We start from the raw sequence: 144,179 nt of genomic DNA, 5'->3' as shown, positions 1-144,179 counted from the left end.
GGACAAGCATCAACTCTTTGGTTCGCATATGTATAACTAATTTTCCTAAGAGGAGGATGTTTCGAGTCAATTGTTCCATCAGGTGTTCCCAAGATGGAACCTTTTTTCTAATTGTGATTGGTTTTATGGCTTTAAAAGGGTATACAATATTGTTATTACAGGCATATATTTCAAACCAATCAAAGAATAAAATATGAATTTTATTTTTGATTACAAAATTATAAAAATAATCTTGAATCATTTGTCTTTCATTTTGAAAATTCTTAAAGAACCAAGTCCTTTTTTCTAAATTTTCGATTGCATAAAAGTCATTACGTAATAATTTTTTATTTAGGACAAATTCCTTTTCTATAATATTTAATTCATTTGCAATATTTTCTGTTATAGCTGAAGGAGTCGGGGAGCCAGGGGGTGACAGGTTTTGATTCTCTGTGCGAGAACCCACGTAGACTGGTTGAGGTACCTGAGTACTATAGTCTACATTTTGCAAAGATGATGAAGGTATATCTGAAGTGGAATACCTAGAGGGATGTTGTAAGGCAAGTTAATAGCCCTAGGTAGCTGGTTTTGAAAAATAACCTGATCATCAGTTTTATAAGGCAAGTTTATAACAGAAGGAAGTCTAGAGACTCTTCCTAAGTCAACTGATTCTGATGATGAGACATCTGAGAACCTAGAACTTGTGAAAACTCTATCAAAACTAATTTTTACTTTACCATCTTGGTATTGAGTTATTTGTTTTAATTGGGTATTAGGCTCTGGAGGAGCTATGTTTTGTGCAAAAGGCTGAACGGCTCCTTCAAGGATCCATTCTTCAGGGAGAGATATTTCTTTCCACTGAATAGGTTTTGGAATGACTATATTAGATCTAGTCAAGTCGGTTTGGAGAAGAAGAGTTTCTCCCTTTTTACTTTGAAATCTGTGCCTAGAGTTAAACGCAGAAATCATGGCTTTATAATGAACTTTATATATTAAAGCTACTGGTATAGATCCTTCAATCATTTTATAGTTATGAGTTTTAATTTGGAGGATCAAGCATTTTAATAAATTTTTGTCACTTAAAGAGACGGTAAAGTTTGGATAACAGTCGAAAGAGACTGGTCCTTTGCAAAGACTAGATTCTATCGTTCCTAACAGTTAATCCTGAAAATGGATAAATCTAGCATCTCTAAGTGTTGCTAAAATAGAGGTGTTTAATCCTTCTTTAGTAAGAGGTTTTAGGCCAACTTGAACTAGCCCTATGTGAATATAGTTATAACCTTTAGATATATGTTTTTTAATAGAATTTTGAGAAATAAGATAAATTGTTTCAAAAGGTTTTGAAAGTTGGATATCTCTTTCTTCAGTTTTTATGGTATTAATTAGTTTTAAAGAATTTTAATTTTTCTGAAACATATATTTGATTTTTCTGGACTTTAGGAATTTCCCAATCATCTATATGTTTTTCAAAGTTTTCAATTATTATATCTTCACTCCTAATAAGATTTTTATTTTTAATTGAAGAAGAAGAAGAAAAAACAGAATTAATTCTAAATAGTGAACTCATAATTTTAATATTATACTTATCTTACTATTCTTAACACCTACAAACGGACGGTTAAACCAACGGTGTTGCTGCCTTTCTAGGTCTTACTGCCGGGACCACCACCCCAAGAGACTCAGTGTAAGTATATAATATATATATATATATATATATATATATATATTAAAAATAAATAAAAAAAAAGTATAGGCGGTGGAGAAAGAGTGGAGGTGAAGTAAAGAAAAGGAAAATTATTTCTTTTAATCCCTAAACTTTTACTTCAATTAATTTTTAATTATTAACTAATTAAGTTTTATTCGTTAGTCCAAATTAAAATTAAATAATTTATAAGTCCCGAGCGAATAACTTTAGTGTTAATATTCGCGAAATAATTTGACGAAGCTACCGTCAAATCTTTATGGAATTTGGACATAGTAATTTTAATTAAGCGGGACTGATTTGGATCAAATAAATCTTTGGAGATTTATTAAAAATAAAATATAAGTCGGATGCGATAAAAATTATATTTTTATTCGTTTTATATTTTATTGAATTTTTGGTAAAGTTTCGCAAATTTTGGAATTAGTCTCTGTTAGGGCTACAGACGACTAATTAAAATCAGAGTTAAAGTGCATGATTGAGCTTGTACCAAATGGTACTTTAGCCATTAAGGATTTCTAAAAATAGAGGATGCTCGCAACTCATTTTCTCTTTTTTCTTTTGTTTATGGTCAGCTGCCTGCTAGTTCTATTGACGTGCCTGCTAGTTAAAAACGGTACGCGCGATTTAGGTTTCGTCGATTTCTCGATTCCGACTTGGATTTCTTCAAGGATCCACACATATTCGAGGTAATAGCCGTTAATTTGAATTCGGTTATCAGTAATTTGAATTCGGTTATTAGTAATTTCGGTTATAATTAAAGTTATGACGTCGACCGTATCGAATCGATTGGATTCGAATCGATTCGACGTTCCAATTGCGGATTATGATTGAATTGGATATCGTTGTGTTGTTTGGAGTATTTTTGCGCGTGTAAGCAGGTCGGATTTAGCCCGGGGGATTCGCCCCGTGGCTGTGCGAAATGCACAGTAAAGATGATGTGCCAACGCACAGCCTGTGCGAGGGCTGTGCGATCGCACAGGCCCTGCTGTGAGAACGCATATCTCAGCTGTGCGAACGCACAGCGATGCCGACGTTAGGGACGGAGCATTTTCGCCCTATTTGAAACAGTGTGTTCGATATTAGTCCAATCGGACTCTGAAAAGTGAACTAGTACGTTTTAAAAGGTTAAAACGTTTATGTAAAGTAAAAGATATTGGGTTTATTAAAACAATGTTAGGTTTTAATAAAGCCCTACATTAATCAAAGTGATTAATGTTATAAAGGACTAGAAGTCCATACCGATAACAGTAATACAAATTGAACGAGAGGTTCAATATCGAGGTAGTTTATACGTTATGTTTATAGAGTCGTCTATAAACATAAATGGTATTTGAGTCTATCGTTTATACGATAGGATTAGAGTTAGAAATTCAATGTCTGATTTGTTTTGACATTTGAATTTTAATTAGATTCGACGAGTGGTCGATTTAACGAGTCAAACACCAACGTGTTTGACTGACAAGCTTGATGGGAGCTTACGTTTGTAGAATGGGGACATCGGTTCTGTGACTTTACTTTGTGTTTTTTTTACTTTTGAATATTTATATTTAAACTATTTTTATATAACAAATCGCATTAGTATAATTAACCATGAAAGATCCATTGGAACAAACTTCCTGTTGGTTTTCAATAGGACTTTGTGATCACCAATAGTACGCTAGATACGAGCCTATGTCTGATATAGAGGTTAGTTAATGTCATTGGGCGTTGGAAGTGTTAGTGACCCGGATTTAACAGTCTGAGACAGCAGTAACGGTTACGGTCACAGGCAATACTGTAATGGCAGTTTCACGGCTACGGTCTAGACACACGGCTTAGACGGCAGTGATTCAGTTCACGGTCTAAGGCCCATGTTGTGTAGGTTGAGACCCATACAATAGTCTGCCTTGTAGGGTTTCATCTGAATTGATTAATTGGTAATATTTAACATATATACATGTTTTATGTATTTGCGATTTGAATATTCAATTGTAAAATTGTAGACTCGCTCAGAAATATTTATATTTCTAACCCTCCCCAATGTTTACCTTTCAGGTTACCAAGGTTTGAGGTCGGACTTTTGTAATAATTCCGGAAATCAATGTCAACCATACTGTGATACCCCAAAATGTTTATTTATCTAATTGGACCACGTGTCCAGATTAGAGTCGACAGAGTGGCGATATTGGAAAATTTTACCAAGAATTTAAAGATAAATATATTTTAAGAAGGGCGGTTTCAGGAAAGTAATTATACAGAATTTAATATTATATTTCAGTTATAAGTTGGAATTGAAATTAAAAGGAAAAATGTCAAGAAAAGCCCCAAAATAAAGTTCAGGGACTAAAGTGGTAATTTAGCCACTACGTCTCAAAAATGGAAAATTTATAAGTTTTGACGGAAAAATTTTAATTCTTGGATCTTATTATATATTAGATATAAATAATAGGCATACGAATGGGTTAAAGGGGTTAATTAATTTAGTCATGGACTAAATTGAAAAAAAGAAAAGTTTGAAGGATAAGTTGTAACAAAAGAATAGAAAAAGAATAAAAAGGAGAATTTAGCCACGATATATATAATGTCGATTATGAAAGAAAGAATCAGATGGTGATAGAGAGAAGGATCCAGAATCAAGTTCATTTCATCGATTAACTTCGTCACTTCGCAGTTTCGCCGTTCGGCGTCCGTTTCAGACGATTTTTGCGGAAATCTCTTCGGAATTGGAAGCTCTATCAATCCTAAGCTTAAAATCAAGGTAAATATCTCCAGATTTGGTGTTAAACTTCAAGAATAGGGGCTGTTTTGGCAAAAACGTTACACTTGATTCGTATATGTCGGAATTGAAGCGTTTATGATTGATTTCAAAGTGAAAAAAATGTGTATAATATGTTTATATGAATTGGGTATGTTTTGGAATGAATTTGGAGTAATTTGGGGCTTTGGAAATGGTCCAGTAGCCTCAAAAATGTTGCTCCCGAAGTGCGCACGACGTGCTGCACTTCAGCACGTCGTGCCGGTGCGCGACGTGCACCACAGGGGTACACGACGTGCACCAGTGAAGGGCACGATGTGCCAAACTGGCACGACGTGCCCTACTTCGACAACGATCTCCGGAGGACTTCCGTGAGCGAAAAATGGCATCCGATAGCTTGATTTGGATATGAAACTTAGTCAAATATTTTGAAATAGATATAAAACATTATAGAAATGAATGTTAATATGATAAGTAAGAAATCAGTTAAGAAAGTTATATAATTCTCGAATATGAGGAATAGTACTCAATAAGTCGTAAGTACGACTAAGGATCATCGATTTTTCGAGCAAACTAGAAGTGTAATCCAATCAACTTAAACTTAGAACTTAAAAGTATTATACCTACAAACACATGATTTACGTCTAATTGTTAAACGTTAATTGATTTGTATCAGACGCATAAGCGGGCAGAGAGGTCAGTAGACGTGGGATAGCGAGATCATATCATTACATCGACTACGTCATTGATTGGATAGCGGTCACAGTGAGTTGCACTTTCCTTTCGTGTATTACATATTAAAGTTATTTAATATTATATTTTATATATACGTGGATTGTTTATATGCATCGTATTATATATGATTTGATTAAATGTTATATGTTTCTACCAAGTATATACACGAAGAACTAGTATGCGATCCGAAGAAACTAGCTACCTATTGGGTGTTAATAGGCTGTGTGATCACCAGTACCGAGTCAGTCTAGTGTGTTTGCATTTGGGAAACGATTTGATATACATGTATGATATGAATATGATATGAATATGAATTTCGAAGTCGGACAACGAATTCGATACGAGTGAGCACTCGGCTACGGTGTAGTCCGAAGTCCCCGTATCTAGTGAGTTGGACTCACACTTTGGGATTAAGAGATAGGTCGCGATCGACGAGGTAGAGCGTGAACACTCCCGGGTCGGACTATTTGGATCAGTATGATTTGATTATTCGAAAGTTGTGTCGCATGCTAGGATATTAGTTTCGAATGGATCAAATACATGTTTATATATATTGTTTTATATTATTGTTTTCTTCAAATGTGATGCTATGTTTTTATATTAATACCGTTAGTAAAATGCAAACTCACTCATTATTTTCCCAAAATACTAACCCCTCACGTTTGATATCTTTCAGGTGGTTAGCGTCTGGGCCTAGTTAGAAGCCAACTTTGGAATCCGGTAGTCTGCTGTGTATGTATAGTTCTCTGACTTCTGTGAGTGCTGCAGTAGTATTCCAATGTCGACAGAGTATTATCCTAGACAACAGTACATTTTGATTGTACACATTACTTGCTGTCTTGTTTATATTTTTGTAAGATACGTGTTATATATGTTATTCACGGCACCAGATGCCGGTGATATATTTGATATGCTAACTGGTGTATATAGTACCGCGAGGCTAGTTCGTACAGGATACGGTAACTAGAGCCCGCGAGGTTTTTGAACAGTTAGTGTAAATATTTGGTTATATGTTATATATGTATGTTTGCTTCCATTTTTGTTTATGTTATATTTGCGAAAAATTGATATTGGTTTTAGGCTTGCTACAGGTTCCGGAGATACCACTCCCATTCCTTAGTGCCGGTCTAGGCTCAATATTTTGAGTCGTGACACATACCTCTAGAGCTGCAAGTAGTTGGGTACTGTGAAGTCTGTCTTTCTGTTTACATCAGTTCAAACTATTTTTATACTCTCTGATTTGAACTACTATATATATATATATATATATATATATATATATATATATATGTGATTTCAAAGTTGCGTGTTTTCTAAAATGCTTTGACCATATGTTTGAGAGATAAACTGGTTTTGTGTTAAAAGCATTTTAGGATTGTATTGGAAATAGAACAAGTACATCATATGAGATTGATGTTTCCGCTCTGTTTTTCTTGAAATACAATCGAGGTTATAAGAATCCATTTTTCAGAAATGTGTTTTCGTTAATCGAGAAAAGTTTTTAACTGTATTTTCTGAAAACAGATCATACGTGATGTATGGTCCTGAATTGCGATCGCGTTTTTAATAAAGGAGTTAAAGTATATCTGCAACGAGGTTGCAAACCTTTTTATGTTTTAAAACGTGGAAAATTTATTAAGGTTTTTAGGCTTGCTACGGGTTTCGGAGCAACAACTCCCATTCCCTAGCGCCGGTAGCGATCTTCGAATTTGGATCGTGACAAAGTTGGTATTAGAGCAATGGTTCTCGGACTCAAGAATTTAAAAAAATTGCTGATACATGAAAATAAAGCATGGGGTAGATGTCATAGGTGCTCATAGGAACTACTGCAACACATAGAATTCGAGTAATGTCTCCTACATAGATTCTTATGTTTCATAGGGGATATAAGACTGCGATATACGCGTGTGTGCTTTCTAGATGACTCGATAATGATGCTTGAATATCAAGCATGGAATTAACGTGAAGACACTGTCGAAGTCATTTGAGACGATTGATAGAAGAAGTACGAATTCAGAGAAGTGGAGTAGTTGTGGAGGAAATCATACTAGTTATAGAGTTTAGGGTCAGGAGGAAACTTACAAAATCAAATGATATAACCTGTTATGGTTATTCATTTAAATGATTTTAAAAGCATAATTATGTCTAGAAATGAGACGTCATCACCCTATGCACAATTATGCAGATGTTTTAAAAAGTGAGTTTTTGAACAATTTGTTTTGAAAGGGCCCAAAGATGATTGAAATATTTCAAACAGATTTGTTTTTCGTGTAAGTATACCTATACCAGAACTCTGTAACAAAAGTAAATACTCGAGATCAAGTAGTAAGCGATTCACGGGGGGGGCAACATAAGCATATGAGAATGGAAGTTCGAGAATAAAAGTTATGGAGAGGAAAGCACAAAATTAGTTGTAGTTAAACGAATTACAACTTATGTCAGATAGATATATATATCCGAGTTACGACGAGCTAAGGATAAGTATATCCTTAAACAAGATGTCTATGGCATTGTACCCTGAGACACTAGGAGTAAGAAAGGAGAAATAGAACTTACTAATCGACTAGTTGATTAAGCCGTTAGAAATACGCGATTTCTCACTAGCAATAGTATAACTTGAGTTTAGGAAGACTCAAGGTAAGTAAAAGACACAGGATTCAAGGTGTCGTGGATGAAGATAGTGTATTGATAAAGTGAGTTTCATATGATATCTGAAAACCGACGGGATGTAGTAAAACCTAGATAACTTTTAATTGAACTGTTGGATCGGTTTAATATTGGAATATCATGTTCCTACGATGGTTACCTAGAGATTAACAGTTGCGATCGTCGAACGGAGAGGTAGACGATAGTTGTTTTTGAAACTAACAATAGGAAACTTGCGTGAATTTTGGCAGTGAGCCAAAAGTGCAAGTGATAAAAGTATGAAGTATCGAGTTTAATTAACTTAGGATTATCAATGTAAGCTCCGTATATTTGTAAATGAATTTGAAAATTGTTGTGAAACAGTGGTTTCAAATTGTGAAAATTCCAATAACCGGGCCTTGTGACTTTGAAGTCTTGGCTGTGTGGTGACGGAATATACATGTAAGGTATGGCCGACCAAAAGTGGAAAATGTGAAACAAATGTTATATTTTTAATATGAAATTTTTAAAAACGGAGCGAGAAGTTGATAATCAGTTAATTAAATGTAGTAGTGGCTATGCAGCATTGAGAATGACTCTTAGCTGTGAGTAAGACAGCTATATATGTATAAAGTTAAGAGGTGAAAAATAGCGATAGTCAGATCAGTGATGTAAGATCTGAGAATTTTATGCATCATAATGAATGAAAGATTCTAAGTAAGCCATAGTTTAAGGTAAATGACCTGTTAAGAGTAGAAATATTCGAATATCAAGATAAGAGCTCCGTCATAGTGAAAGGAAAAAGACTGTAGACCCGTGAAGGGACACAGTAGATTGTAAAGATATATGAGGAGATAAGGAAGTGATATAGATAGTAACATCGTACGAAACGAGTTACGATGAAATAAGCGTACTAGTGTAAGGTAAATCGCTTATTAAATGGAAAGAGAAAACATAAGTTGCGATTAGTGTGTATCGATATTAAGGATAACACGGAAATGTTTTATTAATAAGAGCAACCATGAGTTTGACTTTACCTAAGTGTGACATAAGTAAAGTCACTAATGTAAAATCAATTGAGATTGAAATAAGGTACGCTGACAGTAAAGATGCCAGTAGTAGATAAAGACATAAGGGTGCAAAAAAGTATTGCACGAAAGGGGATACAAGAGTATAATAAGAATACGTCTCACACTTTTGCCAAACGTGATTAAGAAAGAAGTTTAACTAAAGCCTACTATGAAGGTAGCATAAGTCAAATCTGATAAGTAGATTTGCATAACGTAGCATGAGTAATACTAGTTCTAATGTGAACATGGAGTGAGAAAACACTTCAATTGTTCTTATGAGATATATAGGAACAGGTAGTCAAGTTATTTCTAGATTATTTCTGGAAGTAGTGTTAATGGACAATTGATATGTGTGACTAATTGAGGAAGGACACGCACAATAAGTGCGACCAGTGTTATAAATTCTAAGGGAATGTCAGAATTAAGTTAAGATTTCCAAATATAAGTAACAATTTGGGAACACTAGAAGTCGTAGATGATATCTAGTTGATCTGAGAAAGATTAAAGTGGTTAACGAGTAGAGTAACCAGTATGGATAAGAAATTGTGATTTCTTGGATGTCGCAGAATATTGCGAATGTTACTGCAAGATTTTTAAAAATCTTTGCGCTAGAAACAAGAATCAACCAAGAAAGTGGGAAAGTTGATTGGGAAAATCAACATAAGATTGAATGTGAGGATTTAAAAAGGAGTGATTGAGTATAGTGCAAGCACTAGCACTATTCACAAAAGGTTGAAAGAGTCAAGTAGAGCTATGTTATGATATAACATAATCGGGTTATAGAAAATATTCCTCGATGACTGAGAAAGCACGAGGTCAATTGTCAATACATGATTAGGAATTGACAATAGTTATAGTTGCACTAAAAGTCGAAAGACACTAGTAGTGTAAATACGACGTGCAAACTATTTAAGACAATAAAAAATATTGTGATAGAAGTTAAGAGACAATACTTGTATTATACAGGGAGTAAGTTGCTTACGGATCAAAAGTCAATGAAAGTTAGATTTATGATATAAGAAGAATATCATATAAGGATCCTACAACCTAACTGTAAAAGAATAATCTGTGAATTGTGAATCAGAGTAGCGCAGTGAAAGTGTGGAGGTTTGCAGAAATTATATGCATACTACACTATTGTGCTAACGATCATTCAAAGTATGATCAAGTATAAGACGTATGGTCTCAAACCTTAGAATTCTATTGGCTCAACCAAGTATGAGACCAATATGAAGTGATTAACTCAAAAAACGTATAAGTTAGAAATACTCAACTGGTTTGCAGAAATCGTTTAAATACTAACTAATGCTATAAGAAGCATTTGGCGATCAAAGAAGTAGATCTTCTTTGTGTTAAGAAAAGTGAGAGAAAGGAAAATGGAAAGAGATAGAGATCGTGTAAGTATATACAATTGAACAGTGTCAGGACTTACACTTTGTTGACAGACGAAGAACATTCAGTGAAAGACAATGATCCAAGGAGGAAACGTAATTGAGAAGTTGAGAGGAATACGATAAAGAATATAACCTAGGTTATAATGAAATGTGGAGTGTTAACTCCAAGTCATGATAAATCATGACATATAAGAATATTGCATGAACATGCAACCGACAAGCTAGTGTCGTGATAAGTAATTGGTGCTTCATACACGACTACTGTAAGGATAAGGCTTAGAGCCTACCTATATCTGAAGTTAAGCTTATGCTACGTAAAGCATAAGAATTAACGTATAAAAGGTTTGAATAAAGTCATTTGAGTACGTGGCTTTAGATTTTAAATTCGAGGATGAATTTTTATAAGGAGGGGAGAATGTAATACCCTGTAATTTTAAGTAATTAGAATATGACACGAGGTCAAATTGGAGTAATCAAAATATTAAAACTAATATTTTGAGGTTTCGAATATATAAAAAAAATATTCGGAAAGATTAAAGTTTAATAGTCAAAGGATAATAATCAGGTTTGACTATTTAAGGTTAATAAATTAAATCACGGGAAGTGATTTAATAAATTCGTAATATGTAAATTAAATTTAATCGTAAATTTAATTTAGACGTATCTGTAAAAGAATATCGTAATAATATGACTTTAAAAATTTAGATTGGGAATTTAAATTTTAATAAACGAGTGTGAACGGGACTAATAAATTTGAGAATACTCTTAAGGGTCGTATAATTGATATATTGATAATTAATATATCAATATACCACTCTAAATGGAGAGTTTAATGTTTTGGATAAAACCTCGAAGTTAAAATGTCGAAACTCGTAAGTCTTTACGTGTAATTAACGAATATAAATGTTTGTAAACATTTGGATTATATTATTAAAAAGGTGAAACACTTGGATTTGTTTCGTAACATTTGTAAATGTTTGGCTCAAAATGCTAAAAAGGTGAAACGCTTGGATTTGTTTCGAATGTATGTAAACGTTTGGCTTAAATTGCTAAAATGGTGAAACGTTTGAATTTGTTTCGAAACGTTTGTATACGTTTTGGTTAAATTTCTAAAAAAGGGAAAATGTTTGGATTCTTTTCGTAACGTTTGTAAAAGGTTCGCATAAATTTCTAAAAAGGTGAAACGCTTGGATTTGTTTCATAAAGTTTGTAAACGTTTGGCTTAAATTGATAAAAATGTGAAACGTTTGGATTTGTTTCGAAACATTTTAAACGTTTGGTTTTGTTTCGTATAGTTTGTAAAAGTTTGGCTTAAATCGCTAAAAAGGTGAATCGTTTGGATTTGTTTTGTAGCGTTTGTAAACGTTTGACTTAAATCGCTAAAATGGAAAAACGTTTGGATTTGTTTCCCAACTTTTGTAAACGTTTGGATGAAATCCCTAAAAAGGTGAAACGGCTGGATTTGTTTCGTAATGTTTAAATCGTTTGACTTAAATTGCTAAAAAGGTGAAATGCTTTCATTTGTTTCATAACGTTTTAAAGATTTGGCTTAAATTACTAAAAAGGTGAAATGTTTGTTTTTTTGCGTAACATTTGTAAATGTTTGACTTAAATCACTAAAAAGGTGAAACGTTTGCTTTAATTTCCAAAGGTTTGGCTTCAATCGCTAAAATGAAAAAAATATTTGGATTTGTTTGGCTTAAATCGCTAAAAAGGGAAAACGTTTGGATTGGTTTGGTAACGTTTGTAAACGTTTGGCTTAATTCGCTAAAAAAGTGTAACGTTTGGATTTGTTTCGTAACATTTGTAAACGTTTGGCTTAAATTGCTCAAAAGGTGAAACGTTTGGATTTGTTTGGTAACGTTTTAAAGGTATGGCTTAAATTGATAAAATGGGGAAACGTTTGGATTTGTTTCGTAGCGTTAGTAAACGTTTGGCTTATATTGCTAAAAAGGTGAAACGCTTGGATTTGTTTCGTAACGTTTGTAAACGTTTGGCTTAAATCGCTAAAAAGGCGAAACATTTGGATTTGTTTTGTAATGTTTGTAAACGTTTGCCTTCAACCGCAAAAAAGGGGAAACGTTTGGATTTGTTTCGTAACTTTGTATACGTTTTGCTTAAATCGATAAAATGAGGAAACGTTTGGATTTGTTTGGTAACGTTTGTAAATGTTTGGCTTAAATCTTTAAAAAGCGGAAACGTTTGGATTTGTTTCGTAACGTTTGTAAACGTTTGGCTTAAATTTCTATAATGGGAAAACGTTTGGAAATGTTTCGTAACGTTTGTAAACATTTGGATTTGTTTCGTAACATTTGTAAACGTTTGGTTTTGTTTCGTAATGTTTATAAACGTTTGGCTTAATTTGCTAAAATGGGGAAACGTTTTGATTTCTTTCTTAACGTTTGTAAACGTTTGGCTTCAATCGCGAAAAAGGTGAAACGTTTGGATTTGTTTTGTAACGCTTGTAAAGGTTTGGCATAAATCACTAAAAAGGTGAAATGTTTGCATTTGTTACGTAAGGTTTTAAATGTTTGGCTTAAATCGCTAAAATGGGGAAACGTTTGGATTTGTTTCGTAAAGTTTGTAAACGTTTGGCTTAAATTGCTAAAAATGTGAAAAGTTTGTTTTTGTTCCGTAATGTTTGTAAACATTCGGATTTGTTTCGTAACGTTTGTAAACGTTTGCAAACGTTTGGCTTAAATCGCTAAAAAGGTGAAACGTTTGGATTTGTTTAGTAACGTTTGTAAACGTTTGTAAATGTTTGGCTTAAATCACTAAAATGGGAAAACGTTTGGATTTTTTGTAACGTTTGTAAACGTTTGGTTTTGTTTCGTAACGTTTGGCTTAAATTGCTAAAATAGGGAAACGTTTGGATTTGTTTCGTAACGTTAGTAAATGTTTGGCTTCAATCGCTAAAAGGGTGAAACGTTTGGATTTGTTTCGTAACGTTTGTAAATGTTTGGGTTAAATTGCTAAAAATGTGAAACGTTTGTTTTTGTTCCGTAATGTTTGTAAACGTTTGGATTTATTTCATAACGTTTTAAAGATTTGGCTTAAATCACAAAAATGGTTAAATGTTTGGATTTATTTCATAATGTTCGTAAACGTTTAGCTTAAATCACTAAAAAGGGGAAACGTTTAAATTTGTTTCGTAACGCTTGTAAACGTTTGGCTTAAATTGCTACGAAGGTGAAACTCTTGGATTTGCTTCGTAACTTTTGTAAACATTTGGTTTAAATTGCTAAAAATGTTAAACCTTTGGTTTTGTTCCGTAACGTTTGGCTTAAATCGCTAAAAATGTGAAATGTTTGGATTTGATTTGTAACATTTTAATCGTTTTGTTTTGCTTCATATCGTTTGAAAACGTTTGGCTTAAATCGCTAAAAGGGGAAATGTTTGGATTTGTTTCGTAACGTTTCTAAGCGTTTGGCTTAAATTGCTAAAAAGGAAAAACGTTTGAATTTGTTACATAACGTTTATAAACATTTGGCTTAAATCACTAAAAAGATGAAATGTTTGGGTTTGTTTCGCAACGTTTGTAAACATTTTCATGAAAATAGTAAAAAGGTAAAACATTTGGATTTGTTTTGTAACGTTTGTAAACGTTTGGCTTAAATCACTAAAAAGGTGAAACATTTGGATTTGTTTCGTAATGTTTGGAAACGTTTGGCTTAAATCGCTAAAAAGGTTAAACGTTTGGATTTGTTTCGTAAGGTTTGTAAACGTTTGGCTTAAATTGCTAAAAAGGTGAAACGTTTGGATTTGTTTCGTAACGTTTGTAAACGTTTGGCTTAAATTGCTAAAAAGGTGTAACGCTTGGATTTATTTCGAAACGTCTGTAAACGTTTGGCTTAAATTGCTAAAAAGGTGAAACATTTTGATTTGTTTCTTAACCTTTGTAAATGTTTGGCTTAAATTGCTAAAAAGGTGAAACATTTGGATTTGTTTCATAACCTTTGTAAACGTTTGGCTTAAATCGTTAAAAAGGTGAAATGTTTGGATTTATTTCGAAACGTTCCTTAACATTTGGCTTAAATCGCTAAAATTGTGAAATGTTTGGATTTGTTTCTTAACGTTTGTAAACGTTTGGCTCCAATCGCTAAAAAGGTGAAACGCTTGGATTTGTTTCGAAACGTTTGAAAACATTTGGCTTAAATTGCTAAAAAGGTTAAACATTTTGATTTGTTTCTTAACCTTTGTAAACGTTTGGCTTTAATTGCTAAAAAGTTGAAACGTTTGGATTTGTTTCATAACCTTTGTAAACGTTTGGCTTAAATCGCTAAAAAGGTGAAATGTTTGGATTTGTTTCGTAATGTTTGTAAACTTTTGGCTTAAATCGCTAAAAACGTGAAATGGTTGGATTTGTTTCGTTTCGTTTGTAAACGTTTGGCTTCAATCGCTAAAAAGGTGAAATGCTTGGATTTGTTTCGTAACGTTTTTAAACGTTTGGCTTAAATTGCTATAAAGGTGAAACATTTTGATTTGTTTCTTAACCTTTGTAAACGTTTGGCTTAAATTACTAAAAAGGTGAAACGTTTGGATTTGTTTCGTAGCGTTTGTAAACGTTTGTCTTAAATCGCTAAAAAGGTGAAACGATTGGATTTGTTTTGTAACGTTTAAAAACGTTTGGCTTAAATTGCTAAAAAGGTGAAATGCATTGATTTGTTTCAACGTTTTAAACTTTTGGCTTAAATCACTAAAAAGGTGAAACGTTTAAATCACTAAAAAGGTGAAACGTTTGGTTTAATTTCCAAAGGTTTGGCTTTAATTGCTAAAATGGAAAAAAGTTTGGAATTGTTTGGTAACGTTTGTAAACGTTTGGCTTAAATCGCTAAAAAGGTGTAACGTTTGGATTTGTTTCGTAACGTTTGTAAATGTTTTGCTTAAACTGCTCAAAAGGTGAAACGTTTGGATTTGTTTCGTAACGTTTTAAACGTATGGCTTAAATTGCTAAAATGGGGAAACGTTTGTATTTGTTTCGTAAGATTTGTAAACTTTTGGCTTAAATCGCTAAAAACGTGAAATGTTTGGATTTGTTTCGTAACGTTTATTGAAGACAAACGTTTATAAACGTTTGTCTTCAATCGCTAAAAAGGTGGAACGTTTGGATTTGCTTCGTAACGTTTGTAAACGTTTGGCTTCAATCGCGAAAAAGGTTAAACGTTTGACTTAAATCGCTAAAAAAGGGGAAACGTTTAAATTTGTTTCGGAACGTTTATAAACATTTGGCATAAATCGCATAAAAGGTTTGTAAAAGTTTGGCTTTAATTGCTAAAAAGGTGAAACGTTTGGATTCGTTTCATAACCTTTGTAAACGTTTGCCTTAAATCGCTAAAAAGGTGAAATGTTTGGATTTGTTTCATAATGTTTGGCTTAAACTGCTAAAAAGGTGAAACATTTGGATTTGTTTCTTAACCTTTGTATACGTTTGGCTTAAATTATTAAAAAGGTTAAACATTTGGATTTGTTTCTTAACCTTTGTATACGTTTGGCTTAAATTGTTAAAAAGGTGAAACGATAACCTTTGTAAACGTTTGGCTCAAATCGCTAAAAACGTGAAATGTTTGCAAACGCTAAGTAACGTTTGTAAACTTTTGGCTTAAATCGCTAAAAACGTGAAATGTTTGGATTTGTTTTGTAACGTTTGTAAACGTTTGGCTTAAATTGCTAAAAAGGTGAAACGTTTTTATTTGTTTCATAACCTTTGTAAACGTTTGGCTTAAATTGCTAAAAAGGTGAAACATTTGGATTTGTTTCATAACCTTTGTAAACGTTTGGCTTAAATCGTTAGAAAGGTGAAATGTTTGGATTTGTTTCATAACGTTCGTAAACCTTTGGCTTAAATCGCTAAAAATGTGAAATGTTTGCATTTATTTCGTAACGTTTGCAAACGTTTGGCTTCAATCGCTAAAAAGGGGAAACGCTTGGATTTGTTTCGAAACATTTGTAAACATTTTGCTTAAATTGCTAAAAAGGTGAAACATTTTGATTTGTTTCTGAACCTTTGTAAACGTTTGGCTTTAATTGCTAAAAAGTTGAAACGTGTGGATTTGTTTCATAACCTTTGTAAACGTTTGCCTTAAATCACTAAAAAGGTGAAATGTTTGGATTTGTTTTGTAACGTTTGTAAACTTTTGGCTTGAATCGCTAAAAACGTGAAATGTTTGGATTTGATTCGTATCATTTGTAAACGTTTGGCTTCAATCGCTAAAAAGGTGAAATGCTTGGATTTGTTTCGTAACGTTTGTAAACGTTTGGCTTAAATTGCTAAAATGGTGAAATATTTTGATTTGTTTCTTAACCTTTGTAAACGTTTGGCTTATATTGCTAAAAAGGTGAAACGTTTGGATTTGTTTGGTAACGTTTGTAAACATTTGGTTTAAATCGCTAAAAAGGTGAAACTGTTGGATTTGTTTTGTAACGTTTTAAAACATTTGGCTTAAATTGCTAAAAAGGTGAAATGCTTTGATTTATTTCATAACGTTATAAACGTTTGGCTTAAATCACTAAAAAGGTGAAACGTTTATTTTTGTTCCATAACGCTTGTAAACGTTTGACTTAAATAACTAAAAAGGTGAAACGTTTAGTTTAATTTCCAGAGGTTTGGGTTCAATCGCTAAAATGGAAAAGAGTTTGGATTTGTTTGGTAACGTTTGTAAACGTTTGGCTTAAATTGCTAAAAAGGTGTAACGTTTGGATTTGTTTCGTAATGATTGTAAACGTTTGGCTTAAATTGCTCAAAAGGTGAAACGTTTGGATTTGTTTCATAACGTTTTAAACGTATGGCTTAAATTGCTAAAATGGGGAAACATTTGGATTTGTTTCATAAGGTTTGTAAACGTTTGGCTTAAATCGCTAAAAACGGGAAATATTTAGATTTGTTTCGTAACGTTTGTAAACGTTTGGCTTCAATCGCTAAAAAGGTGAAACGCTTGGACTTGTTTCGAAACGTTTGTAAACATTTGGCTTAAATTGCTCAAAATGTGAAACATTTTGATTTGTTTCTTAACCTTTATAAACGTTTGGCTTAAATTGCTAAAAAGGTGAAACGTTTTGATTTGTTTCATAACCTTTGTAAACGTTTGGCTTAAATCGCTGAAAAGGTGAAATGTTTGGATTTGTTTCGTAACATTTGTAAACTTTTGGCTTAAATCGCTAAAAACGTGAAATGTTTAGATTTGTTTCCTAACGTTTGTAAACGTTTGGCTTAAATTGCTCAAAAGGTGAAACGTTTGGATTTGTTTCGTAACGTTTAAAACGTATGGCTTAAATTGCTAAAATGGGGAAACATTTGTATTTATTTCGTAAGGTTTGTAAACTTTTGGCTTAAATCGCTAAAAACGTTAAATGTTTGGATTTGTTTCGTAACGTTTGTAAACGTTTGGCTTCAATCGCTAAAAAGGTGAAACGCCTTGATTTGTTTCGAAACATTTGTAAACATTTGGCTTAAATTGCTCAAAAGGTGAAACATTTTGATTTGTTTCTTAACCTTTGTAAACGTTTGGCTGAAATTGCTAAAAAGGTGAAATGTTTGGATTTGTTTCATAACCTTTGTAAACGTTTTGCTTAAATCTCTGAAAGGGAAAACGTTTGGATTTGTTTCGTAACGTTTGTAAACTTTTGGCTTAAATCGCTAAAAACGTGAAATGTTTGGATTTGTTTCGCAACGTTTGTAAACGTTTGGCATCAATCGCTAAAAAGGTGAAACGTTTGAATTTGCTTCGTAATGTTTGTAAACGTTTGGCTTCAATCGCGAAAAAGATGAAACGTTTGGCTTAAATCGCTAAAAAAGGGTAAACGTTTAAATTTGTTTCATAACGTTTGTATATGTTTGGCATAAATCGCTAAAAAAGTTTGTAAAAGTTTGGCTTTATTGCTTAAAAGGTGAAACGTTTGGATTCGTTTCATAACCTTTGTAAACGTTTGGCTTAAATCGCTAAAAAGGTGAAACGTTTGGATTTGTTTCATAACGTTTGGCTTAAACTGCTAAAAAGGTGAAACATTTGGATTTGTTTCTTAACCTTTGTATACGTTTGGCTTAAATTTTTAAAAAGGTGAAACATTTGGATTTGTTTCTTAACCTTTGTATACGTTTGGCTTAAATTGTTAAAAAGGTGAAACGTTTGGATTTGTTTCATAACCTTTGTAAACGTTTGGCTTAAATCACTAAAAAGGTGAAATGTTTGCAAACGTTAAGTAACGTTTGTAAACTTTTGGCTTAAATCGCTAAAAAGGTGAAACGTTTGGATTTGATTCATAACCTTTGTAAACGTTTGGCTTAAATCGTTAGAAAGGTGAAATGTTTGGATTTGTTTCATAACGTTCGTAAACCTTTGGCTTAAATCGCTAAAAATGTGAAATGTTTGGATTTATTTCGTAACGTTTGTAAACGTTTGGCTTCAATCGCTAAAAAGGTGAAACGCTTGGATTTGTTTCGAAACGTTTGTAAACATTTGGCTTAAATTGCTAAAAAGGTGAAACATTTTTATTTGTTTCTTAACCTTTCTAAACCTTTGGCTTTAATTGCTAAAAAGTTGAAACGTTTGGATTTGTTTCATAACCTTTGTAAACGTTTGGCTTAAATCGCTAAAAAGGTGAAATGTTTGGATTTGTTTTGTAACGTTTGTAAACTTTTAGCTTAAATCGCTAAAAACGTGAAATGTTTGGGTTTGTTTCGTATCATTTGTAAACGTTTGGCTTCAATTGCTAAAAAGGTGAAATGCTTGAATTTGTTTCGTAACGTTTGTAAACGTTTGGCTTAAATTGCTAAAATGGTGAAATATTTTGATATGTTTCTTAACCTTTGTAAACGTTTGGCTTAAATTGCTAAAAAGGTGAAACGTTTGGATTTCTTTCGTAACGTTTGTAAACGTTTGGTTTAAATCGCTAAAAAGGTGAAACGGTTGCATTTGTTTTGTAACGTTTAGAAACATTTGTCTTAAATTGCTAAAAAGGTGAAATGCTTTGATTTGTTTCATAACATTATAAACGTTTGGCTTAAATCACTAAAAAGGTGAAACGTTTGTTTTTGTTCCGTAACGCTTGTAAACGTTTGACTTAAATCACTAAAAATGTGAAACATTTAGTTTAATTTCCAAAGGTTTGGCTTCAAACGCTAAAATTGAAAAGAGTTTGGATTTGTTTGGTAACATTTGTAAACGTTTGGCTTAAATCGCTAAAAAGGTGTAACGTTTGGATTTGTTTCGTATTGTTTGTAAACGTTTGGCTTAAATTGCTCAAAAGGTGAAATGTTTGGATTTGTTTCGTAACGTTTTAAACGTATGGCATAAATTGCTAAATTGGGGAAACATTTGGATTTGTTTCATAAGGTTTGTAAACTTTTGGCTTAAATCGCTAAAAACGGGAAATATTTGGATTTGTTTCGTAACATTTGTAAACGTTTGGCTTCAATCGCTAAAAAGGGGAAACGCTTGGACTTGTTTCGAAACGTTTGTAAACATTTGGCTTAAATTTCTCAAAAGGTGAAATATTTTGATTTGTTTCTTACCCTTTGTAAACGTTTGGCTTAAATTGCTATAAAGGTGAAACGTTTTGATTTGTTTAATAACCTTTGTAAACGTTTGGCTTAAATCGCTGAAAAGGTGAAATGTTTGAATTTGTTTCGTAACGTTTGTAATCTTTTGGCTTAAATCGCTAAAAACATGAAATGTTTGGATTTGTTTCCTAACGTTTGTAAACGTTTGGCTTCAATCGCTAAAAAGGTGAAACGTTTGGATTTGCTTCGTAACATTTATAAACGTTTGGCTTCAATCGCGAAAAAGGTGAAACGTTTGGCTTCAATCGCTAAAAAAAGGGGAACCGTTTAAATTTGTTTTCGTAACGTTTGTAAACGTTTGGCATAAATCGCTAAAAAGGTTTGTAAACATTTGGCTTTAATTGCTTAAAAGGTGAAACGTTTGGATTCGTTTCATAACCTTTGTAAACGTTTGCCGTAAATTGCTAAAAAGGTAAAACGTTTGGATTTGATTTGTAACGTTTGTAAACGTTTGGCTTAAATTTCTAAAAAGGTAAAACGCTTGGATTTGTTTCATAACATTTGTAAACTTTTGGCTTAAACTGCTAGAAAGGTGAAACATTTGGATATGTTTCTTAACCTTTGTATACGTTTGGCTTAAATTGCTAAAAAGGTGAAACGTTTGGATTTGTTTCACAACCTTTGTAAACGTTTAGCTTAAATCGCTAAAAAGGTGAAATGTTTGCAAACGTTAAGTAAGGTTTGTAAACTTTTGGCTTAAATCGCTAAAAAGGTGAAATGTTTGGATTTGTTTCGTAACGTTTGTAAACGTTTGGCTTAAATTGCTAAAAAGGTGAAACATTTTGATTTGTTTCTTAACCTTTGTAAACGTTTGGCTTAAATTGATAAAAAGGTGAAACGTTTGGATTTGTTTCATAACCTTTGTAAACGTTTGGCTTAACTCGTTAAAAAGGTGAAATGTTTGGATTTGTTTCGTAACGTTCGTAAACTTTTGGCTTAAATCGCTAAAAAGGTGAAATGTTTGGATTTGTTTCGTAACGTTTGTAAACTTTTGGCTTAAATCGCTAAAAACGTTAAATGTTTGGATTTTTTTCGTATCGTTTGTAAACGTTTGGCTTCAATTCTAAAAAGGTGAAATGCTTGGATTTGTTTCGTAACGTTTGTAAACGTTTGGCTTAAATTGATAAAAAGGTGAAACATTTTGATTTGTTTCTTAACCTTTGTAAACGTTTGGCTTAAATTGCTAAAAAGGTGAAACGTTTGGATTTGTTTCGTAACGTTTGTAAATGTTTGGCTTAAATCGCTAAAAAGGTGAAACGGTTGGATTTGTTTTGTAACGTTTAAAAACGTTTGGCTTAAATTGCTAAAAAGGTGAAATGCATTGATTTTTTTCATAATAATTTAAACGTTTGGCTTAAATCACTAAAAAGGTGAAATGTTTGTTTTTGTTCTGTAACGTTTGTAAACGTTTGACTTAAATCACTATAAAGGGGAAACGTTTGGTTTAATTTCCAAAGGTTTGGCTTCAATCGCTGAAATGGAAAAAAGTTTGGATTTGTTTGGTAACGTTTGTAAACGTTTGGTTTAAATCGCTGAAAAGGTGTAACGTTTGGATTTGTTTCGTAACGTTTGTAAACGTTTGCCTTAAATTGCTCAAAATGTGAAACGTTTGGATTTGTTTCATAACGTTTTAAATGTATGACTTAAATTGCTAAAATGGGGAAACGTTTGGATTTGTTTCGTAAGGTTTGTAAACTATTGGCTTAAATCGCTAAAAACGTGAAATGTTTGGATTTGTTTCGTAACGTGTATAAACTTTTGGCTTCAATCGCTAAAAAGGTGAAACGCTTGGATTTGTTTCGAAATGTTTGTAAACATTTGGCTTAAATTGCTCAAAAGGTGAAACATTTTGATTTGTTTCTTAACCTTTGTAAATGTTTGGCTTAAATTGCTAAAAAGGTGAAACGTTTGGATTTGTTTCATAACCTTTGTAAATGTTTGGCTTAAATCGCTGAAAAGGTGAAATGTTTGGATTTGTTTCGTAATGTTTGTAAACTTTTGGCTTATAACGCTAAAAACGTGAAATGTTTGGATTTGTTTAGTAACGTTTGTAAACATTTGGCTTCAATCGCTAAAAAGGTGAAACGTTTGGATTTTGCTTCGTAACGTTTGTAAACTTTTGGCTTTAATCGCTAAAAAAGGGGAAACGTTTAAATTTGATTTCGTAACGTTTGTAAACGTTTGGCATAAATCACTAAAAAGGTTTGTAAACATTTGGCTTTAATTGCTAAAAAGGTAAAACGTTTGGATTCGTTTCATAACCTTTGTAAACATTTGGCGTAAATCGCTAAAAAGGTGAAACGCTTGGCTTAAATTGCGCAAAAGGTGAAACATTTTGATTTGCTTCTTAACCTTTGTAAACGTTTGGCTTAAATTTCTAAAAAGGTGAAACGTTTGGATTTGTTTCATAACCTTTGAAAAGGTTTGGCTTAAATTGCTGAAAAGGTGGAATTTTTGGATTTGTTTCGTAACGTTTGTAAACTTTTCGCTTAAATTGCTAAAAACGTGAAATGTTTGCATTTGTTTCGTATCGTTTGTAAACGTTTGGCTTCAATCTCTAAAAAGGTGAAATGCTTGGATTTGTTTCGTAACGTTTATAAACGTTTGGCTTGAATAGCTAAAAACGTGAAACATTTTGATTTGTTTCTTAACCTTTGTAAACGTTTGGCTTAAATTGCTAAAAAGGCGAAACGTTTGGATTTGTTTCGTAACGTTTGTAAACGTTAGGCTTAAATCTCTAAAAAGGTGAAACAGTTGGATTTGTTTTGTAACATTTAAAAACGTTTGGCTTAAATTGCTAAAATGGTGAAATGCTTTGATTTGTTTCATAACGTTTTAAACGTTTGGCTTAAATCACTACAAAGGTGAAACGTTTGTTTTTGTTCCGTAACGTTTGCAAACGTTTGACTTAAATCACTATAAAGGAGAAACGTTTGGTTTAATTTCCAAAGGTTTGGCTTCAATCGCTGAAATGGAAAAAAGTTTGGATTTGTTTGGTAACGTTTGAAAACGTTAAGCTTAAATCGCTGAAAAGGTGTAACGTTTGGATTTGTTTCGTAACGTTTGTAAACGTTTGGCTTAAATTGCTCAAAAGGTGAAACGTTTGGATTTGTTTCATAACGTTTTAAACGTATGACTTAAATTGCTAAAATGGGGAAACATTTGGATTTGTTTCGTAAGATTTGTAAAATTTTGGCTTAAATCGCTAAAAACGTGAAATGTTTGGATTTGTTTCGTAACGTTTGTAAACTTTTGGCTTAAATCGCTAAAAAGGTGAAACGCTTGGATTTGTTTCGAAACGTTTGTAAACATGTGGCTTAAATTGCTCAGAAGGTGAAACATTTTGATTTGTTTCTTAACCTTTGTAAATGTTTGGCTTAAATTGCTAAAAAGGTGAAACGTTTGGATTTTTTTCATAACTTTTGTAAATGTTTGGCTTAAATCGCTGAAAAGGTGAAATATTTGGATTTGTTTCGTAACGTTTGTAAACGTTTGGCTTAAATTGCTAAAAACGTGAAATGTTTGGATTTGTTTAGTAACGTTTGTAAACGTTTGGCTTCAATCGCTAAAAAGGTGAAACGTTTGGATTTGCTTCGTAACGTTTGTAAACGTTTGGCTTCAATCGCTAAAAAAGGGGAAACGTTTAAATTTGTTTTCGTAAAGTTTGTAAACGTTTGGCATAAATCACTAAAAAGGTTTGTAAACATTTGGCTTTAATTGCTAAAAAGGTAAAACGTTTGGATTCGTTTCATAACCTTTGTAAACGTTTGGCGTAAATCACTAAAAAGGTGAAACGTTTGGATTTGTTTCGTAAAATTTGTAAATGTTTGGCTTAAAGTGCTAAAAAGGTGAAACGCTTTGATTTGTTTCGTAACATTTGTAAACGTTTGGCTTAAACTGATAAAAAGGTGAAAATTTAGATTTGTTTCTTAACCTTTATATACGTTTGGCTTAAATTGCTAAAAAGGTGAAACGTTTGGATTTGTTTCATAACCTTTGAAAAGGTTTGGCATAAATTGCTAAAAAGGTGAAATGTTTGCAAATGTTAAGTAACGTTTGTAAACTTTTGGTTTAAATAGCTAAAAAGGTGAAATGTTTGGATTTGTTTCGTAACGTTTGTAAATGTTTCGCTTAAATTGCTAAAAAGGTGAAACATTATGATTTGTTTCTTAACCTTTGTAAACGTTTGGCTTAAATTCCTAAAAAGGTGAAACTTTTGGATTTGTTTCGTAACATTTGTAAACGTTTGGCTTCAATCGCTAAAAAGGTGAAACGCTTGGATTTTTTTCGAAACGTTTGTAAATATTTGGCTTAATTTGCTAAAAAGGTGAAACATTTTGATTTGTTTCTTAACCTTTATAAACGTTTGGCTTTAATTGCTAAAAATGTGAAATGCTTGGATTTGTTTCATAACCTTTGCAAACGTTTGGCTTAAATCACTAAAAAGGTGAAATGTTTGGATTTGTTTCGTAACGTTCGTAAACTTTTGGCTTAAATCGCTAAAAATGTGAAATGTTTGGATTTGTTTCGTAGCGTTTGTAAACGTTTAGCTTCAATCGCTAAAAAGGTGAAACGCTTGGATTTGTTTCGAAACGTTTGTAAACATTTGGCTTAATTTTCTAAAAAGGTGAAACATTTTGATTTGTTTCTTAACCTTTATAAACGTTTGGCTTTAATTGCTAAAAAGTTGAAACGTTTGGATTTGTTGCATAACCTTTGTAAACGTTTGGCTTAAATCGCTCAAAAGGTGAAATGTTTGGATTTGTTTTTTAACGTTTGTAAACTTTTGGCTTAAATCGCTAAAAACGTGAAATGTTTGCATTTGTTTCGTATCGTTCGTAAACGTTTGGCTTCAATCTCTAAAAAGGTGAAATGCTTGGATTTGTTTCGTAACGTTTGGCTTGAATAGCTAAAAAGGTGAAACATTTTGATTTGTTTCTTAACCTTTGTAAACGTTTGGCTTAAATCGTTAAACGTTTGTTTTTGTTCCGTAACGTTTGTAAACGTTTGACTTAAATCACTATAAAGGGGAAACGTTTGGTTTAATTTCCAATGTTTGGCTTCAATCGCTAAAATGGAAAAACGTTTGGATTTGTTTGGTAACGTTTGTAAACGTTTGGCTTAAATCGCTAAAAAGGTGTAACGTTTGGATTTGTTTCGTAACGTTTGTAAACGTTTGGCTTAAATTGCTCAAAAGGTGAAACGTTTGGATTTGTTTCAAAATGTTTTAAACGTGTGACTTAAATTGCTAAAATGGGGAAACGTTTGGATTTGTTTCGTAAGGTTTGTAAACTTTTGGCTTAAATCTCTAAAAACGTGAAAAGTTTGGATTTTATTCGTAACGTTTATAAACGTTTGGCTTCAATCGCTAAAAAGGTGAAACGCTTGGATTTGTTTCGAAACGTTTGTAAACATTTGGCTTAAATTGCTCAAAAGGTGAAACATTTTGACTTGTTTCTTAACCTTTGTAAATGTTTGGCTTGAATTGCTAAAAAGGTGAAACGTTTGGATTTGTTTCATAACCTTTGTAAATGTTTGGCTTAAATTGCTGAAAAGGTGAAATGTTTGGATTTCTTTCGTAACGTTTGTAAACGTTTGGCTTCAATCGCTAAAAAGGTGAAACGTTTGGATTTGCTTCATAACGTTTTTAAACGTTTGGCTTCAATCGCGAAAAAGGTGAAACGTTTGGCTTCAATCGCTAAAAAAGGGGAAACGTTTAAATTTGTTTTCGTAACGTTTGTAAACGTTTGGCATAAATCACTAAAAAGGTTTGTAAACGTTTGGCTTTAATTGCTAAAAAGTAACACGTTTGGATTCGTTTCATAACCTTTGTAAACGTTTGACGTAAATCACTAAAAAGGTGAAACGTTTGTATTTGTTTCGTAAACGTTTGGCTTAAAGTGCTAAAAAGGTGAAACGCTTGGATTTGTTTCGTAACGTTTGTATACGTTTGGCGTAAATTGCTAAAAAGGTGAAACGTTTGGATTTGTTTCATAACCTTTGTGAACGTTTGGATGAAATCGCTAAAAAGGTGAAATGTTTGCAAACGTTAAGTAACGTTTATAAACTTTTGGTTTAAATTCGCTAAAAAGGTGAAATGTTTGGATTTGTTTCGTAACGTTTGTAAATGTTTGGCTTAAATTGCTAAAAAGGTGAAACATTTTAATTTGTTTCTTAACCTTTGTAGACGTTTGGCTTAAATTGCTAATAAGGTGATACGTTTGGATTTGTTTCATAACCTTTGTAAACATTTGGCTTAAATCGTTAAAAAGGTAAAATGTTTGGATTTGTTTCGTAACGTTCATTAACTTGTGGCTTAAATTGCTAAAAATTTGAAATGTTTGGATTTGTTTTGTAACATTTCTAAACGTTTGGCTTCAATCTCTAAAAAGGGGAAACGCTTGGATTTCTTTCGAAACGTTTGTAAATATTTGGCTTAATTTGCTAAAAAGGTGAAACATTTTGATTTGTTTCTTAAACTTTATAAACGTTTGGCTTTAATTGCTAAAAAGGTGAAACGCTTGGATTTGTTTCATAACCTTTGTAAACGTTTGGCTTAAATCGCTAAAAAGGTGAAATGTTTGGATTTGTTTCGTAACGTTTGTAAACGTTTGGCTTAAATCGCTAAAAACGTGAAATGTTTGGATTTGTTTCGTATCGTTTGTAAACGTTTGGCTTCAATCTCTAAAAAGGTGAAATGCTTGGATTTTTTCGTAACGTTTGTAAACGTTTGGCTTAAATTGATAAAAAGGTGAAACATTTTGATTTGTTTCTTAACCTTTGTAAACGTTTGGCTTAAATTGCTAAAAACGTGAAACGTTTGGATTTGTTTTATAACCTTTGTGAACATTTGGCATAAATCGTTAAAAAGGTGAAATGTTTGGATTTGTTTCGTAACGTTCATTAACTTGTGGCTTAAATTGCTAAAAAAGTGAAATGTTTGGATTTGTTTCGTAACATTTGTAAACGTTTGGCTTCAATCGCTAAAAAGGGGAAGCGCTTGGATTTGTTTCGAAACTTTTGTAAATATTTGGCTTAATTTGCTAAAAAGGTGAAACATTTTGATTTGTTTCTTAACCTTTATAAACGTTTGGCTTTAATTGCTAAAAAGTTGAAACGTTTGGATTTGTTTCATAACCTTTGTAAACGTTTGGCTTAAATCGCTAAAAAGGTGAAATGTTTGGATTTGTTTCGTAACGTTTGTAAACTTTTGGCTTAAATCGCTAAAAATATGAAATGTTTGGATTTGTTTTGTATCGTTTGTAAACGTTTGGCTTCAATCTCTAAAAAGGTGAAATGCTTGGATTTGTTTCGTAACGTTTGTAAATGTTTGGCTTAAATTGATAAAAAGGTGAAACATTTTGATTTGTTTCTTAACCTTTGTAAACGTTTGGCTTAAATTGCTAAAAAGGTGAAACGTTTGGATTTGTTTCGTAACATTTGTAAACGTTTGGCTTCAATCGCTAAAAAGGGGAAATGCTTGGATTTGTTTCGAAACGTTTGTAAATATTTGGGTTAATTTGATAAAAAGGTGAAACATTTTGATTTGTTTCTTAAACTTTATAAACGTTTGGCTTTAATTGCTAAAAAGTTGAAACGTTTAGATTTGTTTCATAACCTCTGTAAACGTTTGGCTTAAATCTCTAAAAAGGTGAAATGTTTGGATTTGTTTCGTAACGTTTGTAAACTTTTTGCTTAAATCGCTAAAAACATGAAATGTTTGGATTTGTTTCGTATCGTTTGTAAACGTTTGGCTTCAATTCTAAAAAGGTAAAATGCTTGGATTTGATTCATAACGTTTGTAAACGTTTGGCTTAAATTGATAAATAGGTGAAACATTTTGATTTCTTTCTTAAACTTTGTAAACGTTTGGCTTAAATCGCTAAAAAGGTGAAACGTTTGGATTTGTTTCGTAACGTTTGTAAATGTTTGGCTTAAATCGCTAAAAAGGTGAAACGGTTGGATTTGTTTTGTAACGTTTAAAAACGTTTGGCTTAAATTGCTAAAATGGTGAAATGCTTTGATTTGTTTCATAACGCTTCAAACGTTTGGCTTAAATCACTAAAAAGGTGAAACGTTTGTTTTTTGTTCTGTAACGTTTGCAAACGTTTGACTTAAATCACTATAAAGGGGAAACGTTTGGTTTAATTTCCAATGGTTTGGCTTCAATCGCTGAAATGGAAAAAAGTTTGGATTTGTTTGGTAACGTTTGTAAACGTTTGGCTTAAATCGCTGAAAAGGTGTAACGTTTGGATTTGTTTTGTAACGTTTGTAAACGTTTGGCTTAAATTGCTCAAAAGATGAAACGTTTGGATTTATTTCATAACGTTTTAAACGTATGACTTAAATTTCTAAAATTGGGAAACGTTTGGATTTGTTTCGTAAGGTTTGTAAACTTTTGGCTTAAATCGCTAAAAACGTGAAATGTTTGGATTTGTTTCGTAACATTTATAAACTTTTGTCTTCAATCGCTAAAAAGGTGAAACGCTTGGATTTGTTTCGAAACGTTTGTAAACATTTGGCTTAAATTGCTCAAAAGGTGAAACATTTTGATTTGTTTCTTAACTTTTGTAAATGTTTGGCTTAAATTGCTAAAAAGGTGAAACGTTTGGATTTGTTTCATAACCTTTGTAAATGTTTGGCTTAAATCGATGAAAAGGTGAAATGTTTGGATTTGTTTCGTAACGTTTGTAAACTTCTGGCTTAAATCGCTAAAAACGTGAAATGTTTATATTTGTTTAGTAACGTTTGTAAACGTTTGGCTTCAATCGCTAAAAAGGTGAAACGTTTGGATTTGCTTCGTAACGTTTGTAAACGTTTGGCTTCAATCGCGAAAAAGGTGAAACGTTTGGCTTCAATCGCTAAAAAAGGGGAAACGTTTAAATTTGTTTTGGTAACGTTTGTATATGTTTGGCATAAATCACTAAAAAGGTTTGTAAACGTTTGGCTTTAATTGCTAAAAAGGTAAAACGTTTGGATTCGTTTCATAACCTTTGTAAACGTTTGGCGTAAATCACTAAAAAGGTGAAACGTTTGGATTTGTTTCGTAACATTTGTAAACGTTTAGCTTAAAGTGCTAAAAAGGTGAAAAGCTTGGATTTGTTTCGTAACGTTTGTAAACATTTGGCTTAAACTGCTAAAAAGGTGAAACATTTAGATTTGTTTCTTAACCTTTGTATACGTTTGGCTTAAATTGCTAAAAAGGTGAAACGTTTGGATTTGTTTCATAACCTTTGTAAACGTTTGGCTTAAATCGCTAAAAAGGTGAAATGTTTGCAAACGTTAAGTAACGTTTGTAAACGTTTGGTTTAAATAGCCAAAAAGGTGAAATGTTTGGATTTGTTTCGTAACGTTTGTAAAGGTTTGGCTTAAATTGCTAAAAAGGTGAAACATTTTGATTTGTTTCTTAACCTTTGTAAACGTTTGGCTTAAATTGCTAAAAAGATGAAACTTTTGGATTTGTTTCATAACCTTTGTAAACCTTTGGCTTAAATGGTTAAAAAGGTGAAATGTTTGGATTTGTTTCCTAACGTTCATTAACTTGTGGCTTAAATTGCTAAAAATATGAAATGTTTGGATTTGTTTCGTAACATTTGTAAACGTTTGGCCTCAATCGCTAAAAAGGTGATACGCTTGGATTTTTTTCGAAACGTTTGTAACTATTTGGCTTAATTTGCTAAAAAGGTGAAACATTTTGATTTGTTTCTTAACCTTTATAAACGTTTGGCTTTAATTGCTAAAAAGGTGAAACGCTTGGATTTGTTTCATAACCTTTGTAAACGTTTGGCTTAAATTGCTAAAAAGGTGAAATGTTTGGATTTGTTTCGTAACGTTTGTAAACGTTTGGCTTAAATCGCTAAAAACGTGAAATGTTTGGATTTGTTTCGTATCGTTTGTGAACGTTTGGCTTCAATCTCTAAAAAGGTGAAATGCTTGGATTTTTTCGTAAAGTTTGTAAACGTTTGGCTTAAATTGATAAAAAGGTGAAACATTTTGATTTGTTTCTTAACCTTTGTAAACGTTTGGCTTAAATTGCTAAAAACGTGAAACGTTTGGATTTGTTTCATAACCTTTGTGAACATTTGGCATAAATCATTAAAAAGGTGAAATGTTTGGATTTGTTTCGTAACGTTCATTAACTTGTGGCTTAAATTGCTAAAAAAGTGAAAAAGTGAAATGTTTGGATTTGTTTCGTAACATTTGTAAACGTTTGGCTTCAATCGCTAAAAAGGGGAAGCGCTTGGATTTGTTTCGAAACTTTTGTAAATATTTGGCTTAATTTGCTAAAAAGGTGAAACATTTTGATTTGTTTCTTAACCTTTATAAACGTTTGGCTTTAATTGCTAAAAAGTTGAAACGTTTGGATTTGTTTCATAACCTTTGTAAACGTTTGGCTTAAATCGCTAAAAAGGTGAAATGTTTGGATTTGTTTCGTAACGTTTGTAAACTTTTGGCTTAAATCGCTAAAAATGTGAAATGTTTGGATTTGTTTTGTATCGTTTGTAAACGTTTGGCTTCAATCTCTAAAAAGGTGAAATGCTTGGATTTATTTCGTAACGTTTGTAAACGTTTGGCTTAAATTGATAAAAAGGTGAAACATTTTGATTTGTTTCTTAACCTTTGTAAACGTTTGGCTAAAATTGCTAAAAAGGTGAAACGTTTGGATTTGTTTCGTAACGTTTGTAAATGTTTGGCTTAAATTGCTAAAAAGGTGAAACGGTTGGATTTGTTTTGAAACGTTTAAAAACGTTTGGCTTAAATTGCTAAAAAGGTGAAATGTTTTGATTTTTTTCATAACGTTTTAAACGTTTGGCTTAAATCACTAAAAAGGTGAAATGTTTGTTTTTGTTCCGTAACGTTTGTAAACGTTTGACTTAAATCACTATAAAGGGGAAACGTTTGGTTTAATTTCCAAAGGTTTGGCTTCAATCGCTAAAATGGAAAAAAGTTTGGATTTGATTGGTAACGTTTGTAAACGTTTGGCTTAAATCGCTAAAACGGTGTAACGTTTGGATTTGTTTCGTAACGTTTGTAAACGTTTGGCTTAAATTGCTCAAATGGTGAAACGTTTGGATTTGTTTCATAACGTTTTAAACGTATGGCTTAAATTGCTAAAATGGGGAACGTTTGGATTTATTTCGTAATGTTTGTAAACTTTTGGCTTAAATCGCTAAAAACGTGAAATGTTTGGATTTGTTTCGTAATGTTTGTAAACGTTTGGCTTCAATCGCTAAAAAGGTGAAACGCTTGGATTTGTTTCGAAACGTTTGTAAACATTTGCCTTAAATTGCTCAAAAGGTGAAACGCTTGGATTTGGATTCGTCTCCTCTTATATATAGTTACTTCTGCACGTTTCTTATTTTTCCTAAACCTAATATTTCTTTCACAATAAATCAAACTCAGCCGCCACACTCTCCCTTATTAATACTGAAACCTCATCAACCATTCATCATACCAAACTGGTAAGTATTCACGCCTTACTCTTTTCATTGTTCATATTCGATACCGTCTCGCCGTATATAACTTGGATTGTCTCGTGTTACTAGCGTGTTACTGAAGTTATTCGCTTCTCGCACCCTCATTCATCGACTTCATAAATCCCTGCGCATTGGTTTCGTTTTTGGTACGTAAATCTTATCCTTTTTAGTGCCGCTATGGTTTGTCGATTTTCTTGTTCTATGCTTCCATTCCTTCCAACTGTTGCTTCCATTCGCTTTAATTCATGTTGCCATGTTATTGTTCTTGAGGGTTGATTAGTGTAATAGTTCCTTTGCTTTGTGCCGTCACGAACACGACTGTCGCTGGTCTTGAGTTTGGTTGTCGTGACAGTATTTCTTGGTTGCTTGATTGTTTCCTCTATAATTAAGGTTGTATGGTTTAATTTGTTAATGTAGTTAGGTTATGGCTTGAGGTGTTATTGTTAGTTTATGAATGATAGGAGAATTTTATTAGCTACTGTAACTTGAAATTGTTAGGCAGGTTGGTGTTTCATGGCAACAACATGACTTGTTGTTTAAATTGTTAGAGATGGTTAAAGGGCTATAATGGTTGTCATCTTTGTTTCGCTTTAACCTGATAATCCCTCAAGTTGTTTTATCTAATGTTATGGTTTATATTATAACTTTTGAATTTGGTTCATAAACTATTTAAGTGTAAACGATAAATATTTTATAACTTAGATTAATATAATTACTCGGGCAATTATATTTAAATTTAAATTGAAATGTCAATTTGGCTAATTTACAATTTAACCCCTAAAGTTTCTAAAAGTTTATTCAAGTTAAGTTTTGCCTATATGATAACTTTTTGGATTTTGTTTATCCTTTAATTTAGTAAATTGGAAAACGAATAATTAATTTTGATTTCGAAAAAAAAAATCAAATTGGCTAAATTACAGTTTAATACCTGAATTTTTATTAACTTAAAATGGTTAAGTTTTAGGTTGTAACTTAGATTACTTATATTGCAAGATATTAAATTTTATTTTAAAATGGATAATTATTTTATTAAGTTATTTTAATTTATAAACTCGGCTTTATAAATTTAATAAAGTTTTGCTTTGGGTTAGACTGTGGTCGCCCAACAAGTGGGAAGAAGCTTGGTAGTTTTAAATAACTCGACTGACTCACTGATATGGATTTTAACTTGGGTTAATTTAAATTATTTTACGAATCTATTTAAATATGCTTATTTGATTTGTACTCTATAACTGGGGTTATATTTAGAATGCATTTAATATAAGTGTTTATTAAATGTGACTTGATATTGTGTTGTGCTAGTTCTATGTGGTGTCTAGTACTCTTTAGAGTTAGGGTCTGATTTTAATTATGATTTTAATATTTTATTTAGACCCATCGACTGTTCGTACTTCAGAGGCGAACCAGAGTTAGGTGCTTGTTAGAATCACGTGGATTTAGCAAGCAGTGAGTTTATATCTCTATTTACCTCTTTATTAAGCAAATATTATATTTTGTATATGTATATGTATAAACAGCTTTTGAACTATTTTCGGCATTGTGGATTTGATTTTGAACGTGCTACTCGATTGGCATCATCGGGACTGCGCGCGCACCGGTAATGATTATGGTATTGAGGTAGGTTTGAGATACGTCTCAGCTTAGTGAGGGCACCGGTGGAAGATACGTCTCCTGGGCTCACTATTTATTAAGTGATAGTCGAGGATCGGTTATTGAGATACGTCTCACGGACAGGACAATGGATTCAGAATTTTGGTTTAGTGTTTCATTGATAATCCATAATGAAAATGTTTATTTAAACGTTTTTTAAAGGTTTTTAACTTAATAAATGTAAATGGTTATATAAACTCTACTCAGTAAATCTGACCCCGTTGTTTTCCCAAATTTTTCAGGTTTGTGATTTGAGCATTTGTCGATCTCCGTTTCTTCATTCCCGGAGGTTCTTTATTTATTTTCAGAATAAAAGAGTCGACCTGTTTTAAACTCTTAGACCGCAGTAGTAGTATTGGATTATTTATGTTTTAGTCTTATACTTATTGTTTTAGACTATTGTTTGTTGATATAGTTCAACTATGATTTTATCAGCTTTGGCATGATTACAGTAACTTTGGTATTGTTTATTGATTTGCCATGTTGTTGGAGTTTAATTTGAAATTAAATATACTTTTAATATATGTTGCTTAAATGTACTGCTAGACTAGGTTGGAGTCTCGGTTGCCCCCGAGCATGTGGTTTTCTGCAGTTACATTGATTTAAATGTTATAAATTGGTTATCCGCAAGGTTAGCTATGGGTTTTGGTACAACCATACACATACCCTAGCGTCGGTCACGATTCATGAAAATGGGTCGTGACAATTACAAAAAAATCCAGATATTTCACCTTTTTAGTGATTTAAGCCAAACGTTTACAAACGTTACGAAACTAATCCAAACATTTAAAACGTTACGAAACCCTTTTTAGCAATTGAAGCCAAACGTTTACAAACGCTAGGAAACAAATCCAAACGTTTCACCTTTTTTAGCGATTTAAAACAAACGTTACTAAACAAATCCAAATGTTTCACCTTTTTAGCAATATAAGCCAAACGTTTACAAACGTTACGAAACAAAACCAAACGTTTCCCCTTTCTAGCGATTTAAGCCAAACATTTACAAACATTACAAAACTAATCCAAACGTTTCGCCTTTTATCGATTTAAGCCAAACATTTACAAACGTTACGAAATAAATCCAAACGTTTCACCTTTTTAGCAATTTAAGCCAAAAGTTTACAAATGTTACGAAACAAATCCAAGGGTTTCACCTTTTTAGCGATTTAAGCCAAACCTTTAAAAACGTTACGAAAAAATCCAAACGTTTCACCTTTTTAGCTATTTAAGCCAAATGTTTACAAACGTTACGAAACAAATCCAAAACGTTTCCCCTTTTTAGCAATTTAAGCCAAACATTTAAAAACGTTGTGAAACGAAACAGGACGTTTCACCTTTTTTGCGATTTAAGTCAAACGTTTACAAACATTACGAAACAAAACCAAACGTTTAAAACGTTACGAAACAAATCCAAGCGTTTCACTCATTTAGCAATTTAAGCCAAATGTTTATAAACGTTGCGAAACAAATCCAAACGTTTCATCTTTTTTGCGATTTAAGAAAAACGTTTACAAACGTTACGAAACAAATCCAAACGTTTCTTCTTTTTAGCTATTTATGCCAAACGTTTACAAACGTTACGAAACAAATTCAAACGTTACGAAACAAAACCAAATGTTTACAAACGTTGCGAAACAAATCCAAGCGTTTCACCTTTTCAGCAATTTAAGCCAAACATTTACAAACGTTACAAAATAAATCCAAGCGTTTCACATATTTAGCAATTTAAACAAAACATTGGCAAATGTTACGAAATAAAACCAAATGTTTCACCTTTTTAGCGATTTAAGCCAAATATTTACAAACTTTACTAATCAAATCCAAACGTTTCCCAATTTTAACAATTTAAGCCAAACGATTAAAACGTTACGAAACAAATCGAAACGGTTCACATTTTTAGTCATTTAAGCCAAACATTTACAAACGTTACGAAACAAATCTAAACGTTTCACATTTTTTGCGATTGAAGCCAAACGTTAACAAACAAATGTTACGAAATAAATCCAAACGTTTCCCATATTTAGCAATTTAAGTCAAACGTTTACAAACATTACGAAACAACACCAAGCGTTTCATCTTTTTAGAAATTTATGCCAAATGTTTACAAACGTTACGAAAATATCCAAATGTTTCAACCTTTTAGCAATTTAAGCTAAACGTTATGAAACAAAAACAAACGTTTAAAACATTACTGTCCCGACACAATTTCATGGATCGCGACCGGCGCTAGGGTATGGGTATGGTTGTAACAAAACCCGTAGCATGCCTTGCGGAAAAGAACCAATCAAATTAACCTGCAGAAAATACAATGCTCGGGGGCAGCCGAGACTCCAACTTAAACTAACAGTTTAAATATCAGTACTTCCATTAAATAAAATAACCAGAGTTAAACAATAATAATGCCAAAGCATAAAATCAAGTCATTCAGACAAATCCGACAAACAGACTAGAATAATATAGACTTCTAGTTTACTACTGCGGTCTAAGAATAAAAGTAGTTTGACAATTTATTAAAAGAAAATAAACCTCCTAGGAATAAAGATTCGGAGATTAGCAGACTCGCTCAAAATAATAAACCTAAAAAATAGGGAAACAACGGGGGTTAGATATACTGAGATGAGTTCATAATACTATTTACATTTATTTAGTTTAAAACTCTTTAAACAAATCCTTTTATACTAATATATATAAGATTATGGAATAACAGTATTGAAATGATCACAGCGTAAGTATGACATAGCATACTGAAAAACCCAAAGTGGACGGGAACAAATCCTCGTCATATACCAGCGTAAGCAAAATATTAGTTTGCCGATCCTAGAGTACTTACTGGTGCACACAGTCTTGATACAAGCCTATCGAGTAGCTCGTTTCACTCCAGATCCATAATCGCTTAAAACAATTTGAAAACTTTATAATACTAAAATAAATTGCGGTAATTAATAAAGCGGTAAATAGCACTAAAACTCACAGCTTGCTAATCCACGTGAAAACCTTGCAAGCGACAAAACCTTAATTGACTCCGAAGCACACATAGTCGACGAGTCTAAGAACAGAGTAAAACCAATATTAAAATCAACCTCTAACTCTAGAGAGTACTAGACACCACATAAGACTAGCACAAAATAAATAAGACATATAAGAGTCACGAAAACAGAATTCTCAAATAATTTATAATGCTGTAAAATAATTCAAGTCTATTGAGTTCACACTTAAAATCCAATCTGAAAATATTACTCAAATAATATTTAAATAGTAATTAAAACCAATTTCTCAAAATAGTGGGTTAGCCGATTTTCAAAAAAACTATCAAGCTAAACCCACATGTCGGACTACCCAAGTCTAACCCGACCCAACCATTAATCCATAATTATAATCCATAGTTCTAATTATAATTTGATAAAATATTAATCAAATATTCAAATGGAACTCAATATCTTGAAACCCAAGTAATTGAAAAATACGGACAAAATACTTCGCTAAAATAACTAAATAAACAATTAAAAGCTAAATTATAAATTCAACCAATTTGGCACGGTAAGCCCAAATCTCAAAATAATAATTATCACTCGAAAATTTATAAATTATAGACTAATAATAAATATCCACTTTTCCATTTACAATGATAATAATAATTAATTTAATTATAAATGAATCAAATATTATTTTTAGATTTAAAAAAATAATATAATAAAATTGTCAAACTTTCAATTTAAAATGAAATTCTCAAATTAAAATTAAAATCAGTAATCAATAGGTAATATTTAACTTAAGGAATCAATTGGTTTAAAAGAAAAAGAATAAGTGACCACATTTGCCCTTTAGTCACCACTTTCTGTTATAAACAAATAAATCCAATTAAGCCATTATTTTGAAACAATTATTTCCAAGGTGGAAATACCCATAACAACTTGACTTTTCCTTTGAACTAAGCCCAGCCCGCCAACACATAAACAATACCATCTTCAACAAATTTAAACAAAAGAGAATGCAGAGCCAACACCGAACACAGGTTTCAAAACGATAACAATTTCATAACTAAAATTTGAATTCCACATACGATGAGACAATCTCAACCTAAAGCATAAACAATTAACAACCCAAAACAGAAACTAATATCATTTATGTAACAAATCATGGCCAAAGAAAAAAAGAATTCGGCATAATAATACAAAATAGTTGTAGTTAATAATAATTAAAGACGGTGAGACAACGCTGACGATAGCTAAGTGATTTACGTACCGATTAGCAAAAACGAAGATGAGGATCGTAGAGGCGCGTGTCTATTACAAGTAGGACGAAACGGATCCAAATATAACGCTAAAACGAAAGAGAACGATTCAATATACGGAGGTGTCGATTATAAGCAAACTAAAATTGTTAAGAACAAAGACTTACCAATAACACCAGAATTTTGAAGGATGAATGACACAACGAATTTCAGAGATTTTGGAGTAAGAAGGACGGCTAGGGTTTGATGAACGTATGAGGAAATATTAGGGTAGAACAATAGTTTTAATCCAACAAAATAAGGGAAAAAAAGGTATTGCAGAGTAAGGATACAGCTACTAAATTGATGAAACTAATATAAGACTTAATGAATTTGGCCTTGTGCCATTTACTACGTGAAATCTTAATAAAGAAATTGCATGAGTTTTCATGCATGAGCTTAGCCTATTTTCTTTTTATTTTTGAATAAACATTATGCATGGGCCAAAATTTAATAATACAAACCGAACACGAATCGAACTACGACTGAATCAATAAACGATTCAAATAATATTAAGTAAAAATATATTACCTAAACTCGACGTAATGCAAAATTAAAAATTAAAAATTAAAAAAATCAAAAATACGGGATAATACATTCTCCCCAACTTATTAAAAATTTGTCCTCGAATTTATAACAAAACCAAAGTCAAATAAAACAATTACAGCACGCCTAAAATCACGCGTAATTCAAAATACGGAGTAACGCATCCTTAACGAAAGAGAACAATTACGCATAACAATTTCCGATTCCACAAATCACCTTACGATCAGGAGACAATTCAACGGAAACGAAATAAAAACTGCTTAGTTCAACCTAAGCAAAAACATCACCGCAATCACAATAAACTTTTACCCAAGTGTAATCCAACCATAATGACGACTTAGGAGAGTCAAAGCAAAACGAACATAATTTAACCGAAAATACGCTAAAGATAAATGGGGTGTTACATCCTCCTTAACCTAAATAAATACGATCCTGAATTTAAAACTGATATGAAAACTCGAAAGATCACCACACGTAAACGAGAAAAATTCTAAGCTCAACAATTTGGTACCTCAAACGACTTCTCAAACATCATGTACGAACGGATTAGAAATTATTTCTAACTGGTAAATAACCAACACGTTAAACGAGGAGAAAAAAATTCAAAAAAATAAACTCAACTCTCAAAGACTATCAAAACCAACACTACAAGTGTAAAGTTAAACCCAGAATTCAAACTTACTAACCCAAACATCAATGTTACAAACTGAAAACCTACAAACACTCTCCACTGAAAAAAATCTTGCATTCCTTAACGGCTAAACCCTATATCTCTTATAGTGGTCACAACACTACATACCTCATATGAGAAAACTTAACAGCAAATCTAAATGTCACCCTGATTAAATGTGCTCTCACAAATAACGGCTGAAAACTAAACACCTTTTAAATCGTTACGGTTCGACCAATCTAAAGAATACATAATTCAAACTTCTGATAACAAAATTTTTCATCCTCCAATTTTTAATTACTAACACCTCGAATCTTACCGAAGATCATGTAGATCAAATACAAAAATATTACAGAAAATGCTTTTTGCAACCACAAAATATATAATAATACCATCCGCTTTTAATTTGAAATTACTAACGTCATCAGTTTGATTTCATTTTTAACCAAAAATAATTAACTCGTTGAAAAATTCTTCTAGTTTCGTAAACGCATCCACATAATAAAACAGTCTCAATTTGAAATTATAACGAAATCTTACTTTCACAAAAAAAATTCACGATTTTATAAAATCGTCCAGTTATAGAATCTTTAAAATCCACTTTTAGTCAAAACTGACAAAATTTCATCTCTTTCTCAACAAAATAAAGTTTTGCAAATAAGAATCCCATCGTTTACGAAATATTCCCATACTAGTACCAATACTTATTAAACAAAATCTAATTGTAAAAGCAAAATTCCTTTTTAGTCTTTTAGTGTAAATGAACACGCAGAGCATAACCAATTTTCTTAAAACAAAAATCCTCAGATTATATACTCTAAGCTGACACAATTCTTTAATCTGAACTCAATATTTTTCCCGCACTTACCACAACTAAACCTCGAGTGCAACCTTATAACCATAGCTCATATTTATCAAATACGGATACTCCATCAATATAAAACAAAACCTTACATTGCAATTTCTCTTAAATCACCACCGTCATCACATAGTATTTGTCTAGTTTCCAACCAAATAAAAATTCCAAAACCGTTTGAATTTTAATAACGTTTTAAACACCGTTTTCACAATATAACTCGCGAGTTTATAACAAAACATTTTTCTTAAAAAGTCTTACTGATAAAATTTATTTTTATATAATTGTGCGCCAGGGTGATGACATCTCTCATCCCGAAAGAGTTGCATTCAACCCTTATCATCTAAAGTCGTGATAAATGTACTAAATGCATGTATCAATTACTTATTTCTCTTTTAATTAGTGATCATACTCAATGCTCAATGCAATTTCCTATTCGTGGCATTTCAAATGCATGTTCATCACATATCTGGGCACAATTACGTGATAAAAACATTTCAATTACTTTAACAAGTTAATGTTTGACATCAATTTTCCTTCAAAACATTTTCTAGACATTACACTCTGTGAGACGTGCATTCGTCCATCTTGACATATTTGCCCATCTCCATTATCCTAGTCCACCAAAACGAATCGTCATAACGAAATAACCCAAATCAATAATGAAACTAAAATCTACCTAACAACGGATTTCCACCTCAAATCAAATTGAAAAGTTTCTAAGGAAAACAAAACAACAAGACCGCCTTCACATCTCCACTATCAATTTCGGTATTTCACCGATCTACCTAATGACAACACCAGTTTATTACTACACTGATCAACCTCGAACACAGGTTCCACATTCTTTTCCAGAATGCCAAAAGCTGAGAAAAAAATGTTGGTACTCCAATTTATCACAATCGAGCCCGACCTAGAAACTCATAACTCAAAATTCTACGCACCAGGCAGACACTAACGAGTATAATTATTCCACCGGTGCTGAGTAATATAACTCAAAACACCTTCCTTTGACAAGGATTGATTCGTAATTCAAAAGTACAAACAGCTTTAAAGAATCGCTCCGCAAACTTCCTTATACCGAGATTAATCACCTCACTTTCCAGAGCTCAAGCGTTAGATCCGACTAACCCAATTAGGACTTCTAAACTAATCGCAGGGTCAAATCAAAAGGTTCGAATCGCACATCGACACCAACGCTAAAGTTAAGCCAAAGAAAACTAGCGAGAAATACCCTCATGTGACACTCCACACAATGAGGCCAACGAGGACATAAACTTATATGGCATAACTTAAACAATCATGAGAGACAAAAATAATAACACTTAAACATCTCGCAGTACAACAATTACCCATTAGGATGGTTAAATAATATAAATCTCAAAGGATTGAGCATAAAACATCTTTTATGATCAACGATTTCCTACCGACATGGTAACAACTCAAACAGCCCGGAAAAGTTCAAAATATTAAATCATATAATAACATGCTCAAAACGTCAATTCAGAATACAATGAAATGTGGTACTGATCAAAAAGTACACATTAAGACCGAATTTTCAAAATAAAAAATAAAAAATTTACAAAAATAGATTTCATGTTCATGTCGAGCCCCACTGTTTTAAAAATTAATTTTCCGGAAAGCCTCTTTTATAAAACAATAATTACAATTTTCAAAACGCCTCAATTTAAAATCAACAAGTTAGCCGAATAATTACAACTTCCAAACTCAACTCCAATTTAGGTGACCCAAGTCAACTCGCAATAACCATTTATAAAACGTATACAACACATTTTTAAATCCGGAAAAACGTATTTCAAAAATAAATCTCAATATTTTTAAAATAAGAAGTTCGACGTCACCCAATAACAACATCAGACTAATCACCCAAGTGAGAAAACAATTATTCTTTAACAACCTTTTCAGAGACACAAGCTTCAATCAAAACTAGCAAATCGAGCATAAGACCAACAACACCAATGTGTTGACAAACTAAAATATGGTAAAATTACAAAAGTAATATTAAATTATGAAATCGGTATCGCCTAAAAAAAGTATTATCATTTTAAAACAATCATTTTGAAAACACCAAGATAGACGTAATATTTAATTTTTAAAATACGAGAAATTCATTTTATTTCAAAAGAACAACCATTTTTCAATTCTTAGTCAAATGAAAAAATTTAAAATACAAAAATTTCATTTTACTGCCAAGATACTGAAATTAATATTTTAGGGTATCGTGTCCAGACTACCCATTTGACCTTTTGCGTCAAAACACCAGTTTGGCAAAAATAATTTTCTTAAGGAAATTTAAAACAATACGTGATCAGTAACGTAATCCACAGAACGTGAAAAAGATTTTTCAGTTAAAAATCATTTAATCCCGAAACAATGTCAAGTCTGACAAAATATCATTTTTTTAAAATCAAGGCTCTCGGCCAAAATTAGAAGTTATCACAAAATTATTCAACGTCCACAATTTTATTAAAGGCATAAAACAGCTAGTAATTTATCATCCAGTGAAACCCATCAACAACATGATAAGAAAAATAACATCATGTCCAGGCATGAATTAAAGCACATTACCAACATATGATTTCCCGAGAAATTGAAAGCAATAAAAATCACCCAAGTGAAACGACATCAACAGCAAAAATATAAGCATCAAATCAAGATATAAAATGACTGACTCGACACATTCCTATAAGTGTAGGCAGAAAGTTTAAAATTAAAAGATGACGTTTCAAACGATAAGACATGAATCCTAATTCCGCAGTGTCACGACCCGAATTCCACCCTAATCCAAGTCACGACCGGCACTAGGGAAAAGGAATGGTTGTTCCGAAACCCGTAGCAAGCCTAGAACGTCTAGAAATTTTTCGCACATAATATTAAAAGATCACACCTCGCGTACGATCCGTTTTCAAAAAATACCGTTAAAACTTTTATCTTTTAACATAACACGATTTCTTAAAATACACATATAAGCGAAATATGGTTTTAGAACTACTGGTGGGATAACCTCGTTATCTCAACCCTTGCTTCCTTTTGAAAACCTGGCGTGGTGATCACTAGAAAACCAGGGACTTGAATCTCGCTTACATTAACACATAGGCAGCCCCATTCCAGACCACACGCCACTGTTACTATGTTTAATAAAATAATGCGGACACTTTTGCGTTTCGCAACGGTGGTATTAAACATATTAAAATATACAGCCGACCGGTTACACTTAGCCGGCATATATAAAACATATTGTTTATGACCCTCACAAAAACACCCAAGGCCGACTCGGTAACTAGATATAATATGCCACTAAGCAGCCACATAGAAGGTACACACATACACTAGATCCTATCAGAGTATCTAAATAAAGGACTAGTGGCACGGCTGCTGGCACATTACACTTATGCTATTGCAGCATAATAAGAGTACAAAATCCTATGTACATTACCAAAGAAGAGCTTTCCTGAAGAAGGGATGTGGAAGCTCGACTGACCTCAAAGATCGTTTCCTGCAAATGGAGAAACAACAACGGGGTCAGAAATATAAATATTTCTGAGTGAGTAAACAGTATACAGATAAATACCAACATCGCATAATATATATAAAACAGTTATATATAAAATATGACCAATTACGTCGATCCATATGAAATCCTAGTCCACAAATGTCCTAATAGACACACTCATTTTACGAGCTTATGGATAACAAAATAAAGACCATGAACTGAATCACTACCGTCTTATTCTGTATCTCTCGTACGTGGACCGTAATCAGAAAATGCCTTCGCGGTTTATTCCGCGACTGTAACTGTATTACTGCCGTCTCAGGGTTTACCCGTGAAGTCAGAGCCTTTACTTTCCAATGACTTACACGACATGCATACCTCTATACCTCGACAGAAGTACATCCAGAAATCGGTGTTGGTGATCACGCAACCCTATTGCCGCCCAATAGGTAGATCGTTCCAATGGACCTCTTAACAAAATAATGTTACGAAACAAATCCAAACGTTTCCCATATTTAACAATTTAAACTAAACGTTTACAAACGTTAGGAAAAAAACCAAGCGTTTTATCTTTTTAGCAATTTAAGCCAAACGTTTTCAAACGTTACGAAACAAATCCAAACGTTTCACCTTTTTAGCGATTTAAGCCAAACGTTTCCAAACGTTACGAAACAAAACCAAACGTTTAAAACATTACGAAACAAATTCAGACGTTTCACATTTTTAGCGAATTAAGCCAAACGTTACGAAACAAAACCAAGTGTTTCACCTTTTTAGCAAATTAAGCCAAACATTTACAAACATTACAAAATAAATCCAAGCGTTTCCCCTTTTTAGCAATTTAAGAACGTTTACAAACGTTACGAAACAAATCCAAGCGTTTCGTCTTCTTAGCAAATGAAGCCAAAAGCATATAAACGCTACGAAACAAATCCGAACATTTCACATTTTTAGCGATTTAAGCCAAACGTTTACAAACGTTCCGAAACAAATCCAAACGTTTCCCCTTATTAGCGTTTTAAGCCAAACATTTACAAACGTTCCGAAACAAATCCAAGCGTTTGACCTTTTTAGTAATTTAAGCCAAACATTTACAAACGTTACGAAATAAATCCAAGTGTTTCACCTTTTTGGTAATTTAAGCCGAACGTTTACAAACGTTACGAAACAAATCTAAACGTTTCACCTTTTTAGCGATTTAAGCCGAACGTTTTAAACGTTACAAAACAGAACCAAACGTTTCAACTTTTTAGCGATTTATGCCAAACGTTTACAAACGTTACGAAACAAATCTAAACGTTTTACCTTTTTCGCGATTTAAGCTAAACGTTTACAAAGGTTACAAAACAAATACAAACGTTGAACCTTTTTAGCGATTTAAGCCAAACATTTACAAACGTTACCAAACAAATCTAAACGTTTCACCTTTTTAGCAATTTAAGCCAACCGTTACGAAACAAATCCAAACGTTTTGCCTTTTTAGCAATTTAAGCCAAACGTTTACAAACGTTACAAAACAAATCCAAACGTTTCACCTTTTTAGCGATCTAAGCCAAACGTTTACAAACGTTACGAAACTAAACCAAACGTTTAAAACGTTACGAAACAAATCCAAACGTTTCACATTTTTAGCGATTTAAGCCAAACCTTTACAAATGTTACGAAAAAAACCAAGCATTTCAACTTTTTAGCAATTTAAGCCAAACGTTTACAAACGTTACGAAACAAATCCAAGCGTTTGACCTTTTTAGCAATTTTAGCCAAACGTTCACAAACGTTCCGAAACAAATCCAAGCGTTTCACGTTTTTAGCGATTTAAGCCAAACGTTTACAAACGTTACGAAACAAATCCAAGCGTTTCACCTTTTTAGCAATTAAAGATGCATACACAAACGTTACGAAACAAATCCAAAATTTTCATCTTCTTAGCGATTTATGGCGAACAGATATAAACATTACGAAACAAAACCAAACATTTAACCTTTTTAGCGATTTATGCCAAATGTTTACAAACGTTAGGAAACAAATCCAATTGTATTCCCATTTTAGCGATTTGAGCCAAACGTTTAAACGTTACGAAACAAATCCAAACATTTCACCTTTTTAGCTATTTATGCCAAACGTTTACAAACGTTACGAAACAAATCCATACGTTTCACCTTTTTAGCGATTGAAGCCAAACATTTACAAACGTTACGAAATTGTCACGACCCGAATTCCACCCTAATCCAAGTCACGACCGGCGCTAGGGAATGGGAATGGTTGTTTCGAAACCCGTTGCAAGCCTAGAACCTCTAGAAATTTTTCGCAAATATTGTTATTGGAACGTACCTCGCGTACGATCCGTTTTCAGAAAACACCGTTAAAACTTTTCCCGTTTAACACAAACACATTTCTGAAATTATACATATAAGTGAAATCTAGTTTTCAGAAGTACGTGTTGGATAACCTCGTTATCTCAACCCTCGCTTCCTTCTGAAAACATGGCGTAGTGATTACTGGACACCAGGGACTTATCTTTCGCTTGCCTTAACACACAGGTAGCCCTGTTCCCAGCCACACGCCATTGTTAATATGCTTAATAAAATAAGCGGACACCTTGCGTCTCGCAACGGTGGTATTAAACATATTAAAATACACAGCGGACCGGTTACACGTAGCCGGCGTATATAAAACATATTGTTTTTGACCCTCACAAAAACACACGAGGCCGACTCGGTAACTAGATACAATATGCCACTAAGAAGCCACCCAGAAAGTATACACAAGTGCACTAGATCCTATCAGAGGAACTAAACAAAGGACTAGTGGCACGGCTGCTGGCACATTACACTTATACTATTGCAGCATACTAAGAGTACAAAATCCTATATACATTACCAAAGAAGAGCTTTCCTGAAGAAGAGATGTGGAAGCTCGACTGACCACAAAGCTCGTTTCCTGAAAATAGGGAAACAACAACGGAGTCAGAAATATAAATATTTCTGAGTGAATAAACAGTTTACAGATAAATACCAAAATCGCATTATATATATAAAACAGTTATATATAAAATATGACCAATTACGTCGATCCATATGAAACCCTAGTTCACAAATGTCTTAACAGACACACTCATCTTATGAGCTTATGGACAACAGAATAAAGACTGTGAACTGAATCACTGCCGTCCAATTTTGTATCTCTGGTACCTGGACCATAATCAGAAACTGCCTTCGCGGCTTATTCCGCGACCGTATGGTCTTTTTCTTATTAAAAACCATTTGAATCGTTTTCACCTCGAGAAAATGTTTAAACTTCACTCTAGAAGTCCTTTTAGGTATATCTATACCTAATTAAAATCATTTACTAGTATCGACTTAATTGCCAAAACAATTCACAGTCGTATACTAATTATTTAGCAACACCGTTTGCTAAATATTTAAAATCAGTTAAACGTCCACTATAACTCTTTTAAAGTCCTTTTTAAACGTTTAACTTTACTTTTAAAATCTCATTTTAAAAGTATATAGGTTTAGGTTTAAATCTCTTTTCACTTTACTTTTAAACAAATCATCGTTTTTAAACACTTTTTGTTCGACAAAAACTACGTCAAAAAAGTAGGGCAAAAACCCTAAAAGTCCTCCCCCCATTTGGCGTCGGACCTGCTGTGCATGGCACATCAGGTCGCTGCACGACCGTGCAGCTTTGGCTGCACGTTCGTGCAGCATCAATGCTGCACGTTCGTGCAGCTACCAAGCTGCACGTTCGTGCAGCCTATTTCCAGCCCGTGGAAATTCTTTTTTCCGGGCATTTCGACGTGCTCGGAACGCCCGGATCGCTGCAAACGTGTACACAAACGTCCTAGTTCACAAAAATGCAATCAAAATGCAATTCGGACGTTTAAAACGATTAATCGATTCGGTAACCGTTTATAAACGAATATATATTCGAAATATATCAAAATAAACGTTTAATACTAGAGTAATACCTCGATTACTTGAGTAATCGTCGAAGAAACGGAGTTAGAATCGAGAAACGGACGGATCGAAATCGAACCCTAATCTCCCGCACTGTTCAGAGAGCAAGTAGCTCTCTAATCTTTCTATTTTTTTTTCAAATGGTTTCTGTAACCATTTTGCTTATGTATAACTTATATATATAGATTTTGGTTAACTTATCATTTTAACTCAAATTCTTAAATTGTCGTCCGTAGCTTAAACAGAAACGTCTTTTAAATTTCGTGAACTTTTACCCAAAAATCTAATAAAATATAATAAGAATAAAAATATCCGACTTATATTTTATCTTTAATAAATCCCAGAAGATTTATTAGGTCCAAATTAATCCCACTTGACTAAAATTACTACGTCCAAATTTCATGAAATTTTGACGGTAGTTTCGTCAAATTATTTCGCGAATAATGACACCAAAATTATTCGCTCGGGACTTATAAATTATTTTATTTCAATTTGAACTAACGAATAATACTTAATTAGTTAATAATTGAAACTAATTGAAGTAAAAATTTAGGGATTAAAATTGGCCTTTTTCATTTCTTGCCGCGCACATCACACCGCCTCTTTACTTCTTATCTTTCTTCTTTTTTATTTATATATATATATATATATATTTATTTATTTATATATATATATATATATATCTTAACTTATATTCGTTAATAACTCGTCGAGACTTCCGAGTTTCGACATTTTAATTTCGGGGTTTTGTCCGAAGTATTAAACTCTCCAATTAGAGTGGTATATTGATATATTAATTATCAATGTATTTTTATCTTACGACTACAGTCGTATTTCTGGTTCTATTAGTCCCGTCATATTTTTTTATTAAAATTTAAATCCTCGATTTAAATTTTAAACTCCTATTATTACGATATAATTTAGGAATACTTATAAATTAAATTTACGCTTAAATTTAATTTACGTATTCCCGGCTAATAAAAGTTTTACATGTAGCTTATAAAAATACGGGGTATTACAGAAATAAATCCAAATGTTTCACCATTTTAGCGATTTAATCCAAACATTTACAAACGTTACGAAACAAATCCAAACGTTTCACTTTTTTTAGCGATTTAAGCCAAACAATTACAAAGGTTACGAAACAAATCCAAATGTTTCACCTTTTTAGCAGTTTAAGCCAAATGTTTACAAACGTTACAAAACAAATCCAAGCATTTCACCTTTTTAGCAATTTAAGCCAAACATTTCTAAACGTTAGGGAATAAATCCAAGCGTTTCACCTTTTTAGCGATTTAAGCCAAACGTTTACTAACGTTACGGAACAAATCCAAGCGTTTCACCTTTTTAGCGATTTAAGCCAAACGTTCACAAACGTTACGGAACAAATCCACACGTTTCACCTTTTTGGCAATTTAAGCCAAACGTATACAAACATTACGAAACAAATCCAAACATTCACCTTGTTAGCGATTTAGGCAAACGTTTAAAAACATTATGAAACAAATCCAAACATTTTTCCTTTTTAGCAATTTAGGCCAAACGTTTACAAACGTTACAAAACAAATCCAAACGTTTCACCTTTTTAGCAATTTAAGCAAAATGTTTACAAACTTTACGAAACAAAACCAAACGTTTCACCTTTTTAGCGATTTAAGCCAAACGTTGACAAACTTTAAGAAACAAATCCAAACGTTTCCCCATTTTAGCAATTTAAGCCAAACGTTTAAAATTTTACGAAACAAATCCAAACGTTTCACCTTTTTAGTGATTTAAGCCAAACGTTTGCAAACGTTATGAAACAAATCCAAATCTTTCACACTTTTAGCGATTGAAGCCAAACGTTTACAAAAAGCAGTTACGAAACAAATCCAAACATTTCCTATATTTAGCAATTTAAGCCAAACGTTTACAAACGTTACGAAAAAAAACAAGGATTTCACTTTTTTAGCAATTTAAACCAAACGTTATAAACGTTACGAAACAAATCAAAACGTTTCCCCTTTTTAGCAATTTAAGCCAAACATTTACAAACGTTACGAAACAAATCCAAACGTTTCACCTTTTTAGCGATTTAGGCAAACGTTTAAAGACATCATGAAACAAATCCAAAATTTTTCTTTTTTAGCAATTTAGTCCAAACGTTTACAAACGTTACAAAATAAATCCAAACGTTTCAACTTTTAAGCAATTTAAGTAAAACGTTTACAAACTTTACGAAACAAAACTAAACGTTTCACCTTTTTAGCGATTTAAGGCAAACGTTAAGAAACAAATCCAAACGTTTCCCCATTTTAGCGATCTAAGCCAAACGTTTAAAATTTTACGAAACAAATCCAAACGTTTCACCTTTTTAGCGATTTAAGCCAAACGTTTGCAAACGTTATGAAACAAATCCAAATCTTTCACACTTTTAGCGATTGAAGTCAAACGTTTACAAAAAACAGCTACGAAACAAATCCAAACATTTTCTATATTTAGCAATTTAAGCCAAACGTTTACAAACGTTACGAAACAAAACAAAGCGTTTCACCTTTTTAGCAATTTAAACCAAACGTTATAAACGTTAGGAAACAAATCAAAATGTTTCCCCTTTTTAGCAATTTAAGCCAAACATTTACAAACGGTACGAAACAAATCCAAACGTTTCCCATTTTTAGCAATTTAAGCCAAACGTTTACAAACGCTACGAAACAAATCCAAATGTTTCACCTTCTCAGCAATTTAAGCCAAATATTTACAAACGATACGAAACAAATCCAAACATTTCACCTTTTTAGCAATTTAAGCCAAACGTTTGCAAAGATTACGAAACAAATCCAAACGGTTCGCCTTTTTAGCGATTTAAACCAAATGTTTACAAACGTTAAGAAATAAATCCAAATGTTTCACTGTCACGACCCATTTTCATGAATCGCGACCGGCGCTAGGGTATGGGTATGGTTGTACCAAAACCCGTAGCTAGCCTTGCGGATAACCAATTTATAACATTTAAAACAATGTACCTGCAGAAAACCATATGCTCGGGGGCAACCGAGACTTCAGCCTAGTCTAGCAGTACAATAAGCAACATATATTCAAAGTATACTTATCTCAAATTATAACTCCAACAGTATGGCAATATAATATAAATACCATAAATACTGTAATCATGCCAAAAGCAATAAAGTAATTACCAACAAACAACAGTCTAAAAATATAATAAAAGACTAATCATAAATAATCTAATACTACTATTGCGGTCTAAGAATTTAAAACAGTTCGATTCTTTTATTCTGAAAAATAAAATAAGGAACCTCCGAGAATGAAGAAACGGAGATCGGCCAATGCCCAAATCATAAACCTGGAAAATTTGGGAAAACAACGGGGTCAGATTTACTGAGTAGAGTTTATATAACCATTTACATTTATTAAGATAAAAACCTTTAAAACGTTTAATAAAACATTTTCATTATGGATTATCAATGAAACCCTAAACCACAATTCTAAATCAATTGTCGTGTCGGTGAGACGTATCTCAATAACCGATCCCCGACTAACACTTAATAAATAGTGAGCCCAGGAGACGTATCTTCCACCGGTGCCCTCACAAAGGTGAGACGTATCTCAAACCTACCTCAATACCATAATCATTACCGGTGCGCACGCAGTCCCGATGATGCCCATCGAGTAGCACGTTCCAAATCAAATCCACAATGCCGAAAAACAGTTCGAAAGCTGTTTATACATATAGACATACAAAATATAATATTTGCTTAATAAAAAGGTAAATAGAGATATAAACTCACTGTTTGCTATTCCACGTGAAACTGACAGGCAATCTAACTCTGGTTCGCCTCTGAAGTACGAACAGTTGACAGGTCTAAATAAAATATTAAAATCAAAATTAAAATCAGACCCTAACTCTAAAGAAAACTAGATAACACATAGGACTAGCACAACAACAGCAAGTCAATGTAAAGTCAAGTCAGAGTAATCATAAAACTCAAATAATAATAAAACTATAAATAATCACATCTATTGAGTTCCCACTTTAAATGAGTTTCAAAAAAATATTATTTAAATATTATTTTAATAATAAAATAAATAAATTTTCAAATAGTGGGTTAGCCGAGTTATCGATAACTACCAAGATATGTCACATGTCGGGCGACCCAATTCTAATCCGACCCAAATATTTTATTAAAATTATAAAACATAGTTTATAATTTCAAAATAATATTTATTGATAAAATAATAATTAAATATTAAAATGAAACTCAATAGCTTAAAACACAAGTAACCAATAGTTACCGACAAAATTTACTTAACTAAAATAGTTAAGAAAATAATTTAAAAGCTAAAATGTAAATTAGCCAAATTGGCACGGCAAGCCAATAATTTAAATGAAACAATAATTACTCTGGTAATTATATGAATTTAGGCTATTAAATAATTTTTGCTTTTAAAGTAAAATTATTAATTTATAATAACAAAAATAATTTATATTATAGTTGAATTTAACATTATTAAACGATAATTACCCAAAGTAATTATCCGATTAAAAGATTATAAAATAATTATCAATTTATAATAACCAACACATATGAAAAAAATCAAATCAATAACCCAAGTTCTATAATCAATCATGGTGAATATATAATGCAAATTAAATAACATGAATACCCATAACCATTTCCCATACTGCCAAATAAACTTAAGGCAAATGAATTCAAAATACAAACATAATAAATTGATAATACACAGCAGGAACCTTAATAATTAAACAACTAGTGAATTGCCAAACATGAATCATGAGACAACAATATAAACAATTAATAACCAATCACAAAGCCATGTAAACTATTGAATTTTAAATCATTCCCGCCACCCTTCAATAATAAGAAATTGAGACAAAATGAATGACAACAGTACAAGAATACTGTGTAACGAAGGATTGAACCAAAGTAAGAATTCATAATTAAGAATAAGACCATTAATCAAATAAACACATGAGATTTTGATCTTAATTCAAACATGAATCATGACAGCAAAATAGGGACAAAAACGGCAGCAACGACAATACCAACAGTAACCAAAATTTCAAAAAAACGGTAAACCGTATGGCGCTTATACCGAAAGTAAACAAGGACGACAATAATAATAATTTTGCATAACGAACTCCGTCTCTTAAGAACATTCCTCAACCAAGTAACCAATAAAACCAAAACCATATAACGGTTAAACCCTATCGAGTTCCATTTGAAAACATAATCCGGAAACGTTTTCAAATCATTTGGCAAAATAACTTTAAAAAAAATGGTATTTACCCGATCAACCAAGACTTCCAAGCTTAAATCACGTGTCGGGCAACCCAAGTCAAACCCGAACCAAAGAAACCCCATTATAAACCAATGTTTAAAATTTGAAAATTCATTTGATAAAACAACATGAAATTTGAAAAAATAATGGAACTCAACATTACTTAAATAGTCAACAATTAATAACACCCAGAGTGTTCGATAAAATCCAAAAATAACAAACATGCTAAAAATTGCACCACAAGCCACAACATAGTAATTTCCTTCTTAACGACTTAAGCGCTTGCGTAAGCAAAACTCAACAGGTTGTTCTTCGAACGATAACACAATACTGCAACTCATAAACTAAACAATCTCAAATGGTCACAAAAAGTAATAACACTAATTTTCACTTGTCATAAACGATAATACCATATCTAGGTGACATCAACGAGGGAAAACAAACTCTCCCACTAAAGTTTTGACTGAAAAACTTAAAATAATATAGAACAAAATCTCGAATCTCTCGCATGATAACTCCAAACAAAATTTCCACTCGGGAAGGTCAACACAAGACGAAACACGCCGAAAACATATGGGGTATTACATTCTCCCCAACCTATGAAAAACTTGACCTCGAATTTTTTAAATGTGAAACCGACTCGCACTTTAAACGGTCACAACACACTTATGCGCAAAATTCCGATTCTAATAACTTAGTGCCCCAACGATCACTCGATCAACATAATGTAAATAATCAACAATTATCCAATTAAGAACCACAATTACTCTTTACAAGTTGGCTTCCAAAACTAACTTAAATCTATATGATTACTAACTCCATATTATCAAAGTTCAAGAACAAGCCCTAAGCTCAACTATAGTGCTTACAATTCCACACTGTATCGTTTCATACATGGTATTAAAAACACAAGCTGAAAAAAAATCTTCCGTTCTACAACACCTACTCACTTATCCACTTATAACGAGTTCGGCACCCAAAGCAATCGATAACTATACTCCACAACAACTAATTAATATTTTGGCCAAAAACAACCGCTATTTGAATCATTTGGTCCAACGATTAACACCAATTTCGATAACGCCATTAACTTCGTGAATCATAAATACAAAACTCTTACCGTCATTCAAAAGAATACGTAAACTTAAGTCATGATAACAGAATCTCCAGCTGAGCAACAAAATCTCAATCCTAGTTATTCCTCCAATCATTTAAAAATAAAATAGGTCGTAATAATATAAGTATCTAATCATCAACTTACATTCTAACTATTTCTCACAAACTTAACTTAATTCCATACAAAATATTGTTTTTGAACAAAACGATATCAAAACTCTCAACAATTAAACCCTCAATCTATAGTGTCGACCAACCAACTTTGTTGTCGAAACTCATCAAACACAATCATCAGATTTTTTTTTTCAAATCAACTAGTTCATATACCCAAATCAAATCTAAATTCTCAAAAAAAAATTCCATCAATTGACTATAACCTCCTATACAACAAAAAGTCACCACGACCAATTTACGGATTGTTAGTTATGCTCAAAACCAAACTCATGGAAGTTTAAAATTTTCTAATACGCGGAACATTTCATATTCAAAATTTTCCACTTTTTTTTTTTTAAAAAAAAAACTTAATATTTCACACCTCCTTTTTATATATCAAAATTGAAGTATCTTTACCATTGGAAAACCATCAGTTTTGTAAACCCTTGTTATTTTTTTTTTAAATATTTACATTTTTAAATTCGCAAATTCCCCTTACTTTTTAATAAGTTTGCAAATTTATGAAACAGTTCAAGTGACAAAATTTATGCTATCTTTAAATCAAATTTGTTAAAATAATTTATCATTTTTCGTAAAAATCAAACCATGGAAAATTCTTCTGTATTCAAAATACACATTCATGTTTTAAAACATCCAAAATTTATGTCGCTCTCAAATAAAAATATGATTTGAAGAAAATCATTCAACCGAAAAATTTACTATTCCCCTTTTTAAATCAAATTTGATAAAATTCTTTTCTTTTCATCAGGACGTAAAATTTTAGCAATGCAAACCTCTTTATTTACGAAAACACCTTTATATCAATATACCGAAACATTTGAATAAACAACTTACTTTTAAAATTCTAGTGTAAAAAACATAAATGGAGCATAACCAAATCTCTTAATCTATCAATCCTCTAATTAAAATTGTAAATTTTCCACGAAAGTTTTATAATCTACATATAACTATATACCTCACTTAGCACAACTAAATTTTCGCACGCAACCTTAAAATATTCCTTCAATTCCATACTTACAATCTACCGAATTATACGATACCAGCAAAATAAATCAAAACAATATCTCCACTAAAATTCATAAGCATAAAGTAATATCCAATAAAACACCAAATAAACTGAAACTTAATTCAGAGAAAACAACAGATCACGTACATTTCTACAAAATTTACCACCAGTTCCCGCATCACACCGAATCAAGTTAATGAAAACACCAGCGTATTAAATACACTGATTTATCATCTCGGGTCAGGATTTCCAATATCCTTTTCCAATATAATCAGAAACCACCAACCGTTCCAAGGAAATAATTTCCTCAACTCTCTCGCTATCGAAATCCAAAAATTTCGACCCACAACAAAACACCAAATCCATCGACATTAAAAATGAAGACAAAGGCAACTGGGTCTAAACAAAGATTTTACTCACAAATTAAGACCACACAAAAAGGTAAGCCATCCATGACCACATGAATTAATTCATCTCACGTGTTACTCCGAACGAAGAGACAAAATAAAAACAATCAAAATAGTTCAACCAAACATGACATTCAGCAAAATCAGCTCAACATATTGAAAAGACCAAAATCAAGACATGCTACAACAATCTTGAATTTTCGTATAAAAATCAACTTGTAATTATATCATCTTATAAGAGTGCACTTCCAAATTCATTTTGAAATTTAAAGTCAATCATTAAACTTTTCAAGATCAAGTTTGAGCCTCATGGTTTTTTTTTTTTTTTAAAAAAAAAAAATTCATTTTCCGGAAAAACCTCCTTTACAAATTAATTGCTTAAAAGTACCCTATTATCTTAATTCGTAAAACCATCGAGTTAGCCGAGTTATTACAACTTCCAAGCTCAACTCCTAAATTTGGGTGACCCAAGTAAAACACAAAACAACCGTTTATAAAATGTATTCTAAATATTTGTAAATCCAGAAAATGCACTTAAAACAAAATCTCAATTTTTTTTTTAAATAAGAAGCTCGACGTCACCCAATAACTCATCAGACTCATCACTCGAGTGAGAAAACAATTTTTTTTAAACAACCTTATTAGAAACAAAAACTTCAGTTAAACTAGCAAATCGAGCACAAGACCAACAACATCAAAGTGTTGACAAATTACAAAATGGTAAAATCACAAATATAATATTAAAATGTCAAAACGATATTTCCTTTTAAAATAATTTTATTTCGAAGACAGTTGTTTTAGAAACAACAATTCAGATGTAATCTTTAAATTTTTTTAAAATACGAGAAATTCTTTTTATTTCAAAAGAATAACCCTTTTGTAATCATTAGTCAAATGTAAGAATTTGAAATACATGAATTTAATTTTTTATTAGCAAGATACTAAAATAACATTTTAGGGTGTCGTGTCCAGACTACCCATTTGACTTTTTATGTCAAAACACCAATTAGGCCAAAGTAATTTTCTTAAGAAAATTTAAAATAATACGTGGCCAACAACGTAATCTACAAAACGTGATAAAACAAATTCAGTCAAAAATCATTTAAAACCGAAACAATGTCAAAGCCTGACAAAATATCATTTTTAAAATCAAGGCTTTCGGCCAACGCCAAAAGTACTCACAAAATAATTCAACATCAACAATTTTATCAAAGGCATAATATCCATAATACTATCACCCAGTAAGACACATCAACTACATGATAAGAAAAATAACATCATGCCCAAGCATGAATTAAAGCAACTTATCAGAATAAGATTTCCCGAGAAATCAAAAGCAATTTAAAATCATACAAGCGAAACGGCATCAACAACAAAAACAATATTAGCATCAAATCAAGACATAAAAATGACTGACTCGACACATTCCTATCGGTATAGGCAGAAAGTTTAAAATTAAAAGATGACGTTTCAAAAGACAAGACACGAATCCTAATTCCGCAGTAGTACCTATGACTCAATAACAACTTAATAGAGTAAACACATAGCATGCAAATGGCCTTGGTTTGAAACCAATGCTCTGATACCAAGTTTGTCACGACCCATTTTCATGAATCGCGACCAGCGTTAGGGTATGGGTATGGTTGTACCAAAACCCGTAGCTAGCCTTGCGGATAACCAATTTATAACATTTAAAACAATGTACCTGCAGAAAACCACATTCTCGGGGGCAACCGAGACTTCAGCCTAGTCTAGCAGTACAATAAGCAACATATATTCAAAGTATACTTATCTCAAATTATAACTCCAACAGTATGGCAATATAATATAAATACCATAAATACAGTAATCATGCCAAAAGCAATAAAGTAATTACCAACAAACAACAGTCTAAAAATATAATAAAAGACTAATCATAAATAATCTAATACTACTACTGCGGTCTAAGAGTTTAAAACAGTTCGACTCTTTTATTCTGAAAAATAAAATAAGGAACCTCCGAGAATGAAGAAACGGAGATCGGCCAATGCCCAAATCATAAACCTGGAAAATTTGGGAAAACAACGGGGTCATATTTACTGAGTAGAGTTTATATAACCATTTACATTTATTAAGATAAACCTTTAAAACGTTTAATAAAACATTTTCATTATGGATTATCAATGAAACCCTAAACCACAATTCTAAATCCATTGTCGTGTCGGTGAGACATATCTCAATAACCGATCCCCGACTAACACTTAATAAATAGTGAGCCCAGGAGACGTATCTTCCACCGGTGCCCTCACTAAGGTGAGACGTATCTCAAACCTACCTCAATACCATAATCATTACCGGTGCGCATGCAGTCCCGATGATGCCCATCGAGTAGCACGTTACAAATCAAATCCACAACGCCGAAAAACAGTTCGAAAGCTGTTTATACATATAGACATACAAAATATAATATTTGCTTAATAAAGAGGTAAATAGAGATATAAACTCACTGCTTGCTATTCCACGTGAAACTGACAAGCAATCTAACTCTGGTTCGCCTCTGAAGTACGAACAGTTGACGGGTCTAAATAAAATATTAAAATCAAAATTAAAATCAGACCCTAACTTTAAAGAAAACTAGACACCACATAGGACTAGCACAACAACAGCAAGTCAATGTAAAGTCAAGTCAGAGTAATCATAAAACTCAAATAATAATAAAACTATAAACAATCACATCTATTGAGTTCCCACTTTAAATGAGTTTCAAAAAAATATTATTTAAACATTATTTTAATAATAAAATAAATAAATTTTCAAATAGTGGGTTAGCCGAGTTATCGATAACTACCAAGCTATGTCACATGTTGGGCGACCCAAGTCTAATCCGACCCAAATATTTTATTAAAATTATAAACCATAGTTTATAATTCCAAAATAATATTTATTGATAAAATAATAATTAAATATTAAAATGAAACTCAATAGCTTAAAACACAAGTAACCAATAGTTACCGACAAAATTTACTTAACTAAAATAATTAAGAAAATAATTTAAAAGCTAAAATGTAAATTAGCCAAATTTGCACGCCAAGCCAATAATTTAAATTAAACAATAATTACTCTAGTAATTATATGAATTTAGGCTATTAAATAATTTTCGCTTTTAAAGTAAAATTATTAATTTATAATAACTAAAATAATTTATATTATAGTTGAATTTAACATTATTAAACGATAATTACCCAAAGTAATTATCCGATTAAAAGATTATAAAATAATTATCAATTTATAATAACCCACACATATGAAAAAAATCAAATCAATAACCCAAGTTCTATAATCAATCATGGTGAATATATCATGCAAATTAAATAACATGAATACCCATAACCATTTCCCATACTGCCAAATAAACTTAAGGCAAATGAATTCAAAATACAAACATAATAAATTGATAATACACAGCAGGAACCTTAATAATTAAACAACTAGTGAATTGCCAAACATGAATCATGAGACAACAATATAAACAATTAATAACCAATCACAAAGCCATGTAAACTATTGAATTTTAAATCATTCCCGCCACCCTTCAATAATAAGAAATTGAGACAAAATGAATGACAACAGTACAAGAATACTGTGTAACGAAGGATTGAACCAAAGTAAGAATTCATAATTAAGAAAAAGACCATTAATCAAATAAACACATGAGATTTTGATCTTAATTCAAACATGAATCATGACAGCAAAATAGGGACAGAAACGGCAGCAACGACAATACCAACAGTAACCAAAATTTCAAAAAAACGGTAAACCGTATGGCGCTTATAACAAAAAGATTAACGTACCGTGTGACGATTTCAAAGTGTATAATTGTAGAGGATGATGTGCTCTACAACAGTGAGGAACAAATCTCAGTTTGATGCTAAAACGAAAGAGAACAGATGAAGAAACGGGACGTGATGACATCGAACAAAACTGAAATTGAGATGAAAAACTTACCAATTTTTGACAGCAAAAGAGAGGGATTAGGAGAGTGTAATTTCAGAGAATTTTGAGGTGATTAGGTCGGTTAGGGTTTGATGAAAGTGAGGAATAAATTAGGGTTAAAAAATGCTAAATATATGAATAGGAAGAGATACCGCAACACGCAACGTTGTACTAATAAGCCTAATCATATTGTGTAGGAACAACATATGCTTCAGTTTAACAAATATATGGGTCAAATTTTAAACAAGATGTATGGGCCAAGGAATTACACATGCGTACTGTTTGTAAAATAATTAACAAAATAAATGACAATTTTCATGGGTTTATGAATCATGAATTTAGTTAATTTATGGACTAACCCAATTTAACCAAAATAAATGTGAATCGAACCACGACCTAATCAACGAACGACTAGAAAAATAAATTACTGAAAATTCATCGGAAAATGTCAAAAAAAAAATATGGGATATTACATTCACCTTTTTAGCGATTTAAGCCAAACGTTTATAAACATTACGAAACAAATCAAAACGTTTAACCTTTTTAGCGATTGAAGCCAAACGTTTACAAACGTTACGAAACAAAACCAAACGCTTAAAACATTACGAAAATATTCGAACGTTTCCTGTTTTTAGCGATTTAAGCAAAACGTTTTCAAACGTTACGAAACAAAACAAAGCGTTTCACCTTTTTAGCAATTTAAGCCAAACGTTTACAAACATTACAAAACAAATCCAAGTATTTCACCTTTTTAGCAATTTAAGCCAAACATTTACAAAAGTTGCGAAACAAATCGAAGCGTTGCACCTTTTTATCAATTTAAGCCAAACGTTTACAAACGTTACGAAACAAATCCAAACATTTCACCTTTTTATTGATTTAAGCAAAACGTTGACAAACGTTACGAAACAAATCCATATGTTTCACCTTTTTAGCGATTTAAGCCAAACATTTACAAAGGTTATGAAACAAATCCAAATGTTTCACGTTTTTAGCAATTTAGGCCAAACGTTTACAAACGTTTCCAAACAAATCCAACCATTTCACCTTTTTAGCAATTTACGCAAAACATTTACAAACGTTAGGAAACAAATCCAGGCGTTTTACCTTTTTATCAATTTAAGCCAAACGTTTACAAACGTTCCGAAACAAATCCAAGCGTTTGACCTTTTTAGGAATTTAAGCCAAACGTTTACAAACGTTACGAAACAAATCCAAGCGTTTCACCTTTTTAGCGATTTAAGCCGAAAGTTTACAAACATTACGAAACAGAACCAAACGTTTTAACTTTCTAGCGATTTATGCCAAACGTTTACAAACGTTACAAAACAAATCTAATTGTTTCCCCATTTTAGCGATTTAAGCCAAACGTTTAAAACGTTACGAAACTAATCCAATCATTTCACCTTTTTAGCGATTTATGCCAAACGTTTACAAACGTTACGAAAGAAATCCAAACGTTTTACCTTATTAGCGATTGAAGCCAAACGTTAACAAAAGTTACGAAATAAATCCAAACTTTGTACCTTTTTAGTTATTTAAGCCAAACGTTACGAAACAAATCCAAACGTTTAAAAAGTTACGAAACAAATCCAAACGTTTAAAACGTTACGAAGCAAATCCAAACGTTTCACATTTTTAGCAATTTAGCCAAACCTTTCAAAATGTTACGAAATAAAACCAAACGTTTAAAACGTTACGAAACCAATCCAAACGTTATAATTTTTAGCGATTTAAGCCAAACCTTTACAAATGTTACGAAACAAAACAAAGTGTTTCGCCTTTTTAGCAATATAAGCCGAACGTCTACAAACGTTCCGAAACAAATCCAAGCGATTCACCTTTTTAGCAATCTAAGCCCAACGTTTACAAAAGTTCCAAAACAAATCCAAGTGTTTCACCTTTTTAGTAATTTAAGCCAAACGTTTACAAACGTTACGAAACAAATCGAAGCGTGTCACCCTTTTAGCAATTTAAGCCGAACGTATACAAACGTTACGAAACAAATCTAAACGTTTCACCCTTTTAGTGATTTAAGCCGAACGTTTACAAACGTTACGAAACAAAACAAAACATTTCACCTTTTTAGAGATTTATGCTAAATGTTTACAAACATTACGAAACAAATCTAAATGTTTCACCTTTTTAGCGATTGAAGCCAAACGTTTACAAACATTGCAAAACCAATCCAAACTTTTCACCTTTTTAGCGATTTAAGCCAAACGTTTACAAACGATACGAAACCAATCCAAACGTTTCACCTTTTTAGCGATTTTAAGCCAAACTTTTACAAAGGATACGAATCAAATCCATACGTTTCACCTTTTTAGCAATTTAAGCCAAATGTTTACAAACGTTACAAAACAAATCCAAGCGTTTCAACTTTTTAGAAATTTAAGCCAAATGTTTCTAACCATTACGAAACAAATCCAAGTGTTTCACCTTTTTAGCGATTTATGCCAAATGTTTACAAACATTACGAATCAAATCCAAGCGTTTCACCTTTCTAGCGATTAAAGCCAAACGTTTACAAATGTTACGAAACAAATCCAAACGTGTCACCTTTTTAGCGATTTAAGCCAAACGTTTACTAACGTTATGAAAAGAATCCAACTGTTTCACCTTTTTAGAGATTTAAGCCAAACGTTTACAAACATTACGAAAAAAATCCAAGCGTTTTGCCTTTTTCACAGTTTAAGCCAAACGTTTACAAACATTACGAAACAAATCAAAACGTTTAACCTTTTTAGCAATTTAAGCCAAACGTTTACAAATGTTACGAAACAAAACCAAACGTTTAAAATATTATGAAACCAATCCAAACGTTTCATATTTTTAACAATTTAAGGCAAACCTTACAAACGTCACGAAACAAAACCAAGCGTTTCACCTTTTTAGCAATTTAAGCCAAACGTTTACAAACGTTTTGAAACAAATCCAAGCGTTTCACGTTTTTAGAAATTTAAGGCAAACGTTTACAAACGTTACAAAACAAATCCAAACGTTTCACCTTTTTAGCAATTTAAGCAAAACGTTTACAAACGTTTCGAAACAAATCCAAATGTTTCACATTTTTAGCGATTGAAGCTACACGTTTACAAAAACCATTACGAAACAAATCTAAACGTTTCCTATATTTAGCAATTTACGCCAAACGTTCACAAACGTTACAAAATAAAACCAATAGTTTCACCTTTTTAGCAGTTTATGCCAAACATTTACAAACATTACGAAACAAATCCAAGGCTTTCACCTTTTTAGCGATTTAAGCCAACCGTTTACAAACGGTATGTAACAAATCCAAATGTTTCCCCTTTTTAGAGATTTAAGCCAAACGTTTACAAACGCTATGAAACAAATCCAAATGTATCATCATTTTAGCAATTTAAGCCAAACGTTTACAAACGTTACGAAACAAATCCAAACAATTCACCTTTTTAGCGATTTAAGCCTAACGTTTGCAAACATTACGAAACAAATCCAAACGTTTCACCTTTTTAGCGATTTAAGCCAAATGTTTACAAACGTTATGAAACAAATCCAAAACTTTCACCTTATTAGCGAATTAAGCCAAAGGTTTACAAACGTTACGAAACAAATCCAAACGTTTCACCTTTTTATCGATTTAAGACAAACGTTTACAAACGTTACGAAACAAAACCAAACGTTGAAAACGTTACGAGACAAATTCAAACGTTTTTTATTTTTAGCGATTGAAGCCAAACGTTTACAAACGATACAAAACAAAACAAGGCGTTTCACTTTTTTAGCAATTTGAGCCAAACGTTAATAAACATTACGAAACAAATCCAAGCGTTTTGCCTTTTTAGCAATTTAAGCCAAACGTTTACAAACGTTACCAAACAAATCCAAACATTTCACATGTTAGCAATTTAAGCCAAACGTTTACAAACGTTACGAAACAAATCCAAACATTTCACCTTTTTAGCGATTTAAGCCAAACGTTTACGAACGTTACGAAACAAATCCAAACGTTTCACCTTTTTAGCGATTTAAGCCAAACGTTTACAAAAGTTACTGTCACGACCCATTTTCATGAATCGCGACCGGAGCTAGGGTATGGGTAATATAGTACCAAAACCCTTAGCTAGCCTTTCAATAAACATATAAACATATAAACCTGCAGAAAACCAGTACTCGGGGGCAACCGAGACTTCAGCCGAAATCTAGCAGTTATAATATTCAACAGTTAATATAACATGCTTATCCAATTCCCAGTCTAAATAATATAACATGCCAAAACAATATAACCAGTCGAACCAATCCAACAAAATATATAATAATAATAAAGACGTCTAGTTACTACTGCGGTATAAGAATAAAACAGTTTACAATTTATCAAAATAAATGGAACCTCCGAGGAAAAGTAAATGCGGAGATCACTAGACTCTCTCAGATCATAACCCTGGGAAAATTGGGAAAACCACGGGGTCAGATATACTGAGATGAGTTTATACCACTATCTACATTTATTAAGTGGAGAACCTTTAAAACCGTTCAAAAAATTTATTAACAATGTTACGAATAATAGTTGGAACCCTAATCCACAATTCTAAATAAATATCATAATCCAATAGGTCTGGTCCCGAGAGCTGAGCTACACCGAGTTACCACTGGTCACACTTATACCAGAGTCCCGAGAGCTGAGATACACCGAGTTACTCTACTTGGTCCCGAGAGCTACGCTCACACCGAGTTACCACATTTCCATATATAACTTACCCAGATCAATGCCGGTGCGCACGCAGTCCTAATGATGCCCATTAGGTAGCATGTTCCAACTAGAAGCCATAATATAAAAACAGTTCAAAATATACATACAGTATATATATTTAATATTAAAATAACAATTTACTTAATAAAGCAGTAAATAGTAAGTACAAACTCACTGCTTGCTAATCCACGTGAATACCGGCAAACAACTAATCCTGGTTCGCCTCTGGAGCACGAACAATAGACGGGTCTAGACAAATAAAATAATTATTAAAAACAGACCCTAACTCTAGAGTGTACTAGACACCACATAGGACTAGCACAAATAACACGTCGGAATAACACAAGCCAGAACACACAAAAATACCCATTAGGTAATAAAGCCAAATTAATACAAGTATATTGAGTTCTCGCTTAAAATTTATAAATATTATTTAATAATCTTTAAATAATAAATAATTTTCCAAATAGTCGGTTAGCCGAGTTATCATTAACTACCAAGCTAACCTCACTTGTCGGGTGACCCAAGTCTAACCCGACTCAAAACGTTTATCAAATATAAACCCGAGTTTATATTTATAAAATAACTCCATAAAATAAGAACCATTTAAAACCGGAACTCAATAACTTCAATTCCAAGTAACCCAAGTTACAACTCAAACACTTAATTATATACATCTTATAAAAGTTTAGGGACTAAATTGTACTTTAGCCAATTAGGGACTAAACTGTACTTTTGCTAATTAGGGACTAAATTCTACTTTAGCCAATTTGATATCCAAAATCAATTTAATTACTGTTATTTATATTTAAATCAAAAAATAAAATAACCAACCAACGATCCACTTAATTAAGTCATAAAATAAGTTCAGGGGCTAAATTGTAATTTAGCCAATTTCATGCCAAATTGATATTCTTAATTAAATAGAATTACCCGAGTAATTATATTAACTAAATTTATAATTAATTATCGTTTTCAATATTTAATTTGTAAATCAAAATAAAATCCAAGTTATTAGGTAAAGTTAAACTAAAAGGATTAATTTTCTTTAAGCAAAATAATTTGATGGTTAAAGTGGCTATTTAGCCATCATTTTCCTTTTAAAAGGAAACAAACCCCGCCCATCAAAGATCCATAACAATTCACCATTCTTTGTTATTGAACCCAGATCATAACTTCAATCTATAGGTTTTTAATCCATTACACATCATTCTTGAATTCATCAACAATCCTAGTGACAAACAAAGCAACTAATATCACAACTCAATGTCACATCAACATGAGTTTAGGATCCGCAACGACGAATCGAGCGAGGAAGATAATACAACTCAATCCGAAAGTTTTAAACTATTAACTACTAAACATACCAATGGATTCATAGCCATTAACAAGAATATCATGGACAAAAAGAAAGAAAATGATCGGCAGTAGGCAATGGTTCAAGAAACAGTTAAAGCAATTCAAAAACGGAAACCGTACGGCGATTGAAACGAGGTCGATTACGTACCGTTCAACGAAAATGAGGTGGGAAATCGAAGATACTCGAGTCTAGAATCTCCGGGATCAAACAAAATCAATTTCGATCTAGAAACGAATACAAACGAACCAAATTACGGAAGTGCCGTTTAAAGTTAAAACTGAAAACTTAAGAACATACATACCGATGATTTCAGCAAACTTCAAGAGGGATTATGAGCAGCGATTTTCAGAGAATGATCGAAGTTGATGACGGCTAGTGTATGTTTGAAGTATGGAGAATGATTAGGGTAAAAGTTTTACGCATTTAAGGCTTCGGAAATGAGTGAAAAATAGCCCCAAACTACCCTCCTCACAAGGGTCCGGCTGGTCTCGAACGAGACCAGCAAATCTGAGGCATTTTCGTTCGAGAATGCTGATTCTCGAACGAGACTCGGCCTAAAATGCTGAGGTCTCGTTCGAGAATCACAATTCTCGAACGAGAATTCTCACTTCTGGTTCAGGTCTCTTTTGAGACCTGATTCACATGTGGTAGTTCAACCATTTTGGTTGAACCACCAAAAATAAAAAGGACTACACAATTTCTGAAATTGAAGCGGACCAAAAATTAAACTACGAATTGAACCGCCCCCCTAAAAATGTAATTTTATTACCGAAAACATAATTAGAAAATTTTAAAAAATTTCTGGGATATTATAGTTACGAAACAAATCCAAGCGTTTCACCTTTTTATCAATTTAATCGAAACATTTACAAACGTTACGTAACAAATCCAAGTGTTTCACCTTTTTTTGCAATTTAAGCCAAACGTTTACAAACGTTACAAAACAAATACAAGCGTTTCACCTTTTTAGCAATTTAAGCCAAAAGTTTACAAACTTTACGAAACAAATCCAATCGTTTCATCTTTTTAGCAATTTAAGCCAAGCATTTACAAACGTTACGAAATAAATCCAAAAGTTTCACCTTTTTAGCGATTTATGCCAAACGTTTACAAACGTTATGAAACAAATCCAAACGTTCCGCCTTTTTAGGGATTTAAGCCAAACGTTTACAAACGTTACAAAATAAATCCAAGTGTTTCCCCGGAAACAAATCCAAACGTTTCATCTTTTTAGCAATTTAAGCCAAACGTTTACAAATTTTACGAAACAAATCCAAACGTTTTGCCTTTTTAGCAATTTAAGCCAAAACATTACAAACGTTACAAATCAAATCCAAACGTTTCAATTTTTTTTTGCGATTTAAGCCAAACATGTACAAACGTTAAGAAACAAAACCAAACGTTTTAAACGTTACGCAACAAATCCAAATGTTTCATATTTTTAGCGATTTAAGCCAAACCTTTACATATGTTTCGAAACAAAACCAAGCGTTTCACTTTTTTATCAATTTAATCCAAACGTTTACAAATGTTCCGAAACAAATCCAAGCGTTTCACCTTTTTAGCAATTTAAGCCAAACATTTACCAACGTTCCGAAACAAATCCAAGCGTTTCACCTTTTTAGCTATGTAAGCCAAATGTATACAAACGTTTCAAAACAAATCTAAACTTTTCACCTTTTTAGCGACTTAAGTCGTATGTTTACAAACGTTACGAAACAAAACCAAACATTAAACATTTTTAGCGATTTATGCAAAATGTTTACAAACATTACGAAACAAATCCAATTGTTTCCCCATTTTAGCGATTTAAGCTAAACGTTTAAAACGTTACGAAACAAATCCAATCATTTCACGTTTTAATCGATTTATGCCAAATGTTTACAAACGTTAGGAAACAAATTCAAACATTTCACCTTTTTAGCGATTGAAGCCAAACGTTTACAGACATTACGAAACAAATCCAAACGTTTCACATTTTTAGCGATATAAGCCAAACGTTTACAAACGTTACCAAACAAATCCAAACATTTCACATGTTTAGCAATTTAAGCTAACGTTTACAAACGTTACGAAACAAATCCAAACATTTCACCTTTTTAGCGATTTAAGCCAAACGTTTACAAACATTACGAAACAAATCCAAACGTTTCACCTTTTTAGCGATTAAAGCCAAACGTTTACAAATGTTTCGAAACAAAACCAAACGTTGAAAACATTACGACACAAATTCAAACGTTTTTTTATTTTTAGCAATTTAAGCCAAACGTTTACAAACGTTACGAAACAAATCCAAGCGTTTCACATTTTTTAGCAATTTAAGCCAAACGTTTACAAACGTTACCAAACAAATCCAAACATTTCACTTGTTTAGCAATTTAAGCCGAACGTTTACAAACGTTACGAAACAAATCCAAACATTTCACCTTTTTAGCGATTTAAGCCAAACGTTTACAAACGTTACGAAACAAATTCGAACGTTTCACCTTTTTAGCGATTTAAGCCAAACATTTACAAACGTTACGAAACAAATCCAAACGTTTTACATTTTTAGTGATTCAAGCTAAACCTTTACAAATGTTTCGAAACAAAACCAAGCGTTTCACCTTTTTAGCAATTTAAGGCAAACGTTAACAAACGTTCCGAAACAAATCCAAGCGTTTCACCTTTTTAGCAATTTAAGCCAAACTTTTACAAACGTTCCAAAAGAAACCCAAGTATTTCACCTTTTTAGCTATGTAAGCCGAATGTATACAAACGTTACAAAACAAATCTAAACTTTTCACCTTTTTAGCGACTTAAGTTGAACGTTTACAAACGTTATGAAACAAAACCAAACATTTCACCTTTTTTGCGATTTATGCAAAATGTTTACAAACATTACGAAACAAATCCAATTGATTCCCCATTTTAGTGATTTAAGCCAAACGTTTAAAACGTTACGCAACAAATCCAATAATTTCACGTTTTAATCGATATATGCCAAATGTTTACAAACGTTAGGAAACAAATCCAAACGTTTCACCTTTTTAGCGATTGAAGCCAAACGTTTTCAGACGTTTCGAAACAAATTCAAACGTTTCACATTTTTTGCGATTTAAGTTAAACGTTTACACACATTACAAAACAAGTCCAAACGTTTCACCTTTTTAGCGATTTAAGCCAAACGTTTACAAATGTTTCGAAACAAAACCAAACGTTGAAAACATTACGACACAAATTCAAACGTTTTTTTATTTTTAGCAATTTAAGCCAAACGTTTACAAACGTTACGAAACAAATCCAAGCGTTTCACCTTTTTTAGCAATTTAAGCCAAACGTTTACAAACGTTACCAAACAAATCCAAACATTTCACTTGTTTAGCAATTTAAGCCGAACATTTACAAACGTTACGAAACAAATCCAAACATTTCACCTTTTTAGCGATTTAAGCCAAACGTTTACAAACGTTACGAAACAAATTCGAACGTTTCACCTTTTTAGCGATTTAAGCCAAACATTTACAAACGTTACGAAACAAATCCAAACGTTTTACATTTTTAGTGATTCAAGCTAAACCTTTACAAATGTTTCGAAACAAAACCAAGCGTTTCACCTTTTTAGCAATTTAAGGCAAACGTTAACAAACGTTCCGAAACAAATCCAAGCGTTTCACCTTTTTAGCAATTTAAGCCAAACTTTTACAAACGTTCCAAAAGAAACCCAAGTATTTCACCTTTTTAGCTATGTAAGCCGAATGTATACAAACGTTACAAAACAAATCTAAACTTTTCACCTTTTTAGCGACTTAAGTTGAACGTTTACAAACGTTATGAAACAAAACCAAACATTTCACCTTTTTTGCGATTTATGCAAAATGTTTACAAACATTACGAAACAAATCCAATTGATTCCCCATTTTAGTGATTTAAGCCAAACGTTTAAAACGTTACGCAACAAATCCAATAATTTCACGTTTTAATCGATATATGCCAAATGTTTACAAACGTTAGGAAACAAATCCAAACGTTTCACCTTTTTAGCGATTGAAGCCAAACGTTTTCAGACGTTTCGAAACAAATCCAAACGTTTCACATTTTTTGCGATTTAAGTTAAACGTTTACACACATTACAAAACAAGTCCAAACGTTTCACCTTTTTAGCGATTTAAGTCAAATGTTTACAAAGGTTACAAAAAAAATCCAAATGTTTCACCTTTTTAGAAATTTAAGCCAAATGTTAACAAATGTTGCAAAACAAATCCATGCGTTTCACCTTTTTAGCAATTTAAGCCAGACGTATATAAACGTTACGAAACAAATCCAAGCGTTTGACGTATTTAGCGATTTAATCCAAACGTTTACAAACGATACGAAACAAATCCAAGCGTTTCACCTTTTTAGCGATTTAAGCCAAACGTTTACAAACTTTACAAAACAAATCCTAACGTTTCACCTTTTTAGCGATTTAAGCCAAACGTTTACAAAGGTTACGAAACAAATCAAACGTGTCACCTTTTAGCAGTTTAAGCCAAACGTTTACAAACGTTACGAAAAAATCCAAGCGTTTCACCTTTTTAGCAATTTAAGTCAAACATTTACAAACGTTACGAAAGAAATCCAAACGTTTCACCTTTTTATTGGTTTAAGCCAAACGTTTACAAGCATTACAAAACAAATCCAAACGTTTTGCATTTTTAGCAATTTAAGCCAAACGTTTACAAACATTACGAAACAAATCCAAAAGTTTCACCTTTTTAGCAATTTAAGCCAACCTTTTCAAACGTTACGAAACAAAACCAAACCCTTAAAACGTTACGAAACAAATCAAAATGTTTCACATTTTTAACTATTTAAGCCAAACCTTTACAAACGTTACGAAACAAAACCAAGCGTTTCACCTTTTTAGCAATTTAAGCCAAACCTTACAAAACAAATCCAAGCATTTCACCTTTTTAGCAATTTAAGGCAAACGTTTACAATCGTTTGAAACAAATCCAAGAGTTTCACCTTTTTAGCGATTTAAGCCAAACGTTGAAAACAGCTACGAAACAAATCCAAACGTTTTACCTTTTTAGCTAGTAATGCTAAACGTTTACAAGCATTACGAAACAAATCTAAATGTTTAACCTTTTTAGCGATCGAAGCCAAACGTTTACAAACGTTACGAAACAAATCTAAACATTTCACATTTTTATCGATTTAAGCCAAACGTTTACAAACATTACGAAACAAATCCAAAAGTTTTGCATTTTTAGCAATTTTAAGCCAAACTTTTACAAAGGATACGAATCAAATCCATACGTTTCACCTTTTTAGCAATTTAAGCCAAATGTATACAAACGTTACAAAACAAATCCAAGCGTTTCAACTTTTTAGAAATTTAAGCCAAACGTTATTAACCATTACGAAAAAAATCCAAGTGTTTCACCTTTTTAGCGATATATGCCAAATGTTTACAAACATTACGAATCAAATCCAAGCGTTTCACCTTTCTAGCGATTAAAGCCAAACGTTTACAAATGTTACGAAACAAATCCAAACGTGTCACCTTTTTAGCGATTTAAGCCAAACGTTTACTAACGTTACGAAAAAAATCCAACTGTTTCACCTTTTGAGAGATTTAAGCCAAACGTTTACAAACATTACGAAAAAAATCCAAGCGTTTTGCCTTTTTCGCAATTTAAGCCAAACGTTTACAAACATTACGAAACAAATCGAAACGTTTAACCTTTTTAGCAATTTAAGCCAAACGTTTACAAACGTTACGAAACAAAACCAAACGTTTAAAATATTACGAAACCAATCCAAACGTTTCATATTTTTAACAATTTAAGGCAAACCTTACAAACGTCACGAAAGAAAACCAAGCGTTTCCCCTTTTTAGCAATTTAAGCCAAACGTTTACAAACGTTTTGAAACAAATCCAAGCGTTTCACGTTTTTAGAAATTTAAGGCAAACGTTTACAAATGTTACAAAACAAATCCAAACGTTTCACCTTTTTAGCAATTTAAGCAAAACGTTTACAAACGTTACGAAACAAATCCAAATGTTTCACATTTTTAGCGATTGAAACTACACGTTTACAAAAACCATTACGAAACAAATCTAAACGTTTCCTATATTTAGCAATTTAAGCCAAACGTTCACAAACGTTACAAAATAAAACCAAGAGTTTCACCTTTTTAGCAGTTTATGCCAAACATTTTCAAACATTACGAAACAAATCCAAAGCTTTCACCTATTTAGCGATTTAGGCCAAACGTTTACAAACGGTACGTAACAAATCCAAATGTTTCCCCTTTTAAGCCAAACGTTTACAAACGCTATGAAACAAATCCAAATGTATCACCATTTTAGCAATTTAAGCCAAACGTTTAGAAACGTTACGAAACAAATCCAAACAATTCACCTTTTTAGCGATTTAAACCTAACGTTTGCAAACATTACGAAACAAATCCAAACGTTTCACCTTTTTAGCGATTTAAGCCAAATGTTTACAAACGTTATGAAACAAATCCAAAACTTTCACCTTATTAGAGAATTAAGCCAAAGGTTTACAAACGTTATGAAACAAATCCAAACGTTTCACCTTTTTATCGATTTAAGCCAAACGTTTACAAACTTTACGAAACAAAACCAAACGTTGAAAACGTTACGAGACAAATTCAAACGTTTTTTATTTTTAGCGATTGAAGCCAAACGTTTACAAACTATACAAAACAAAACAAGGCGTTTCAATTTTTTAGCAATTTGAGCCAAACGTTTACAAACATTACGAAACAAATCCAAGCGTTTTGCCTTTTTAGCAATTTAAGCCAAACGTTTACAAACGTTACCAAACAAATCCAAACATTTCACATCTTTAGCAATTTAAGCCAAACGTTTACAAACGTTACGAAACAAATCCAAACATTTCACCTTTTTAGCGATTTAAGCCAAACGTTTACAAACGTTACGAAACAAATCCAAACGTTTCACCTTTTTAGCGATTTAAGCCAAACGTTTACAAAAGTTACTGTCACGACCCATTTTCATGAATCGCGACCGGCGCTAGGGTATGGGTAATGTAGTACCAAAACCCTTAGCTAGCCTTTCAATAAACATATAAACACATAAACCTATTAAAAACCAGTGCTCGGGGGAAACCGAGACTTCAGCCTAAATCTAGCAGTTATAATATTCAACAGTTAATATAACATGCTTATCCAATTCCCAGTCTAAAATAGATTTATCATAAACCAATGTAAATAATATAACATGCCAAAACAATATAACCAGTCGAACCAATCCGACAAAATATATAATAATAATAAAGACGTCTAGTTACTACTGCGGTCTAAGAATAAAACAGTTTACAATTTATCAAAATAAATGGAACCTCCGAGGAAAAGTAAATGCGGAGATCACCAGACTCTTTCAGATCATAACCCTGGGAAAATTGGGAAAACCACGGGGTCAGATATACTGAGATGAGTTTATACCACTATTTACATTTATTAAGTGGAAAACCTTTAAAACCGTTTAAAACATTTATTAACAATGTTACAAATAAAAGTTGGAACCCTAATCCACAATTCTAAATAAATATCATAATCCAATAGGTCTGGTCCCGAGAGCTGAGCTACACCGAGTTACCACTAATTACACTTATACCAGAGTCCCGAGAGCTGAGCTACACCGAGTTACTCTACTTGGTCCCGAGAGCTACGCTCACACCGAGTTACCATATTTCCATATATAACTTACCCAGATCAATGCCGGTGCGCACGCAGTCCTAATGATGCCCATTAGGTAGCATGTTCCAACTAGAAGCCATAATATAAAAACAGTTCGAAATATACATACAGTATATCTATTTAATATTAAAATAACAATTTACTTAATAAAGTGGTAAATAGTAAGTATAAACTCACTGCTTGCTAATCCACGTGAATACCGGCAAACAACTAATCCTGGTTCGCCTCTGGAGCATGAACGATAGACGGGTCTAGACAAATAAAATAATTATTAAAAACAGACCCTAACTCTAGAGTGTACTAGACACCACATAGGACTAGTACAAATAACACGTCGGAATAACACAAGCCAGAACACACAAAAATACCCATTAGGTAATAAAGCCCAATTAATACAAGTCTATTGAGTTCTCGCTTAAAATCCAATTTATAAATATTATTTAATAATCTTTAAATAATAAATAATTTTCCAAATAGTCGTTTAGCCGAGTTATCATTAACTACCAAGCTAACCTCACTTGTCGGGTGACCCAAGTCTAACCCGACTCAAAACGTTTATCAAATATAAACCCGAGTTTATATTTATAAAATAACTCCATAAAATAAGAACCATTTAAAACTGGAACTCAATAACTTCAATTCCAAGTAACCCAAGTTACAACTCAAAAACTTAATTAAATACATCTTATAAAAGTTTAGGGACTAAATTGTACTTTAGCCAATTAGGGACTAAATTGTACTTTAGCCAATTTGATATCCAAAATCAATTTAATTGCTTTTATTTATATTTAAATCAAAATATAAAATAACCAACCAACGATCCACTTAATTAAGTTATAAAATAAGTTCAGGGGCTAAATTGTAATTTAACCAATTTCATGCCAAATTGATATTCTTAATTGAATAGAATTACCCGAGTAATTATATTAACTAAATTTATAATTAATTATCGTTTTCAATATTTAATTTGTAAATCAAAATAAAATCCAAGTTATTAGGAAACAAACCCCGCCCATCAAACATCCATAACAATTCACCATTCTTTGTTACTGAACCTAAATCATAACTTTAATCTATAGGTTTTTAATCCATTAAACATCATTCTTGAATTCATCAACACTCCTAGTGACAAACAAAGCAACTAATATCACAACTCAATGTCACAGCGACATGAGTTTAGGATCGGCAACGACGAATCGAGCGAGGAAGATAATACAACTCAATCCGAAAGTTTTAAACTATTAACTACTAAACATACCAATGGATTCATAGCCATTAACAAAAATATCATGGACAAAAAGAAAGAAAATGATCGGCAGTAGGCAATGGTTCAAGAAATAGTTAAAGCAATTCAAAAACGGAAACCGTACGGCTATTGAAACGAGATCGATTACGCACCGTTCAACGAAAATGAGGTGGGGAATCGAAGATACTCGAGTCTAGAATCTCCGGGATCAAACAGAATCAATTTCGATCTAGAAACGAATACAAACGAACCAAATTACGCAAGTGCCGTTTAAAGTTAAAATTGAAAACTTAGGAACATACATACCGATGATTTCAGCAAACTTCAAGAGGGATTATGAGCAGCGATTTTCAGAGAATGATCGAAGTTGATGACGGCTAGTGTATGTTTGAAGTATGGAGAATGATTAGGGTAAAAGTTTTACGCATTTAAGGCTTCGGAAATGAGTGAAAAATAGCCCCAAACTACCCTCCTCACAAGGGTCCGGCTGGTCTCGAACGAGCCAGCAAATCTGAGGCATTCTCGTTCGAGAATGCTGATTCTCGAACGAGACTCGGCCTAAAATGATGAGGTCTCGTTCAAGAATCACAATTCTCGAACGAGAATTCTCACTTTTGGTTCAGGTCTCTTTCGAGACCTGATTAACATGTGGTGGTTCAACCATTTTGGTTGAACCACCAAAAATAAAAAGGACTACACAATTTCTGAAATTGAACCGGACCAAAAATTAATCTACGAATTGAACCGCCCCCTGAAAAATTTAATTTTATTACCGAAAACATATTTAGAAAATTCTAAAAAATTTCTGGGATATTACATTCTCTCTTACTAATTATAAATTCGTCCTCGAATTCAACACGATAACAATTAACACCAGAATGACACGTACACAAGTAAAAATCATAAAAATCATAGAAAATCAAGATATCATACCTCACGGGAAAAGAAAAGGATAGCGATTCCGCATATCCGAATCGGTCTCCCAAGTACACTCCTCTACAGAATGATTGCGCCAGAGAACTTTGACCATCGGAATCTCCTTGTTCCGCAATTTACGCACTTGCGTATCAACAATCTCAACTGGCTGTTCCTCATAGGACAGCTCTTGGTCAATCTCAACACTCTGAGGCAAAATCACGTGCGAAGGATCAGAAATGCACTTCCTCAACATAGAAACATGAAACACAGGATGTACTAACGACATGTCTGGCGGCAGAACCAGACGATAAGCCACATCCTCAATCCTCTCTGAAATCTCATAAGGAACAATATACCTCGGTGCAAACTTTCCGTTGACACCAAAACGAACCACGCCTTTCATAGGCGAAACCCGAAGAAACACGAAATCACCAACATGAAACTCAATGTCTTTCCTCTTCGGATCAGCATAACTCTTATGCCGACTAAAAGCAGTCTCTAACCTCCGTTTGATCAACGGTACCTTCTCTGAGATAATCTGAATAATCTCAGCTCCCGAGAGTTTACGCTCTCCGACCTCCTCCTAATAGATAGGAGATCTACACTTTCGCCCGTACAAAGCCTCATACGGCGCCATCTCGATACTCGTGTGATAACTGTTGTTCTAAGAAAACTCAATCAACGGTAGATGAGTATCCCAGTTACCCTGAAAATCAAGAACACACATCCTGAGCATATCCTCCAACGTCTGAATAGTTCTCTCAGACTGACCGTCAGTCTGAGGATGAAAAGTTGTACTGAAATCCAACCGAGAACACAAGGATTCCTGTAACTCTTTCCAGAACCTCGAAGTAAACACAGAACCTCTGTCTGAAACAATAGAAACCAGTACACCATGCAAACTGACAATCCTGTCGATGTACAACTGAGCCAATCTCGAAGCAGTATACGAAACCTAAATCAGAAGGAAATGAGCTGACTTGGTCATACGGTCAACTATCACCCAGATGGAATCGTACCCCTGTCGAGTACGTGGTAAACCAACCACAAACTCCATAGCAATCCACTCCCACTTCCACTCTGGAATAGATAGTGGCTGCAGATAGCCAAAAGGTCTCTGATGCTCCAGCTTCACCTGTTGGCACGTCAGACACTTAGAAATATACTTAGCGACATCCTTCTTCATCCCGCTCCACCAGTAGGTACCCTTAAGATCATGGTACATCTTAGTAGAACCCGGATGAACACTATAAGCAGACTTGTGCGCGTCCTCCAGAATCTGGTCCCTCAAACCATCTGAATCCGGAACACACAGTCTCGAACCATGTCTCAGAACACCATCCACAAAAGTAAACTCAAAATTACTGTCCTGCTGAATATCCTCAATAATCCGTTTCAACTGTGGATCCTTAGCTTGTAAAGATTTGATCCGATCAATCAAAAAGGGTTGCACTTGTAGCTGTGCTAACAAACAACCAGCCTGAGAAATCTGAAAACCATAGCCCGAAGCTATCAAACTGTGCCACTCTCTAACCATGGGTCTACACCCAATCTCAGAAATATGAGCCAAGCTGCCCGAAGACTTGCGACTCAACGCATCGGCTACCACATTAGCCTTACCAGGATGGTACTGAATAGTACAGTCGTAGTCTTTCAGCAACTCTAACCACCTCCTCTGTCTCAAGTTCAACTCTCTCTGATCAAAGATATACTTCAAACTCTTGTGATCAGTGAAAATCTTACAAGTAGCACCATACAAATAATGTCTCCAGATTTTCAGCGCAAAAACCACAGCTGCCAACTCTAAGTCATGAGTAGGGTAATTCACCTCATGCTTCTTCAACTGTCTGGAAGCGTAGGCAATCACCTGTCCATGTTGCATCAGAACGCAACCCAAACCAATCCGAGACGCATCACAATACAATGTGAAACCATCAATGCCAGAAGGCAATGCCAAAACCGGAGCTGTAGTCAAAATCCCCTTGAGCTTTCCAAAGCTCGCTTCACACTTGTCAGTCCACTCAAACTTAACACCTTTCTGTGTTAGTCTAGTCAACGGTGCAGATATTCTGGAGAAATCTTGCACGAACTGATGATAGTAGCCAGCTAATCCCAGAAAACTTTTGATCTCCGTAACTGACCTCGGCCTCTGCCAATCCATAACCGCCTCAATCTTCTTCGGATCAACCTTGATCCCATCTTTCGACACCACGTGTCCTAGAAAGGTAACCTGATCCAACCAGAACTCACATTTTAAGAACTTAGCATACAACTGATGCTCACGCAACGTCTGTAGTATAGTCCTCAAATGATAAGCATTCTCCTCCTCACTCCGAGAATAGATCAAAATGTCATCAATGAAGACGATAACAAATTGATCCAAAAACGGCTTGAACACTCTGTTCATCATATCCATAAACGCTGCTGGTGCGTTCGTCAGACCAAAGGACATAACCAGAAACTCAAAACGTCCATAACGAGTCCGAAAAGCAGTCTTAGACACATCTGCATCACGGATCCGAAGCTGATGATACCCAGACCTCAAATCAATCTTGGAAAAACACTTCGCACCCTGCAACTGGTAAAATAAATCATCAATGCGAGGAAGAGGATATCTGTTCTTGACAGTAACCTTGTTCAACTGACTGTAGTCGATACACAGTCGAAAGGAACCGTCTTTCTTCTTCACAAGCAGAAGTGGAGCACCCCACGGAGAAGTACTCGGTCAGATGAACCCGCTATCCAACAACTCTTGTAACTTGTCCTTCAACTCCTTCAACTCTGCAGGAGCCATCCGATACGGCGGTATCGAAATCGGAGCTGTACCAGAAACCACATCAATGCAAAACTCAATATCACGATCAGGTGGTAATCTAGGCAATTCCTCTGGAAACACATCAGTGAACTCATTCACTATCGGAACACTATGCATATCACCACTATCAAACTCCAAATCACGAACCACAGCAAGAAAACCCTGACAACCCTTGCCTAACATCCGCTTCGCCTTGATGGCGGAAATCAGATTCTTAGATGTCTCCGCCTTCTCTCCCTGAAAGGAAAAAGGTAGATCACCTGGAATCCTGAACTCGGCTGACTTCCCTCGACAGTCAATAGAAGCATAATGGCGCGACAGCCAGTCCATCCCCAAGATGACATCAAAAGAAAGAACGTCAAGTACAATCAAATCAGCACATAATTCTCTACCCTGAATAACCACTGGACAAGAAGGATAAACAACATCCACTACTACACCTTCAGACATAGGTGTAGACACAGCTAGAGGTTCACTCAAAACAGATGGTGTTAGTGATATGCACTAGGTCAATCATGTTTGACCATGTTTTGACTTTATCATTTTATTATTTATTGATTGGCAGTTTTTATCATTTTATATTAATGATTAAAATACTTGAATGGTTAATTCTTTCTAAGGTCATCGAGTATGTGACTTGATAGTAGAACCCTTAGGTTTAATAAAAGAATTATATACCATCTATCCCTAGTCTTAATAGAACATTGAGACTAGTATGATGTTGACTGATGATTATGTTGTACTAATCATGTATATGAGATATTAAGTCAAATCATAGGTGCTATTTGAGAAATAAGGCACTGGATGACCCACTGTGAGAATACTACATAGATCACTGTCATAAGTAATTCTCATTACAGTTCTATTAGTATAATCCTTTGACCTTGAAATCATCATGGATTTCTACATAGCTAATTCATATTTTGATACAGTCTTACATTATCTTTAACAGGATAATGGAATAGATTGTCATTGGATATGAAAGTAACTATGTGAGAAATGTGAGTGACTGAGAAGGAATTTGTCCCTCATTTATTTGAGTAAGATATCTATGGGCCCCTTGAAGAAGATAGACTGAAGAAAATGCATGGCCATGCTAATTGATAAGAAGTTATCATTTTCAGTCTACTTAGAGTCAAGAAACTAATGATTGAATGTTATAAGGATGACATAACTATGCCTTATATTCAATCTGGATATCGAGAGACAAAGGGATTAAAATATTATTGTAAATGGTTAAATCGGATTATCGATATTCATATAACTTGGGTAGTCATAATGTCTTGCTAGAGGCCACTTATGACTTGTGGGCTGAAATAGGGATTTCGAGCCTACTGCCAACGTTATATGAACCTACAGGGTCGCACACTAAGAACAGGCCCAAAACAGTTATGGGTTGTACAAGCCCAATGTGATTAAGTGATTATATATATATATATATATATATATATATATATATATATATATATATATATATATATATATAATTCGTAATATATATATAATTCGTAATATATATATATTAATAAATATATATATTAATTCGAAATTTAAGGATAAGTGTTTTCCTTAATTTATTATTTTTGGAAGATAATAAATATAGTAATTAATATATATGGATAATTATCAAAAAGGAGTTTTTGATAAACATAAACTTGTAGAATTGCAATGAGATTGAAATTCGAATTTGTCTCAAACCCTAGTGTTATTTATCACTATAAATACTCATTAAGCAATTGGTTTGAGAATCACGAAATTCATTATTCACTAAATCACTAAAATTCGAAATTGCTTGTGAAGCAATAGTGCTAGCACACAAGCACTAGTTTTGGCTAAGGTCTATTCGTGTGGATACTCGTAGAGGACGCGTTCTTTTGGAGGCGTTTCTGATCCGAGGCCAGGTATCACCAAAGTGAACCACCTCCTTCCTTCCTACATTGCTGTTGAATTCGACATACAAGTAAGTAATTGTTCTGTTTAATTCGAATTACATGGATCTTGGTTTGGGCTTTTAGATAATTTTTTCGAAATTCCGCTGCGTTATGAACCAATAAAACCCAACAGTTGTATCGGAGCTGTTTGTAATTTGATTAATTAGATTCTGAGTATATATGTGATATATGCTTATTGTATGTTCTGTTTTGAAAAAGGGGTTGTTTTTCGAAATTGTTTTTGAAGGAATTATAATTCGTTTTAATTATAAATAAAACGTTTATGTGATTAATTGTATGAAAAATAGTATGAAGAATTAATTTGATTAATTGTTTAATGTGATTAAAACTTCGAATATACTGTTCTAAATTAATATTACGTTTTAATTTGATTAAAGGTTTCGTAGTATTAATGTTCATACGAATTGATAAGAAAAGGGGAAACAGAATAATAAAACTGTTTTTGAATAAGGATTAGTAAACTGTTTATGAAACTGTTTTAATTCCATTAGGAAAACTGTTTTTGAATAGGATTAGTAAACTGTTTGTGAAACTGGTTTTAATTCTATTAGTAATTCTGTTTTGAATAGGATTAGTAAACTGTTTGTGAAACTGTTTTGATTCTATTAGTAATTCTGTTTTGAATAGGATTAGTAAACTGTTTGTGAAACTGTTTTGATTCTATTGATAATTCTGTTTTGAATAGGATTAGTAAACTGTTTGTGAAACTGTTTTGATTCTATTGATAAAACTGTGTTTAATTATGTTATGAACATAATTTATAAAACTGTATTTAATTCTGCTATGAGCCGAATTAATGAAACTGTTGCTATTTAAGTGTTAAATAAATTGTTTCTGAACAGTTTTTAAGATGCAGTAATTAGGGTTTTGGGGTTATTTTAATCTGTTTTGAACATATTAAAATAAACCGTAATCAGTTAAGATTATTGATTTCGGATAAAGAAATTTTAATTCTGTTAAGAGTAACATGTGAGAAAAATTTCTGGACCACTGACTAGCGGGACCACCGCCTGGGGCTCTGCCCCCGGGCCCCGCCAGGGGCGCTGCCCCTTGGACCCCGCTGATACACCCCATTAAGGACCGTTATCCTTTTAAGCCGGCGTGTTTTTGTCATGTATTTTATTTTAATACTTTAATGATAAATTTTAAATATGATTTAAATTATCATGAATAACATATTTATATGATTGTTGTTAAATATGATTTAAAATAGTGAAATAATATGTTTTTAATGTTTATCTTATTGGTTATATGCTTTGCATGATTATTTTATATGTGATAAGATAGGATAACTAAATAGGATAAATAACAAACCCTTATTTAATATTAAGTCTTCAATATACCTCCCATTGTAATAACACTTATCAAAACTTAGATTGCTATGTATAGGCTATGCCAAAGCATGATGTATAAAGTCATCTATGTAAGATAAGTTGGATAAAAGTGATATCCATATGTTTGATTTGGTTAGACTTAACTAGGTTATCAAAATAATTTTGAACCTAGGGTATAAGATAGAATATCAAGACTACATGTGATGTTAATATTCTATGTTCAAGAATTGCATGAGATGTAATTGGTAAAGTGTTACCTACCTAAATAAACCACACTTAAAGTGATAAGCCAAAGCTTACTTGAAGTAGGGTGAAATATGGATCTTGTCCCACTATTATTTTTCAATTGTTGAAATTAACATTAAGGGTTTTTATATGAATTATGGATATATGTTGTGGGAATTTTATTGTGCCTTTTATTAAATGCTACTTGTATATTTATTGTTGTAGAGATGGCTACAAACACTACACCTACTTCATCAGTGCGATCAATCCTTGAGAAGGATAAGCTCAATGGCACTAACTTTCTGGACTGGTGCAGAAAACTAAGAATTGTTCTTAGGCAAGAAAGAAAGGAATATATCCTTGATCAACCCCTCCCTGAGGAACCAGCTCCTGCTGCTACTAGAGCTCAAAGGGATGCTTATACGAAGCATCTCAATGACTCTACTGATGTCACTTGCATTATGCTTGGATACATGGAGAATGAACTCCAAAAGCAAATGATGGAATTGGATGCGAACACCATGATTACTGATCTCATGGAAATGTTCCAAGAGAGAGCAAGAATTGAAAGGTTCAATACCATCAAGGATTTGCTTTCTTGCAAGTTGACTACTAGCGGCTCAGTTAGTCCTCATGTTTTGAAGATGAAGGGTCATCTTGAACATTTGGACAGGCTCGGTCTCCCAATTGCCCAAGAGTTGGCTACAGACATTATTCTCCAATCTTTGCCTGAGGCTTATGATGGTTTTATCATGAACTTCAATATGCATAATATGGAGAAGACCACCACAGAGTTGCATGGGATGCTTCAAACTGCTGAAAAGAACATCAAGAATGAGATTAAGGATGTTCTTATGGTCAACAAGGGAAAGGGTATGAAAAGGTCTGGTAAGGGCAAGGGAAAGGCTTTCAAGAAGTCTAAGCCCAAGTCCAAGCCCAAGACCAAGGATGAACCCAAAGCAAAACCGCCAAAGGAAGGAACTTGCTTTTTCTGCAAGGAACCTGGACATTGGAAAAGGAATTGCAAGAAATATCTGGATGATCTGAAGAAGAACAAGGGTAGTGAGACTACCACTTTAGGTATTCATGTTATAGAAATTAATCTTTCTACTTCTGATTCATGGGTATTAGATACTGGATCTGGATCTCACATTTGTACTAATGTGCAAGGTCTCAAAAGGAGTAGTAGTTTGACAAAAGGCGAAGTGGACCTACGAGTTGGCAATGGAGCAAGAATTGCTGCTTTAGCTGTAGGGACTTATGAGTTATCTTTGCCTAGTGGACTTATTTTATCTTTGAACAATTGTTATTATGTACCTACCATGTGTAGGAATATTATTTTTGTTTCTTGTTTGGACAAGGATGGTTTTGAATTTATTATTAGGAATAATAAATGCAGTATTTCGCATAATAACATTCTTTATGGATATGCTCCACGCAATAGTGGTCTTTATATTTTAAATGTTGAAGACACTAATGAAAAATCAATCTATAACATCAATGCTAAGAAGTTTAAGTCAAATGATTTAAACTCTACTTATCTCTGGCATTGTCGTTTAGGCCATATAAATGAGAAACGCATATCAAAACTTCAAAGAGATGGACTTTTGAATTCATTTGATTATGAATCATTTGAAACATGTGAATCTTGTCTAATGGGCAAAATGACAAAAACACCTTTTATTGGACAAGGTGAAAGAGCTAAAAACTTATTGGGCCTTATACATACAGATGTATGTGGTCCATTAAGTACAAATGCTAGAGGTGGATTTCAGTACTTCATTACTTTTACTGATGATCTCAGTAGATATGGTTATGTTTATCTGATGAAACATAAATCTGAATCTTTTGAAAAGTTCAAAATATTTAAGAATGAAGTACAAAATCAACTTGGTAAAAATATTAAAACACTAAGATCTGATCGAGGTGGTGAATATTTAAGCCAAGAATTTGTAGATCATCTAAGAGATTGTGGGATCGTTTCTCAATTGACTCCACCTGGAACACCACAATGGAATGGTGTGTCTGAACGGAGAAATCGAACTCTATTGGATATGGTTCGATCAATGATGAGTCAAACTGATCTTCCAATCTCATTTTGGGGTTATGCTTTAGAAACCGCTGCATTCATTTTGAATAGAGTTCCATCAAAGGCAGTTGAAAAGACACCATATGAGATATGGACTGGAAAAACTCCTAGTTTGTCTTTTTTTAAGATTTGGGGATGTCAAGCTTATGTGAAGCGACTAATTTCAGATAAATTAGCACCCAAATCTGACAAATGCCTTTTTGTAGGATATCCTAAAGAAACTAAAGGATATTACTTCTACAATGCTTATGAGAACAAAGTGTTTGTTGCTCGAAATGGTATCTTTTTGGAAAAAGAATTTATTTCCAAAGGAACCAGTGGGAGTACAGTACAACTTGAAGAAATTCAAGAACCACAAAATAGCATTGTACCAAGTATGGAACCTCAAAAGAATCAACAAGCAATTGCTGAACCAGTACAAGTACCACAAGGCCAAAGGAGGTCTGATAGGACACGTCATAATCCTATGAGATATGGATTTCTCATTACTGAGAACAATGATGTGATGATTGTGGATCAAGAAGAACCCACATCCTATCAAGAGGCCATAAATAGTCCTGACTCTGAAAAATGGCTCGAAGCCATGAGATCTGAAATGCAATCCATGTATGATAATCAAGTTTGGACCTTGATTGACCCAACGGATGGTGTAAAAACCATTGGGTGCAAATGGGTCTTCAAAATGAAGACTGACATGGATGGCAATGTGCATACCTATAAAGCAAGACTAGTTGCAAAAGGTTTCAGACAAATACATGGTATAGACTATGATGAAACCTTTTCACCAGTTGCTATGCTCAAATCCATTCGAATTCTCCTTGCCATAGCTGCATATTATGACTATGAGATATGGCAAATGGATGTCAAAACAGCGTTTCTTAATGGAAACTTACTTGAGGATGTGTACATGACACAACCTGAGGGTTTTGCCAGTCCAGAGAATTCTGGAAAGGTTTGCAAGCTTCAAAAATCCATTTATGGATTAAAGCAAGCTTCTCGGAGTTGGAATCTTCGTTTTGATGAAGCAATCAAAGAGTTTGGATTCATCAAGAATGAAGATGAACCTTGTGTGTACAAGAAGGTTAGTGGGAGCGCGATTGTTTTCTTAGTGCTTTATGTTGATGACATACTACTCATTGGAAACGACATTCCCATACTGCAAAATGTTAAATCATGGTTAGGGAAGTGTTTTTCAATGAAAGACTTGGGCGATGCTGCTTATATATTAGGCATCAAGATCTATCGAGATAGATCTAGAAGACTCATTGGCCTAAGTCAAAGCACTTATGTTGATAAGGTATTAAACATGTTTAGTATGCAAGACTCCAAGAGAGGATTCTTGCCAATGTCACATGGCATCAGTCTCAGCAAGACTCAGTGTCCTAAGACACAGGATGAGCGAGACCGCATGAGTAAGATTCCATATGCTTCTGCTATTGGATCTATCATGTGTGCAATGTTGTGCACTCGACCTGATGTCTCGTATGCTTTGAGTACAATGAGCAGATACCAGTCAAATCCAGGTGAAAGTCACTGGGCAGCAGTTAAGAACATCCTTAAGTACTTGAGAAGAACCAAGGATGCATTCTTGCTATATGGTGGTCAGGAAGATGAGCTGATTGTAAAGGGTTACACAGACGCTAGCTTCCAAACTGACATTGATGATTATAAATCACAGTCAGGATATGTGTTTTGTTTGAATGGAGGTGCTTTTAGCTGGAAGAGCTCGAAGCAGGACACCGTTGCTGATTCTACAACAGAAGCTGAGTATATAGCTGCTTCAGACGCAGCTAAGGAGGCTGTTTGGATCAAAAAGTTCATAACTGGATTAGGAGTTGTTCCTAGTATATCTGATCCAGTGAACTTGTTATGTGATAACAATGGGGCCATAGCACAAGCAAAGGAGCCCAGATCACATCAGCGATCCAAACACATACTTAGACGTTATCATCTCATTCGAGAAATCATTGAGAGAGGAGACGTGAAGATATGCAGAGTTTCGACAAATGATAATGTTGCTGATCCGCTAACTAAGGCTCTTCCACAGCCTAAGCATGAGAGTCATACTAGGTCCATGGGAATTAGATTTAATGTAGATTGGGCCTAGTGCAAGTGGGAGATTGTTAGTGATATGCACTAGGTCAATCATGTTTGAACATGTTTTGACTTTATCATTTTATTATTTATTGATTGGCAGTTTTTATCATTTTATATTAATGATTAAAATACTTGAATGGTTAATTCTTTCTAAGGTAATCGAGTATGTGACTTGATAGTAGAACCCTTAGGTTTAATAAAAGAATTATATACCATCTATCCCTAGTCTTAATAGAACATTGAGACTAGTATGATGTTGACTGATGATTATGTTTTACTAATCATGTATATGAGATATTAAGTCAAATCATAGGTGCTATTTGAGAAATAAGGCACTGGATGACCCACTGTGAGAATACTACATAGATCACTGTCATAAGTAATTCTCATTACAGTTTTATTAGTATAATCCTTTGACCTTGAAATCATCATGGATTTCTACATAGCTATTTCATATTTTGATACAGTCTTACATTATCTTTAACAGGATAATGGAATAGATTGCCATTGGATATGAAAGTAACTATGTGAGAAATGTGAGTGACTGAGAAGGAATTTGTCCCTCATTTATTTGAGTAAGATATCTATGGGCCCCTTGAAGAAGATAGACTGAAGAAAATGCATGGCCATGCTAATTGATAAGAAGTTATCATTTTCAGTCTACTTAGAGTCAAGAAACTAATGATTGAATGTTATAAGGATGACATAACTATGCCTTATATTCAATCTGGATATCGAGAGACAAAGGGATTAAAATATTATTGTAAATGGTTAAATCGGATTATCGATATTCATATAACTTGGGTAGTCATAATGTCTTGCTAGAGGCCACTTATGACGTGTGGGCTGAAATAGGGATTTCGAGCCTACTGCCAACGTTATATGAACCTACAGGGTCGCACACTAAGAACAGGCCCAAAACAGTTATGGGTTGTACAAGCCCAATGTGATTAAGTGATTATATATATATATATATATATATATATATATATATATATATATATATATATATATATATATAATTCGTAATATATATATATTAATAAATATATATATTAATTCGAAATTTAAGGATAAGTGTTTTCCTTAATTTATTATTTTTGGAAGATAATAATATAGTAATTAATATATATGGATAATTATCAAAAAGGAGTTTTTGATAAACATAAACTTGTAGAATTGCAATGAGATTGAAATTCGAATTTGTCTCAAACCCTAGTGTTATTTATCACTATAAATACTCATTAAGCAGTTGGTTTGAGAATCACGAAATTCATTATTCACTAAATCACTAAAATTCAAAATTGCTTGTGAAGCAATAGTGCTAGCACACAAGCACTAGTTTTGGCTAAGGTCTGTTCGTGTGGATACTCGTAGAGGACGCGTTCTTTTGGAGGCGTTTCTGATCCGAGGCCAGGTATCACCAAAGTGAACCACCTCCTTCCTTCCTACATTACTGTTGAATTCGACATACAAGTAAGTAATTGTTCTGTTTAATTCGAATTACATGGATCTTGGTTTGGGTTTTTAGATAATTTTTTTGAAATTCCGCTGCGTTATGAACCAATAAAACCCAACAGATGGTGCCATACCCAATTTCCCAGCAAAACATGTAGACACAAACGAATGGGTTGCACCCGCATAAAATAATACCAAAGCATCAGTAAAAGAAATCGGAATGGTACCTTGCACCACAACATTTGATGCACGCACATCATGAGGAGTAAGAGCAAATACTCTGGCCTGACCCTGCGGCTGCTGCTGCGAACTCTGCCCAGTACCATAACTGTTGGAACCTCTACCGCCGTTACCACGGCCACCAAAACCTCTGCCACCAGAACCACGGCCCCGCTGGCCATCAAAAGATGCTGCAGGTTGAGAGTACCCTACAGACTGTATAAACGCAGGTCTCTACTGCTTGTAAGACGATTGCGCCACACTGGAGTTAGACATCTGCTGCCCAGATGTCGGACACTCCCTGGAAAAATGTCCCGGCTGGCCACAAGAGAAACAACCTCCAGGAGCTAACTGACACTGACCATAGTGCCTGTGTCTGTAATTCTGGCAGAACGGAATGTTCGATCCACCACTATACCCGCGTCCTGAACCACGGTTACTCCCACTGCTACTAGAGCTGTACGGAGCACTCCTAGCACTATGCCTCCCTTTGTTGTGAGTACGGCGACTCCCCTTATTGGCCTGAGAAGAGCCACTGTAGTAGTTCCCACTACCATGCTGCACTGGGGCATATTGCCCCCCACTAGGAACATCACTCTTTCCCTTCTGATTCTGGAAAGGGTCAGAGATCGTCCCAAACTTAATCAACGAATTTTTTATCCGTCGAGCACTGTCCACTACTCGAGCAAACTCCATGTCTGCCCCTATCAGCAAAGGAAGAAATTCCGAGCCTAAACCCCTGATATAGCGGTCGTTCACTCGCCCACGATCACCCTGTAGATCTGTAGCAAACCTCCCCAAAGGACAAACTCGGTAGTGTAGTGTGTCACTGATCGATCCCCTTTCTTCAAACTTAGAAGTTTTTCTCTGAAATTCTCAGTAACAGAGAAGGGTAGATAGTAATCACTGAACCTTGTCACAAAATTAGCCCAAGACAATGTAGCCATCTCTGGCATGATGTTATCGCGAAACCAGTCCTTAGCTGGACCCTTCAGCGACATCTCCACAAGCATCACTGATTGACGATCAGTAGCTTGAATTCTCTGACTATTGTACTCAAACTCTTCCAAAAAGTCAAGAGCATCCCCAGTACCATCAAAAGAAGTCGGATTCAACTTCGTGTAGGTTATCACCATCTCTCTGTCTGTCGGAATGTGACCGACACCAGCAAGTCCACCCATACCAGCAACAACACCAGCCTGAGGTTGCTGTTGCTGCGCTAACTGACCCAGTACAGTACACTGATTCTGCAGAAGAGCCTGATTGTTCTGCATTTCGACAATCCCAGCCAAGAAAGTAGTGAAGTCGAATGCCTGCATATTCGGTGCCTGTTGCACCCCCGGTGCCTGCTGCACATTCGGTGCCTGTTGCACATTCGGTGCCTGAACACCTGCTGCACCACGTCCTCTAGCTCCACCTCTACCAGCACCAGCTCCTCTGCCTCTACTTCTACCTTTGCCAGCATCTCTACCTCTACCACCTCCAGCATTGGCCGGAACTGGTGGTACGTTCTGATCGACTTCCATGGAAATCGCATCATCAGCCACAGCTTCTTGCTCTGCCGCAGCACGAGCATGAGTACGAACAACGTTGTCCATATCCTAAGGATTGAACAAAAAAAATTTAAATAACATATAATTCATACCCAAGTATGAAACAAAACAAGTAACAAATTAGGATTTCCCGAGAAGTCAACAGCATTAAAATATTCATCCAAGTGAAATAGCATTAACAAATAACAGCATCAAATCAACATATAATGACTGACTCGACGCAATCCTATTGGTGTAGGCAGAATATTTTAAAAATTAAAAGATGACGTTTTTAAAGACATGACAGAAACCTATATCCGCAGTAGTTCCTAAGACACCACTATATTTAACAGAGTAAACACATAGCAAGCAAATGGCCTTGGTTTGAAACCAAAGCTCTGATACCAAGTTTGTCACGACCCATTTTCATGAATCGCGACAGGCGCTAGGGTATGGGTAATGTAGTACCAAAACACGTAGCTAGCCTTTCAATAAACATATAAACACATAAACCTGCATAAAACCAGTGCTCGGGGGCAACCGAGACTTCAGCCTAAATCTAGCAGTTATAATATTCAACAGTTAATATAACATGCTTATCCAATTCCGAGTCTAAAATAGATTTATCATAAACCAATGTAAATAATATAACATGCCAAAACAATATAACCAGTCGAACCAATCCGACAAAATATATAATAATAATAAAGACGTCTAGTTACTACTGTGGTCTAAGAATAAAACAGTTTACAATTTATCAAAATAAATGGAACCTCCGAGGAAAAGTAAATGCGGAGATCACCAGACTCTCTCAGATCATAACCCTTGGAAAATTGGGGAAACAACGGGGTCAGATATATTGAGATGAGTTTATACCACTATCTACATATATTAAGTGGAAAACCTTTAAACCGTTTAAAACATTTAATAACAATATTACGAATAATAGTTGGAACCCTAATCCACAATTCTAAATAAATATCATAACCCAATAGGTCAGGTCCCGAGAGTTAAGCTACACCGAGTTACCACTGATCACACTTATACCAAAGTCCCGAGAGCTGAGCTACACCGAGTTACTCTACTTGGTCCCGAGAGCTACGCTCACACCGAGTTACCACATTTCCATATATAACTTACCCAGATCAATACCGGTGAGCACGCAGTCCTAATGATGCCCATTAGGTAGCATGTTCCAACTAGAAGCCATAATATAAAATAGTTCAAAATATACGTACAGTATATATATTTAATATTAAAATAACAATTTACTTAATAAAGCGGTAAATAGTAAGTACAAACTCACTGCTTGCTAATCCACGTGAATACCGGCAAACAACTAATCCTGGTTCGCCTCTGAAGCACGAACAATAGACGGGTCTAGACAAATAAAATAATTATTAAAAACAGACCCTAACTCTAGAGAGTACTAGACACCACATAGGACTAGCACAAATAACACGTCGGAATAACACAAGCCAGAACACACAAAAATACCCATTAGGTAATAAAGCCCAATTAATACAAGTCTATTGAGTTCTCGCTTAAAATCCAATTTATAAATATTATTTAATAATCTTTAAATAATAAATAATTTTCCAAATAGTGGGTTAGCTGAGTTATCATTAACTACCAAGCTAACCTCACTTGTCGGGTGACCCAAGTCTAACCCGACTCAAAACGTTTATCAAATATAAACCCGAGTTTATATTTATAAAATAACTCCATAAAATAAGAACCATTTAAAAGCGGAACTCAATAACTTCAATTCCAAGTAATCCAAGTTACAACTCAAAAACTTAATTAAATACAACTTATAAAAGTTTAGGGACTAAATTGTACTTTAGCCAATTAGGGACTAAACTGTACTTTTGCCAATTAGGGACTAAATTCTACTTTAGCCAATTTGATATCCAAAATCAATTTAATTACTTTTATTTATATTTAAATCAAAAAATAAAATAACCAACCAACGATCCACTTAATTAAGTTATAAAATAAGTTCAGGGGCTAAATTGTAATTTAGCCAATTTCATGCCAAATTGATATTCTTAATTAAATAGAATTACCCGAGTAATTATATTAACTAAATTTATAATTAATTATCGTTTTCAATATTTAATTTGTAAATCAAAATAAAATCCAAGTTATTAGGTAAAGTTAAACTTAAAGGATTAATTTTCTTTAAGCAAAATAATTTGGTGGTTAAAGTGGCTATTTAGCCATCATTTTCCTTTTAAAAGGAAACAAACCCCGTCCATCAAACATCCATAACAATTCACCATTCTTTGTTATTGAACCCAGATCATAACTTCAATCAATAGGTTTTTAATCCATTAAACATCATTCTTGAATTCATCAACAATCCTAGTGACAAACAAAGCAACTAATATCACAACTCAATGTCACATCAACATGAGTTTAGGATCCGCAACGACGAATCGAGCGAGGAAGATAATACAACTCAATCCGAAAGTTTTAAACTATTAACTACTAAACATACCAATGGATTCATAGCCATTAACGAGAATATCATGGACAAAAAGAAAGAAAATGATCGGCAGTAGGCAATGGTTCAAGAAACAGTTAAAGCAATTCAAAAACGAAAACCGTACGGCGATTGAAACGAGGTCGATTACGTACCGTTCAATGAAAATGAGGTGGGGAATCGAAGATACTCGAGTCTAGAATCTCCGGGATCAAACAGAATCAATTTCGATCTAGAAACGAATACAAACGAACCAAATTACGGAAGTGCCCTTTAAAGTTAAAACTGAAAACTTAAGAACATACATACCGATGATTTCAGCAAACTTCAAGAGGGATTATGAGCAGCGATTTCAGAGAATTATCGAAGTTGATGACGGCTAGTGTATGTTTGAAGTATGGAGAATGATTAGGGTAAAAGTTTTACGTATTTAAGGCTTCAGAAATGAGTGAAAAATAGCCCCAAACTACCCTCCTCACAAGGGTACGGCTGGTCTCGAACGAGACCAGCAAATCTGAGGCATTTTCGTTCGAGAATGCTGATTCTCGAACGAGACTCAGCCTAAAATGCTGAGGTCTCGTTCGAGAATCACAATTCTCGAACGAGAATTCTCACTTCTGGTTCAGGTCTCTTTCGAGACCTGATTCACATGTGGTGGTTCAACCATTTTAGTTGAACCACCAAAAATAAAAAGGACTACACAATTTCTGATATTGAACCGGACCAAAAATTAAACTACGAATTGAACCGCCCCCCTAAAAATTTAATTTTATTACAGAAAACATAATTAGAAAATTTTAAAAAAATTCCGGGATATTATAGTTACGAAAAAAATCCAAGCGTTTCACATTTTTATCAATTTAATCGAAACGTTTACAAACGTTACGAAACAAATCCAAGCGTTTCACCTTTTTTTGCAATTTAAGCCAAACGTTTACAAACGCTACAAAACAAATACAAGCGTTTCACCTTTTTAGCAATTTAAGCAAAAAGTTTACAAACTTTACGAAACAAATCCAAGCGTTTCACCTTTTTAGCAATTTAAGCCAAGCATTTACAAACGTTACGAAATAAATCCAAAAGTTTCACCTTTTTAGCGATTTATGCCAAACGTTTACAAACGTTACGAAACAAATCCAAATGTTCCGCCTTTATAGCGATTTAAGTCAAACGTTTACAAACGTTACAAAATAAATCCAAGTGTTTCCCCTGAAACAAATCCAAACATTTCATCTTTTTAGAGATTTAAGCCAAACGTTTACAAACGTTACGAAACAAATCCAAACGTTTTGCCTTTTCAGCAATTTAAGCCAAAACATTACAAACGTTACAAAACAAATCCAAACGTCTCAATTTTTTTGCGATTTAAGCCAAACATGTACAAACGTTAAGAAACAAAACCTAACGTTTTAAACGTTACGCAACAAATCCAAATGCTTCACATTTTTAGCTATTTAAGCCAAACCTTTACAAATGTTTCGAAACAAAACCGAGCGTTTCACTTTTTTAGCAATTTAATCCAAACGTTTAGAAATGTTCCGAAACAAATCCAAGCGTTTCACCTTTTTAGCAATTTAAGCCAAACATTTACCAACGTTCCGAAACAAATCCAAGCGTTTCACCTTTTTAGCTATGTAAGCCAAATGTATACAAACGTTTCAAAACAAATCTAAACTTTACACCTTTTTAGCGACTTAAGTCGAATGTTTACACACGTTACGAAACAAAACCAAACATTTCACATTTTTAGCGATTTATGCAAAATGTTTACAAACATTACGAAACAAATCCAATTGTTTTCCCATTTTAGCGATTTAAGCTAAACGTTTAAAACGTTACGAAACAAATCCAATCATTTCACGTTTTAATCGATTTCTGCCAAATGTTTACAAACGTTAGGAAACAAATCCAAACATTTCACCTTTTTAGCGATTGAAGCCAAACGTTTACAGACGTTACGAAACAAATCCAAACGTTTCACATTTTTAGCGATTTAAGCCAAACGTTTACAAACGTTACCAAACAAATCCAAACATTTCACCTGTTTAGCAATTTAAGCCAAGGTTTACAAACGTTACGAAACAAATCCAAACATTTCACCTTTTTAGCGATTTAAGCCAAACGTTTACAAACATTACGAAACAAATCCAAACGTTTCACCCTTTTAGCGATTAAAGCCAAACGTTTACAAATGTTACGAAACAAAACCAAACGTTGAAAACATTACGACACAAATTCAAACGTTTTTTTACTTTTAGCGATTTAAGCCAAACGTTTACAAACGTTACGAAACAAAACCAAGCGTTTCACTTTTTTCGCAATTTAAGCCAAACGTTTACAAACATTACGAAACAAATCCAAGCGTTTCACCTTTTTTAGCAATTTAAGCCAAACGTTTACAAACGTTACCAAACAAATCCAAACATTTCACCTGTTTAGCAATTTAAGCCAAACGTTTACAAACGTTACGAAACAAATCCAAACATTTCACCTTTTTAGCGATTTAAGCCAAATGTTTACAATCGTTACGAAACAAATTCGAACGTTTCACCTTTTTAGCAATTTAAGCCAAACATTTACAAACATTACGAAACAAATCCTAACGTTTTACATTTTTTGTGATTCAAGCTAAACCATTACAAATGTTTCGAAACAAAACCAAGCGTTTCACCTTTTTAGCAATTTAAGCCAAACGTTTACAAACGTTCCAAAACAAATCCATGCGTTTCACCTTTTTATCAATTTAAGCCAAACTTTTACAAACGTTCTAAAAGAAACCCAAGTATTTCACGTTTTTAGCTATGTAAGCCGAATGTATACAAACGTTACAAAACAAATCTAAACTTTTCACCTTTTTAGCGACTTAAGTTGAATGTTTACAAATGTAACGAAACAAAACCAAACATTTCACCTTTTTTGCGATTTATGCAAAATGTTTACAAACATTACGAAACAAATCCAATTGTTTCCCCATTTTAGCGATTTAAGCCAAACGTTTAAAACGTTACGCAACAAATCCAATAATTTCACGTTTTAATCGATATATGCCAAATGTTTACAAACGTTAGGAAACAAATCCAAACGTTTCACCTTTTTAGCGATTAAAGCCAAGCGTTTACAGACGTTTTGAAACAAATCCAAACGTTTCACATTTTTAGCGATTTAAGCCAAACGTTTACACACATTACGAAACAAGTCCAACCGTTTCACCTTTTTAGCGATTTAAGTCAAATGTTTACAAAGGTTACAAAAAAAATCCAAATGTTTCACCTTTTTAGCAATTTAAGCCAAATGTTAACAAATGTTGCAAAACAAATTCAAGCGTTTCACCTTTTTAGCAATTTAAGCCAGACATATATAAACGCTACGAAACAAATCCAAGCGTTTCACCTATTTAGCGATTTAATCCAAACGTTTACAAACGATACGAAACAAATCCAAGCGTTTCACCTTTTTAGCGATTTAAGCCAAACGTTTACAAATTTTACGAAACAAATCCTAACGTTTCACCTTTTTAGCGATTTAAGCCAAACGTTTACAAAGTATACGAAACAAATCAAACGTGTCACCTTTTAGCTGTTTAAGCCAAATGTTTACAAACGTTACGAAAAAATCCAAGCGTTTCACCTTTTTAGCAATTTAAGCCAAACATTTACAAACGTTACGAAAGAAATCCAAACGTTTCACCTTTTTATCGGTTTAAGCCAAACGTTTACAATCATTACAAAACAAATCCAAACGTTTTGCATTTTTAGCAATTTAAGCCAAACGTTTACAAACATTACGAAACAAATCCAAAAGTTTCACCTTTTTAGCAATTTAAGCCAACCTTTTCAAACGTTACGAAACAAAACCAAACGCTTAAAACGTTACGAAATAAATCAAAATGTTTCACATTTTTAACTATTTAAGCCAAACCTTTACAAACGTTACGAAACAAAACCAAGCGTTTCACCTTTTTAGCAATTTAAGCCAAACGTTACGAAACAAATCCAAGCGTTTCACCTTTTTAGCAATTTAAGCCAAACGTTTACAAACGTTTGAAACAAATACAAGAGTTTCACCTTTTTAGCGATTTAAGCCAAACGTTGAAAACAGCTACGAAACAAATTCAAACGTTTTACCTATTTAGCTAGTAATGCTAAACGTTTACAAGCGTTACGAAACAAATCTAAATGTTTAACCTTTTTAGCGAATGAAGCCAAACGTTTACAAACGTTACGAAACAAATCCAAATGTTTCACGTTTTTATCGATTTAAGCCAAACATTTACAAACATTACGAAACAAATCCAAAAGTTTTGCATTTTTAGCAATTTAAGCCAAACGTTTACAAACTTTACGAAACAAAGCCAAATATTTCACCTTTTTAACAATTTAAGCCAATCATTTTCAAATGTTACGAAACAAAACCAAACGCTTAAAACGTTACGAAACAAATCCAAACGTTTCACATTTTTAACTATTTAAGCCAAACCATTACAAACGCTACGAAAAAAAACCAAGCGTTTTACCTTTTTAGTAATTTAAGCCAAACGTTTACAAAAGTTATAAAACAAATCCAAGCGTTTCACCTTTTGAGCAATTTAAGCCAAACGTTTACAATCCAAGCGTTTCACATTTTTAGGAATTTAAGCCAAACGTTTACAAACGTTACAAAACAAATCCAACTGTTTCACCTTTTTAGCAATTTAAGCCAAACGTTTACAAAAATAAGTAAACAAATCCAAACGTTTCCCCTTTTTAGCGATTTTAGCCAAATGTTTACAAACGGTACGAAACAAATACAAACGTTTCACCTTTTTAGCGATTTAAGCTAAACGTTTACAAACGCTACGAAACAAATCCAAATGTTTCACATTTTTAGCGATTTAAGCCAAACGTTTACAAACGTTACGAAACAAATCCAAACATTTCAACCTTTTAGCGATTTAAGCCAAACGTTTACAAACATTACGAAACAAATTCAAACGTTTCACCTATTTAGCGATTTAGGCCAAATGTTTACAAACGTTATGAAAGAAATCCAAATGTTTCACCTTATTACCGATTTAAGCCAAACATTTACAAACGTTACAAAACAAATCCAAACGTTTAACCTTTTTAGAGATTTAAGCCAAACGTTTAAAACGTTACGAAACTAATCCAAACGTTTACAAAAGTTACGAAACAAATTTAAACGTTTTACCTTTTTAGCGATTGAAGCCAAACGTTTACAAACGCTACGAAACAAATCCAAACGTTTCACATTTTTAGCAATTTAAGCCACGTTACGAAACAAAAACCAAGCGTTTCACCTTTTTAGCAATTTAAGCCAAACGTTTAAAAACGTAACGAAACAAATCCAAGCGGTTCACCTTTTTAGTAATTTAAGCCAAACAATTACAAACGTTACGAAACAAATCCAAGCGTTTGACCTTTTTAGCAACTTCAGGCAAACGTTTACAAACGTTACGAAAAAAATCCAAACGTTTCCCCTTTTTAGCGATTTAAGCCAAACGTTTACAAAGGTTACGAAACAAATCCAAATGTTTCACCTTTTTAGCAATTTAAGCCAAATGTTTACAAAGGTTACGAAACAAATCCAAATGTTTCACCTTTTTAGCAATTTAAGCAAAACGTTAATAAACGTTACGAAACAAATCCAAGCGTTTCACCTTTTTAGCAATTTAAGAACGTTTACGAACGATACGAAACAAATCCAATTGTTCACCTTTTTATCTATTTAAGCTGAACGTTTACAAATATTGCGAAAAAATCCAAGTGTTTCACCTTTTTAGCGATTTAAGTCAAACGTTTACAAAGGTTACGAAACAAATCAAAACGTTTCACCTTTTTAGCGATTTAATCCAAACATTTACAAACGTTACGAAATAAATCCAAATGTTTCACCTTTTTAGCGAATTAAGCCAATCGTTTACAAACATTACGAAACAAATCCAAACGTTTAAAACATTACGAAACAAATCCAAACGTTTCACATTTTTAACGATTTAAGCCAAACCTTTACAAATTTTACGAAAAAAACCTAGCGTTTCACCTTTTTAGCAATTTAAGCCAAACGTTTACAAACGATACAAAACAAATCCAAGCGTTTCACCTTATTAGCAATTTAAGCCGAACGTTAACAAACCTTTTGAAACTAATCCAAGAGTTTCACATTTTTAGGAATTTAAGCAAAACGTTTACAAACATTACAAAACAAATCCAAGCGTTTCACCTTTTTAGCAATTTAAGCCAATCATTTACAAACGTTACGAAAGAAGTCCAAAAATTTCACCTATTTAGCGATTTAAGCCGAACGTGTACAAACGTTACCAAATAAAATCTAATGTTTCACCTTTTTAGTAATTTAAGCGAAACGTTTAAAAACGTTACGAAACAAATCCAAACGTTTCCCCTTTTTAGCTATTTAAGCCAAACGTATAAAACGTTATGAAACTAATACAAACGTCTCACCTTTTTAGCAATTTATGCCTAACGTTTACAAACGTTGCGAAACAAATCTATACGTTTCCCCTTTTTAGCTATTGAAGCCAAACGTTTACAAACGTTACGAAACAAATCCAAACGTTTCACATTTTTAGCAATTTTACGTCAAACGTTTACAAACGTTACGAAACAAAAACCAAGCGTTTCATCTTTTTAGCAATTTAAACCAAACGTTTATAAACGTAACGAAACAAATCCAAGCGTTTCACCTTTTTAGAAATTTAAGCCAAACATTTACAAACGTTATGAAACAAATCGAACCGTTTTACCTTTTTAGCAATTTAAGCCAAACATTTACAAACGTTATGAAAAAAATCCAAACTTTTTCCCTTTTAAGCGATTTAAGCCAAACGTTTACAAAGGTTAGGAAACAAATCCTAATGTTTCACCTTTTTAGCAAAATTAAGCCAAACGTTTACAAACGGTATGAAACAAATACAAACATTTCACCTTTTTAGCGATTTAAGCTAAACGTTTACAAACGCTACGAAACAAATCCAAATGTTTCTATTTTTTAGCGATTTAAGCCAAACGTTTACAAACGTTACGAAATAAATCCAAACATTTCACCCTTTTAGTGATTTAATCCAAACATTTGCAAACATTACGAACAAATTCAAATGTTTCACCTTTTTAGCGATTTAAGCCAAATTATTACAAACGTTATGAAACAAATCAAAATGTTTCCCCTTATTAGCGATTTAAGCCAAACATTTACAAACTTTACAAAACAAATCCAAACGTTTCCCCTTTTTAGCAATTTAAGCCAAACGTTTAAAACGTTACGAAACTAATCCAAACATTTCACCTTTTTAGCGATTTATACCAAGTGTTTCACCTATTTAGCAATTTAAGCCAAACGTTTACAAACGTTACGAAACAAATCCAAACGTTTCACCTTTTTAGCGAATTAAGCCAATCGTTTACAAACATTACGAAACAAATCCAAACGTTTTGCCTTTTTAGCAATTTAAGCCAAACGTTTACAAACGTTACAAAACATATCCAAATGTTTCACCTTTTTAGCAATTTAAGCCAAACGTTTACAAACGTTACGAAACAAAGCCAAACGTTTACAAACGTTATGAAACAAAGCCAAACGTTTAAAACGTTACGAAACAAATCCAAACGTTTCACATTTTTAACGATTTAAGCCAAACCTTTACAAATGTTACGAAAAAAAACCTAGCGTTTCACCTTTTTAGCAATTTAAGTCAGACGTTTACAAACGTTATAAAACAAATCCAAGCGTTTCACCTTATTAGCAATTTAAGCCGAACGTTAACAAACGTTTTGAAACAAATCCAAGTGTTTCACATTTTTAGGAATTTAAGCCAAATGTTTACAAACGTTACAAATTAAATCCAAGGGTTTCATCTTTTTATCAATTTAAGCCAATCGATTACTAACGCTACGAAACAAATCCAAGAGTTTGACCTTTTTAGCAACTTAAGGCAAACGTTTACAAACGTTACGAAAAAAATCCAAACGTTTCCCCTTTTTAGCGATTTAAGCCAAACGTTTACAAAGGTTACGAAACAAATCCAAATGTTTCACCTTTTTAGAAATTCAAGCCAAACGTTTACAAAGGTTATGAAACAAATCCAAATGTTTCACCATTTTAGCAATTTAAGCCAAACATTATCAAACGCTACAAAAAAAAAATACAAGCGTTTCACATTTATAACAATTTAAGAACGTTTACGAACGATACGAAACAAATCCAACCGTTTCACCTTTTTATCGATTTAAGCCGAACGTTTACAAACGTTACAAAACATATCAAAACGTTTCACCTTTTTTGCGATTTAAGCCCAACATTCACAAACGTTACGAAACAAATCCAAACGTTTCACCTTTTTAGCGATTTAAGCCAATCGTTTACAAACAATACGAAACAAATCCAAACGTTTTCCCTTTTTAGCAATTTAAGCCAAACGTTTACAAACGTTACCAAACATATCCAAATGTTTCACCTTTTTAGCAATTTAAGCCAAATGTTTACAAACGTTACAAAACAAAGCCAAACGTTTAAAACGTTACGAAACAAATCAAAATGATTCACATTTTAAACGATTTAAGCCAAACCTTTACAACTGTTACGAAGAAAAACATAGCGTTTCACCTTTTTAGCAATTTAAGCCAAACTTTTACAAACGCTACGAATCAAATCCTAGCGTTTCACCTTTTTGGCAATTTAAGCCAAACATTAACAAACGTTTTGAAACAAATCCAAGCGTTTCACATTTTTATGAATTTAAGCCAAACGTTTACAAACGTTACAAAACAAATCCAAGTGTTTCACCTTTTTAGCAATTTAAGCTAATCGTTTACAAACGTTACGAAACAAATCCAAAAATTTCACCTATTTAGCGATTTAAGCCGAACAGGTACAAACGTTACAAAACAAAACCAAACGTTTCACCTTTTTAGCAATTTAAGCATTACGAAACAAATCCAAACGTTTCCCCTTTTTAGCGATTTAAGCCAAACGTTTAAAACGTTTCGAAACTATTACAAACGTTTCACCTTTTTAGCAATTTATGCCAAACATTTACAAACGTTACGAAACAAATCTAAACGTTTCCCGATTTTAGCGATTGGAGCCAAACGTTTACAAACGTTACGAAACAAATCCAAACGTTTCACATTTTTAGTAATTTAAGTCAAACGTTTACAAATGTTACGAAACAAATCCAAACGTTTCACATTTTTAGTAATTTAAGCCAAACGTTTACAAATATTACGAAACAAATCCAAAAGTTTTGTTTTTTTAGCAATTTAAGCCAAATGTTTACAAACTTTACGAAACAAATCCAAATGTCTCACCTTTTTAGCAATTTAAGCCAATCATTTTCAAACGTTACAAAATAAAACCAAACGCTTAATACGTTACGAAACAAATCCAAACGTTTCACATTTTTAACTATTTAAGCCAAACCATTACAAAACTTACGAAACAAAACCAAGCGTTTTACCTTTTTAGCATTTTAAGCCAAATGTTTACAAAAGTTACAAAACAAATCCAAGCGTTTCACCTTTTTAGAAATTTAAGCCAAACGTTTACGAACGTTTTGAAACAAATCCAAGCGTTTCACATTTTTAGGAATTTAAGCCAAACGTTTACAAACATTATCAAACAAATCCAAGTGTTTCACCTTTTTAGCAATTTAAGCCAAACGTTTACAAAAATAAGGAAACAAATCCAAACGTTTCCTCTTTTTAGCGATTTAAGCCAAACGTTTACAAACGTTACGAAACAAATACAAACGTTTCCCCTTTTTAGCAATATAAGCTAAATGTTTACAAACGCTACGAAACAAATCCAAATGTTTCACCTTTTTAGCGATTTAAGCCAAACCTTTACAAATGTTACGAAACAAATCCAAACATTTCACCCTTTTAGCGATTTAAGACAAACATTTGCAAACATTACGAAATAAACTCAAACGTTTCACCTTTTTAGCGATTTAAGCCAAATGTTTACAAACGTTATGAAGCAAATCCAAATGTTTCACCTTATTAGCGATTTAAGCCAATCATTTACAAACGTTACAGAACAAATCCAAACGTTTCCCTTTTTTTTAGAGATTTAAGCCAAACATTTAAAACTTTACGAAACTAATCCAAATGTTTCACCTTTTTAGCAATTTATGCCAAACGTTTACAAAACTTACTAAACAAATTTAAACATTTTACCTTTTTAGCGATTGAAGCCAAACGTTTACAAATGTTACGAAACAAATCCAAACGTTTCACATTTTTAGCAATTTAATCCAAACGTTTACAAACGTTACGAAACAAAAACCAACTGTTTCACCTTTTTAGCAATTTAAGCCAAACAATTAGAAACGCTACGAAACAAATCCAAGCGTTTGACCTTTTTAGCAACTTAAGGCAAACGTTTACAAATGTTACGAAAAAAAATCCAAATGTTTCCCCTTTTTAGCGATTTAAGCAAAACGTTTACAAAGGTTACGAAATAAATCCAAATGTTATACCTTTTTAGCAATTTAAGCCAAACGTTTACAAAGGTTATGAAATAAATCCAAATGTTTCACCTTTTTAGCAATTTAAGTCAAACGTTAACAAACGATACGAAACAAATCCAAGTGTTTCACCTTTTTAGGAATTTAAGAACGTTTACGAACGATACGAAACAAATCAAACCGTTTCACCTTTTTATCGATTTAAGCCGAACGTTTACAAACGTTGCAAAAAAAATCCAAGCGTTTCACCTTTTTAGCGATTTAAGCCAAACGGTTACAAACATTACGAAACAAATCAAAACGTTTCACCTTTTTATTGATTTTAGCCAAACATTTACAAACGTTACGAAACAAATCCAAACGTTTCACCTTTTTAGCGAATAAAGCCAATCATTTACAAACATTACGAAACAAATCCAAACGTTTTGCCTTTTTAGCAATTTAAGCCAAATATTTACAAACGCTGCGAAACATATCCAAACGTTTCACCTTTTTAGCAATATAAGCCAAACGTTTACAAACGTTACGAAACAAAGCCAAACGTTTAAAACGTTACGAAACAAATCCAAACGTTTCACATTTTTAATGATTTAAGCCAAACCTTTACAAATGTTACGAAAAAAAACCTATCGTTTCACCTTTTTAGCAATTTAAGCCAAACGTTTACAAACGTTACAAAACAAATCCAAGCGTTTCACCTTATTAACAATTTAAGCCAAACGTTAACAAACGTTTTGAAACAAATCCAAGCTTTTCACATTTTTAGGAATTTAAGCCAAACGTTTACAAACGTTACAAAAAAAATCCAAGCGTTTCACCTTTTTAGCCATTTAAGCCAATCGTTTACGAACGTTACGAAACAAATCCAAAAATTTCACCTATTTAGCGATTTAAGCCGAACGTGTACAAACGTTACAAAACAAAACCAAATGTTTCACCTTTTTAGCAATTTAAGCCAAACGTTTACAAACGTTGCGAAACAAATCCAAACGTTTCCCCATTTTAGTGATTTAGGCAAAACGTATAAAACGTTAAGAAACTAATACAAATGTTTCACCTTTTTAGCAATTTATGCCAAACGTTTACAAACGTTGCGAAACAAATCTAAACGTTTCACCTTTTTAGCAATTGAAGCCAAACGTTTAGAAAAGTTACGAAACAAATCCAAACGTTTCACATTTTTAGCAATTTAAGTCAAACGTTTACAAACGTTACGAAACAAAAACCAAGCGTTTAACCTGTTTAGCAATTTATTCCAAACGTTTACAAACGTAACGAAACAAATCCTAATGTTTCACTTTTTTAGCAAACTTAAGCCAAACGTTTACAAACGGTGCGAAACAAATACAAACGTTTCACCTTTTTAGCGATTTAAGGTAAACGTTTACAAACGCTACGAAACAAATCCAAATGTTTCACCTTTTTAGCGATTTAAGCCAAACGTTTACAAACGTTACGAAACAAAATCCAAACATTTCACCCTTTTAGCGATTTAAGCCAAACGTTTGCAAACATTACGAAACAAATTCAAATGTTTCACCTTTTTAGCAATTTAAGCCAAATGTTTACAAACGTTATGAAACAAATCCAAATGTTTCACCGTATTAGTGATTTAAGCCAAACATGTACAAACGTTACGAAACAAATCCAAACGTTTTCCCTTTTTAGCGATTTAAGCCAAACGTTTAAAATGTTACGAAATTAATCCAAACGTTTCACCTTTTTAGCGATTTATTCCAAACGTTAACAAAAGTTATCAAACAAATTAAAACGTTTTACCTTTTTAGCGATTGAAGCCAAACGTGTATAAATGTTACGAAACAAATCCAAACGTTTCACATTTTTAGCAATTTAAGCCAAACGTTTACAAACGTTACGAAACAAAAACCAACCGTTTCTCCTTTTAGCAATTTAAGCCAAACGTTTACAAACGTAACGAAACAAATCCAAATGTTTCACCTTTTTAGTTATTTAAGCCAAACAATTACAAATGTTACGAAACAAATCCAAGCGTTTGACCTTTTTAGCAACTTAAGGCAAACGTTTACAAATGTTACGGAAAAAATTCAAACGTTTCCCCTTTTTAGCGATTTAAGCCAAACGTTAAGAAACGTTACGAAACAAATCCAAGCGTTTCACCTTTTTAGTAATTTAAGAACGTTTACGAACGATAAGAAACAAATCCAACCGTTTCACCTTTTTATAGATTTAAGCCGAACGTTTACAAACGTTGCGAAAAAAATCCAAATGTTTCACCTTTTTAGCGATTTAAGCCAAACGTTTACAAACGTTACGAAACAAATCAAAACGTTTCACCTTTTTTGCGATTTAAGCCAAACATTTACAAATGTTACGAAACAAATCCAAACGTTTCACCTTTTTAGCGATTTAAGCCAATCGTTTACAAACATTACGAAACAAATCCAAACGTTTTGCCTTTTTAGCAATTTAAGCCAGACGTTTACAAACATTACGAAACAAATCCAAATGTTTCACCTTTTTAGCAATTTAAGTCAAACGTTTACAAACGTTACGAAACAAAAACCAAGCGTTTAACCTGTTTAGCAATTTATTCCAAACGTGTACAAACGTAACGAAACAAATCCTAATGTTTCACTTTTTTAGCAAACTTAAGCCAAACGTTTACAAACGGTGCGAAACAAATACAAACGTTTCACCTTTTTAGCGATTTAAGGTAAACGTTTACAAACGCTACGAAACAAATCCAAATGTTTCACCTTTTTAGCGATTTAAGCCAAACGTTTACAAACGTTACGAAACAAAATCCAAACATTTCACCCTTTTAGCGATTTAAGCCAAACGTTTGCAAACATTACGAAACAAATTCAAATGTTTAACCTTTTTAGCAATTTAAGCCAAATGTTTACAAACGTTATGAAACAAATCCAAATGTTTCACCGTATTAGTGATTTAAGCCAAACATGTACAAACGTTACGAAACAAATCCAAATGTTTTCCCTTTTTAGCGATTTAAGCCAAACGTTTAAAATGCTACGAAATTAATCCAAACGTTTCACCTTTTTAGCGATTTATTCCAAACGTTAACAAAAGTTATCAAACAAATTAAAACGTTTTACCTTTTTAGCGATTGAAGCCAAACGTGTATAAACGTTACGAAACAAATCCAAACGTTTCACATTTTTAGCAATTTAAGCCAAACGTTTACAAACGTTACGAAACAAAAACCAACCGTTTCTCCTTTTAGCAATTTAAGCCAAACGTTTACAAACGTAACGAAACAAATCCAAATGTTTCACCTTTTTAGTTATTTAAGCCAAACAATTACAAACGTTACGAAACAAATCCAAGCGTTTGACCTTTTTAGCAACTTAAGGCAAACGTTTACAAATGTTACGGAAAAAATTCAAACGTTTCCCCTTTTTAGCGATTTAAGCCAAACGTTAACAAACGTTACGAAACAAATCCAAGCGTTTCACCTTTTTAGTAATTTAAGAACGTTTACGAACGATACGAAACAAATCCAACCGTTTCACCTTTTTATAGATTTAAGCCGAACGTTTACAAACGTTGCGAAAAAAATCCAAATGTTTCACCTTTTTAGCGATTTAAGCCAAACGTTTACAAACGTTACGAAACAAATCAAAACATTTCACCTTTTTTGCGATTTAAGCCAAACATTTACAAATGTTACGAAACAAATCCAAACGTTTCACCTTTTTAGCGATTTAAGCCAATCGTTTACAAACATTACGAAACAAATCCAAACGTTTTGCCTTTTTTAGCAATTTAAGCCAGACGTTTACAAACGTTACGAAACATATCCAAACGTTTCACCATTTTAGCAATTTAAGCCAAACGTTTACAATCGTTACGAAACAAAGCCAAACATTTAAAACATTATGAAACAAATCCAAACGTTTCACATTTTTAACGATTAAAGCCAAACCTTTACAAATGTTACGAAAAAAGCCCTAGCGTTTCACCTTTTTAGCAATTTAAGCCAAACATTTACAAATGTTACAAAACATATCCAAGCGTTTCACCTTTTTAGCAATTTAAGTCAAACGTTAACAAACGTTTTGAAACAAATCCAAGCGTTTCACATTTTTAAGAATTTATGCCAAACGTTTACAAACGTTACAAAACAAATCCAAACGTTTCACCTTTTTAGCAATTTAAGCCGACCGTTTACAAACTTTACGAAACAAATCCAAAAATTTCACCTATTTAGCGATTTAAGGCGAACGTGTCCAAACGTTACCAAACAAAACCAAACGCTCCACCTTTTTAGCAATTTAAGCCAAATGTTTACAAACGTTATGAAACAAATCCAAACGTTTCCCCTTTTTAGCCATTTAAGCCAAACGTTTAAAATGTTACGAAACTAATACAAACGTTTCATCTTTTTAGCAATTTATGCCAAACGTTTACAAACGTTGTGAAACAAATCTAAACGTTTCACCATTTTACCGAATGAAGCCAAACGTTTACAAACGTTACGAAACAAATCCAAATGTTTCACATTTTTAGAAATTTAAGTCAAACATTTACAAACGATACGAAACAAAAACCAAGCGTTTCAACTTTTTAGCAATTTAAGCCAAACGTTAACAAACGTAACGAAACAAATCCCAGCATTTCACCTTTTTAGCAATTTGAGCCAAACATTTACAAACGTTACGAAACAAATCGAACCGTTTCACATTTTTAGCAATTTAAGCCAAACATTTACAAACGTTACGAAAAAAATCCAAACGTTTTCCCTTTTAGGCGATTTAAGCCAAACGTTTACAAAGGTTAGGAAACAAATCCTAATGTTTCACCTTTTTAGCAACATTAAGCTAAACGTTTACAAACTTTGTGAAAAAAATCCAAGCGTTTCACCTTTGTAGCAATTTAAGACAAACGTTTACAAACGTTATGAAACAAATCCAAGCGTTTCACCTTTTTAGCAATTTAAGCCAAACGTTTACAAACTTTACGAAACAAATCCAGGCGTTTTACCTTTTTTAGCAATTTAAGCCAAACGGCTACAAACGGTACAAACAAATCCAAGCGTTTCACCTTTTTAGCAATTTAAGACAAACGCTTACAAACTTTACGAAACAAATCCAAGCGTTTACCTTTTTAGCAATTTAAGCCAAACGGCTACAAACGGTACAAACAAATCCAAACATTTCACCTTTTTAGCAATTTAAGTCGAACGTTTACAAACGTTACGAAACAAAACCATACGTTTCACCTTTTTAGTGATTTTAGCCAAACGTTTACAAATGTTACGAAACAAATTCAAATGTTTCCGCATTTAAGTGATTTAAGCCAAACGTTTTAAACGTTACGAAACAAATCCAAATGTTTCACCTTTTTAGTGATTTAAGCCAAACGTTTAAAAAAGCTACGAATTAAATCCAAACGTTTTACCTTTTTATCTATTTATGCTAAACGTTTACAAACGTGACGAAACAAATCTAAACGTTTCACCTTTTTAGCGATTGAAACCAAACGTTTACAAACGTTACGAAACAAATTTAAACATTTGACCTTTTTAGCGATTTAAGCCAAATGTTTACAAACGGTACGAAACAAATCCTGATATTTTATCTTTTTAGCGATTTAAGCAAAACGTTTACAAACGATACGAAACAAATTCAAGCGTTCACCTTTTTAGCAATTTAAGCCAAACGTTTACAAACGGTACAAAACAAATCCAAGCGTTCCACCTTTTTAGCAATTTAAGCCAAACGTTTACAAATGCTACGAAACAAATTTAAGCGTTTCAACTTTGTAGCAATTTAAGCCAAACGTTTACAAACGATTCGAAACAAATCCAAACGTTCACCTTTTTAGCGATTTAGGCCGAACGTTTACATACGTTGCAAAACAAAACCAAAAGTTTCACCTTTTTAGCGATTTTAGCCAAACGTTTACAAACGTTGCGAAACAAATTAAAACGTTGCCCCATTTTAGTGATTTAATCAAAACGTTTAAAACATTACAAAACAAATCCAAACGTTTCACCTTTTTAGCGATTTAAGCCAAATATTTACAAAAGTTACAAAACAAATCCAAATGTTTCACCTTTTTAGCTATTTAAGACAAGCGTTTACAAACATTACGAAACAAATACAAATGTTTCACCTTTTTAGCGATTTAAGCCAAATGTTTATAAACGCTAGGAAATAAATCCAAACGTTTCAAGTTTTTAGCGATTTATGCGAAACCTTTACAAACGATACAAAACAACTCCAAACGTTTCACATTTTTAGCAATTTAAGCCGAACATTTACAAACATTACGAAACTGTAATACCCCAAAATATTTAATTAGCTAATTGGACCACGTGTCTAGTTTTGAGTCGCAGAAGTGACGATATCGGAAAGTTTTCTGATAAATAAGTTCTAGCAGGTCGGTTTTAGAAAAGATTATTACGGAGAAAATTTATATTATATTTCAATTCTAAAGTTAGAATTGGAATTAAATGGAAAAATGGCGAGAAAAGTCCAAAATAAGGTATAGGGACCAAAGTGGTAATTTAACCACTTTGTGTCGAAAATAGAAATATTGGATTTTGACGGGAAAGTATTAATATTGAGTTTCGTATTATTTATCGGAGATAATTAATACGTATAAGTCATAATAAAAGAAGTTAACGATTTAGCTATGGACTAAATCGTGCGAAAGAAAAGTTTAAAGGATAAATGATAAGAAACAAAAAGAACAAGGACCAAAGTGAACCATTAGCCAAGAAATATAAGAAACCAAATTCAAAGAAAGAAGATCAGAGAAGGATCGAGAGAAAACAGAAAGCTATCGCTGATTTCCGTCGTTTCGCCGCCGTTTCCCCGTTCGACGTCCGATTCGAGCGATTCAAGCGGCGATTTCTTCAGAATTGAAAGCTCTATCATCTCCGGCCATTAAATTAAGGTAAGAGGTCGGGTTTTTGCATGAAAATGATTAGTTTGTTGGCTGTTTTGGGTTAGGATTGAGTTTAGGTTGAAATTTGACGTTTTTGAGTTTATTATGGCGTTTTTGAAGAAACCGAGATATGGGTATTGACTAGGGAAGTGTTTAGCACGTCGGAATGGGGGTAAAACCCCGGAAATCGACTTCCGGGGAGCTGTGCACGTGGTGCACGAACGTGTACTGGAAGTACACGAACGTGCACCTAGCAAGGTACACGAACGTGCACCTAGCAAGGTACACGAACGTGCACCTAGCAAGGTACACGAACGTGCACCTAGCAAGGTACACGATCGTGTACCTGAAGTACACGAACGTGCACCAGTGAGGTGCATGAACGTGTACTTGATTGCACGAACGTGTACCTACCGAAGGGCACGCCCGTGCACCCTGACTCGCCTCCACGCGTATGCAAACTGTAATTGACCTAGGTGTGTGACGTTTTGAGTAATTTGACTCTAAAGGACGGGTTTCGGACTTTGAGAATCATTAATCTCGAGATTAGCTCGACGTTTTAGATAAATAATAATAATGGAAAACGTCAAGGACGTTAAGCGATTCTTAATTATGAAATATGGTATTCGCTAAGTCATCTCTACGATTAGAGATATCGAATACGTAAATAAGTATAAAATGAAACTAAATCCTAAAACTTAAAAGTATTATACGTATAAGAATGCGAGAATCACGTCTAACTATTAACGATTTATCAGGCGTGTCAGTGAGTAGTGGAGTCAGTAGAAGCGGACTAGCGAGAGCGTACTATCAGATCGATCATATCATTTCTTGGATTGCGGTCACTGTGAGTTGTATTTTACTTTCACGTATTATATATTAAAGTTATTTTATATATATATATATATATATATATATATATATATATTGTTTGTACGCATCGCATTACATATAATTGATTGAAATGTTATATGTTTTATTAATTTATATATATGAGAACTAGTAAGCGATCCGAAGAAACTAGCTACCTATTGGGTGTCAATAGGCTGTGTGATCACCAGTATCGAGTCAGTCTAGTATGTTTGCATTTGAGAAATAACTTGACACAGCTGGGAGCTGATGATGATTATGAAATTTACGATTGGGTATATGAATTGATACGAGTGAGTACTCGGCTACGGTGTAGTCCGGAGTCCCCGTATCTAGTGGCTGGGCCACCAGCGAGTTGGACTCGCGATTGATATTTACGATTGGGTTGAATGATAATGATTATTCGAGAAATGTGTCGCATGCTAGGATATTAGTTTCATACGGATCAAATACATGTTTATATGTTTTATATTAATATTTTCTTGAGATGCGATGCTATGTTTCTATATTAATACTGTTAGTAAATGTCAACTCACTCAGTATTTCCCCAAATACTGATCTCTCACCTTTGATGTCTTTCAGGTGCTTAGCTTGTGGACCTAGCTAGAGGCCAATTTTGAAGTCCAGAAGTCAGTTATATATGTTAGTCTCTGACTTCTGTGAATGCTGTAGTAGTGGTCCTGTGTCGACAGAACAGTAGCCTAGACAGCAGTTCATTTTTATTGTATATAGTAACTTGTGTTATTGTTTTATATGCTTTTTGTTAGGCTACGTGTTTAGTATATGATCCACGGCCCCAGATGCCGGTGAGATGTTTGAGACACTAACTGATGTATATAGTTCCGCGAGGCCAGTTTGTACAGAGTACGGTAACTAGAGCCCGCGAGGTTTTGAAACAATTAGTGTATATGTTAGATTATATGTTATATATGTATATTTGCTTCCGTTGTTTGATATTGTTTGTTCATATTATATTTGAAAAAAATTAATTGTGATTTTAGGCTTGCTACGGGTTCCGGAGCTACCACTCCCGTTCCCTAGCGCCGGTTGCGGCTCACTATTTTGGGTCGTGAAAATGTTGGTATCAGAGCAGTTTGGTCCAATTACCACTGCTAGATTTGTCTGATTGTCTGTTTGACTGGAAGTATTTTGTTAGTAAGTATACCTAGGAACTACTGCAGCAAGAGTCAGACCGTAGTTGTCTGTTACTGTGTGATTTATGCATTGATAAGGTATAGTATAGCGCGTGGGAATTAGTGCTATTAAGCTAGTGAAGGATTAATATATGTATATATAAACGACTGAGATGACTAAGTGAATGTTACTTGTGCTGAAGTTATTAAGTGGATATATGCTTGCGAATTGCGTGCGACGGGATTAAGTGTTAAATGTTTACAGCATTTTATAAGTTGATACTAGAATTGCGTGTGGAAAAGAACTCAGATGGTCGCTTATGTTTGAAATTGTTTCTTTTCAGCATGTCTGGGCAAAACGGAGCTCAGTCGCATGCTGAGGAAGAACTGGAGGAAGCGCCTCCTATATTTCAAAACGGGTTTCATAATGAAGTAGACGAACCATCTCGGGTCCATCAGAATGGATTCCACGCAAATACTGGAGCATCGCCAGAAATATATCAAAATGGTTTTATGTCTGTGTCGGAGATAGGTAGTTCTTCTGGAAACAGAGTTAGAGTGCATTCGCCGGAGATAGAATACATCGAAGAAGAGGAAGAGGAACCGGAGGAAGATCCGGAAGAGGATCCTGAAGAAGATCCTGAGGAAGACCCTGAGGAGGATCCAGAAGAAGAATTAGAAGAGGAAGCAGAGGAGGAAAATCCTCAGGAAGAAGAGTATGAAGAAGAAGAACAGATAGATGAATTCGATGTCGAAGAGTACAGAGGTGACTATTTCTGGTCTAGTGTGCGGAGATACCACAATTTGAGGGAAGATGCAGATATAGCTAACGGTCAGGCGCAGATAGCCCTAAACCAGGTTAGGAGGCAGATGCGTTCTTTTTCTAGAGGGATGTTAACTGTAGGAGCGTACTCTACTGATTTTCTGCGGATGGCGATAGGAGTCCCTGATCTGAATGAAGACAATAGAACCATTAATCGTAGGTATGTCAGGGGTTTAGGACCTCAGTTTGATGAGCTATATGAGAACGTGGACGAACATTTTAGCACACTTACTACAATGGCCCGTAGGATTGAAACAGAGCATGAATGGGCGGTTGATCCGGTACGACCCTATTATTTTAGACGTGAGTACCACCCAGATTACGTCAGTACGTCCTCCAGAATTACAACCAACCCCTATTTTGTGCAAAGAGGTGGAAGAAACTCTGGTAGAACAGTTAGGGGCCGACATACAGGCTTAGTTATTAGGGAACCTAACGTTCCGCATCAGGCGCCTCCAGGTATTAGTGATTTACATGCTTTAAGTAATTGTGTTTATGTGTTTGCATTATTGTGTTTATATAATTGTTGCATTGCATAATAGAATGTCAGTAATAGGATAAAGCCTCGGAAAGCGAGAACCTATAGGAAGCGTTGTTGTTAAACACGCGCCTAATAAAAGAACATATAAACATAACTCACAAAAACAATAATATAATATATACTACATAATACATTTGTAGTGAACGTAATTCCTATATTACGTTCAAGAAGCTGTAAAGGGAAAAATAGATTATTATAAAGGGAAATCGATGTGGAACATCGACACCTGTATTTGTATCTAACATGGAACAGAGTATTGCAGAAGTGGATATGGTGATTACAGCAATAGAGAATTTTGAATTTGATTGAGATGTTGGAGATATGAAGAGAGAAGGGATGTGACAGAAGAACAGTCTGTAAATGATAGAAAATGACAGCAATACAAAAATTTAACAGCAGCACAAAAATTTGAAATATATCCAATAAATATAAAGAAAGCCGTTAATAGTCGCAGAGCGTATAATCTAGAGTAAGACTTACGATTTTATGAAAATGTTGAAAGCTTTTATGATTTTTCAAGGTACAATTGTGCTCAGACATCGCATATGACATTGCATAATCACGATAGGAATGCATAAGAAACTGATTTTTAAAATGTAGATCATGCATCATGTCTTTATAATGACAAAGAAAATGCAATTTCGAGCAACTCCTTGGTGATGAGAGATGTCATCACTCTGAGCTACAGTTGTACTAACGATTTCAGACGATTTATGAAAAGTGGTTTAGAAAGAGCTGCGCAGCCAAAAGAAGTTTTAAACTTGTTTTGTTCAGTAAGTAAACTCGAATATAAAGCCCTGCGACGAAAAATAAAAGATTATTATTATATGAGAATAAGATTTGTAAAATAAACCCCAATAACAGAATAGAGCCATGTTAATAACCATTGCCACAAGGCTAATGAAGCTAAAGGAGTGATCGTCGGGAAGCATACTCAGATAAGCTGCGATGCACTGGCAATATTTAAGGATACAGTAATTATCTTTATGCAAGAGTAAAGGGTGGAACGACAGGGAGTCGTGCAAGGCGAAAGAAACGTAACAAATACATAAGAATGATGTATGATTATTCTTATGTTGAGATAAACGAGGTAGCAATCAGAAGTCATTGTTGAGGAAGAGAAATTAAAAGTATGAAGGGCGAAAAGATGGTAATACGAATGATGAATATCAAGTGATATTTAAAGGAGATATAGCGTTATCAATATCAATGTTTAAAGATACAGAAGTAGAGAGAGAAAGGATACGAAATGATGAAGCATACGATTTTGCAAGATATGAAAGTTTAAATTAGATAGATCAAGAGAGATAATAATGCTATATGACTGATATTAAGTGAAGTCACTAATATCAACATTGAGAGCTAGAGATTGAGTTAACAGAAAAAAAAAAGTTAAGTTGTAAAATTTTATTATAAGGAGAATATTACATATAAAAGTCACGATGTCATAAGAACGAAAGTCGATATTAATACAGAAAAGGTTAAGTTCCATAAGACAATTAAAACTACGTATAAAGACTAAGGAGGCATAAAGAGTATAAAATGACAAATTTGAAATTGCTCCCTAATTTGAAAATTTCAAAGTTGAGTTCAATCTAGATGTTGGAAGCAGTCGAAAAACCCTTTAAGAAGGAGATGAGCAACAGAGTAAGGATAAACTAAGGAATGATTACAATCAGGATGATGTATTTAAAAGTGAAATTGAAGTCGTGGTATCACTCGAAAGTAAGAAGCAGAAGTGTAAAATGAAAAACAAAGTTGTTATATAGTAAGAAGGAATGAAAATTAAGGAAATAAATAAGTTATTAAAGATCTAATGAATCCGTTGAGGTTGAAAGTTAAAGATAAAGTTAGTTAAAGGTTAAAGATAAGAAAGAAGTTAAGCGAAAGCTAATTAACAAGAAAAGTTCTCGAAACAGTTAAATGTTAAAGAAACATATGAAATTCTTACGGGATTATCATAAGTAAGGAATTGTGACGTAAAGGGAAGAAAACTTTGACTAAAAAGTCAATAAGAAATTCCAAATGAACTTCAAAAGAATAATTAGAGGAAAGGTGAAGAAGATAAGAAAATGAGGATACTAACAGTATCGGTCAAAGAAGAAGGTTGTATAAGTTACACGATTAAGGGTAACGTGAAGTGGAACGATTAAGGTAACGGAAAAAGGAATAAAAGATCATAGTCAACAAGTGACATAAAATTCACGATGGTTCAGAAGAGCAAAGGAAGGAGAAATGGAAGATAGTGAAAAGTGTATCAAGTTTAGCTATGTTAAAAGAAAGTGAAAGTATTTAACATAGTTCAAGTTGAGAGAGATTGGTTAATGAAGAATGAAGTGTCAGACAATGATAGAAAGAAGTGAAAAATGACAAGAGCCAGTAAGAAAGGAAATAATAGTTACAGATGACAGTAAAGATCATAACTGCAAGTTATGATTACAAGAGAGAATATTCGTAGGAATATGCTTAAGGTAAGTATATCATTAAAATGAAATTAACACGTCGTGACTATTCACGTACAAAGAAAACTGGTAGCAACCTATAGCTACTTAGAATGAAATGAGACGAGAAAGCATTAGGTTATGATTAGTTATAACCAGGTAGAGATGACGCAAAGATTATGATGTTAAGGATGCATCTACAGCTACATTATTCTGAAAAGACGACATATGAAATAAGAGTGACAATGAGAAGATTCTCAACTAGGCAACAAGTATGAAGTTATAGCCGTGCATGGGAAAACTAATAGTTTCAGTAAAAGAAAAAGCTACGACTAACGCATAGCAATGAACATTAAGAGAAGTATAAGGATAATCTTAAGATCCCAACAAGATTTATGAAAATTCGAGGACAAATTTTTATAAGGAGGGAAGAATGTAATACCCCAAAATATTTAATTAGCTAATTGGACCACGTGTCCAGTTTTGAGTCGCAGAAGTGACGATATCGGAAAGTTTTCCGATAAATAAGTTCTAGCAGGTCGTTTTTAGAAAAGATTATTACGGAGAAAATTTATCTTATATTTCAATTCTAAAGTTAGAATTGGAATTAAATGGAAAAATGGCGAGAAAAGTCCAAAATAAGGTATAGGGACCAAAGTGGTAATTTAACCACTTTGTGTCGAAAATAGAAATATTGGATTTTGACGGGAAAGTATTAATATTGAGTTTCGTATTATTTATCGGAGATAATTAATACGTATAAGTCATAATAAAAGAAGTTAACGATTTAGCTATGGACTAAATCGTGCGAAAAAAAGTTTAAAGGATAAATGATAAGAAACAAAAAGAACAAGGACCAAAGTGAACCTTTAGCCAAGAAATATAAGAAACCAAATTCAAAAAAAGAATATCAGAGAAGGATCGAGAGAAAACAGAAAGCTATCGCCGATTTCCGTCGTTTCGCCGCCGTTTCTCCGTTCGACGTCCGATTCGAGCGATTCAAGCGGCGATTTCTTCAGAATTGAAAGCTCTATCATCTCCGGCCATTAAATTAAGGTAAGATGTCGGGTTTTTGCATGAAAATGATGAGTTTGTTGGCTGTTTTGGGTTAGGATTGAGTTTAGGTTGAAATTTTACATTTTTGAGTTTATTATGGCGTTTTTTAAGAAACCGAGATATGGGTATTGACTAGGGAAGTGTTTAGCACGTCGGAATGGGGGTAAAACCCCGGAAATCGACTTTCGGTGAGCTGTGCACGTGGTGCACGAACGTGTACTGGAAGTACACGAACGTGCACCTAGCAAGGTACACGATCGTGTACCTGAAGTACACGAACGTGCACTTTTCATGGTGCACGGATGTGTACTGGAAGTACACGAACGTGCACCAGTGAGGTGCACGAACGTGTACTTGATTGCACGAACGTGTACCTACCGAAGGGCACGCCCGTGCACCTTGACTCGCCTCCACGCATATGCAAACTGTTATTGACCTAGGTGTGTGACGTTTTGAGTAATTTGACTCTAAAGGACGGGTTTCGGACTTTGAGAATCATTAATCTCGAGATTAGCTCGACGTTTTAGATAAATAATAATAATGGAAAACGTCAAGGACGTTAAGCGATTCTTAATTATGAAATATGGTATTCGCTAAGTCATCTCTACGATTAGAGATATCGAATACGTAAATAAGTATAAAATGAAACTAAATCCTAAAACTTAAAAGTATTATACGTATAAGAATGCGAGAATCACGTCTAACTATTAACGATTTATCAGGCGTGTCAGTGAGTAGTGGAGTCAGTAGAAGCGGACTAGCGAGAGCGTACTATCAGATCGATCATATCATTTCTTGGATTGCGGTCACTGTGAGTTGTATTTTACTTTCACGTATTATATATTAAAGTTATTTTATATATATATATATATATATATATATATTGTTTGTACGCATCGCATTACATATAATTGATTGAAATGTTATATGTTTTATTAATTTATATATATGAGAACTAGTAAGCGATCCGAAGAAACTAGCTACCTATTGGGTGTCAATAGGCTGTGTGATCACCAGTATCGAGTCAGTCTAGTATGTTTGCATTTGAGAAATAACTTGACACAGCTGGGAGCTGATGATGATTATGAAATTTACGATTGGGTATATGAATTGATACGAGTGAGTACTCGGCTACGGTGTAGTCCGGAGTCCCCGTATCTAGTGGCTGGGCCACCAGCGAGTTGGACTCGCGATTGATATTTACGATTGGGTTGAATGATAATGATTATTCGAGAAATGTGTCGCATGCTAGGATATTAGTTTCATACGGATCAAATACATGTTTATATGTTTTATATTAATATTTTCTTGAGATGCGATGCTATGTTTCTATATTAATACTGTTAGTAAATGTCAACTCACTCAGTATTTCCCCAAATACTGATCCCTCACCTTTGATGTCTTTCAGGTGCTTAGCTTGTGGACCTAGCTAGAGGCCAATTTTGAAGTCCAGAAGTCAGCTGTATATGTTAGTCTCTGACTTCTGTGAATGCTGCAGTAGTGGTCCTGTGTCGACAGAACAGTAGCCTAGACAGCAGTTCATTTTTATTGTATATATTAACTGCTGTTATTGTTTTATATGCTTTTTGTTAGGCTACGTGTTTAGTATATGATCCACGGCCCCAGATGCCGGTGAGATGTTTGAGACACTAATGGATGTATATAGTTCCGCGAGGCCAGTTCGTACAGAGTACGGTAACTAGAGCCCGCGAGGTTTTGAAACAGTTAGTGTATATGTTAGATTATATGTTATATATGTATATTTGCTTCCGTTGTTTGATATTGTTTGTTCATATTATATTTGACGAAAAATTAATTGTGATATTAGGCTTGCTACGGGTTCCGGAGCTACCACTCCCGTTCCCTAGCGTCGGTTGCGGCTTAATATTTTGGGTCGTGACAGAAACAAATCCAAGCGTTTCACCTTTTTAGCAATTTAAGCCAAATATTTTCAAACGTTACAAAAAAAATCCAAACGTTTCCCCTTTTTTGCGATTTAAGCCAAACGTTTACAAAGGTTATGAAACAAATCCAAATGTTTCACCTTTTTAGCAATGTAAGACAAACATTTACAAATGTTACGAAACAAATCCAAGCGTTTCACCTTTTTAGCAATTTAAGCCAAACGTTTACAAACGTTACGAAACAAATCCAAGGGTTTCACCTTTTTAGCAATTTAAACCAAACATTTACAAACGATACGAAAAAAATCCAAGCGTTTCACCTTTTTAGAAATTTAAGCCAAACGTTTCACCTTTTTAGCGATTTAATCCGAACGTTTACAAACATTATGAAACAAAACAAAACGTTTCCCCTTTTTCGCGATATTAGCCAAACGTTTACAAACGTTACGAAAAAAATCAAACGTTGCCCCATTTTAGCGATTTAAGCCAAACGTTTAAAACGTTACGAAACAAATCCAAACGTTTCACCTTTTTAACGATTTAAGCCAAACATTTACAAAAGTTACAAAACAAATCCAAACATTTCACCTTTTTAGCTATTTATGCCAAACGTTTACAAACGTTACGAAACAAATCCAAGCATTTAACCTTTTTAGCAATTTAAGCCAAACGTTTACAAACGTTATGAAACAAATCCAAATATTTCACGTTTTTAGCGATTTACGCGAAACGTTTACAAACGATACGAAACAAATCCAAACGTTTCACCTTTTTAGCAATTTAAGCTGAACATTTACAAACGTTACGAAACAAATCCAAGCGTTTCACCTTTTTAGCAATTTAAGCCAAATGTTCACAAACGTTACAAAAAAAATCCAAATGTTTCTCCTTTTTAGCGATTTAAGACAAACATTTACAAAAGTTAGGAAACAAATCCAAATGTTTACCCTTTTTAGTAATTTAAGCCAAACATTTACAAACGTTACGAAACAAATCCAAGCGTTTCACCTTTTTAGCAATTTAAGCCAAACGTTTACAAACGTTACGAAACAAATCCAAGCGTTTCACCTTTTTAGCAATTTAAGCCAAACGTTTACAAACGATACGAAACAAATCCAAGCGTTTCACCTTTATAGCAATTTAAGCCAAACTTTTCACCTTTTTAGTTATTTAATCCAAACGGTTACAAACATTAGGAAACAAAACCAAACGTTTCACCTTTTTAGCAATTTTAGCCAAACGTTTACAAACGTTAAGAAATAAATTCAAACGTTTCCCCATTTTAGCGATTTAAGCCAAACTATTAAAACGTTACGAAACATATCCAAACGTTTCACCTTTTTAGCTATTTAAGCCAAACGTTTACAAATGTTACGAAATAAATCCAAACATTTCACCTTTTTTGCGATTGAATCCAACGTTTACAAATGTTACGAAACAAAACCAAACCTTTCACCTATTTAGCAATTTAAGCCAAACGTTTACAAAAGTTACGAAATAAATCCAAGCGTTTCACCTTTTTTGCAATTTAAGCCAAACGTGTATTAACGTTACGAAAAAAATGCAAGCGTTTTACCTATTTAGAAATTTATACCAAACGTTTACAAACGTTACAAAACAAATCTAAACACTTCACCTTTTTAGTGATTTAAGCCAAACGTATACAATCGTATGAAACAAATCCAAACGTTTCATCTTTTTAGCGATTTAAGCCAAATGTTTAAAAATGTTATGAAGCAAATCCAATTTTTTCTTCTTTTTAGCAATTTTAGGCAAACGTTACAAACGTTACGAAACAAATCCAAGCGTTTCACCTTTATAGCAATTTAAGCCAAACGTTTACAAACCTTACGAAATAAATCCAAGCGTTTCACCTTTATAGCAATTTAAACGAACGTTTACAAACGTTATGAAACAAATCCAAGGGTTTAACTTTTTTAGGAATTTAAGCCAAACGTTTACAAACGTTACGAAACAAATCCAAGGGTTTCACCTTTTTAGCAATTTAAGCCAAACGTTTACGAACGATATGAAACAAATCCAAGCGTTTCACCTATTTAGAAATATAAGCCAAACGTTTCACCTTTTTAGCGTTTTAATCCAAACATTTACAAACGTTACGAAACAAAACCAAACGTTTCACCTTTTTAGCGATTTAATCCGAACGTTTACAAACGTTATGAAACAAAACCAAACGTTTTACCTTTTTAGCTATTTTAGCCAAACGTTTACAAACGTTACGAAACAAACTCAAACGTTTCCCCATTTTAGCGATTTAAGCCAAACGTTTAAAATGTTACGAAACATATCAAAACGTTTAACCTTTTTAGCGATTTAAGCCAAACGTATACAAATGTTACGAAACAAATCCAAACGTTTCACCTTTTTAGCAATTGAATCCAATGTTTACAATAGTTACGAAACAAATCCAAGCGTTTCCACCTTTTTAGCAATTTAAGCCAAACGTTTATAAATATTAAGAAACAAATCCAAACGTTTCCCCTTTATAGCGATTTAAGCCAAACGTTTACAAACGTTACGAAACAAAACCAAACGTTTAAAATGTTACGAAGCAAATCCAAACGTTTCACATTTTTAACGATTTAAGGCAAACATTTACGAAACAAATCCAAGCGTTTCACCTTTTTAGCAATTTAAGCCAAACGTTTATAAATGTTACAAAAAAATGAAAACATTTCACCTTTTTAGCGATTTAAGCCAAACGTATACAAACGTATGAAGCAAATCCAAACATTTCATCGTTTTAGCGATTTAAGGCAAATGTTTACAAGGGTTACGAAGCAAACCCAATTTTTTCACCTTTTTAGCTATTTAAGCCAAACGTTACAAACGTTACGAAACAAATCCAAGTGTTTCACCTTTATAGAAATTTAAGCCAAACGTTTACAAACATTACGAAACAAATCCAAACGTTTCCCCTTTTTAGCGATTTAAGCCAAACGTTTACAAACGTTACAATACAAGTCCAAACGTTTCCCCTTTTTAGCAATTTAGGACAAACGTTTACAAACATTACGAAACAAATACAAATTTTTCCCCTATTTATCGATTTAAGCCAAACGTTTACAAACGTTACGAAACAAAACCAAACGTTTAAAACGTTACGAAACAAATCCAAACGTTTCTCATTTTTGGCGATTTAAGCCAAACATTTACAAACGTTACTAAACAAAACCAAGCGTTTTACCTTATTAGCCTTTTTTGCCAAACGTTTACAAACGTTGCGAAACAAATCCAAGCGTTTCTACTTTTTAGCAATATAAGACAAACATTAACAAACGTTAACGAAACAAATCCAAGTGTTTCACCTTTTTAGCAATTGAAGCCAAACGTTTACAAATTTTACGAAACAAGTCCAAACGTTTCCCCTTTTTAGCTATTTAAGCCAAATGTTTACAAACGTTATGAAACAAATCCAAATGTTTCACCTTTTTAGCAATTTACTCCTAACGTTTACAAACATTACTAAACAAATCCAGGCGTTTTACCATTTTAGCAATTTAAGCCAAACGTTTACAAACATTACAAAACAAATCCAAACGTTTCCCCTTTTTAGTGATTGAAACCAAACGTTTACAAATGTTACGAAACAAATCCAAACGTTTGGAAACAAATCCAAACGTTTCGAAACAAATCAAAACGTTTAAAACATTACGAAGCAAATTCAAACGTTTTAGCTTATTACCGATTTAAACGTTACGAAACAAAGCCAAACATTTACAAACGTTAAGAAACAAATCCAAGCGTTTCACCTTTATAGCAATTTAAGCCAAACGATTACAAACGTTACGAAACAAATCCAAGCGTTTCACCTTTATACCAATTTAAACGAATGTTTACAAATGTTACGAAACAAATCCAAACGTTTCTCCTTTTTAGTGATATAAGCCAAACATTTATAAATATTACGAATCAAATCAAAACGTTTCACCTTTTTAGCGATTTGGGCCAAACGTTTCCAAACATTACGAAACAAATCCAAGCGTTTAACTTTTTTAGCAATTTAAGCCAAACGTTTACAAATGTTACGAAACAAATCCAAGGGTTTCACCTTTTTAGCAAATTAAGCCGAACGTTTACAAACGATACGAAACAAATCCAAGCGTTTCACCTTTTTAGAAATATAAGCCAAACGTTTCACCTTTTTAACGATTTAATCCAAACGTTTACAAAGGTTACGAAACAAAACCAAACGTTTCGCCATTTTAGCGATTTTAGCCAAACGTTTACGAACGTTATGAAACAAACTCAAACGTTTCCCCATTTTAGCGATTTAAGCCAAACGTTTAAAATGTTACGAAACATATCAAAACGTTTAACCTTTTTAGCGATTTAAGCCAAACGTATACAAATGTTACGAAACAAATCCAAACGTTTCACCTTTTTAGCTATTGAATCCAATGTTTACAATAGTTACGAAACAAATCCAAGCGTTTCCACCTTTTTAGCAATTTAAGCCAAACGTTTACAAATATTAAGAAACAAATCCAAACGTTTCCCCTTTATAGCGATTTAAGCCAAACATTTACAAACGTTACGAAACAAATCCAAACGTTTCCCCTTTTTATCGATTGAATCCAACGTTTACAAACGTTACGAAACAAATCCAAGCGTTTCCACCTTTTTTAGCAATTTAAGCTAAACGTTTACAAACATTACGAAACAAATGCAAACGTTTCGCCTTTTTAGCGATTTAAGCCAAACGTTTACAAACGTTACGAAACAAAACCAAACGTTTAAAATGTTACAAAGCAAATCCGAACTTTTCACATTTTTAGCGATTTAAGGCAAACATTTACAAACATTACGAAACAAAACCAAGCCTTTCACCTTTTTAGCAATTTAAGCCAAACGTTTACAAACGTTATGAAATAAATCCAAGCGTTTCACCTTTTTAGCAATTTAGGCCAAACGTTTATAAACGTTACAAAAAAAATCCAAGTGTTTCACCTATTTAGAAATTTAAGCCAAACGTTTACAAACGTTACGAAACAAATGTAATCATTTCACCTTTTTAGCGATTTATGCCAAACGTATACAAACGTATGAAACAAATCCAAACATTTTATATTTTTAGCGATTTAAGCCAAATGTTTACAAGGGTTACGAAGAAAATCCAATTTTTTTCACCTTTTTACCAATTTAAGCCAAACGTTGCAAACGTTGCGAAACTAATCCAAGCGTTTCACTTTTATAGAAATTTAAGCCAAACGTTTACAAATGTTACGAAATAAATCCAAACGTTTCCCCTTGTTAGCGATTTATGCCAAACGTTTACAAACGTTACAATACAAATCCAAACATTTCCCCTTTTTAGCGATTTAGGGCAAACGTTTACAAACATTACGAAACAAATACAAATGTTTCCCCTTTTTAGCGATTTACGCCAAACGTTTACAAATGTTACGAAACAAAACCAAAAGTTTAAAACGTTACGAAACAAATCCAAACGTTTCTCATTTTTGGCGATTTAAGCCAAACGTTTACAAACGTTACGAAACAAAACCAAGTGTTCACCTTATTAGCAATTTATGCCAAACGTTTACAAACGTTACGAAACAAATCCAAGCGTTTCTACTTTTTAGCAATATAAGCCAAACGTTAACAAACGTTACTAAACAAATCGAACCGTTTCACATTTTTAGCAATTGAAGCCAAACGTTTACAAACGTTATGAAACAAATCCAAATATTTCACCTTTTTAGCAATTTCGTCCTAACGTTTACAAACATTACGAAACAAATCCAGGCGTTTTACCTTTTTAGCAATTTAATCCAAACGTTTACAAAACATTACGAAACAAATCTAAACGTTTCACCTTTTTAGTGATTGAAGCCAAACGTTTACAAATGTTACGAAACAAATCCAAACGTTTCGAAATAAATCCAAATGTTTAAAACGTTAAGAAGAAAATTCAAACGTTTCACCTTATTAGTGATTTAAACGTTACGAAACAAAGCCAAACATTTACAAACGTTACGAAACAAATCGAAGCGTTTCCCCTTTATAGCAATTTAAGCCAAACGATTACAAACGTAACGAAACAAAACCAAACGTTTCACCTTTTTAGCGATCTAAGCAAACATTTAAAAACGTTACGAAACAAATCCAAGCATTTCACTTTTTTAGCAATTTAAGCCAAACGTTTACTAACAGTACGGAACACAACCAAACGTTTCTCATCTTTAGAGATTTAAACCAAATGTTTAAAAACGCTACGAAAAATAACCAAACGTGTAACACGTTACGAGACAAACGTTACAAAACAAATCAAAACGTTTACAAACGTTACGAAACAAATCGAAACGTTTACAAACTTTACGAAACAAAACCAAACGTTTTACCTTTTTAGCGATTTAAGGCAAACGTTTTACAAACGTTTACAAACGTTACGAAACAAAACCAAACGTTTCACCTTTTTAGCGATTTATGAAAAACTATTACAAACATTATGAAAAAAACTAAACGTTTAAAACGTTATGAAACAAACGTTGACAAACGTTACGAAAAATAACCAAACGTCTCACCTTTTTAAGGATTTAAGCCAAACGTCTACAAAGGTTACGAAACAAATCCAAACGTGTCACCTTTTTAGCAATTTAAGCCAAACGTTTACAAACGATACGAAAAAAATCTAAGCATTTCACCTTTTTAGCAATTTAAGCCAAACGTTTCACCTTCTTAGCGATTTAATCCGAACATTTACAAACGTTGCGAAACAAAACCAAACGTTTCACCTTTTTAGCAATTTTAGCCAAACGTTTACAAACGTTACAAAATAAATTCAAACGTTTCCCCATTTTAGCGGTTTAAACCAAACGTTTAAAATGTTACGAAACATATCCAAACATTTACCCTTTTTAGCGATTTAAGCCAAATGTTTAGAAATGTTACGAAACCAATCCAAACGTTTCACCTTTTTAGCGATTGAATCCAACGTTTACAAACGTTACGAAACAAATACAAGCGTTCCACCTTTTTAGAAGTTTAAGCCAAACATTTACAAACATTACGAAACAAATCCAAATGTTTCACCTTTTTAGCAATTTAAGCCAAACGTTTACAAACGTTACGAAACAAAACCAAACGTTTAAAACGTTACGATGGAAATCCTAACGTTTCACATTTTAAGAGATTTAAGGCAAACATTTACAAACATTACGAAACAAAACCTAGCCTTTCACCTATTTAGCAATTTAAGCCAAACGTTTACAACCGTTACGAAATAAATTCAAGCGTTTCCTTTTTTTTGCAATTTAAGCCAAACGTTTATTAACGTTACGAAAAAAATCCAAGTGTTTCACCTATTTAGAAATTTAGGCCAAACGTTTACAAGCGTTATGAAACAAATCTAAACATTTCACCTTTTTAGCGATTTAATCCAAACGTATACAAACATATGAAACAAATCCAAATGTTTCATCTTTTTAGCTATTTAAGCCAAATGTTTAAAAATGTTACGAAACAAATCCAAGCGTTTCACCTTAATAGCAATTTAAGCGAAACGGTTACAAACGTTACGAAACAAAACCAAACGTTTCACCTTTTTAGCGATTTAAGCCAAACATTTAAAAACGTTACGAAACAAATCCAAGCATTTCACCCTTTTAGCAATTTAAGCCAAACGTTTACTAACGGTACGGAACACAACCAAACGTTTCACATTTTTAACGATTTAAGCCAAATGTTTATAAACGCTATGAAACAAATCTAAACGTTTCTCCTTTTTAGCGATTGAACCCAAACATTTACAAACATCATGAAACAAAACCAAACGTATAAAACGTTACGAAACAAACCAAACGTTTCGCCTTTTTAGCGATTTAAGCCAAACGTATATAAACATACGAAACAAATCCAAGCGTTTCCCCTTTTTAGCAATTTAAGCCAAATGTTCACAAACGTTACAAAAAAAATCCAAATGTTTCCCCTTTTTAGCGATTTAAGACAAACATTTACAAAAGTTAGGAAACAAATCCAAATGTTTACCCTTTTTAGTAATTTAAGCCAAACATTTACAAACGTTACGAAACAAATCCAAGCGTTTCACCTTTTTAGCAATTTAAGCCAAACGTTTACAAACGTTACGAAACAAATCCAAGCGTTTCACCTTTTTAGCAATTTAAGCCAAACGTTTACAAACGATACGAAACAAATCCAAGCGTTTCACCTTTATAGCAATTTAAGCCAAACTTTTCACCTTTTTAGTTATTTAATCCAAACGGTTACAAACATTAGGAAACAAAACCAAACGTTTCACCTTTTTAGCGATTTTAGCCAAACGTTTACAAACGTTAAGAAATAAATTCAAACGTTTCCCCATTTTAGCGATTTAAGCCAAACTATTAAAACGTTACGAAACATATCCAAACGTTTCACCTTTTTAGCAATTTAAGCCAAACGTTTACAAATGTTACGAAATAAATCCAAACATTTCACCTTTTTTGCGATTGAATCCAACGTTTACAAATGTTACGAAACAAAACCAAACCTTTCACCTATTTAGCAATTTAAGCCAAACGTTTACAAAAGTTACGAAATAAATCCAAGCGTTTCACCTTTTTTGCAATTTAAGCCAAACGTGTATTAACGTTACGAAAAAAATGCAAGCGTTTTACCTATTTAGAAATTTATACCAAACGTTTACAAACGTTACAAAACAAATCTAAACACTTCACCTTTTTAGTGATTTAAGCCAAACGTATACAATCTTATGAAACAAATCCAAACGTTTCATCTTTTTAACGATTTAAGCCAAATGTTTAAAAATGTTATGAAGCAAATCCAATTTTTTCTTCTTTTTAGCAATTTTAGGCAAACGTTACAAACGTTACGAAACAAATCCAAGCGTTTCACCTTTATAGCAATTTAAGCCAAACGTTTACAAACCTTACGAAATAAATCCAAGCGTTTCACCTTTATAGCAATTTAAACGAACGTTTACAAACGTTATGAAACAAATCCAAGGGTTTAACTTTTTTAGGAATTTAAGCCAAACGTTTACAAACGTTACGAAACAAATCCAAGGGTTTCACCTTTTTAGCAATTTAAGCCAAACGTTTACGAACGATACGAAACAAATCCAAGCGTTTCACCTATTTAGAAATATAAGCCAAACGTTTCACCTTTTTAGCGTTTTAATCCAAACATTTACAAACGTTACGAAACAAAACCAAACGTTTCACCTTTTTAGCGATTTAATCCGAACGTTTACAAACGTTATGAAACAAAACCAAACGTTTTACCTTTTTAGCTATTTTAGCCAAACGTTTACAAACGTTACGAAACAAACTCAAACGTTTCCCCATTTTAGCGATTTAAGCCAAACGTTTAAAATGTTACGAAACATATCAAAACGTTTAACCTTTTTAGCGATTTAAGCCAAACGTATACAAATGTTACGAAACAAATCCAAACGTTTCACCTTTTTAGCAATTGAATCCAATGTTTACAATAGTTACGAAACAAATCCAAGCGTTTCCACCTTTTTAGCAATTTAAGCCAAACGTTTATAAATATTAAGAAACAAATCCAAACGTTTCCCCTTTATAGCGATTTAAGCCAAACGTTTACAAACGTTACGAAACAAAACCAAACGTTTAAAATGTTACGAAGCAAATCCAAACGTTTCACATTTTTAGCGATTTAAGGCAAACATTTACGAAACAAATCCAAGCGTTTCACCTTTTTAGCAATTTAAGCCAAACGTTTATAAATGTTACAAAAAAATGAAAACATTTCACCTTTTTAGCGATTTAAGCCAAACGTATACAAACGTATGAAGCAAATCCAAACATTTCATCGTTTTAGCGATTTAAGGCAAATGTTTACAAGGGTTACGAAGCAAACCCAATTTTTTCACCTTTTTAGCTATTTAAGCCAAACGTTACAAACGTTACGAAACAAATCCAAGTGTTTCACCTTTATAGAAATTTAAGCCAAACGTTTACAAACATTACGAAACAAATCCAAACGTTTCCCCTTTTTAGCGATTTAAGCCAAACGTTTACAAACGTTACAATACAAGTCCAAACGTTTCCCCTTTTTAGCAATTTAGGACAAACGTTTACAAACATTACGAAACAAATACAAATTTTTCCCCTATTTATCGATTTAAGCCAAACGTTTACAAACGTTACGAAACAAAACCAAACGTTTAAAACGTTACGAAACAAATCCAAACGTTTCTCATTTTTGGCGATTTAAGCCAAACATTTACAAACGTTACTAAACAAAACCAAGCGTTTTACCTTATTAGCCTTTTTTGCCAAACGTTTACAAACGTTGCGAAACAAATCCAAGCGTTTCTACTTTTTAGCAATATAAGACAAACATTAACAAACGTTAACGAAACAAATCCAAGTGTTTCACCTTTTTAGCAATTGAAGCCAAACGTTTACAAATTTTACGAAACAAGTCCAAACGTTTCCCCTTTTTAGCTATTTAAGCCAAATGTTTACAAACGTTATGAAACAAATCCAAATGTTTCACCTTTTTAGCAATTTACTCCTAACGTTTACAAACATTACGAAACAAATCCAGGCGTTTTACCATTTTAGCAATTTAAGCCAAACGTTTACAAACATTACAAAACAAATCCAAACGTTTCCCCTTTTTAGTGATTGAAACCAAACGTTTACAAATGTTACGAAACAAATCCAAACGTTTGGAAACAAATCCAAACGTTTCGAAACAAATCAAAACGTTTAAAACATTACGAAGCAAATTCAAACGTTTTAGCTTATTACCGATTTAAACGTTACGAAACAAAGCCAAACATTTACAAACGTTAAGAAACAAATCCAAGCGTTTCACCTTTATAGCAATTTAAGCCAAACGATTACAAACGTTACGAAACAAATCCAAGCGTTTCACCTTTATACCAATTTAAACGAATGTTTACAAATGTTACGAAACAAATCCAAACGTTTCTCCTTTTTAGTGATATAAGCCAAACATTTATAAATATTACGAATCAAATCAAAACGTTTCACCTTTTTAGCGATTTGGGCCAAACGTTTCCAAACATTACGAAACAAATCCAAGCGTTTAACTTTTTTAGCAATTTAAGCCAAACGTTTACAAATGTTACGAAACAAATCCAAGGGTTTCACCTTTTTAGCAAATTAAGCCGAACGTTTACAAACGATACGAAACAAATCCAAGCGTTTCACCTTTTTAGAAATATAAGCCAAACGTTTCACCTTTTTAACGATTTAATCCAAACGTTTACAAAGGTTACGATTAGCGATTTTAGCCAAACGTTTACGAACGTTACGAAACAAACTCAAACGTTTCCCCATTTTAGCGATTTAAGCCAAACGTTTAAAATGTTACAAAACATATCAAAACGTTTAACCTTTTTAGCGATTTAAGCCAAACGTATACAAATGTTACGAAACAAATCCAAACGTTTCACCTTTTTAGCGATTGAATCCAATGTTTACAATAGTTACGAAACAAATCCAAACGTTTCCACCTTTTTAGCAATTTAAGCCAAACGTTTACAAATATTAAGAAACAAATCCAAACGTTTCCCCTTTATAGCGATTTAAGCCAAACATTTACAAACGTTACGAAACAAATCCAAACGTTTCCCCTTTTTATCGATTGAATCCAACGTTTACAAACGTTACGAAACAAATCCAAGCGTTTCCACCTTTTTTAGCAATTTAAGCTAAACGTTTACAAACATTACGAAACAAATGCAAACGTTTCGCCTTTTTAGCGATTTAAGCCAAACGTTTACAAACGTTACGAAACAAAACCAAACGTTTAAAATGTTACGAAGCAAATCCGAACTTTTCACATTTTTAGCGATTTAAGGCAAACATTTACAAACATTACGAAACAAAACCAAGCCTTTCACCTTTTTAGCAATTTAAGCCAAACGTTTACAAACGTTATGAAATAAATCCAAGCGTTTCACCTTTTTAGCAATTTAGGCCAAACGTTTATAAACGTTACAAAAAAAATCCAAGTGTTTCACCTATTTAGAAATTTAAGCCAAACGTTTACAAACGTTACGAAACAAATGTAATCATTTCACCTTTTTAGCGATTTATGCCAAACGTATACAAACGTATGAAACAAATCCAAACATTTTATATTTTTAGCGATTTAAGCCAAATGTTTACAAGGGTTACGAAGAAAATCCAATTTTTTTCACCTTTTTACCAATTTAAGCCAAACGTTTTACCTTTTTAGCGATCAAATACAAACGTTTTACAAACGTTACGAAACAAAACCAAACGTTTCACCTTTTTAGCGATTTATGAAAAACTATTACAAACATTATGAAAAAAACTAAACGTTTAAAACGTTATGAAACAAACGTTTACAAACGTTACGAAAAATAACCAAACGTCTCACCTTTTTAAGGATTTAAGCCAAACGTCTACAAAGGTTACGAAACAAATCCAAACGTGTCACCTTTTTAGCAATTTAAGCCAAACGTTTACAAACGATACGAAAAAAATCTAAGCATTTCACCTTTTTAGCAATTTAAGCCAAACGTTTCACCTTCTTAGCGATTTAATCCGAACATTTACAAACGTTACGAAACAAAACCAAACGTTTCACCTTTTTAGCAATTTTAGCCAAACGTTTACAAACGTTACAAAATAAATTCAAACGTTTCCCCATTTTAGCGGTTTAAACCAAACGTTTAAAACGTTACGAAACATATCCAAACATTTACCCTTTTTAGCGATTTAAGCCAAATGTTTAGAAATGTTACGAAACCAATCCAAACGTTTCACCTTTTTAGCGATTGAATCCAACGTTTACAAACGTTACGAAACAAATACAAGCGTTCCACCTTTTTAGAAGTTTAAGCCAAACATTTACAAACATTACGAAACAAATCCAAATGTTTCACCTTTTTAGCAATTTAAGCCAAACGTTTACAAACGTTACGAAACAAAACCAAACGTTTAAAACGTTACGATGGAAATCCTAACGTTTCACATTTTAAGAGATTTAAGGCAAACATTTACAAACATTACGAAACAAAACCAAGCCTTTCACCTATTTAGCAATTAAAGCCAAACGTTTACAACCGTTACGAAATAAATTCAAGCGTTTCCTTTTTTTTGCAATTTAAGCCAAACGTTTATTAACGTTACGAAAAAAATCCAAGTGTTTCACCTATTTAGAAATTTAGGCCAAACGTTTACAAGCGTTATGAAACAAATCTAAACATTTCACCTTTTTAGCGATTTAATCCAAACGTATACAAACATATGAAACAAATCCAAATGTTTCATCTTTTTAGCTATTTAAGCCAAATGTTTAAAAATGTTACGAAACAAATCCAAGCGTTTCACCTTAATAGCAATTTAAGCGAAACGGTTACAAACGTTACGAAACAAAACCAAACGTTTCACCTTTTTAGCGATTTAAGCCAAACATTTAAAAACGTTACGAAACAAATCCAAGCATTTCACCCTTTTAGCAATTTAAGCCAAACGTTTACTAACGGTACGGAACACAACCAAACGTTTCACATTTTTAACGATTTAAGCCAAATGTTTATAAACGCTATGAAACAAATCTAAACGTTTCTCCTTTTTAGCGATTGAACCCAAACGTTTACAAACATCATGAAACAAAACCAAACGTATAAAACGTTACGAAACAAACCAAACGTTTCGCCTTTTTAGCGATTTAAGCCAAACGTATATAAACATACGAAACAAATCCAAACCTTATTAGCAATTTAAGCCAAACGTTTACAAACATTACGAAACAAATCCAAACGTTTCCCCTTTTTAGCGATTTAAGCCAAACGTTTACAAACGTTACGAAACAAAACCAAACGTTTAAAATGTTACGAAGCAAATTCAAACGTTTCACATTTTAAGCGATTTAAGGCAAACATTTACAAACATTACGAAACAAAACCAAGCCTTTCACCTATTTAGCAATTTAAGCCAAACGTTTGCAACCGTTACGAAATAAATCCAAGCGTTTCACCTTTTTTGCAATTTAAGCCAAACGTTTATTAACGTTACGTAAAAAATCCAAGCGTTTCCCCTATTTAGAAATTTAGGCCAAACGTTTACAAGCGTTATGAAACAAATCTAAACATTTCACCTTTTTAGCGATTTAAGCCAAACGTATACAAACATATGAAACAAATCCAAATGTTTCATCTTTTTAGCTATTTAAGCCAAATGTTTAAAAATGTTACGAAACAAATCCAAGCGTTTCACCTTAATAGCAATTTAAGCCAAACGATTACAAACGTTACGAAACAAAACCAAATATTTTACCTTTTTAAAGATTTAAGGCAAATGTTTTACAAACGTTTACAAACGTTACGAAACAAAACCAAACGTTTCACCTTTTTAGCGATTTAAGAAAAACTATTACAAACATTATGAAAAAAAACCAAACGTTTAAAACGTTATGAAACAAACGTTTACAAATGTTACCAAAAATAACCAAACGTCTCACCCTTTTAAGGATTTAAGCCAAACGTCTACAAAGGTTACGAAACAAATCCAAACGTGTAACCTTTTTAGCAATTTAAGCCAAACGTTTACAAACGATACGAAAAAAATCTAAGCGTTTCACCTTTTTAGCAATTTAAGCCAAACGTTTCACCTTTTTAGCGATTTAATCCGAACATTTACAAACATTACAAAACAAAACCAAACGTTTCACCTTTTTAGCAATTTTAGCCAAACGTTTACAAACGTTACAAAATAAATTCAAACGTTTCCCCATTTTAGCGATTTAAACCAAACGTTTAAAACGTTACGAAACATATCCAAACATTTACCCTTTTTAGCGATTTAAGCCAAACGTTTAGAAATGTTATGAAACCAATCCAAATGTTTCGCCTTTTTAGCGATTGAATACAACGTTTACAAACATTTCGAAACAAATCCAAGCGTTTCCACCTTTTTAGCAATTTAAGCCAAACGTTTACAAACATTACGAAACAAATTCAAACGTTTCCCCTTTTTAGCGATATAAGCAAAACATTTACAAACGTTACGAAACAAAACCAAACGTTTAAAATGTTACGAAGCAAATTCAAACGTTTCACATTTTAAGCGATTTAAGGCAAACATTTACAAACATTACGAAACAAAACCAAGCCTTTCACCTATTTAGCAATTTAAGCCAAACGTTTGCAACCGTTACGAAATAAATCCAAGCGTTTCCCCTTTTTTGCAATTTAAGCCAAACATTTATTAACGTTATGAAAAAAATCCAAGCGTTTCACCTATTTATAAATTTAGGCCAAACGTTTACAAGCGTTATGAAACAAATCTAAACATTTCACCTTTTTAGCGATTTAAGCCAAACGTATATAAACATATGAAACAAATCCAAATGTTTCATCTTTTTAGCTATTTAAGCCAAATGTTTAAAAATGTTACGAAACAAATCCAAGCGTTTCACCTTAATAGAAATTTAAGCCAAACGATTACAAACGTTACGAAACAAAACCAAACGTTTTACCTTTTTAGCGATTTAAGCCAAATATTTAAAAACGTTACGAAACAAATCCAAGCATTTCACCCTTTTAGCAATTTAAGCCAAACGTTTACTAACGGTACGGAACACAACCAAACGTTGCACATTTTTAGAGATTTAAGCCAAATGTTTACAAACGCTAAGAAACAAATCTAAACGTTTCTCCTTTTTAGCGATTGAACCCAAACGTTTACAAACATCATGAAAAAAAACCAAACGTATAAAACGTTACGAAACAAATCGAAACGTTTACAAACATTACGAAACAAAACTAAACGTTTTACCTTTTTAGCGATTTAAGCCAAGCGTTTACAAACGTTTACAAACGTTACGAAACAAAACCAAGTGTTTCACCTTATTAGCAATTTATGCCAAACGTTTACAAACGTTACGAAACAAATCCAAGCGTTTCTACTTTTTAGCAATATAAGCCAAACGTTAACAAACGTTACGAAACAAATCGAACCGTTTCACCTTTTTAGCAATTGAAGCCAAACGTTTACAAACGTTATGAAACAAATCCAAATATTTCACCTTTTTAGCAATTTACTCCTAATGTTTACAAACATTACGAAACAAATCCAGGCGTTTTACCTTTTTAGCAATTTAAGCCAAACGTATACAAAACATTACGAAACAAATCTAAACGTTTCACCTTTTTAGTGATTGAAGCCAAACGTTTACAAATGTTACGAAACAAATCCAAACGTTTCGAAATAAATCCAAATGTTTAAAACATTACGAAGAAAATTCAAACGTATCACCTTATTAGAGATTTAAACGTTACGAAACAAAGCCAAACATTTACAAACGTTACGAAACAAATCGAAGCGTTTCCCCTTTATAGCAATTTAAGCCAAACGATTACAAATGTTACGAAACAAAACCAAACGTTTCACCTTTTTAGCGATCTAAGCCAAACATTTAAAAACGTTACAAAACAAATCCAAGCATTTCACCTTTTTAGCAATTTAAGCCAAACTTTTACTAACGGTACGGAACACAACCAAACGTTTCTCATCTTTAGAGATTTAAACCAAATGTTTACAAACGCTACGAAACAAATCCAAACGTTTCACCTTTTTAGCGATTGAACCCAAATGTTTACAAACGTCATGAAACAAAACCAAACGTATAAAACGTTACGAAACAAACGTTACAAAACAAATCAAAACGTTTACAAACGTTAAGAAACAAATCGAAACGTTTACAAACATTACGAAACAAAACCAAACGTTTTACCTTTTTAGCGATTTAAGGCAAACGTTTTACAAACGTTTACAAACGTTTCACCTTTTTAGCGATTTAAGAAAAACTATTACAAACATTATGAAAAAAACCAAACATTTAAAACGTTATGAAACAAACGTTTACAAACGTTACGAAAAATAACCAAACGTCTCACCTTTTTAAGGATTTAAGCCAAACGTTTACAAAGGTTACGAAACAAATCCGAACGTGTCACCTTTTTAGCAATTTAAGGATTTAAGCTAAACGTTTACAAACGATACGAAACAAATCCAAGAGTTTCACCGTTTTAGCAATTTAAGCCACATGTTTCACCTTTTTAGCGATTTAATCCGAATGTTTACAAACGTTACGAAGCAAAACCAAATGTTTCACCTTTTTAGCGATTTTAGCCAAACGTTTACAAACGTTACGAAATAAATTCACACGTTTCCCCATTTTAGCGATTTAAGCCAAATGTTTAAAACATTACGAAACATATCCAAACGTTTCACCTTTTATGCGATTTAAGCCAAACGTTTTCAAATGTTACGAAACCATTCCGAACGATTCACCTTTTTAGCGATTGAATCCAACGTTTACAAAAGTTATGAAACAAATCCAAGAGTTTCCACCTTTTTAGCAATTTAAGCCAAACATTTACAAACATTACGAAACAAATCCAAATGTTTCACCTTTTTAGGGATTTAAGCCATATGTTTACAAACATTACGAAACAAAACCAAACGTTTAAAACGTTACGATTGAAATCCTAACGTTTGATTTAAGGCAAACATTTACAAACATTACGAAACAAAACCAAGCCTTTCACCTATTTAGCAATTTAAGCCAAACGTTTACAACCGTTACGAAATAAATCCAAGCGTTTCACCTTTTTTGCAATTTAAGCCAAACGTTTATTAACGTTACGAAAAAAAATCCAAGCGTTTCCCCTATTTACAAATTTAGGCCAATTACAAGCGTTATGAAACAAATCTATACATTTCACCTTTTTGGCGATTTAAGCCAAACGTATACAAACATATGAAACAAATCCAAATGTTTCACCTTTTTAGCGATTGAATCCAACGTTTACAAACGTTACGAAACAAATCCAAGCGTTTCCACCTTTTTAGCAATTTAAGCCAAACGTTTACAAACATTACGAAACAAATCCAAACGTTTCCCCTTTTTAGCGATTTAAGCCAAACATTTACAAACGTTACGAAACAAAACCAAACGTTTACAAATGTTACGAAACAAATCCAAGCGTTTCACCTTTTTAGAAATTTAAGCCCAACGTTTCACCTTTTTAGCGATTTAATCCAAACGTTTACAAACGTTACGAAACAAAACCAAACGTTTCACCTTTTTAGCGATTTAATCCGAACATTTATAAACGTTACGAAACAAAACCAAACGTTTCACCTTTTTAGCGATTTTAGCCAAACATTTACAAACGTTACGAAACAAACTCAAATGTTTCCCCATTTTAGTGATTTAAGCCAAATGTTTAAAACGTTACGAAACATATCCAAACGTTTCACCTTTTTAGCGATTTAAGCCAAACGTTTACAAATGTTACGAAACAAATCCAAACGTTTCACCTTTTTAGCGATTGAATCCAACGTTTACAAATGTTACGAAACAAAACCAAGCGTTTCATCTTCTTAGCGATTTTGGCCAAACGTTTACAAATGTTACGAAATAAATTCAAATGTTTCCCCATTTTAGCGATTTAAGCCAAACGTTTACAAACGTTACGAAATAAAACCAAACGTTTCACATTTTAAGCGATTTAAGCCAAACGTTTACAAATGTTACGAAACCATTCCAAACGTTTCACCTTTTTAGCGATTGAATCCAACGTTTACAAACGTTACGAAACAAATACAAGCGTTTCTACCTTTTTAGAAATTTAAGCCAAACATTTACAAACATTACGAAACAAATCCAAATGTTTCACCTTTTTAACAATTTAAGCCAAACGTTTACAAACGTTACGAAACAAAACCAAACGTTTAAAACGTTATGATGGAAATTCTAACGTTTCACATTTTAAGCGATTTAAGGCAAACATTTACAAACATTACGACATAAAACCAAGCCTTTCACCTATTTAGCAATTTAAGCCAAACGTTTACAACCGTTACGAAATAAATCCAAGCGTTTCACCTTTTTTGCAATTTAAGCCAAACGTTTATTAACGTTACGAAATTTAGGCCAAATGTTTACAAGCGTTATGAAACAAGTCGAAACATTTCACCTTTTTAGCGATTTAAGCCAAACGTATACAAACATATGAAACAAATCCAAATGTTTCATCTTTTTAGCTATTTAAGCCAAATGTTTAAAAATGTTACGAAGCAAATCCAATTTTTTCACCTTTTTAGCAATTTTAGGCAAACATTGCAAACGTTACGAAACAAATCCAAGCGTTTCACCTTTATAGCAATTTAAGTCAAACGTTTACAAACATTACAAAACAAATCCAAGCGTTTCACCTTTATAGCAATTTAAACGAACGTTTACAAACGTTACGAAAAAAATCCAAACGTTTCTCCTTTTTAGCGATATAAGCCAAACGTTTACAAATATTACGACTCAAATCCAAACGTTTTACCTTTTTAGCGATTTAGGCCAAACGTTTACAAACATTACGAAACAAATCGAAGCGTTTAACTTTTTTCTAGCGATTTAAGCCAAACGTTTACAAATGTTACGAAACAAATCCAAGGGTTTCAACTTTTTAGCAATTTAAGCCAAAAATTTACAAACGATACGAAACAAATCCAAGCGTTTCACCTTTTTAGAAATTTAAGCCCAACGTTTCACCTTTTTAGCGATTTAATCCAAACGTTTACAAACGTTACGAAACAAAATCAAACGTTTCACCTTTTTAGTGATTTAATCCGAACGTTTACAAATGTTACGAAACAAAACCAAACGTTTACAAACGTTACGAAACAAACTCAAACGTTTCCCCATTTTAGCGATTTAAGCCAAATGTTTAAAACGTTACGAAACATATCCAAACGTTTCACCTTTTTAGCGATTTAAGCCAAACGTTTACAAATGTTACGAAACAAATCCAAACGTTTCACCTTTTTAGCGATTGAATCCAACGTTTACAAACGTTACGAAACAAATCCAAGCGTTTCCACCTTTTTAGCAATTTAAGCCAAACGTTTACAAACATTACGAATCAAATCCAAACGTTTCCCCTTTTTAGCGATTTAAGCCAAACATTTACAAACGTTATGAAACAAAACCAAACGTTTACAAATGTTACGAAACAAATCCAAGCGTTTCACCTTTTTAGAAATTTAAGCCCAACGTTTCACCTTTTTAGCGATTTAATCCAAACGTTTACAAACGTTACGAAACAAAACCAAACGTTTCACCTTTTTAGCGATTTAATCCGAACATTTACAAACGTTTCGAAACAAAACCAAACGTTTCACCTTTTTAGCGATTTTAGCCAAACGTTTACAAATGTTACGAAACAAACTCAAATGTTTCCCCATTTTAGCGATTTAAGCCAAATGGTTAAAACGTTAGAAAACGTATCCAAACGTTTTACGTTTTTAGCGATTTAAGCCAAACGTTTACAAATGTTACGAAACAAATCCAAACGTTTCACCTTTTTAGCGATTGAATACAACGTTTACAAATGTTACGAAAGAAAACCAAGCGTTTCATCTTTTTAGCGATTTTTGCCAAACGTTTACAAACGTTACGAAATAAATTCAAACGTTTCCCCATTTTAGCGATATAAGCCAAACGTTTACAAACGTTACGAAATAAAACCAAACGTTTCACCTTTTAAGCGATTTAAGCCAAACGTTTACAAATGTTACGAAACCATTCCAAACATTTCACCTTTTTAGCGATTGAATCCAACGTGTACAAACGTTACGAAACAAATCCAAGCGTTTCCACCTTTTTAGCAATTTAAGCCAAACGTTTACAAGCATTACGAAACAAATCCAAACGTTTCCCCTTTTTAGCGATATAAGCCAAACGTTTACAAATATTACGACTCAAATCCAAACGTTTTACCTTTTTAGCGATTTAGGCCAAATGTTTACAAACATTACGAAACAAATCGAAGCGTTTAACTTTTTTCTAGCGATTTAAGCCAAACGTTTACAAATGTTACGAAACAAATCCAAGGGTTTCAACTTTTTAGCAATTTAAGCCAAAAATTTACAAACGATATGAAACAAATCCAAGCGTTTCACCTTTTTAGAAATTTAAGCCCAACGTTTCACCTTTTTAGCGATTTAATCCAAACGTTTACAAACGTTACGAAACAAAATCAAACGTTTCCCCTTTTTAGCGATATAAGCCAAATATTACAAACGTTACGAAACAAAACCAAACGTTTAAAATGTTACGAAGCAAATTCAAACGTTTGACATTTTAAGCGATTTAAGGCAAACATTTACAAACATTACGAAACAAAACCAAGCCTTTCACCTATTTAGCAATTTAAGCCAAACGTTTGCAACCGTTACGAAATAAATCCAAGCGTTTCCCCTTTTTTGCAATTTAAGCCAAACATTTATTAACGTTACGAAAAAAATCCAAGCGTTTCACCTATTTATAAATTTAGGCCAAACGTTTACAAGCGTTATGAAACAAATCTAAACATTTCACCTTTTTAGCGATTTAAGCCAAACGTATATAAACATATGAAACAAATCCAAATGTTTCATCTTTTTAGCTATTTAAGCCAAATGTTTAAAAATGTTACGAAACAAATCCAAGCATTTCACCTTAATAGAAATTTAAGCCAAACGATTACAAACGTTACGAAACAAAACCAAACATTTTACCTTTTTAGCGATTTAAGCCAAATATTTAAAAACGTTACGAAACAAATCCAAGCATTTCACCCTTTTAGCAATTTAAGCCAAACGTTTACTAACGGTACGGAACACAACCAAACGTTGCACATTTTTAGAGATTTAAGCCAAATGTTTACAAACGCTAAGAATCTAAACGTTTCTCCTTTTTAGCGATTGAACCCAAACGTTTACAAACATCATGAAAAAAAACCAAACGTATAAAACGTTACGAAACAAACGTTACGAAACAAATCGAAACGTTTACAAACATTACGAAACAAAACTAAACGTTTTACCTTTTTAGCGATTTAAGCCAAGCGTTTACAAACGTTTACAAACGTTACGAAATAAAACCAAGTGTTTCACCTTATTAGCAATTTATGCCAAACATTTACAAACGTTACGAAACAAATCCAAGCGTTTCTACGTTTTAGCAATATAAGCCAAACGTTAACAAACGTTACGAAACAAATCGAACCGTTTCACCTTTTTAGCAATTGAAGCCAAACGTTTACAAACGTTATGAAACAAATCCAAATATTTCACCTTTTTAGCAATTTACTCCTAACGTTTACAAACATTTCGAAACAAATCCAGGCGTTTTACCTTTTTAGCAATTTAAGCCAAACGTTTACAAAACATTACGAAATAAATCTAAACGTTTCACCTTTTTAGTGATTGAAGCCAAACGTTTACAAATGTTACGAAACAAATCCAAACGTTTCGAAATAAATCCAAATGTTTAAAACATTACGAAGAAAATTCAAACGTATCACCTTATTAGTGATTTAAACGTTACGAAACAAAGCCAAACATTTACAAATGTTACGAAACAAATCGAAGCGTTTCCCCTTTATAGCAATTTAAGCCAAACGATTACAAATGTTACGAAACAAAACCAAATGTTTCACCTTTTTAGCGATCTAAGCCAAACATTTAAAAACGTTACAAAACAAATCCAAGCATTTCACCTTTTTAGCAATTTAAGCCAAACTTTTACTAACGGTACGGAACACAACCAAACGTTTCTCATCTTTAGAGATTTAAACCAAATGTTTACAAACGCTACGAAACAAATCCAAACGTTTCACCTTTTTAGCGATTGAACCCAAATGTTTACAAACATCATGAAACAAAACCAAACGTATAAAACGTTACGAAACAAACATTACAAAACAAATCAAAACGTTTACAAACGTTACAAAACAAATCGAAACGTTTACAAACATTACGAAACAAAACCAAACGTTTTACCTTTTTAGCGATTTAAGGCAAACGTTTTACAAACGTTTACAAACGTTGCGAAACAAAACCAAATGTTTCACCGTTTTAACGATTTAAGAAAAACTATTACAAACATTATGAAAAAAACCAAACATTTAAAACGTTATGAAACAAACGTTTACAAACGTTACGAAAAATAACCAAACGTCTCACCTTTTTAAGGATTTAAGCCAAACGTCTACAAAGGTTACGAAACAAATCCGAACGTGTCACCTTTTTAGCAATTTAAGGATTTAAGCTAAACGTTTACAAACGATACGAAACAAATCCAAGCGTTTCACCGTTTTAGCAATTTAAGCCACACGTTTCACCTTTTTAGCGATTTAATTCGAATGTTTACAAACGTTACGAAGCAAAACCAAATGTTTCACCTTTTTAGCGATTTTAGCCAAACGTTTACAAACGTTACGAAATAAATTCACACGTTTCCCCATTTTAGCGATTTAAGCCAAACGTTTAAAACATTACGAAACATATCCAAACGTTTCACCTTTTATGCGATTTAAGCCAAACGTTTTCAAACGTTACGAAACCATTCCGAACGATTCACCTTTTTAGCGATTGAATCCAACGTTTACAAAAGTTATGAAACAAATCCAAGAGTTTCCACCTTTTTAGCAATTTAAGCCAAACATTTACAAACATTACGAAACAAATCCAAATGTTTCACCTTTTTAGGGATTTAAGCCAGATGTTTACAAACATTACGAAACAAAACCAAACGTTTAAAACGTTACGATGGAAATCCTAACGTTTGATTTAAGGCAAACATTTACAAACATTACGAAACAAAACCAAGCCTTTCACCTATTTAGCAATTTAAGCCAAACGTTTACAACCGTTACGAAATAAATCCAAGCGTTTCACCTTTTTTGCAATTTAAGCCAAACGTTTATTAACGTTACGAAAAAAAATCCAAGCGTTTCCCTTATTTACAAATTTAGGCCAATTACAAGCGTTATGAAACAAATCTAAACATTTCACCTTTTTGGCGATTTAAGCCAAACGTATACAAACATATGAAACAAATCCAAATGTTTCACCTTTTTAGCGATTGAATCCAACGTTTACAAACGTTACGAAACAAATCCAAGTGTTTCCACCTTTTTAGCAATTTAAGCCAAACGTTTACAAACATTACGAAACAAATCCAAACGTTTCCCCTTTTTAGCGATTTAAGCCAAAGATTTACAAACGTTACGAAACAAAACCAAACGTTTACAAATGTTACGAAACAAATCCAAGCGTTTCACCTTTTTAGAAATTTAAGCCCAACGTTTCACCTTTTTAGCGATTTAATCCAAACGTTTACAAACGTTACGAAACAAAACCAAACGTTTCACCTTTTTAGCGATTTAATCCGAACATTTACAAACGTTACGAAACAAAACCAAACGTTTTACCTTTTTAGCAATTTAAGCCAAACGTTTACAAACATTACGAAACAAATCCAAACGTTTCCCCTTTTTAGCGATTTAAGCCAAACATTTACAAACGTTATGAAACAAAACCAAACGTTTACAAATGTTACGAAACAAATCCAAGCGTTTCACCTTTATAGAAATTTAAGCCCAACGTTTCACCTTTTTAGCGATTTAATCCAAACGTTTACAAACGTTACGAAACAAAACCAAACGTTTCACCTTTTTAGCGATTTAATCCGAACATTTACAAACGTTACGAAACAAAACCAAACGTTTCACCTTTTTAGCGATTTTAGCCAAACGTTTACAAATGTTACGAAACAAATCCAAACGTTTCACCTTTTTAGCGATTGAATCCAACGTTTACAAATGTTACGAAACAAAACCAAGCGTTTCATCTTTTTAGCGATTTTAGCCAAACGTTTACAAACGTTACGAAATAAATTCAAACGTTTCCCCATTTTAGCGATTTAAGTCAAACGTTTACAAACGTTACGAAATAAAACCAAACGTTTCACCTTTTAAGCGATTTAAGCCAAACGTTTACAAATGTTACAAAACCATTCCAAACGTTTCACCTTTTTAGCGATTGAACCCACCGTTTACAAACGTTACGAAACAAATACAAGCGTTTCCACCTTTTTAGAAATTTAAGCCAAACATTTACAAACATTACGAAACAAATCCAAATGTTTCACCTTTTTAGCAATTTAAGCCAAACGTTTACAAACGTTACGAAACAAAACCAAACGTTTAAAACGTTACGATGGAAATCCTAACGTTTCACATTTTAAGCGATTTAAGGCAAACATTTACAAACATTACGACACAAAACCAAGCCTTTCACCTATTTAGCAATTTAAGCCAAACGTTTACAACCGTTACGAAATAAATCCAAGCGTTTCACCTTTTTTGCAATTTAAGCCACACGTTTATTAACGTTACGAAATTTAAGCCAAATGTTTACAAGCGTTATGAAACAAATCTAAACATTTCACCTTTTTAGCGATTTAAGCCAAACGTATACAAACATATGAAACAAATCCAAATGTTTCATCTTTTTAGCTATTAAAGCCAAATGTTTAAAAATGTTACGAAGCAAATCCAATTTTTTTACCTTTTTAGCAATTTTAGGCAAACATTACAAACGTTACGAAACAAATCCAAGCGTTTCACCTTTATAGCAATTTAAGTCAAAAGTTTACAAACATTACGAAACAAATCCAAGCGTTTCACCTTTATAGCAATTTAAACGAACGTTTACAAACGTTACGAAACAAATCCAAACGTTTCTCCTTTTTAGCGATATAAGCCAAACGTTTACAAATATTACGACTCAAATCCAAACGTTTTACCTTTTTAGCGATTTAGCCAAACGTTCACAAACATTACGAAACAAATCGAAGCGTTTAACTTTTCTTAGCAATTTAAGCCAAACGTTTACAAACGCTACGAAACAAATCCAAGGGTTTCAACTTTTTAGCAATTTAAGCCAAACATTTACAAACGATACGAAACAAATCCAAGCGTTTCACCTTTTTAGAAATTTAAGCCCAACGTTTCACCTTTTTAGCGATTTAATCCAAACGTTTACAAACGTTACGAAACAAAATCAAACGTTTAACCTTTTTAGCGATTTAATCCGAACGTTTACAAACGTTACGAAACAAAACCAAACGTTTCACCTTTTTAGCGATTTTAGCCAAACGTTTACAAACGTTACGAAACAAACTCAAACGTTTTCCCATTTTAGCAATTTAAGCCAAATGTTTAAAACGTTACGAAACATATCCAAACGTTTCACCTTTTTAGCGATTTAAGCCAAACGTTTACAAATGTTACGAAACAAATCCAAACGTTTCACCTTTTTAGCGATTGAATCCAACGTTTACAAACGTTACGAAACAAATCCAATCGTTTCCACCTTTTTAGCAATTTAAGCCAAACGTTTACAAACATTACGAAACAAATCCAAACGTTTCCCCTTTTTAGCGATTTAAGCAAAACATTTACAAACGTTACGAAACAAAACAAAACGTTTAAAATGTTACGAAACAAATCCAAGCGTTTCACCTTTTTAAAAATTTAAGCCCAACGTTTCACCTTTTTAGCGATTTAATCCAAACGTTTACAAACGTTACGAAACAAAACCAAACGTTTCACCTTTTTAGCGATTTAATCCGAACATTTACAAACGTTACGAAACAAAACCAAACGTTTCACCTTTTTAGCGATTTTAGCCAAACGTTTACAAACGTTACGAAACAAACTCAAACGTTTCCCCATTTTAGCGATTTAAGCCAAATGTTTAAAACGTTACGAAACATATCCAAACGTTTCACCTTTTTAGCGATTTAAGCCGAACGTTTACAAATGTTACGAAACAAATCCAAACGTTTCACCTTTTTAGCGATTGAATCCAACGTTTACAAATGTTACGAAAAAAAACCAAGCGTTTCATCTTTTTAGCGATTTTAGCCAAACGTTTACAAACGTTACGAAATAAATTCAAACGTTTCCCCATTTTAGCGATATAAGCCAAACGTTACGAAATAAAAGCAAACGTTTCACCTTTTTAGCTATTTAATCCGAACGTTTACAAACGTTACGAAACAAAACCAAACGTTTCACCTTTTTAGCGATTGAATCCAACGTTTACAAACGTTACGAAACAAATCTAAGCGTTTCCACCTTTTTGGCAATTTAAGCCAAACGTTTACAAACATTACGAAACAAATCCAAACATTTCCCCTTTTTAGCGATTTAACCCAAACATTTACAAACGTTACGAAACAAAACCAAACGTTTACAAATGTTACGAAACAAATCC

This window comes from Mercurialis annua, linkage group LG3 (genome assembly GCF_937616625.2).
Source record: "Mercurialis annua linkage group LG3, ddMerAnnu1.2, whole genome shotgun sequence".
Classification (NCBI taxonomy): Eukaryota; Viridiplantae; Streptophyta; class Magnoliopsida; order Malpighiales; family Euphorbiaceae; genus Mercurialis; species Mercurialis annua.
This window is presented reverse-complemented; position numbering follows the sequence as displayed.